Source organism: Desmodus rotundus, chromosome 4, assembly GCF_022682495.2.
Source record: "Desmodus rotundus isolate HL8 chromosome 4, HLdesRot8A.1, whole genome shotgun sequence".
Lineage (NCBI taxonomy): Eukaryota > Metazoa > Chordata > Mammalia > Chiroptera > Phyllostomidae > Desmodus > Desmodus rotundus.
In genome coordinates this window covers 114185402-114329580 of record NC_071390.1, presented here as the reverse complement: position 1 = coordinate 114329580, position 144179 = coordinate 114185402, and the positions used below count along the sequence as shown (strand labels likewise).

The 144179-nt window shown below is 43.2% G+C and overlaps 2 protein-coding genes, 1 non-coding gene and 2 pseudogenes across 3 annotated transcripts; 4 read left to right on the top strand and 1 right to left on the bottom strand.

The window, feature by feature from the left end:
* Nucleotides 1-9506: 9506 nt before the first annotated feature.
* Nucleotides 9507-9670, top strand: LOC112296432 (U1 spliceosomal RNA). The gene has a single exon (XR_002973889.2). It is a non-coding gene; the product is annotated as a U1 spliceosomal RNA (small nuclear RNA).
* Nucleotides 9671-32172: 22502 nt separating this feature from the next.
* Nucleotides 32173-120277, bottom strand: CCDC3 (coiled-coil domain containing 3). The gene is made up of 3 exons (XM_024578439.4): nt 119493-120277; nt 116942-117116; nt 32173-34196 (listed from the first exon to the last, which is right to left on the bottom strand). Exons 1-3 carry the CDS (start codon nt 119864-119866, stop codon nt 33921-33923), a joined length of 825 nt encoding a protein of 274 aa, XP_024434207.3. The 5' UTR covers nt 119867-120277; the 3' UTR covers nt 32173-33920.
* On the top strand, nt 84030-84420 carry LOC112320650 (enhancer of rudimentary homolog pseudogene; annotated as a pseudogene).
* Nucleotides 100742-116351, top strand: LOC139440870 (ankyrin repeat family A protein 2-like; annotated as a pseudogene).
* Nucleotides 120278-143858: 23581 nt separating the features above from the next.
* LOC112320658 (cytochrome c-like) lies at nt 143859-144176 on the top strand. Its single transcript, XM_024578173.2, has one exon. It carries the CDS (start codon nt 143859-143861, stop codon nt 144174-144176), a length of 318 nt encoding a protein of 105 aa, XP_024433941.2.
* The last annotated feature ends 3 nt before the right edge of the window (nt 144177-144179 follow it).

Sequence of the window (144179 nt, the reverse complement as noted above, 5' to 3'; positions counted from 1 at the left end):
GTGTGTGTGTGTGTGTGTGTGTGTGTAGCCCTTTTTTTATCCATTTGTTAATCGATGGACACTTAGGTAATTTCCGTTGTGAACAATGCTGCAGTGAACATGGGGTGCAGGTATCCTTTCAACACAGTGATTTGGTTTTTTGGATAAATGCCCAGAAGTGGAATTGATGAATCATGTGGTAGTTCTATTTTTAATCCTTTAGAGGAACCTCCATACTGTTTTCCTTAGGTAATTTACTGAGTTGAGTTCTTTATGTAGTTTGGATACTAAACTGTTATCAAATTTATAATTTGTAAATATTCAGTAGATTACCTTTTTACTTTGTTGATGGTTTCCTTTTCTGTACTTCAGCATTTTAGTTTGATGTAATCTCACTGCTTTTGTTCCCTTTGCTTTAGGTGTCAAAACCAAAATAATAATAATAATAATAATAATCATTGCCAAGACTGATGTCAAGGAGCTTACTCCCTATGTTTTCTTCTGGGAGTTTTGTGATTTCAGGTTTTATGTTGAGGTCTTTGATTTTATTTTGAGTTGGTTTTATGTATGTTGGTAAGAGAGTGATCCAGTTTCATTGTTTTGCATTTGGCTGTTTAGTTTTCTCAAAGCCATTTATTGAAGAGACTGTCCTTTGACCATTGTATGTACAATACTCAGCTTCTTTGTTGTAAATTAATTGGCTGTGTATGAGTGGGTTTATGTCTGAGATTTGTGTTCTGTTCTGTTGATCTCTGTGTCAGTCTTTATGCCAATACCAAACTGTTTTGATTACTATAGCTCTATACTATAGTTTGAAATCAGGAAGAGTGATGCCTCCGACTTTGTTCTTTTCTTTTTTTTTTTCCCTAGATTTCCAGGGCCACAACACTGCTTGAGCACTAAGTAGTGAAAACTGACTGAGGTATGGGAAGCCTCTGAGCCCTGAGTTTTGGGTCTGTGCTTCCTCCAGAGGTGAAATTCTCCAAATCATGAGCTCTAAGGGTTTATCTTTCTAGCTGGCTTTGTCTGCTGGTGCCTGTTCAGCACCACTCATTCAACTCAATTTATTTTATTTTGAATTTCAATTAACTTTATTTTTTCATACATTAACATTTTTTTTCTTTAAAATTTTTGTATTTCTATCCTCCACCTCCTCCCCTTGGGCAACCATTAGCTTGTTCTCTGTATCTATGTATCTGTTTCCATTTTGTTTTGTTTATTCATTTGTTTTGGGTTTTTTTCTTTTGATTCCACATGTAAGTGAAATCATATGGTATTTGTGGTATTTATCTTTCTTTAACTGATTTTACTTAGCATAATACCCTCTGGGTCCCTTTATTTTGTCACAAATGGCATGATCTCATCCCTTTTTATTGCTGAATAATATTCCATTATGTGTGTGTGTCTCTAGATAGATGGAGATGGAAATCTAGGTTGCTTGCATATTTTGGCTATTACTAGCAATGCTGAAGTGACCATAAAGGTGCATATATCTTTTCAAATTATTGTTTTTGTTTTCTCTGGATAAATACCCAGAATTGGAATTGCTAGAGAATATGGCAGCTGTATTTTAAATTTTTTTCAGGAAACTCTATACTGTTTTCCATAGTGGCTACACTAATTTACAATCCTTCCAACAGTTCAGGAGAGTTCTCTTTCTCCACTTCCCTGCCAGGACTTGTTATTTGTTGATTTATTGATGATAGCTAGTCTAACAGATGGTTTCAATTTGCGTCTCTCTGATGATTAGTGATGTTGAGCATCTTTTCATGTCTGTTGGCCATCTGTATGAACTCTTTGAAGAAATGTCTATTCAGGTTCTCTGCCCACTTTTTAATTAGATTGGTTTTTTTTAGTGTTCAGTTGTATGCATTCCTTATATATTTTGGATGTTAACCCCTTATGGGATGTATCATTGGCAAATATCTTCTTTCATTCAGTAGATTGTCTTTTCACTTTTTTGATGTTTTCCTTTGCTATGTAAAAACTTTTTAGTTGATGTAGTTCATTTGTTTATTTTTTTCTTTTGTTTCCCTTGCCTGAGGATACATATTCAAAAACACACTGTATTGCTAAGAGTGACGTCAAATAATTCAGTACCTATGTTTTCTTCTAGGAGTTTTATGGTCTTAGGTGTTACATTTAAGTCTATAATCCAGTTTTAGTTTATTTTTGTATATGGTGTAAGAAGGTTGTCCAATTACATTTTTTGCATGTATCTGTCCAGTTTTGCCAACACACCACATTTATTAAAGAGACTATCTTTACCCCGTTGTATATCTTTGCCTTGTTTGTTGTAGATTAATTGACCATATAAGTGATCATTTATTTCTGGGCTCTCCATTCTATTCCACTAATCCACATATTAGTTTTCATACCAGTACCATACTATTTTGATTATTGTAGCTATAGTATAGTTTGATATCAGGGAGTATTATACCTCCCACTCTGTTCTTCCCAAAATTTCTTTCACTATTCAGAGTCTTTGTGGTTCCATATAAATTGTAGGATTAGTTCTAATTCTGAGAAGAATGACATTAGTATTTTAATTAAGATTGCATTGAATCTGTGTATTGCTTTAGGTAATAAGGATGTTTTAACAATATTATTCCAATCTATGAACAAGAGATATGCTTCCATTTATTTGTATCTTGTCCAATTCTTTCTTCAGTGACCTATAGTTTTCAGAGTACTGGTCTTTCATCTCTTTGATTAAATTTTTTTTTTTTTAGGTTTTTTTAGTGAGATTGAAAATGAGATTGTTTTTTGAAATTCTCCTTCTGATTGTTACTGGTGTGTAGAAATGCAACAGGTTTCTGTATATTAATTCTGGATCCTACAATTTTACTGAATTCATTTTTTAATTCTATTAGTTTTTGGTGAAGTCCTTAAGATTTTCTTTTCTTTTTAAGTATGTTTTATTGATTATACTATTATATTGTCCCATTTTTTCCTCCCCTTTATCCTGCTCCACTCTGTACTCCTATATTTCCGTCAGCATTCCCCCCACTCCCCTTAGTTCATGTCCATGGGTCGTACATATAAGTTCTTTGGCTTCTCCATTTCCTATACTGTTCTTAACCTCCCCCTGTCTATTTTGTACCTACCATTCATGCTTCTCATCCCCTGTAGCTTTCCCCCATTTTCCCCCCTCCCTCTCCCCAATGATAACCCTCCATGTGATCTCCATTTCTGTGATTCTGTTCCTGTTCTAGTTGTTTGCTTAGTTTATTTTTGTTTTTGCTTTTTTGGTTCAGTTGTTGATAGCTGTGAGTTTGTTGTCATTTTAATGTTCGTAGTTTTGATTTTCTTTTTCTTAGTAAATCCCTGTAACATTTCATATGATAAGGGTTTGGTGATGATGAACTCCTTTAACTTGACCTCATCAGGGAAGCACTTTATCTGCCCTCCCATTCTAAATGATAGCTTTGCTGGGTACAGTAATCTTGGATGTAGGTCCTTGCCTTGCATGACATTCAATGCTTCTTTCCAGCCCCTTCTTTGCCTGTAAGGTGTTTTTTATTTTCTTTTGTTTTGTTTTTGAGAAACCAGCTGATAGTCTTATGGGAACACCTTTGTAGGTAACTGTCTCCTTTTCTCTTGCTGCTGTTAAGATTCTCCCCTTATCTTTAATCTTGGGTAATGTAATTATGATGTGCCTTGGTGTATGCTTCCTTGCGTCCAACTTCTTTGGGACTCTCTGGGCTTCCTGGACTTCCTAGAAGTCTATTTCCTTTGCCAAATTGGGGAAGTTTTTCTTCATTATTTTTTCAAATAAGTTTTCCATTTCTTGCTCTTCCTCTTCTCCTGAATTCTTGTTTCTTCATTCTGTTGTAGTTGAATGTTTATTTCTTCCTTCTGCTCCAAATCGTTGATTTGAGTCCCAGTTTCCTTCCTTTCACTGTTGGTTCCCTGTACATTTTTATTTATTCAGTTAGCATAGCCTTCATTTTTTCCTCTATTTTGTGACCATACTCAACCATTTCTGTGAGCATCCTGATAACCAGTGTTTTGAACTCTGTATCTGGAAGGTTGGCTATCTCTTCATCACTTAGTTCTGTTTTTGGAGCTTTGATCTGTTCTTTCATTTGGGCCATATTTTATTTTGTCTGGGCCGGCCTGTTATGTAGTAAAGGGCAGAATCTTAGGTATTTTCCAGGGTGGTGCAACCCTCTTCACTGTGTTTTGGTGCTGTAGGTGTGTAGGTGGGGGAGAGGTCTGAGAGGAAACAATGCCACTTGCTTGGCTCTCTGCCAGTTTTCAGTCACTTCCCCTGCTACCCTCAAGCAAATTGGGCTCTTCTGGTGCTGATTCCCAGGTGGGTGGGTTTGTGTACATTCTAGGACCCTTTGGGTTTTTCCAGTGAACTCTCCTGTGAGGCTGGGAGTTTATTCTGCTGTCACAACCCCCACAGGTTTTTACAGTCAGAGATTCTGAGGCTTTATTTCCCTGCACTGGACCCTGGGTTTAGTAGTCTGTCTTGCTCCCCAGTTCCTCCTGGCTTACCCACATGCGAATGTGGGACTGCCTGGTCTGCCAGCTGCCACCTTCCTGCGCATCCTCTCTGCCCTGGCTTCCCATCTCTGCCCCTCCTACCAGTCTGGATAAATGTTTCTTTAACTCCTTGGTTGTTGCACTTCCATACAGTTTGATTTTCTGGCAGTTCTTTTTATTTTTTGTTTTTAAATTTGTTGTTGTCCTTGTTTTGGTTGTTCATGGAAGCAAAGTATATCTACCTATGCCTCCATCTTCACCAGAAGTTCCAGGATATTCTATGTGTAATATCTTTTTATCTGCAAATAGGAGAGTTTTACTATTCCTTTTCAATTTGGATGCCTTTTACTTATTTATTTTTTCTGATTACCGTGGCTACGACTTCAAATGTCATGTTAAACAGAAGTGATAGTAGGCATCCTTGTCTTGGTTCTGACCTTAGAAAAAAAGATTTTAACTTTTCATCTTTGAGTTTGATATTAGCCATGGATTTGTCATATATGGCCTTTATTATGTTGAGATATGTTCCTTTTATACAATTTTGTTGAGAATTTTTATCATAAAAGAATGTTGAATTTCTTTTATCAAATGCTTTTTCTGCATTGACTGAAATATCATATGGTTTTTATCCTTTATTTTGTTAATATGTGTCGTGTTGATTGGTTTATTGTTTACTGATGTTGAAACATTCTTTAATCCGTGGAAGGAATACTGCTTGTTATAGTGTATAATCCTTTTAATATGTTATTGAATCCAGTTTGCTAATATTTTGTTGAGAATTTTTGCATCTATGTTTACCAAGAACATTGTTCTTTAATTTTCTTTTTATGTAATGTGTTTGTCTTCTTTTGATATCAGGGTAATACTGGCTTCATAGAATGAGTTTGGAAACATTCCTTCCTCTTCAATTTTTTGGAATAGTTTAAGAAGGATAGATGTTAATACTTTTTAAATGTTTGGTTGAATTCACCTGTGAAGCGGTCTAGTTCTAGAATTTTACTTGTTGGGGAGTTTTTTGATTACTGCTTCAATTTCATTGCTAGTAATTAGTCTATTTAGATTTTGTATGTCTTCCTGGTTCAGTCTTGGAAGACTATATATGTCTAGAAATGTATCCATTTCTTCTAGATTGCCAAATTTGTTGGCATATAATTGTTTATAGTATTCTTTAATGAACACTAAACTACCTTATATTTCAGTAATGTCAGTTGTAACTCTTCTTTCATTTATGATTTTATTCATTCACACTCTCTTTTTTTCTCGTTTGGCTAAAGGTTTGTCACATTTGTTTATTTTTTTCAAAGAACCAGCTCTTGGCTCCATTGATCTTTTCTACTATTTGTTTGTTTCTGCTGTGATCTTAACTGTTTCCTTCCTTATATTTGAGTTTTGTTTGTTTTTCTTTTTCTAGTTTTTCTGGGTATAGTGTTAGAATATTTATTTGGGATTTTTGTTTGCTGACATAGTCTGGTATAGCTAAGAACTTCCCTCTTAGAACTGTTTTGCTGCATCAATAAATTTTGAAAAGTTGTGTTTTTATTTTTATTTGTTTCAAAATAGTTTTAATTTCCTCTTTGATTTCCTCCTTGATCCATTACTTGTTTAATAGCATGTTGTTTAGTATACATATTTGTGTTTTTCTCAGTTTTCTTCCTGTAGTTGATTTCTAGTTTCATGCCATTGTCAAAAAAGGTGCTTGATATGATTTCAGTGTTCTTGAATTTATTGAGGCTTATTTTGTGGCCTAATATGTGATCTGTCGTGGAGAATGTCCCATGTGTACTTGGAAAAAAAATGTAGATTCTGCAGTTTTGGATGAAATGTTCTAAAAATGTCCTATGTCAATCTAGTCTAATGTGACTTTTAAGGCTATTATTTTCCTGATTAATTTTTTGCCTGGATGATGCATTGATGTGAGTGGGGTATCAAAATCCCCTACTATTATTGTATTACTGTGGGTTTCTACATTTATGTCAATTATTAATTTCTTTATATATTAGGGGGCTCCTATATTGGGTACATAGATATTTGCAATTTCTATATCCTCTTCTTTGACCCCTTTATAATTATGTTTCCTTTTTCTTTTTTTTTTCTTTTATGTACTTTGTTTTAAAGTCTACTTGTCTGATATAGTATTGCTACCCCAGCTTTCGTTTTATTTCTACTTGCATGGAATATCTTTTCCATTTCTTTGCTTTTAGTCTATATTTGTCTTTCAATTTTAAGCGAGTGTCTTGTAAGCATCATATAGATGGGTCATGTTTTATAATCCATTCAGCCACCTTTTGTATTTTTATTGGAGTATTTAATGATTTGTATTTAAAGTAATTGTTGATAAGAATGTACTTATTGCCATTTTGCTCATTGTTTTTGGTTGTTTTTATAGTTCTCCTGTTTCTTTTTCTTTTGATCTCTTCCCTTGCAGTTTGCTGGTTTTCCTTAGTGTTTTGTTTGTCTTATTTCCTCTTTATTCTTTGTAAATATTTTGTAGGTTTTTGGTTTGTTGTTACCATAAGATTTATGTACATCATTCTATAACCATAGCAGTCTATTTTAAGTTGAAATTTTTTAAGTCAAATATATTCTATACAGGTGACACTTTCACTCCCTGCTGCATGCTTTGTTATCGATGTCATGTTTTAGATATTTTTGTGTTGTGTATCTCCTAACTTCTTGTAGTTTGAGTTGAGATTGATAATTTTTCTTTTGATCTTGCAGTAATTTTTTTAAATGTGTGATTCACTGAATTTATTAAATATTTGGCTTTACCTGTGAGATTTTTTTCCTTTCTCTTTTCTTATTTCTCGTTATGTTCTTAACTTTTTTGCTTAAAGACCCTTTAACATTTTGTGTAAAACTGGTTTAATGATGATAAAGTCCTTTAGTGTTCCCTTGTCTAGGAAACTGTCTCCTTTAATTCTGAATGATACCCTTGCTTGGTAAATTATTCTAGGTTGTCAGTTCTTTTATTTTAGCACTTTAAGTACCTTCTGGTCTATAAAGTTGGTGCTAAGAAATCATGTTCTTTCTTAAGATTGCTTTTGTGATTCAGGATTTTTTGTAGTTGCATACAAATTTTATGATTATTTTTATTACCAAGAAGAATGCCACTGAAATTTTGATAGGGATTATACTGAAACCATAGATCGCTTCGGGTAGTATGGCTATTTTATCAATACTGATTCTTCCAGTACATAAGCATGAGATACCTTTCCATTTCATTGGGGTTTTTTCAACTTCTTACGATTTCAATGTCTTACAATGTTCAGTGTACAGGTCTTTCATCTCCTCAGTTAAATTTATTCCTAAATATTTTACAATTGTTGATGCTATTATGAATGGGATTTTTAAAATTTTTTCAGATAGTCTGTGTTCATGTATAGAAATACAACTGATATTTAATATTGATTTTGTATCTTGCACAAATTTATTGAAATCATTAAGAGTTCTAACAGTTTTTGTGGAGCCTTTAGGGTTTGCTATGTATAAGATTATGTCATCTCCAAACAGACTATTTTACTTCATCATTTTCTGTTTGGATGCCTTTTATATTTTCCTGCTTAATGCCTAGGACTTCCAGTACCATGGTGAATACAGGTGATGAGCACAGACAGCCTTGTCTCATTTCTGATCTCAGAGGGAAAACTTTCAGCTTTTCATCATTGAGAGTAATGTTAGTTCTGGACTTGTCAAAAATGGCCTTTGTTATGTTGAGGTACATTCCCTCTATACGCACACTGTTGGAAGTTTTTATTGTGAACAAATGTTAAATTTTGTCAAATGCTTTTTCCATATCTTGAGATGATCATATGATTTTTATCCTTCATTTTGTGAATGTGGTGTATCACGTTGATAAATTTGCAGGTGTTGTGCCATCCTTACATCTCTGGAATAAGTGCTGCTGATTGTGCTGAGCGATTTTTTAAATGTATCACTGAATACATTCAAACCACGAGCTGAGTGCCTACTGAAAAGCAGGCAGGAAAGCCCTGGCTGGCTAGCTCAGTTGGTAAGAATGTTATCCTGATCCCCAGAGGTTGTGGGTTTGATCCCCAGTCAGGGCACATGTAAGAAACAACCAGTGAATGCATAAATGAGTAGAACAACAAAGTGATCTCCCTCCCTCTCTCTTTCTTTCTCTCTCTCTCATCAATAAATAAAAAATATTTTTTTAAAAAAGCAGGCACATGGGAGGTTCTTTACCTACATGACCTCCTGGGCCCTTGATGCACTGCTAGGGGCAGCTGTCAGTATCTGTATTTCATAGATGTTGTTCCAGGGTGTGTCTGATCTGAAAGTTTTGCCCCTTCTACTACTATAGTCTGCCTCCCCTCTGGAATTGAGATGAGACAGACACCATGCAGGGATAGTAGGAAAGTCCCACTTCTGGAAGGAAAGATCATACATCTTCCCATTAGCCCTAGTAACATCCCAATAGCTTTAGTAAAAAGGGAGGAAGATTAGAGTAATAGAATAAGAAAGCTCCTAGGGGCCCTAGGGGCAGTTCTTAGCTCTGAAATTCTCTAGTTGTAGAACTTCATGAAAATAATAGCTGCGATGGACTGAATTTTGCCCCCTGTAACTCACACGTTGAAGCTCTAATCCCCCATGTGATGGTATTTGGAGATGAGGCCTTTGTGCACCTTGATCTTGGACTTGTAATGTCCAGAGCTATGAGAAAATGAATTTCTGCTGTTAAGCACCCAGTCTGTGATACTTTGTCATGATAACCCAAGCTGACCAATACAGAATTTGGTACTGAAAAGTGGGGTGCTGCTGTCACATAAACCTAAAAATGTGAAAGTAGCTTTGGAACTGGGTAACTGGTAGAGACTGGATTGCTTTGAAGAGACTATTGATAGAAAAATGAACATTAAAGGTGATTCTGGTGATGTCTCAGATGGAAGTTAAGAACAGGGCATTAAAAGCTGGAGGAAAGGTGAGTCTTGTGATAAGGTGGCAAAAATTTGACTGAATTATGTTCTAGTGTTTTGTGGAAGGTAGAACTTGAGAGTAAAGAAATTGGATATTTTATACTTACCTGGCAGGGGAGATACCATGATCGTGAAGGTGGTTTTCCCAGGGCGAGGCTTATCACTTGCACTCTGGATGCGCTGGCCCCTACGATTTCCCCAAATGTGGGAAACTGGACTGCATAATTTGTGGTTGTGGGGGGCTGTGTTCGTGCTGTCCCCTAACAAAAGAGAGAGAGTGAGAGAGAGAGAGGAAGAGAAAGAAAGAGAGAAAGAGAGAAAGGGAGGAAGGGAGGAAGGGAGGAAGGGAGGAAGGGAGGAAGGGAGGAAGGGAGGAAGGGAGGAAGGAAGGAAGGAAGGAAGGAAGGAAGGAAGGAAGGAAGGAGAAAGAAATTGGATATTTACTTAGGCAATTTCCTTTTTAATGACAGCTTTACTGAGGTATATAACCAAAATAGGTGAGGAGATTCTTAAGCAAAGTGTTCAAGCAGTGGCTTAGTCTTTCCCTATCCCTTATCAGAAAATGTGAGAGAAGAGAGATAAATTGAAGGAATTTAAGAAATAAGGACTCAGAAGTTCAAGATCGGGAAAATCAGCCTATTCAGGGACAGAAAGAGAGAGAGAGAACAAGAGTGAGCATGTACGCACTATGAAGAGAACACCAAAGATATGGGTGGAAAGTCACTTGATAAAGTGATTATGAATGTGAACGATGGATTTAATCAGCCATCTCAGCAGAACCCAGGAACAGAGATGGGGTTATACCAGCAGAGACACTGCCAATTTGGACAATAGGACAATAGAGCTATTAAACTATGAACATATTTTATCTTTCAAGAAAGGGAAGAATGACCCAAAGATGATCCAGAGATCACCGAGGCTGCCGTTCCCACCACAGGCCCAGTATGCAAGGCTATTTCCTCCTTAGTTTCACAGGTTTCCAAGGACAGGCCCCCTCCTCAGTTTCCCCTGCCCACCCCCTCAGGGGCAAGGCCACCACAAAGAGCTGGGGCCAAGGGGCTGATGCCTAGGGCCACAGGGGTGACGCTGTACCCCAGCAGGCCTGGAGAGCAGAGCATCCAGTAATAGAGGATCATTCTTGAGCAATGGGGTCTAATGGAATTTGTCTGGCTAGATTCTGGGCTTGATTAGGACCTGTTACCCCTTCCTTCTTTCCAGTTTCTCCCTTTTGGAATAGAAATGTCTATCTTATGCCTGTCCCACCATTGCATTCTAGAAGCACATAACCTGTCTAGTTTTACAGGTTCATAACTAGAGAGGAATTGTACCTCAGGATGAAACTTAACCTCTAATTTCCTCTGTACCTGATTTACATATTTAGATGAGACTTTGGACTTGAAATTGATGTTGGAATGAGTTAAGACTTTGGGGGCTGTTAGGATGGAATGAACATATTCTGCATGTGAGAAGGACATGAATTTGGGGGGCCCAAGGGAGGGAATGTTATGAATTGTGTTTCCCTAACGCCACATATTAGACCCCTGACTCCCAATGTAATCATATTTCCACATAGGGTCATTGGGAAGCATTTAGGGTCAGATGAGTTCATAAGGATGGGGACTTGATCCAACGGGATTGGTGTGCTTATATGAAGATGAGGAGACACGAGAGAGCTCTCCCTCTCTCTGTACCTGTGCAGAGGAAAGGCCATGTGAGGACAAAGTGAGAAGGAAGCCGTCTGCACCAGGAAACGAATCCTTTGGCACCTTGATATGGAACTTGCAGCTTCCTGAACTGTGAGAAAATAAATTTCTGTTGTATTAGTCACCCAGTCTACGTTATTTTATGTCAGCCCAAGCAGACAAACGCAATAACTAAGGTGACTATAAGCACTTTATACAGGGTCTGGCAGAAGTAACGCCTGCTTGAGTGTGGTTGGTAAGGTAATAATATGGGTGCAATAATTTATAGTTTTAATTTGAACATTTCACCTAAACTGTCATGGTGTGCTTGAGTGTGATATTGTTATGTTACAGAAGTACATGCTTATGATTTTGTGATAAAAGATTTTGTAATAAAGAAACAAGGAGCATTATATGTGCTAGACCCTGTATATATTAACTATTCTAATGTATACACCTGTGAGGGAGAAGCTACACTATCCTCATCTACATATAATATAGATGGGAAGCCTGAAGCTTGGAGAGGTCATTACCTTAGCAGTGAAAAGTAGTCAAGGCATAAATACAGGTGCCAACAGAAAGAAGATCGGTAGTTGGCTAATGCCAGGACAGTGGGATTTGACTAAAAAAGGGGAACAGGGAAACTTGGGGGAGGTGATAGAGTTAATTCCATATCTCGTTTCATAGCATGGTTCCATGAGTATACAAGGTCTTTCTAGGAAGTATCCAGCCACATAATATGAAAAGGAGACATTTATTGGAGAAGATATAAGATACAAGGAACATTCTACATAGGACTATGATGCCTCAGTCCCCTTCAAATTAGGCACCTTGGGACCTCACACAGTTCTCCCAATCGCCATCGGCTGCCCTGTCATATTTTCCTGAATTTTATCAACGGTCTGAAATCTCTTCCCTCTCTAACATGATTTGAGTTTTAGGAAAAGCCAGAAGTCACAGGGCACCAAATCTGGGCTGCAGGGGGGCTGAGTCATCTGGGTGATTTGACGTTTCACAAAGAAACTCTGCACAAGACATGATACATGAGCAGGAGCATTGTTGTGATGAAGCTGCCAATCAACAGTTGCCCGTAGCTGTAGCCTTCTGAGTCATCCAAATAGTTTCCATGGAGGAACGTTCAAACTTAATGCAAAATTTGATGCAGATTCATTGCTCTACTCGCTCAGTCATTTTGAATGTGACGGCCACACAGTACACATGCTCACTCAATGGCATCTACTGCCCCCACTGACTAGTACAGTGAAGTCATCATTGCTCACACATGCGCATTCCAGTCCACTCTCCTTGGCTGCCAGGTTACATCGATGTCACGCAGACCGTTTTCATTATATTAACAACATCTGGACTTTTTCCAGACAGATCTTGTAAATATTTGTCAAAACTTACTGAACTATATGCTTAAAATGGGTACATTTTATTATATGTAATTTATGTCTCAATAAAGATGATTAAAATTTTTAAAGAAAAATAAAACATTCTTGCCGTTAAAAAGAAATATATATAACTGGAGTCACACCACTGGGTCCGAATCCTGGCTTCCTTACAAATTAACTGTGATTTTAATCAAGTTACTTAATCTTTCTAGGTCTCTCAGCCTCCAGTTCCTCATCTGTAAAGTGGGGACAAGAAGGTTCTCTTAATATATATTTTAAGACTGTCATAAAAGTCTTTTATACTAGATTCTGTTCATTTATGTATTCACCCAATAAACTCATAATGAACACCTACTGTGTGTCAGCTACCATCCTAGGTAGGAAGGATGGACAGTGTAGCGGTACACAGGACAGGTCACCATGGAGCTAATTTTCTAATGAGGGTGGAGGATACCACAGCCCCCCCCCCAAAAAAGATAATTGCAGATGGAAGTTTATGCTATAAATGAGATTAAACAAAGTAATGCAGTCGCCCAAAGGATATATTAGCATGCTCTGGGAAAGACCTCCTGAGGAGGAAACTGAATCCAATTTTAAAGGAGGAGACAGTGCAAAGATCTGAAAGATGAAGGCTGTAGGCGGAAAGAATAGTGTGTGCAAAGGCCTTGAGGCTGGGAGGACTTTTGACAGTCAAGGAATAAAAAGCCCAGTGTGACTGGAGAGTAGTGAGTACAGCTGAGAGGCAGGAGCAAGGAGTATGGTCTGAGATAGGTGGGGTGGGGTGCATGGATCAGTGGCTTTTTGGGGGTCATGAAGGCAAGGAAAAGCCCTTGGAAGTTTACAAAGGGATCAACAAGATCTGATTTTGTTACAACAATCACTTTGGCTATGCTGTGAAAAGTTATTTGTAGAGGAGACAATTAGAGAAGCCCGGAAGCTTGTAGGAGGCTATTGCAGCATTATGGACACTGGGGGCTCCTCGGACCATGGCGGTGGCCTTGCAGAGGGAGAGAAGGAGGTGGATTCTGGACGTATTTTGGTGATAGAGTCAGTATGTCTTGCTGATGTATTATTGCATGCGTGGATGAGAAAAAGAAAAGAATCAAGGGATGCGTGGATGTCTTTGGCTTGTGTAACTGGGTACACGCCAGTGCCATTTGCTGAGGTAAGGGAGTCTCAGGCAGAAAACTGAAGTTCTGTTTTAGACCTGATAACTTGGAGGTGTATGTTAGGCAACCATATGGAGATGTCATGTATGCAACTGGATATGACACTCTGGAGCTCAGGGGCAAGATCAAGACTAAAGATATAAAGAGATGTCCATAGCAGTGTAAAGTGTGCTGTCCTTACTGCTCCTAGCAATTGCAGGGGGTGCCATTCCTCCTGTCTCTCCGTGAGGTATAGTTCAGTCTCCCTAGATGCCTACCGGGAGCAGGAGCAAGGGGGAAGGAAGGGGACACTAGGTCAGAGGTTGTTCTCAGCAGACACTGACAGCCAATCATCACATGCCAAAAAATACTTCCCTTTGCTAAGGGATCATATATATTTGCAGACTGCTTCTGACTCCTCGTGGTTCCGGTCTCATGTTGAAGGTCACCTTCTCTAACCACCCTGCCTAAAAGATTCCCCCCCCCCTCCACTGCAGCATTACCTCATTCAACACACTCGATTTCACTCAAATCATTTGTTTAGAGTTATTAGTTTATGGGTTTTAGTTTCCTCTGTTGGAGAGAGAATTAGACTGCCTGGTTGAATCCTGCCTGTCTTGGTCAGCCAGAACTAACACAATGCCTGGCACACAGTAGGTCCACAATAAATATTTTGTTGAAGAGGTGGATGAGCTGCCCCTGCCTGAGATGTCATTGGCACTCTACACATGGGCCGGAGTGGCCTTATTCCAGATCACCACGCTCTCGGCTCAAAACAAGGAATGGGTTTGGTTTTGTTTTGCTTTGCTTGTTGTGGTGAAACCATTTAACAGGAGATCTACCCACTTAAGGAAATGGTCAAAGTCATAGAAGCAAAGAGTAGAATGGTAGTTGTCAGGGGCAGGGGTGAGGGGGAACGGGGGAGTTGCTATTCAATGAGTATAAACTTTCAGTTATGCAAGACGGATAAGGTCTAAGGAACCGGCTTTTAAAGACTGCACAGGGAGTAATTATCAGGGAATGTAAAGGCAAACAACACAGCGGATTTCCCAGAGCCGCAGGCACAGCCGCCCTTTGCATCCTTTGCTGAGCACCGTGGCGCGTGCCCCCTGTTAGAAGCAGGATCACGGCCCAGGGATGGATGGATCCACTCCAACTGCCCGCTAAGCTCGTGAAGCAAAAGAGTTTTGTAAGCTTTTTGAGTTGTTCTCATGAGATGTCAGGGCCAGCAAACTGAAAAAGCCGGGTGGCTCTTTGCCAACTGCCTGGTCGAAAATCTAGCCTCTTATGGAAAAAGAAATTGAGAAAGTATTTTAAGATTTCTAATCAGGATATTGTCCTCTGCAGGGGAGAAGGCTAGTTTCATATTCCATCCCAACACACTGGGAAGTTCTGGGAATAAAGCACGCATCTGGCTTCTCCAGGACTAGAATGAGAAGCGAGGTGCCAGCTCTGCCCCGGAGGAGGAAGCTGCAGATACCACAGGCGCCTCTGATTCTCAGGACCATCCACCAGCTCTACTGAGTGGGAGAAAGTGGCCCGTGGGTCCAGTTAAGGAAGTAGACAGTGAAGTAGCAGAAAAGTTGTAAAGAGGGGTTGAAATGGTGCAGACTTTGGTTAATCTGAACTGTGGCTCTCATACTGTTCGCAAGAGTATTAATTTATGCATGTGAATTAGCCAATAGGGAGGCATAAAAGCCAAGGGAAAACCTGGTAAAATTTCCATTATTCTAGAGCAAGGAGGTCAAAGTTCATGTGGTGAGAGAAATCTGACATATGCAGGGAGATGATAGAATTTTTCTTTTGAAATATTGTTTATACCTGTTTTTAGTCTGATGAAAAAAGCTGTCTCTTCCTCACTAAACAGTTAGTGTGATAAAGTTCTGGAAACATCTGTCTCTATCAATCACAGTACTTGGGAAGGGACAGGGACGGCTTATCTTTACAGCCTGAGTTGCCAGGAAAGAGGTGCTGATGACCCTCCTGGCCAAAACCTTGCCGACGCCTGACGGCCGGAAGTGGGAAGCACTTGACCCAGCCAACCTGTTGGCTTGCTGGCACTTGGTGTCTGATACCAGCATGGTGAACATTCTTTTTTTTTAAAGATTTTATTTATTTATTTTTAGAGAGAAGGGAAGGGAGAGAGAAAGAGAGGGAGTGAAAGATGGATGTGTACTCCCCCAGCCAGAGACCCAGCCCACAACCCAAGCATGTGCCCCAACCAGGAACGGAACCCAAGAACCTCTGGTTGGCAGGCTGGTACTCAATCCACTGAGCCATACCAGCCAGGGCAAAAAGGTAAACATTTTTATATCCCCAGATATATAAGAATAGCTCTTTGCAAAATGCTACGTAGTTAACTTTTTGTGCATTCTGCTTTGTGGATTATACAGTGATGCTCATTTTTACCATCACCATTCTCCAAAAGTTAAAGACCAAGAATCCACTCCTTGAGAATCCCAGTACAAAAGTAAAATGAACAAGTGACCGATGGCACGGATTGAAAATGTGTAACCCTGACTGGCATGTGATTTTTAAAGCAGAAACAGTTTCTGTGGGATAGGGGTTGGACTGCGCAACAGCAGTTCTCCCATTCTTTCCTGCCCTTCCTGAGCTGAAGGCCAGCGGCAGCTTCCCCACCCGCGATGCCTCTCGCCCCCAACGTGACCTGCTGCATGCCAGGGTGTGCCACCCTCGTGGTGTGCAGATGAGGAGGGACAGCCTCATGCTGCCTGCTGGAGTGAATGATGGTGGGACGCAAATTCTGTAGTGGTGGCGAGACAAATTTCCACTCATCATCACTGATGCTCATAATCAAAACAAGAAAAAAATCATGGAAATTTTTTAAAAATGTCTCTCAAATGATTGTATTTCTTTCATCTCTGAAGTCCCCAGGGTATGTAGTTCTTGGCAAGCAGGCAGACTGGGTGGATCTGCAAGGCTTGCCCTCTGGGACATTGACAGGGGCTACCTGGGGGAGAGCAGTGGAAGGGCTGGGCAGGCCCCTCCCTCCAGCAGATGCTTAGGAAAAGTTTCCACTTGGCCTTGGATTGGGTAACCCAGAGGTTTGCAACAGCCTCCCTCTTCCAAACTAAACACTTGGGTCTGAGCTATTAACTCCAAGTAAACAGACTGCCCTGAGGAATCCAAAGCAAAATCTAACTGAACAAAGAAAATGAATTTTAGACACTGCCTGCAGATAACAAGTGGGGTGGAGGTAAAGCTGCTCTTTGCAAAAGATCCAGGCACTTGAGCAACTGTAAAAAAATAATAAAATAAAATAAAAAGTCAGTCCTTTTGATTTTTAGGAAGATAAGAAAATCAATTCTGTTTAATTCCGTTTTCAGGGGCTGGGTTGGAAAGCAAACAGATTTAAAGATGATTGACAAATGCATTGATTGACTTTAAATTTACTGATGGAAAGCTAGTACAGAGAAGCTAAATCATCTCTGCATCACAGAGAAAACGCATCCAAGGAACAAGAGTAGAACTCAGCCCTGAGTGTTGGCCTCTGACAACGACGGCCTTCCACACAGGAACCATTCTCCATCGTGGGAAGTTTCCCCATGGTCCTTGAGCCCTCTGAAAGAGGGTGTTATAGACTGAATGTTTGTGTCCCCCCAGAATTCATAGGTTGGAACTCCAGTCCCCAGTGTGATGGTTTTGGAGGTGAGGCTTTTGGGAGGCAATTAGGCCATGAGGGTGGAGCCCTCAGGAATGGGATGGTGCGGTGCCCTTAGAAGAGAGACAGAGAGCTGCTTCCTCTCTGCTCTCCTTCCTGGGAGGACACAGGGAGAAGACAGCCATCTGTAACCAGGAAAGGGCTCTCACGGACACCAGATCTGCTGACTCCTCATTCTTGGACTTCCCAGCTTCCAGATCTGTGAAAAATAGATGTTTGTTGTTCAAGCCACCCAGTCTGGGGCATTGTGCTGTAGTAACTAAGAGAGCTGACAGAGGGATCTGAGCCTGCGTTGACCTTGGCCTGCAGAATCCTCAGGGTCCCTTTCACCCTGGATTTCTGTATGCTTTTAATCGACTCTCCTAGACTCTTTGTTAGGTGTTGGAGAAGGAGACAATAGGTAACTTACCAGTGCTTCTGTGATTTTCAGCTACCTCCAGGGTCGCCCATTGTCTCTCCTTGCTAAAAGTACCCAGCTGTGGAAATGGTAGAGACAGTGGCAAAGATGTGTCTATTATCTCACAGTTTTACTGAGTTGTCAGTAATCACACAGTTATTACTAAGTTTGCGGTCATCTATTACACAGTCATAGATAGCTAACGTATCAGCCTGGTGTTTGCATTGGGATCTGTTTGCCAATGTTCAGAGCGACTGCTAGTACCTTGATTTATATCTTTTTATCGAGGGGGTTTCCCAAAGTAATTTCTCCCAGAATAAGTGTTTATTCTGAAGATAAATGACCTGTGTTACCCTCATATCAGTGATTTCTTAGTTCTGGCTACTGGTTAGCATCATGGAAGGGGTTTTGTTTCGTGTTTAATGCTGATGCAGAAGCCCCTTTCAGGTCAGAGGGGGCACCTTGTTTACAGCCCCCTCTCCTTCCTGACGGGCAGCTGGGGGTTGATGCCCACTAGGTCAGAGTCACGGTATGTAACTGTCCAGCACCGTTAGAATGGCAGTTTTGTCCCTGTTTCTACCATTCAAAGGTGCAGACATATTGAAGTTCACTTTCAGAGAACCCAGCTACACAATTAAAAACTGTTTTTAATAAAAGAAAAGGACATTTCAGTGTCTGCTTTGAATTTTCCTGTTTTATTGGACAGGAAGGAATGAAATGCCAGGCCATCCAGTTCATGCCAGCCATCTGGCAAATGGACATTCATCTCCTATGACTCTTTAATGGGGAACAGGATTAATTGCAAAAACACAGATAATCAAAAAGTTTCACTCACTTCCTTTTTGAGCCTCCTCCCTGACCCTTTAGCAAAAGTTGAAGAAAGCAGCTGACGAACTCATTGGAGTTTTACCTTTTACTATGTTCACAGCCTCTAGTGCCAAAGCCAGCAAGTCCTACAGAGAGCAGGGGTGGCCTCAGGGGTGAGGAGGGGGGAGCAAATCAAGGGGATTTTTAGTCACTTCCTGTGAGGAATAGTGTCTGAATAACCAAAAAGTGATTTTGCCACATATTTTCTTTGTTCGTTGTAAAGATGGCAAGCAGATGGTATTTTTCAAGGTTGTGGTCCTATAGTCCAGGAGAGTTGGAAGCTAAAAAGAACTTGAATCTTTATAAACAGAGCAATCTTTGGATAGGGCAACTCAGCTGCTGTAGGGCATTAGCCAGGGAAGATACAGTTCTGGAGGTAGGAACTTCCTCGAGGCCAGGAGCTGACAGGACCCTGGAACATACTGAGCAATACCCCTGGCCCTTGCACTTGGCCAAGGATGAGGCAAGATAAGTCAGGAAGACTTATGTAGAGGAAGAGGAGGAAATGTGTGTGATTCTTTGCCTTTCCCCTTATATGTCTCCAAGTCTTCCATGACACTACTGCCTTCTTTACCCCTTCATTCCTTCCTCAACAAGCATTTAGTTAGTATCACGTTGTGCTGGCCAGAGAATTTAGAGATGAATTAGCCTCAAACCTGGCCATCAGGGAGCTCACAAATGAGCGATGGGGACAGACACAAAGACTAACCAGAAAGAAATGTGGTCAATGGCTAGAATGGGAGGGTGCCCAAAATGCTATAGGATCACGGAAGAAGGAGGAATTGATTCCAGTTAGGAAAGGCTTCACAAATCAGGGTATAATTGAACTTGGTTGTTGCACAGTGTGAATATACCTTGCACTACTGAGATATACACTTAAAATGACTAAGATAGTAAATTTTATGATATTTGATTTTTACCAAACTTTAAAAAATGATTCTTCACAAAACTTTCCAGTTGAGATTAGCCTGGATAACCCAAGGCTTTTCAATAGTTACCTAGTTTCCAGACTATAAGACTTGGAAGAATTACAACAGTCGCTGCGGGGAATGAGAGTCATGACCGCCTTTGAGCAGATTTTGAAACCTGGATAAGACTTTCTGAGACAAAGGGACAAAGACCAAAGCGAAAGGCAGGGCAGTGGTAGGAGCAAGGACCTTTGGTGCTGAGCGAATCACATCCGTTGTGGCTTAGGGTCAGGAGGCATAATGAGGGAGGAAAACCAGGGGGAACTGAGATAATGATTTCTTTTTATTGATATAAAGTTTGTCTAACAGAAACTCCTTATTTAACCATTGTAAGGTACACAATTAAACAGTTTTCAAACATCACCACTATCTCATTCCAGAACATTTTATCACCCCACTCCCCTATTCACCCCCTGTACCTGGGAACCATTCATCTACTTTCTGCCGCTTTCTTTTTCTCTTCTCCTTCTGGAACCCCTATTAAGCATATGCTGGCTAGTGTATGGAGTCCTGCAGGCCTCCTATGTTCTGCTCACTTTTGTTCATTCTTCATTATTTCTATTTCTCAGACTGGAGATTCTCAATGGACCTATCTTTAAGTTCACTGATTGTGTGTTCTGCCCATTCAAATCTGCTGTTGACCCCCTCTAGTGAAATTTTTTTTTCCATTTCAATTGTACTTTTCAACTCCAGAATTCTCATTTGGTTCCTTTTTGTAATTTCTGTCTTTTATTAATACTCCCTATTTGGCGAGATGCTGTTCTCATGGATTCCATTTTGTTCACTATTCATACACTTCAACATTACTAAAGAAGAGAAACTTCAGGGTTTTCCCTTGACCTTCCTGCAGTAAGAGTCTTAATCCCATGGTCAGGGATCCACTGTGGGCGTCTGCAGACCCCAAAAGTGTCCACATGTTCAGGAGCTGGGGGATTAATTCAGAATGGTCTCACAGACCGTGAGACTTACCGTGGCATGGACTTGACCAAAACATCCTTTACTCTCGAACCCCATTAGCATGGCCTCTGACTGTTGGCTCAGAGGCAGCCTAGCACTATTACCCAATCCCAGGAAGATTTTAGAATTTCCCTTTCTCTGGTGCACATTTAAAGTGGTGCACACCTACAGGTTCTTGGTAGGCAACGAGGAAGATGAATAGTATTATGTAATGTTACCACAAAGTCTTTCTTCAAGGGTTCCTGACCTCTCCTTAAATCAAGGAGCTCTATGAACTGTCTCAGGTTGAGGGGCTATGACTTTCCCACAAGTTGAGGCTCAAGCCAGGCCCTTGGTGTGTGTCTGTGTGTGTATATGATCCGTCTAGAAAGTATCCAGCCATGTAATATGAAAAACAGACACGTTACTTAAGAACATACAAGTTACAAGAAACATTGTACACAGGACAATGACACCCCAGTCCCCTTTAAAGTAGGCACCTTGGGACCTCACACAGTTCTCCCAATCACCATCAGCTGCCCCATTGTGTTTTCCTGAATCTCATTGACAGTCTGAAATCGTTCCCTTTCAATGATGATTTGAGTTTTGGGAAAAGCCAGAAGTCACAGGGCACCAAATCTGGGCTGTAGTGGGGCTGAGTCACCTGGGTGATTTGATGTTTTGCCAAAAAACTCTGCATGAGACATGATGCATGAGCAGGCATGTTGTGGTGATGAAGCTGCCAACCACCAGTTGCCCATAGCTGCAGACTTGTGAATCATCCAAATAGTTTCTGCAGAGTAATGTTCAAGCTTAATACAAAATTTGATGCAGATTCATTGTTCTGCTTGCTCAGTCATTTTGAATGCAACAACCACATAGTACACAATGGCGTCTGCCAACCCCACTGACTAGTACAGTGAAGCTATCATTGTTCACGCATGTGCATTCCAATCTGCTGTCCTTGGCTACCAGATTATATTAAAGCCATGCAAACTGTTCTCATTATACTAACAATGGCTAGACTTTTTCCAGGCCAACCTCATGTGTGTGTGTATTTATATATAATTGTATGTTATTTATAAATATATATTTGTGTATAATTTGTTTATAAATAAATATTATTTATGTATACATATAAATTTATATATAAACTTACGCATAAGTTTAAAATATATACAAGTTTATATATTTATAAGTAAATATATAGCTGTCTACATTTATATATAAAAATAAATATATAGCTATTTATACTTATATATTTATAAATATGTATATTCTGGAAGAAGTAACACCTGCTTGAGTATAGTTGGTAAGGTAATAATATATCGGTGTAATAATTTATAGTGTTAATTTGAACGTTTTACCTAAAATTACATAAGGTGTGGAGTATGATATTATGTTACAGAATTACATGCTTATGATTTTGTAATAAAAGATTTTGTAATAAAAAGGGGCATTATTTGTGCCAGATCCCATATATACAAGTATATACATTTGTATGTGTATATATATGTATATTAATGTATGGTAGGAGGTCCATCAATTTTGATCAGTCATTTGGGTGGCCTCCTTGGGCATATTTTCTGTTAGTTAAAGACCCGCGTGGTCTCTGGAAGGTGAGCACTGCTGTATTGATCTTTGGACCTCAGGTCCACCTCCCACGGTGAGTCAGGAATACATTTCAGTGGCAGTATCCTCCATGTTCGTCTCTGACCCGCAGAGGAAGCCCACCTCCACTTTCAAGGATGGTGGCACTCCGTAATTTCTTTTTTATTTTTTTCCAGTTTTATTGAGATATAATTGACATATAACATTGTATAAGATGTACAATGTGTTGATTTCATACACTTACATATTGCAGAGTGATTATTACCATAGTGTGGCTAACACTTCCATCAGCTCACATGAATACCATTACTTTTTGTGGTGAGGATATTAAGATTTACTCTCATAACTACTTTCACATATATAATATAATGTTATTAACTATAATCACCATGCTGTACATCAGATCCCCAGAGCTCATTCATCTTATAACTGGAAGTTTGTAAGCTTTGACCAACACCTCCCCATCTCTCCTCTCTCCAGCCCCTGACAACCACCATCCTAGACTCTGTTTCTGTGAGCTTCACTTTTTTAGATGCCACATATAAATAACATCATACGGTATCTGTCTCTCTCTAACTCCATTTAGCGTAACGGCCTCAGCATTAATCCATGTTGTCCCAAGTGGCAGGGGTTACTTTTTTTTTATGGGTGAATGACATTATTTTTATATTTATTTATATATCTCTATAAACACACATATACACATATACATATGTGTATATTCATTCATTTTTTAAAGGTTTATTTTATTCTCATTCAAGAGAGAAGGAAAGGGAGAGAGGGAGACATTGATGTGAGAGAGAAACATCGATCTGTTGCCTCCAACACCCCAAATGGGGAATCAAACCCACAACCTAGGCATGTATGTGCCCTGACTGAGAATCAAACCAGCGGCCTTGTGGTTATGGAGCAGTGCTCCACCTGAGCCACACTGGCCAGGGCTCTGTTCATCTTCTTTATCCATTCAGCTGTGAGTGGACACTTAGGTTGTTTCTATGTCTTGGCTGTTGTAAATAATAGTCAGTAAACATGGGCGTGCATTTATCTTTTTGAGATAGTGATTTCATTTCCTTTGGATAATACCCAGAAGTGGAATTGCTGGATCATATGGTATTTTGATTTTTAACATTTTGAGGAACCTGCATACTATTTTCCATTGTGACTGCACCAAACTACCTTCCCACCAACAGTGCATAATTTCCCATTTCTTCATATTCTTCTTGTCACTTATTATTCCTTCTTTTTGAGAATAGCTATTCTAACAGGTGTAAGGTTTTGATTTGCATTTCGTGACAATCAGTGATATTTAGTATCTTTTCATATACCTGTTGGCCATCTGTATGTTTTTTTTTGAAAAGTATCTATTCAGCTACTCTGCCCATTTTTTAATTATTTGGGTTTTGTTTGTTTTTTGTGTTTTGGCTATTGAGTTATATGAGTTCTTTATTATTTTGGATATTAACACCTAATCAGACATATGATTTGCAAATATTTTTTCCCATTCCATAGGTAGGCTTTTAATTTTGTTGATGGTGTCCATGACTGTACAGAAGCTTTTATTTGACTTAGTACCTCTTGTTTACTTTTGCTTTTAGTGTCAAATTAAAAAAAAAATTGCCAAGACCAATGTTAAGGAGCTCCCCTTATATTTTTTTTCTAGGAGTTTAATGATTTCAGATCTTTCATTCAAGTCTTTAACCCATTTTCAGTTAATTTTGTGTATGGTGTAAGATAGTGGTTAATTTTTTTTGTTTTTGCATATGGCTGTCCAGTTTTCCCACCATTTATTGAAAAGACTGTACTTTCTCCATTGTATATTGTTGGCTCCTTTCTTATAAATTTTTGACCTTAAATGTATGGGTTTATCTCTCAGCTGTTTATTCCATTGATCTGTGTGTCTGTTTTTATGTCAGTATACCATACTGTTTTGATTACTATAGCATTGTAATATAGTTTGAAATCAAGGAGCATGATGCCTCCAACTTTGTTCTTCTTGCTCAAAATTACTTTGGATATTTAGGATCTTTTGTAGTTCCATACAATTTGAGGATTGTTTGTTCTACTTCTGTGAAAAATACTATTGGAATTTTGATGGGGATTGCATTAAATCTGTAGATTGTTTGGGGTAGTATGGACATTAAATCAATATTAATTCTTCCAATCCATGAGCACAAATATCCTTCCATTTATCTGTTTGTTTTCATCAATGTCTTAAGTTTTTCAGCATATAGATCTTTCACCTCCTTGGTTAAACTTACTCCTAGGTATTTTATGTATATAGTGCATAATAGGATTATAATAGTGAATAATAATAGGATTCTCTTCTTAATTTCTATTTCTGATAGTTCATTATTTTTAATACAAACACAATTGATTTTTGTATATTGATTTTGTATCCTGCAACTTTACTGAATTTGTTTGTTCTAACATTTTGGGGGGGAAAGTCTTTTTAGTGTTTTCTATATATAATATTATGTCATCTCCAAATAGAGAAAGTTTTACATCTTTCTTACCAACTTGGATGCCTTTGGTTTCTTCTTATGGCCTCATTGCTATGGCCAGGACTGCCAGTACTCTGTTGAATAAGAGTGGTGAGAGTGGGTACCATTGTCTCTTTTCTCATCTTAAAGGAAAAGCTTTTGGTTTTTCATCATTGAGTATGATATTAGCTGTGGGCTTGTCACATATGGCCTTCATTATGTTGAGGTGTTTCCCTCTATATCCACTTTGTTTGGAGTTTTTATCATGAATGGATGCTGAATTTCATTAAATGCTTTTCTATATCTATTGAGATAATTATATGATTTTTTTCCCTTCATTTGTTAATGCAATGTATCATGTTGATTGATTTGAGGATGTCAAACCATCTTTGCATCTTCAGAATAAATTCCACTTGATCATGGTATATAATCCTTTTAATATATTGTTGAATTCAGTTTGTTTTTAATATAATATTTGGTTTTAATATAATCAGTTTTAATATTTTGTTGAGGATTTTGCATGTTTTTATCAAGAATATTGGCTTATAATTTCTTATAGTTTTCTGGTTTTATCAGAGTAATGCTGGCCTCATAAAATGAGTTTAAACTGTTCTTTCCTCTTTTGTTTTTTGAAAGAGTTTGAGAACGAATAGGATTAATTCTATTTTAAATATTTGGTAGACACTTACCAGTGAAGCCATCTGGTCCTGAACTTTTGTGTGTTGGGAGGTCTTTTGATTCAGTCTCCTTGTATAATTGGTGTGTTCAGATTCTCTATTTCTTCATGCATCAGTCTTTATAGTTTTTATATCTAGGAATTTATTTCTTCTAGGTTGTCCAATTTGACCACATATAATTGTTCATAGTAGTCTCTTACGATCCTTTGTATTTCTGTGATATCAGCTGTAATATCCCCTCTTTCATTTCTGATTCATTCCCCACCCCCCTCATCCAGCTAAAGATCTATTTTGTTCATCTTTTCAGAAAACTAGTTCTTAGTTTCATTGATCTTTTCTAGTATATTCTTAATCTCTATTTTCTTTATTTCAACTTTGATCTTTTTTTTTTCTTTCCTCATGCTAAATTTGGACTTTGTTCTTCTTTTTCTAGTTCCTTAAAATGTAAAGTTAGGTTTTTTGAGATATTTCTTGTTTCTTAATGTAGGTTATTTATTAGTATGAACTTCCCTCTTAGAACTGCTTTTGCTGAATCCCCTTAGTTTTGGTATGTTACATTTCTATTTTCATTTGTCTCGAGTTATTTTTTTGATTTTTCTTAATTTTGTTTGACCCATTGGTTGTTCAATAACACGTTTAATCTCTACATGGTTGTGAATTTTCCAATTTTCTTCTTGTAATGGATTTCTAGTTTTGTAACATTGTGGTCAGAAAGATGCTTGACATAATTTGTCTTCTTAAATTTACTAAGACTTGTTTTGTGGCCTAGCATGTGATGCCTCCTGGAGAATGTTCCCTTTGCCTTTGAGAAGAGTGTGTATTCTGCTGCTGTGGATGAAATGTTTGGTGAATGCATGTTAAGTATATCTGGTCTTGTGTTATTTAAGTCCAAAGTTTCCTTATTGATTTTCTCTCTGGAGATGTATTCATTGATGAAAGTGGGGTACTAAAGTCGGCTACTATTATTGTATTGCATTTCTCCCTTTAGGTCTGTTAATATTTGTTTTACAGAATTAGGCCCTCCTATGTAGGATACATATATGTTTACAAATGTCATATCCTATTGTTGGACTGACCCCTTTCTCATTATATAATGATATTCTTTGACTCTCACTACGGTTTTTGTCTTAAAGTGTATTGTGTCTGATAGGCATAATGGAACATCTTTGTCCCTCCACTGCTAATCTGTGTGTGTCCTTGAAGCTGAAGTGAGTTTCTTATAGGCAGAATATAAATGAATTTTGTTTTTTAATCCATTCAGCCACTCTATGTCTTTTTATTGGAGAATTTAGTCCATTTATAATTAAAGTCAATATTTATAGGTATGGACTGATTGACATTTTGTTCATTGTGTTTTGGCTGTTTTGTAATTCCTGTTTCTTTCTTCTTGCCTGGCTCTCTTCTTTTTTGGTTTAATGATTTTTTGTGGAGGTGTGCTTACATTTATTACTTTTTATCTTTTGTGTATCCACTATAGGATTTTGCTTTGTGATTACATTGAGGTTTACATAAAACTTCTTAGAGCTCTAACAATCTATTTTTCGGTGCTAACGAGTTAAGTTTGAACACACTCTGCAGCTCTACATTTTTCTCTCCTGCCCTGCATTTTATGTTTTTGATGTCACACTATAAATCTTTTTATCTTTTGTATCCATTACCAAATTATTGTAGTTAGTTATTTTCACTACTTTGGTCTTTTAACCTTCATACTACCTTTAAAAGTGATTAACCCACCACCATTACAACACTAAATTATTCTAATTTTATCTATATATTTACCTTCATCCTTGAGATTTCTACTTTGATATGTTTTCCTTGTATTTATTAGCAACCTTTTTTTTTTACAACTTAAAGAAGTCTCTTTAACATTTCTTGTAAGGCTGGTGTAGTGGTGCTGAAATATGTTTACTTTTGCTTAACTGGAAAATTCTTTCTTCTTTATTTCTGAAGCATAACTTACGTGGAACTGATTTTTGTATGTTGATTTCGTATCCTGCAACTTTGCTGAATTTACTTATTCTGGGGGGTTTTTTTTTGGGGGGGTGACATCTTTATGGTTTTCTATATTTAATATCATGTTGTCCTTCAGTTCTGAAGGACATCTTTGCTGGGTGGAGTATTCTTGATTGGTAGTTTTGTTCTTTCAGCACACTGAATACATCACCCCAGTCTCTTCAAAGTTTCTATTTTAAAAAAAATCTAACAATCTGCCTTGGCTGGTATGGCTCAGTGGCTTGAGTGCCAGCTCACAAACCAAAAGGTCGCTGGTTTGATTCCCAGTCAGGGCACATGACTGGGTTTCAGGCCAGGTCCCTGGTTGGGGGTGTGCAAGAGACAACTGATCGATGTCTCTCTCGCACATCATATTTCTCTCCCTTTCTGTCTCTCTAAAATTAAGTAGAATCTTTTTTAAAAATCTAACAATCACTGATAATCTTATGGGGGTTCCCTGCAGTAACAAGTTGGTTTTCTCTTGCTGCTTTTAAGATTTTCTTCTTGTCTTTAATTTTGACAATTTAATTATAATGTGTCTCACTATGGGTCTCTTTACATTCATTGTTTTTGGGAATCTATGCTCCCCAGGTTAGAGAAGATTTCAAACATTATTTCTTTGAATTAGCTTTCTCTCTCTTCCCCTTCTGAACTCCTTTAAACGTGTATTTTGGTAACTTTAATGGTGTCCCACACGTCCCTGAAGCTGTCTTCCATCTTTTGTCTTTCGCTTTGGTTGGATGGTTCTACTACCTTATTGAGTTCGCTGATTTTTTTCCCATGATTGATCTAGTCTGATGTTGAACCTCTGTATTGAATTTTTTACTCCAGTTATTGTATTCTTGAGCCCTGTGACCTGTTTGGTACTTTTTTATACTTTCTAGCTCTGTGTTGAAACCCTCACTTTGTTCATGCATGCTCTCCATCTTTATGTCCATTATTTTGAACTCCCTATTAGGTAACTCGTATCTGTTTCATTGAGATCCGTTTCTGCAGTTTCATCTTGTTCTTTGGTTAGGTCATATTTTTATTTCTTCATTTTTCTTGACTCTGTGCTGGTTTCTGTGCATTAAATAAAACAGCCACCTCTTCCAATCTGACAGATTGGGGTTGTGCAGAAGATAAGCATCATCATCTACCAGCCTGGCTTATGCTCCTGGTGTGTCTCTGACCTTTGTGACTAATGGCTCCCAATAGTTGAGTGTGCCAAGACCTGTCAGTGTCCCAAAGGGGAGGATCTCGGTCAGCAGCTACAGGCAGGCCTGTTGGAAGCTTAATCTTAAGGCACTAGCTGGGAAAGTAAGTATTAGGTTGGCCAAAGAGTTTTTTTGGTTTTTTTCTGTAAGATGGCTCCAGTAGTGCTTAGTTGTTTTTAACTTCACTCAGAACAATTATGTTAGATTGTATTGTGACAGCTGTCATGTCAGTGTGCATTTAACAAAATCTTATCAAAAACTGGTGGATTTTTGTGTAGCCATTTTATTTATTGTTTTGTTGTTGTTGTTGTTTTGGGGTTTTTTTGTTTTTGTTTTTGTTTTTTTTTTACTTTTAGAGGGAAGAGAAGTGGGGAGGGAGACAGAAAGAAACATAGATGTGTGAGAAAAACAATCAGTTGCTTCTCGCATGCCCCCCAGCCAGGGACCTGGCCCACAACCCAGACATGTGCCCTGACTGGGAATTGAACCAGTGACCTTTTGGTTTGTAGGCCAGTGCTCAATCCACTGAGCTACACCAGCCAGGGCTTGTGTAACCATTTTAATATTGAAGATTGAGGAGAATAAGCAACATTTTTGGCATATTATGCTTTATTATTTCAAGAAAGGTAAAAACACACACAAAAAGCTTTGCGTAGTGTGTGAAGGCGCTGTGACTGATCAGACGTGTCAGAAGTGGTTTGTGAAGTTTCGTGCTGGCGATTTCTCACTGGATGATGCTCTGTGGTCGGGTAGACCAGTTGAAGTTGATAGTGATCAAATCAAGACATTAATTGAGAACAATCAACATTATACCATATGGGAGATAGATGACATACTCAAAGTATCCCAATCAATACAGTCATTGGTGAAAATGAAAAATGTATCTTTTATTTTATGGGAAAAAGCTAAACTAGACTTTTTGGCCAACCCAATAAATAGGGATCTCTAGGGAAGGTGGGAATTTTTGCCTGCTCCCCTCTGTACTGGGCCTTGGTATGAAGGTGCAAATGGTGTTCCTGAGCCTGCTAAGAACTGTTTCTTCATTTGCTGAAGTCCTGTGGGACTCGTGAATGCAAGCCCCATTAACTACCAGAGTCAGGCAGTTCAGAGGCCTGTCCTTCAGGTGACAGCCACCAAAGCTGGGCAACAGGCCTGTGCGTAGGCTCCTCTCAGGGAGAAACTGGTGAGACTCGAGTGGGTTGGAGGGGAAGGGCAGAGGAGGTTTGTGCCGGTTTCCCAGACCTTTGGGAAGGATGCGGTCAGACTCCAGGTGCCTGCTGAATGAGAAGCCTGCAGCTGAACTATACAAATAGACCTCTTCAGGGAAAGACTGGGAGATGAGCATTTCAATCTGACCCCTGTACACTGAGCCCTGGGGGCGGGGGGGGGGGGGAATAGCTGGAAAGAACTTCTTTGTTTGGTGTGGTTTTGTGGGACTCCTGAATGGAAGCCCCACTGGCTACCAGAGCCATGTGATCTGGAGACCTGTCTGAGTCACAGATGAGTGTACAAGTCCCTTCCAGGGAAATACTGGTGGCTTGGAGCAGTCTAGAGGGAGAGGGCAGCAAAGGTCCCGGGAAGACTTCAGCAAGTCCTAGAGGTGTGCTAAGTTAGAAGCCTGGGCTGGCCCTCGGGCAGCAGCTGTCAAAGTGTGTGAATACAGGAAAAGACAGAAATGGGTGTGTTTTGTCTGCTCTTGCACACTGATCCTGGGGTGACAGCTGCAGTGACTGCTCGTGCCCATTAACAACTGCCTCTGGGTAGTTTGCTCTAGTCTTGTGGTCTCATGGATGCAAACCTCATTGGCTTCCAGGGTTAGGTGTTTTGGGGCCCATACTTTGGGTGAAAGTTTAAAAAGTTGGGTGCTAGGTGTGTGGTACTTATGGCCAGAGTGTATCTCAGTCTTTCCTTCTCATTTCGATGCGGGTATTTTCTTGTGCCCCCAACAGATGAGAGGCACTCAGCTAGTTTCTGAATTTCTGTCAGAGAAAATTGCTCCCTGTGCAGCTGTCCATTCAGGTGTGTCTGTGGAAGGGGTGGAATTCAGGAGCCTTCTATGTCACCATCTGTGAAGACCACCTCAATACTTTCCAAATTATGTTTTTTGGTCCATGGATGAGCAGATCTGGGCTTGGCTGGAGGGTAATGGCCGGAGTCCCCAATGAGGAAAAGACTTATGTTAGGAGAGGGGAACACTGATGGAGCCCGGTTTGGAGAGAAGCAATATGAACTCAAGGTACCAGAGAGAGGGACTGACCCTGGATGTGGGCAGTAGCGAGAGCCTTCCTCTGAGGTGGGAGAAAGGAGAGAAGTGTGAGTGACATGCTGAGGAAACACATTTCTGATGGACTATATTTTCTCAATAAATTTGGAGGAAAAATGATCTACTGATTGTGAAAGAAAAGGAGGTGGCTCAGAAATAAAGAAAATGAGAAGCAATTGGAAAAGAGGCTGAAGTTTAAGGTAAAGATTAATAAGAAAATTATAGAGTCCCACCAAATATTTTTATTTGATATGTGTTGGACCTTCCTGGTGAGCATTTATGATCAAAGTTATTGTCAGTACATCTATCGAGTGCTCGTGGAGCGTCAGGCACCCTGCTACGAATACTGAATAATTTCAATATTCTTACGTCTTTGAGGTGGGTGTGATTAGTATCCCCATTTCACAGATGAGCAAGTATAAGGAGAGAAATGAAGCTGGTGTTGAACCTTGACTGGCCACCTGCACTAGTTGTGTGCACTGGACGATTTACCTAATCTCTGAAGCCCCAGATTCCTCTTGGAGGATGGGGATCAGCGCCACTATTTTATAGAATTGTTAGGAACCCTAAATGAGATATGCATGAAAGAGCCTCATACAAGCTGGGCGCTCGATTGTTTTTAAAGCAGCTGGGAATGTGGACTGACGCCAGGCCACGGTTGGTTCAGTCTTCGTGATCTGAGTTTGTGTCTCTCCCCACCCCCACCAAAGGAAGGCGGGGCCCTGCACGCAGGAGCAGGATCCCTGTCAACTTCAGTTTCCAGGCAGGTGCCAGAGCTCGACACAGCCTAGTGCTGCAAAATGAACACAGGAGCTACAGCACTGGAGACCTCGGCCTGAACTGAAGCCACCAAAGGTGTTCACATTCACACACCATGTGAGGCCCAAGAAACCTCTTCCCCACACTAGGTGTGGCCCACATGCTACCAGCTTGTGACTCTTGGGGACTCTATTGAAAGATTCTAGACTATATCTGCCTCTCGTTTATTATATGACTTTGGCCTCCTCGAACCACAAAGTGGACTAAACCATGGCCTGCGACTCAGAGCTAGTGCTAGGAGAGGTTGGCTGACATATGTCACGTTCTGGTGAGTGTTTATAGCTGGAATATTCTTGTATGAAAAAGTTCCTACTGGTGCAATAAACAAGTGGCAAGGACTGTGGTTAAGATGGCAACACAGCAGATAACAGGGACCCGGGGAGGGAGTTCCCTTTGGCAACTGATCCGAGGGTGCGTTGGATGACATTGATTGATGAAGCTGCTGACCTTCGTGCGGAGCATGCCAGGATAGCACTGCTCTGCAGGTGTGTTGAGAGATGGAGAGAGGCAGGGTTAGGTCGTGTCCCCACAAGGAAGGCAGAGGAGCCTGAGCTCAGTGTCCTGAATGCCCAGGAGTTACTCACACACACCACTCCAGAGGATCCAAAATGCCTTTTCAGGTCTCATATTGAAATCTCCCTGACACAAAAGAAACACATCTCTTTGCTGTTGTGGCTGAAATATTGCTCATATTTATTGAAAAGAGAGACATAGTGCAGCTGTAGAGACCCAGCTCCCACATTCTTCCAACACTGACTGTAAATCACCCTTGGGCTTGTCGTTCCCTTCACCAAAAGCACAACCACTCTAAGGGAATGTCCCAGGAAGAGTAACGTGGACGACGCCCCTTCCACTGTACCCCACTGAAGCATAAGCTAATAAAGTGCAGGCAGAAGCTTGGGAAGGAATTGCCCTTGAGCCAAAAGTTCCAATGCCACTCAGTCCACGACAGAGTTCGCCCCTGAGGCAGGAGCCTGCCACCGAGACTCAAGTGACAGAAGATCCAACCCTCAGACCGGCTGCCAGTGGAATGGAAATCTGACAGTAACTGCCACTTCTAATGGAGAAGACAGAACAATTGGGCCCCATCGTGTCTTGGGTGGTCTGTGGGTAGCAGACCCCCCAGTGAAGGGCCAGAAGCTTCTATCTGGACAAGCAGGGAAGGGAAAGGTCGTTATCTTCTACCATTATTAGAAGATAACCGACAGGACACTCCACTGACTTCTTACTAACACAACTGGGGCCTGATCACATGTGCCGAAGTCAAGAGTGTCGGGTATAGTGAACATGCTGCTCTTGTCTTGCAGGGCTGTCTGTAAAGGTTTCTTTCCCAAGGGGAATGAAGTGTTTTGATTGGGTACAGGTGCAGTCCCGATGGGCAGACTGGTGACGGGCGGACTGATGTACAAACGTTCCTCCAGGGCAAGGTCTGTCCTGGTGGGCAGGAAGCGTCTGCATAAAGAAGCAGATGGGAACACCTGGAACAAGGCCTGCCCGGGGAACAAGGTAAGGTCACCTGATCCCAATAGGTAAGGAGGTGTTTTTACAGAAGTCCAGAGTATCGGGGCAACTCACCCTGAATTTGGAAAAGTGGGAAGAAATTACTGAGCAAACAATAAATGAAAATTTAGAAAGGGCTGAGATACTGCTCAGGGTTTTCCCTTAGGAACATGGAGTGATGAAACATGGCAGGCCCATGAGGCCATATCCCTCTTGATTTAAGTGACCCCAAGCTGTCACCTTCAGCTCCAGGCAGCTGGTATTGGAAATCAGGTATAATGTATCTTTTTAGTGGCCTGCTGCCCAACTCAGTTCCCTTACCTGTGCCGAGCTCATTAAGTCTTCACAGGTCTCAGCTGTGAGAAAATGCTGGACGGAGTAGGGACACCCTGCACGTGCTACGTATAGGCACCCTTGGGAGCTTTGCAAGGCCACTGTCCTCCTTCCAAAGGTCTGGAAAATGAGACACCGGGCCGTTCCATGACTGGATTCAGGTCACTCCTCAAAACTAGTTGTTCTGGAGCTCAGAGTTGAGGCCACACTGCCGCCTCTTCTGAAACAAAGGCCAACTTCCTTGCAGCGTCATATATCTAGAGTCTAAAGTGTCCTCTCCCCAGTATTTGCACTTTGCAGGCTGCTCCCAGAAGCGGAGGACAGGCCCCAGGCACGCACACAGCTTGCTTGGTCCTGCTGCCTCTGGACTTCAAGCACCGAGTGTGGGGCCAGGCCAGGTAGGGGCAGCAGGACTTGCCCTTTAACCAACTAGACACTACCCAATGCAGACTAAAAAGTATCTTCTACAAGGTCTGAAATACGTGCATGCCCAACACCACCATCATTTTCCATGCCCTGGCAAGAAGGCACCCCAGCAGTGCTGGCTGCGGCACCGTGGGGTCCCCCACTATCCCCGCAGGTAGGTGCGGCGTGCGGGCTCCCGCCCCAGGGCATTGATGTGTGGGATGCCTCCCGCCGTGGCCGCCAGCTTCTCACTGAGCTTCTGGTTGACCAGTTCCAGGTGGCGGCTGTTCTTCCGCGCCTGCCGCAGCGACCTCTTGACCTTCTTCACCCGGTCCCGGAGCTGCCTGTTCCGCTTCTCCAGGGTGGCCACCTTCTGCTGCAGTTTCTTGACATGGTCCTCCTCCTCAAACAGGGCCTTCTGCACGGACGAACACATGAGCTGGGGACACAAATGCCGTGCAGGGAGAGGCAGGTGAGTTTCAGGAAGTCGGCCCCGGTCGGCATCCCAAACCCTAGTGCCACCCACAGCCCGGACTCCGGGACAAAGGCACCACCCCTCATGGCCCCTTTCTCACACGGGCTCCTGCCCGGACCTCGGACCGAGCCTTGGTTTTGCTTTCCATGTTTGGGGTCCTTGGATAACCTTGTTTTAAAAAAATATTCTAAATATTTGTCACTCCTATCAAAAAGGAAAGAGCTTCAGCAAATCAAGAAGTAAAAGACCAAAACCTGAGACAGAAAAATGCACAAAGAATGTGGATAGTTCACAGGAAAGGTATTATAAACCTCTCAAACGAAGGAACAGCATCCCAGCTCCTAGTAAGATAAATGCCAATCACAGCCTCAGTAAATTGCTGTTTCCCACAGACCGAGCCCGGGTGTGGGGACAGACACTCTCAGACACCAGAGGGTTAGTATGAGCCGCTGTAAAAAGCAGTCCGGCTACATCTATCGAACAAAAGCGTCACAGACCCTTTGATCTATGATTCTGGGCTTTTTCTCATAGGAACACTCCCGTGTGCACGAACTGCCACATGCAGAATGTAGGGCAGTACTGCTTGTTGTAGGTGTAAGAAGATTGAGAAGTGACATTGGCATCCTGGTGGCCTAACGTCCCCTTGATTTTCTTGTCGTCCACCCTCCAAAAACAAAAATTTGGCATCCATCCATGAGCAAAAGTGTGTTTGTGGGAGCTGTGGGAGTCAGTGACCATACACCCAGGGACCCAGGAAGAGTCTTGCCCCCCACGCATCAGCCAGACCGCGGTCCCAGTGTGCGGCCTGCAGCAGTCCCAGTACTGGCTCCAGCCCCTCTTAGGCAAAGGGCCTCAAAGTAGATATACAAATAGCCAACAGGTATATTGCCAATCACCAAGGAAACGCACATCAAAACCACAGTGAGTTGCACCTTACCCATTAGAATGGCTGTCATCACAAAGATAAGAGGTAGGGTTAGGGTATGGGATGGTGACATAGGCAGATCCCGAACGCACCGCCTTCCGTGGACTCACCGAATCTGCAGCTGCATGTCACACAGAACAGTTTCCCATGAAGGAAACCCAGTCACCACGTGAGTGACTCCCACACACTGGGCAAATGAGAAAAAAAACCCTATGGAAACGGGAAGGAAAGCTGAGACACAAGCTTGTCATAAAGCCCTGGTGTGACCCACAGGCAGGCGGGGACTCCCAGCTCCCAGCTTCTGCCTGAGGAGCAAAGGGTTTGACCACGTGCTGGCCACTCCACCTTTTAAGACCTACACCTGAGACATGGATCCCCACAGAAAGCCAGTGGAGCTGTGTCCACAAGGCTACAGCAAACTGAGAAACGGTTCCTCCAGGACTCACCCATGGGGTCCTCCAGCCCAGGGCCCAGCACAGAGGCAGCAGACTGAAAAGCACCCAGTCTTTCTGTGACGAGGCCTATTTGCTTGTAAATCTTCAGCCTGAGAGACTAATTAAGTGCACGTCTAGAGGCCTACTGCCCTATTCTGCAAACCCTGTAGACTCAGCCTCTGCCTCGCTCCAGGTACCACCCAGAAAGGAGCTTGAGCACACACCTGGTGCCCCAGTGGTTGTGACTGTGCCCAGGTGACACCCTCTGATCACTTGGTTCTGGGGCCAGCAGGGCTCACTGCTGTAGATCCCATAGGACTATAAAAAATAGAGAAACAGTCTTAACCAGCTAAGGCACAGTGGGGGCGATGCTGCAGCCAGAAATTGAAATTGCCTGTGATCTGGCACAGGGAGAACCCCAGGGCCTTCGAGCATATCCAGAAGCACACATATTAAGAAGTCACGGGTGACCCAGCTTCTTTTCCAGGATGCCCTCCTGAATTGGTATGCCAGCAAAATGGAAAATTACTATGGAGAGAATAACAGACCTTTCAATATTTTATTTTTTTAAATTGATTTTAGAGAAGGAAACATTGATTTGTTGTTCCAGTTATTGATGCACTCATTGGTTGCTTCTTGTAGTGCCCTGACCAGGGATCGAACCAGCAACCTTGGTGTATCGGGACGACACTCTAACCCACTGCACTACCCGGCCAGGGCCAGATGTTGTTTGTTGTTAGTAATGCTGACGGACATCTTCCTTTTTCCACTCTTCATCCCAGTATCAAAGTGGTGTTTCTCCCTTCACGCACAGCTTCTCTTTGATCCAAACAAGGGAGCAAGGAGTTGCAGCAGTGTTTAAGCCCGGCTACTGAGGAGGACCTTTGCCCAGGCCAGTGCTGCAACAGGAAGACACAGTTGCAGTTCTGGAAGGATCACAACCTCTGTAACTGATTGAAGACCCCCGCTTGGGCTCGAGGTGATGTGACCAAAGAGTGTATGAATGGCATCTGAGGTTCCTCCACAACCTCAAAGGATTTGCCAAGGAGGAGGAGGCTGTAAAAGTCAACAAGGCTATGAGTGAGGATGACATCAAGGAGCCCGAGGGCTGGTTCCTGAGGAATTAACTAATGAGAAAGTGTTGGAATAGGAACACATAACTGAAGGAAAGGCAAGAGGAAAGGAAACTGCAAGAGAAGAAAAGGAACCACTTCCAAGAAAACTCACAGTGAACAGCTTAGCAGAAGCTTTTGTAGACCTCAAAGAAGCGCCTTAAAAAGTTTGAAAACACACCCCCCCCAACACCAAAAGGTTTTCATTAACGGAGAGGACTGCCCATGTTGCATTATGCATGATGAAAATCCACAGTGAAAAAAAGAAACCAAGCAAACCACCATGGACCTATTTCTGAAAAGAGTGACTGATCCTCCAGTAGAGCCGCGGGCAGGTCCTTCAGCAGCTGTTCCAGAAGGAGGCCCTGCTGTCAAAGGAGATGACAGCTTGCAGGATGTTACTGCACCCAGCGCCCTCCCAGGGGGACAAGACATGAGTGTGGGAGCCAGTGAGTGACACTGAAGCCCCTGGCCCCATGCAGGCCATGGCTAACGTGCATTTGTGTCTTAGGTCTTGACAAAAATGTTTTCATAGGAAGAAGCTTATAGAATAAAGATACAAAGAAAATATTGTGTAGAGCTGTACAGTGTCTTTGTTTTAAGCTAAGTGTTAATACATGAGTCAAGTAAAAAAATTAAAGTTTATAAAGTAGAAAAGTTACCATCCTGCAAGCCCCAGCCGTGGTCAGTGTGCTATGCAGGCGTGCCATTTTTTCTTTTATACTGTATTTTACTGTACCTCTCTGTGTGTAGATGTGTGCAGACACACAAATATTTAGAACTGTGCTACAGTTGTCTACGGTATTCAATGCATGAACATGCTGCACGGGCTTGGAGCTGCAGAAGCAACAGACCCAGGTGTGTGGTGTAGGCTGCACCACCTAGGCCTGTGTCGGTGCCCTCTATGATGTGTGCACAGTGACAAAATCGCCTAGTGACACGTCTCGAAGGACGCATCCCTGTCCTCAAGTGATGCCCGACAGTAGTAAGGTGGTAACTTAACCACACGTAAAGCCATCCTGAAGGTTAAAAGATAAAAGCAGTAAAAATGGCTATATCTACAATAGCGTGTTAATGGATACCAGGCTACACAGATGTAAACTGTGATTTAAAAAACACAATACATACAACAGAGAAGTTACAAAACAGCCAGAAAACAATTAACAAGATGGCAATATGTACATACCTATCAGTAACTACTTGGAGTGTAAATGAAGTTAATTCTCCAAAGGACACTAAATGACTGAGTGGATTTAAAAAAAAAAAAAAGAGACCCGACTATATGCTGGCTACGGGCAAATGCGGATGAACTTTAAGGACACACAGACTGAACATGAGGGAATGGGAAGACATTCCATGCAAATAGAAACCAAAATAAAGCTGACATAGGTATACTTACAGCAGACAAAATAGACTTTCCAACAAAAACAAAGAAGAGCGTTAAATAATGTAAAGAGATCGATCCAACAATAGGATATAACCTTTGTAAATACATGCATGCAACAAGGCAACACATAGAGACACAGGAGTGGGCAATAGTAGGTTTAAAGTTGTAATACTAATAAATAATACAAGATAAACTCTGTGCTTCATGAGGTCATCACTGCAAACCTGCTTTTGCCCACCCCTGTATAGCGCAGGGACAGATAGAAATATAAGGATAGTAGGGGAGTTTAATACCCTGCATTGGTCAATGTATAAGTCATCCAGACAAAAGATCTATAAGTAAACATTGGTCTTGACATTAGACTAGATGGACTTAAATGATATATCTTAAATATTCCCTTCCAAAGCCAGAGCACACACATTCTTCCTAAGTACACATGGAACATTCTCCAAAACAGGTCATATGGTGGGCCACAAAACAAGTCTTAATAAATTTAAGCAGATTGGACTCGTATCAAGCATCTTTCCCACCCACGATGATATGGAACTATTAGAAATTAACTAGAAGAAGAAAACTGGAAAATTCACAAATAGGAGATGATTAAACAACATGCTAATGATTAACCAATGGGTCAAAGAATAAATCCGAAGAGAAACTAAAATATACCTTGAGACCACTGCAAAAGAGGGAGCACAGTAAACCTACACTTACGGAATGCAGCAAAGGCAGCTCTGAGAGGAGTTCCTAGTGAAACATACCTACATCAAGAACAAGAAATATCTCATATAAATACCCTAACTTCACATGTCAAGAAACTAGAAGTAGAAGGACAAACTAAGCCCAAAGTTAGTAGAAGAAAGGAAAAATAAAGATCAGAAAAGAAATAAATGAAATGGACTTAAACAATAGAAAAGATCAGTAAAACTAAGAGCTGGCTTTTTGAAAAGAAAAACCTTTACCTAGAGTTAACAAAAGCAAAGGAGAGAAGACTCAAAAAAATAAAATCAGAAATGAAGAGGAGATGTTATAATTCACACCACAGAGATACAACGGATCCTAGAATATTACTATGAACAATTACATGCAAACAAATGGGACAACCTAGAAGAAATGGGCAGATTCCTAAATATACAACATACAAAGACTGAATCATGAAGAAGTAAAAATCTAAATAGACCAATTACTAGTAAGGAGATTAAAACAGAAATCAAAAACTTCCCAAGCAATAAAAGTCTATCACCAGACAGCTTCACTGGTGGATTCTACAAAACATTTAAAGAAGAAGTAATACCAGTCCTCCTTAAACTCTTCCAAAAAAAAAAAGAAGAAGAGGAGGAGGGAACACTTCCAGGCTCATTTACAAGGGGGGACCCAAAAATCCTGGAATTTATTTATAAAGAATTGTGTATTCATTCTTAGATGTTCCAACTTCAGTCACCTGCAAAGTACTCTCCATTTGATGCAATACACCTATCAAGACACTTTTCCACTGTTCAAAACAGTTTTGAACCCTTCTGTTTTGGTGCTTTGAAGTCCTTCTGCTGTTTTTTGTTTCACCTCTTCCACCTCTTCACCTCTTTCACCTCTTCAACAAAATATTTCCCTTTGAGGACTTTTTTCATCTAGGGAAACAAAAAAATTTTACTCAGGGTGAGGTCGGGTGAATAGGGAAGGTGGGGCATAGGGGTCATGCCTTTTTGGTCAAAAACTGCTGAACACTCAGCATGGTGTAGACAGGTGCACTCATAAATCACCCACCATGAAATGGGCAAACACGTTGAAAGGGTCTTCAAATAAATTCATTGAAGCCAAATTCAGCCTCTCACAACAACGCCAGCTGGTACAGTGATACAGATGGGTTCCAAAACACTCAACTAGCAGGGGAAGCCTGTACCACAAAAGGCCCATTCTCCAGAAGATAATTATGGGTTTTGGGGGGGGGGCCTGCCTCATACAAAACCAGCATTACCCTGATACTAGACAAAAATGACACAAGAAAAGAAAATTACAGGCTAATATCCCTGATGAACATAGATGTAAAAATCCTCTACAAAATGTTAGCAAACTGAATTCAGCAATTCATGAAAAGGCTCATACACCCTGATCAAGTAGGGTTTATTCCAGGGATACAGCAATGTTTCAATCTCTGCAATTCAATCAATGTGATACATACAACACATAAGCAAAATGATCACCTGAATAGTTGTAGAATAAGCATTTGACAAAACTGAACATCCATTTATGATAAAAATTGTCAACCAAATGAGTAGAGGGAATGAATATACCTCAACATATTAATAGTAAGGGCCATATATAACGAGACCAGAGCTAACATCATACTCACTGGTGAGAAGCTGAAAGCTTTTCCTCTAATCAGGAACAAGGCAAGGATGCCCTCTCTTGCCACTTTTATTCAACATAGCACTGGAGTCCTAGCCAGAGAGCAATTAGGAAAGAAAAAGAAATATAAAAGGCATTCAAATTCAAAAGGAAGAAATAAGACTGTGACTATTTACAGATGACATGATAGTAGATAGAGAAAACCCTAAAGATTCCATCAAAAACTGTTAAAATTAATAAATTCAGTAAAGTTGCAGAATACAAACCAAGGAGGTTAAAGATCTCGACACTAAAAACTATAACACATTGATTAAAGCAATTGAAGACAAATAAGTGGAAGGCTACTTCATGCTCACGGATGGGAGAAATTGTTTAAATAGCCACACTACTCAAAGTGATCTACAGATTCAAAGCAATTCCTATCAAAATTCCAATGGTATTTTTTCACAAAGCTAGAACGAGCAATCCTAAAATTTGTACAGAACCACAAAAAACCCTAAATATCCAAAGTAATCTTGAACAAGAACAAAGTTGGAGGCCTCACACGCCCAAATTTCAAAATATATTATAAAGCTACAGAAATCAAAACAGTATGGTATTGGCATAAACACAGACACATAGATCAATGGAACAGAATAGAGAGGCCAGAAATAAACCCACACATTTAAGGTCAAATAATTTATGACAAAGGAGCCAAGAATATACAATAGGGAAGGACAGTCTCTTCAAAAAAAAAAAAAAAGGTGGGAAAACTGGACCACTATCTGACACTATGCACAAGACTCAACTCAAGGTGGATTAAAGACTTGAATGTACAACATGAAGCCACATCCTAAAATAAAACATAGGCAGTAAGTTCCTTGACATCAGCCTTGGTGATAATTGTTTGAATTTGGCAAAGTGAGAAAAGAAACCAGCATTTGGACTACACCAAGCTAAAACCGTGCAGCAAAAGAAACCATCAACAAAGGAACAAAATGGTGTATGGAATGGGAAAGTATTTTTGTAAACCACATATCTGATAAGCTTAATATTTAAAACCTATAAAGAGCTCCTACAACTCAATAGCAAAAACAAAACAAATAATCCAATTAAAAATGGGCATAGGACCTGAATAGACATCTCTATAAAGATATACTAAAATCAACAAGTACATAAAAAGATGCTCAACATCACTAGCCATTAGAGAAATGCAAATTAAACCACAATGAGATATCACCTCACACCCTTTAGAATGGCTATTATCAAAAAGACACGAGATAAATTTTGGTAAAGATGTGTAGGAAAGGACACCTTTGTGCACTATTGGTGGGAATATAAATTTGTCCAGCCACGATGCAAAACAGTATGGAAGTTTCTCAAAATATTAGAAATAGAAATACCATATGATCCAGTGATCTCACTTCTGGGTACTTATCCAAAAAGAAATGAAAACAGACCCTGGCTGGTGTGGCTCAGTGGATTGAGCCACACCAGCCAGGGGTCATTGGTTCAATTCCCAGTCAGGGCACATGCCTGGGTTGTGGGCCAGGTCCCCAGTAGGGGGTACACGAGAGGCAACGACATTTTGATGTTTCGCTTCCTCTCTTTCTCCTTCCCTTTCTCTAATAAATAAAATCTTTAAGAAAAGGAAATGAAAACAGGACCGCAAAGACATCTGCATTCTCAAGTTCATTGCATTGGTCACAATTGCCAAGATGTGTAAACAACCTGCCTGTCAACAGATGAATGGATAACGGTGTGTGTATGTATTTGTGTGTGTGTACATACATGTAAGGTAGTATTATTCAGCCATGGGAAAGAGGCGAATCCTGTAGTTGGAGTTTGCAACAACATAAGTGGACCTTTAGGGCATTATGTTAAGTGAAATAAGTCAGGCAGAGAAGGACAAGTACCGTATTATATCATTTATATGTAGAATCTTTAAAAAGCCAAACTCATAGGAATTAGAATAATGGTTAACAGAGGTTGGGGAAGTGGGGAGATGTTGGTTGAAGTTGCAAACTTTGAGTATCAGATGAAAAGTTCTGGGGATCTAATAACATGCAGGGTGTCCAACCCGCGGGCCGCATGCGGCTCAGGGTGGCTGTGAACATGGCCCAACACAAAATCGTAAATTTACTTAAATGTTATGATTTCTTTTGTGGTGACATGTCACAATGTATTTAACGTGTGGCCCAAGACAACTCTTCTTCTTCCGGTGTGGCCCAGAGACGCCAAAAAGTTGGACACCCCTGCTACAGCATGGTGATTATAGTTAACAACACTGTATTATATACTTGAGTATTTTTAAGACAGTAAGTCGTCAATGTTCTCGCCACAAAAGGGAAATGGCAACTATGTGGCAGGAGGGAGGTGTTAGCTAATGCTCAGTGGTCATCATTGTGTAATATGTACAAATCAACACATTGTACACCTTGAACTTAAACACAGTTATATGTCAATTATAGCTCAGTTAAGCTGGGGGGAAAATGAAAACAACCTAAAAATGCTCATCAAGAGAGGTCTGGTTCAACAAATCACAGTAAATCCATACAATAAAACACCTGCCATCTTTAAAAGAGCGAGGCAGTTTGCTGTGAATGGCACTGCAGCAATACCTCGGTTAGGTTGTTAATATGAAATCAAGGCACAGAACAGTGTGGACTGTGAGACACGAGAATGTAACATGTGGATTCCATATGCATAAACTATCTTTGGAAAAATATATTACAAAACTGGGAAGGATGGCGGTGTCCAGAGGGCAGAGAAGACAGGGGTGAGCAGATTTATTTTTACTGTGTACCCTTTCATAATTTCTGAATTACGTACTATATGTTTATTTTTTAAAAATATTCTCATCTCCCAACTCCCTTCTCCTACCCATCCTACATGCTACCATCAAGAATACGGTTTCTAAAGTAAGGCTTGAGCTGCCAGTCACCTCTGCTTAGAGCTATCCATCGGCCCCCAACATGTACCCTGCAATGCAGTGCAGTGGTGACAAGTCTCCTGCACTGGTTTCCCGTCCTTAAGCTCCCAATAGTGGGGTCTCTGCTGCACCTGCCAGACCCCCCCCACCAGGGACTGAAGGAGTTGTTCCCCCAGATTCTTGCACTGTTGACAGCCCTCAGCTGAGTCTCTCTCCAAAACCTGCCCCTGACTCAAGAGAGCTGCCTCACTCCTGTCACTCCTCCTTGCCAGGGTGCCCACATCCACTGACTGGTTGGTTCACACAAGGATATGAACACCAGGGCACTCCCAGCCTCCGAGCACACCTGGGGTAGGTATGGCCTTCCTGAGACTGCATTTCGTGAGACCGCATCGCAGTCCAGCTTCTCCCTCTGTGCAGTCCCGCTCTTCCCTCTCCTTCATTCTCGCCCTTGGGTGCTGACCCCAGGAGCCCTCAATAAAAAGACAAAAACCTCCTATGTCCCACTCAGCTCAGTCTGTGTCCTAGAGAACCCAGCCGGCACTCACGGTCCTCACCTGTGCAATGGGAGAATCGTGGCACCCTCTTAGAGGGGTGTGTTGAGGATTTAATGAGTTTAAGTGGTGATGCTCGGAACCGTACCCTGTGTTGTTTGAATGTGTCTCTCCAAAATTCCTACACTGAAATCCTAATGTCGAACGTGATGGCATTTGGAGGTGGGCCTTCAAGAGTTGTTAGGTCTTGAGGGCAGAACCCTCACAAGTGAGATTGATGTCCCTGTGAAAGAGAGCCCACAGCGCTCCCTTGCTCCTCTGCCACACAAAGGTAAGAATTCTGAGACCCTGAAGAAGGCCCTTATCCACCATGCTGGCACCCGGACCTTGGACTTCGAGCCTCTAGCTCTGTGAAAAAATACATTCTGTTCATAAGCCACTCAACCTGTGGAATTGTTGAATGGACTAAGACACAGTAAATGATTGTCAGGTGTTAGTTATTAATTAGTATGGAATCTTCTACAACCCTTAACCTTTGTGATCAGACCTGGCCTGCACCTCCAGTCTTATTTTCCATCCTTTGTTCCCCACTTTATGCGCAAGGCAACCTGTCTCCTGGCTGTCCCCCAGCACATCCTGTTCTTCCCCAGCCTGGGCCTCCGCCACACCCCTCCTCCCTCCTGGAGGACTGTCTCCCTCACCTCCGTCTGACAATGCCACCACTGTGCTGCGGGTACCCTCCGTGCCACTTCCCACAGGGCCTTCAGCTGTACATCGCGATTCCTGCTCCCGTGTCTCCTTAGTGCCCCCGTAGCTGTCCGTGCAGCGCGTCCCAAGCCCACCCAGCACTGGCGTGCACTCACTGCCCTGTCAGCTTGCAGACTCCTGAGGGCCGGCTCCACCTTGCTCTTTGTAGCCTCGTTGCCCTGGTCGCTTTAGGCATACAAGACAAAATCTGAATCAAGTTAAGTGTTCCAAAAATACCTGTCATTTAATAAAGAGCTTTGGCCTCCTGGGGCCGCCACTGTTCTGGGGGAGACCACGTGCGCAACACTGCCCTCTTCTGGCCAAAGAGTCCCCTCAAAAAGAAGAGGTGGGTGGGGAGACCCTGGAGAACTCATTAAGTTGACCCCTGAACAGCACAGTAGTTAGGACCACCAACTCCCCTGCAGCTGAAAATCTGCATATAACTTTTGACTCCCCCCAAACTTAGTTGTGTCTTGGTATCCCAAGTCCCTAGATAAAACGGCAGGGAACAATGCGCACAGTGGGCCCTCCACACCTGTGGTTTCCCAAACACAGACCCAAATAGCACAGGTGTTTATTAACTTAAAATCTGCATATAAATGGACCGGTGCAGTTCAAACCCATGCTGTTCAAGGCTCAGCTGTGTTTATCTATGTAACTGAGGGTTTAACATGGCCAAGTACCAGGCCAAGCACTTTATATCCACTCTCTCATTAAGTCACAGTCTTTTTAAGAGTTACAGAAGATTCTTCTATCGAAAACAGGATGAAAGTACAAGTAAGGTCCAGTTAAACAAGAGGACCGGGTTTTCTCATGGCTGTTAGTTCAAAGTTTGAACAGACAGAACCCAGTATGCTGGAACATACACCAAAGAGAGGTTTAAGTCATGGTTTATAGTGTCCTCTGAAGGCTGCATTTTTAAATAATATACAAGCAAAGAGTGAGATGCGACAAGAGCTGTACACTTGGTGGGACATTAGCGGTCACTTCTGAGACTTCAACACTTTTCATAGCATCCCTTAGATTCCAAGGGGCCAGCTATTCCCTAGTCTGGTGAAGCGAGAGGAAGACCACCTTAATGATGGCCTTGAGAAACCCGGGGAGGAAGAAATTGATGCCTGTAAGTGTGCGGGGTGGGGGGGGGGGGGGGCGGGGGAATGCTGGGTGGCCGCGGGGCTGTAGTTATTAATGCGGGATGGGTAGGAGGACGATAAGTCTTGGTGAGGTTGTCATTCTTGACCCCCACAGCCTCTCTGTGATGTGGGTAATGTTTGAATAGCAGCAGAAAGACACAGAAGGACTCTTAGTAATTTGCCCAACATCACCAACAGTAATCTGTGACCCAAGGACCCTTAACTGGCACAAGGTCTTGATCCCTGCAGAAAAGTGGGCTATGTCACCAAGTAGGGAGACCCTAGCCCCCATGATATGATGAAACCACTGCCAACAGTATCTCACAGAGGCCCCCTGAATCCTGGTCACCACCTCAAAAGAAAATTCCTTTTCCTCAAGAAAGCAGGAATTTCTGCACAAGAGCTGTGCTTTCAGATATGTGTGTGTCTTTAAGAAACTGTCCTTTCTCTGGAATGGTTTCCAAATGGCACCAATGTCTTTAGAAAACTGCTTTTAAAAAATATGTAAAATGTCAAGACATATTATTTGCTCATTTAGCTTTGTGGTATTTTTCCTAAGCCGAGAAGAGGAGGGGGAAAGGCCCGGCCAGGCTGGCACAGGTACTGCCACATTTTCTCTGAAGAAGAACAGATGATCTAGCATCCTGGCCCAGAGCAACAAGTTCCGAGGGCACACCCCTCCCTCAGGCCCACAGCAGACGGACTCTGCCGGGCTAAGGAGGAGAAGGCACCCCGGGCAGGGGTGTGAGCACGCCCAGCAATCGCCCGCAGCGGTTTGTCTCTCCCCTGAAATCTCCGCACAGCCAACCGGATGCCTGCCGCACACAGGGCGGAGGAGTGGGTGGTCACAGGGGGCTGGCTCTCCTGTTCTTAAGAAGGCAAAAGGTAGACTGGGAAACCCATTCTTTTTCTTTTTTAAAATAATACCTTTTAAAACTATGTAAGCAACTCGTTTATTGTAGAAAACTTTTTTTTAATTATGGGATCAAAGAAGAACAATTGAAGTCATCTAATTCTATTGTACAGAGGTACTGCTGACATTTTAATATACCCTTCCTAGAATTGTCTTTAGGCGTAGAGTAGAGATAGTGTTTTAAACAAAACTAGAATCACACCATCATTCCGTTTTCTCATCTACCGCGATCCCTTCGGCATTTCATCGTGACTGTTTCCTGAACTCCGGTTTGTGTACGTCCCCTGAGCATTTCCTTGGAGGCCGGGGGAGGCCAAGTCGGGGCTGTGCCTCGCTGCCACGAACTGCAAGGCCGCATCCCAGTTGTGAATCCTGCTCGCTCTCTATGAACACTGGCCCATGGGGAAGGATGCTGAGCTGGGCGTTTTTGCATCTGTGAGGCTGAGTGACTTCAGTGTGACCTTTTGTGGGGGGTCACTGGTCCCAAGGACAGGACAAACCGCTGGAGAGTATCTCGCCTGTACCTTTACCTGAAACCTTCCTTGTGTGCTCTGGTCTCCCAGGAGGCTCGGGTGCTGTGGGGCCCCTGCACAATCCAGATCATGGAAGCTGACGGAACTGTGCGTGTGCTGCCACATACCGTCACCGCTAACTGATTTGAGAAGAAATCGTCTCTAAACAGTTTCAGCTTCCACATGTTCGTTCATTCCAGCACGGAGCACTCGTTATTCCATGCACAGCACTGTGTGGCGCAGCAAGTCTTCCTGAATTAGTCTGCAATATGCCAGTACTCTCTGCATCTAGCTAAACAAAAAGTATGAAAAATGACTATTGCACCTTCACGACAGCAGACCTACCAAACGCTCACTGAGAGGATTCTTGCCTTCACGGCTGCTTTGGATTTAAATAACCACCTATTAAGACAAGACAAAGTGTACTTTCTAAAATGTTAAAAATGAGAGGAGGAAAGTCCAAAAGCAACATCACAGGCAAACAGCTTGCCTTTTCAACACTTTGTTCCTGTTCTTCAGATTCAAAAAAAGAAGGAAGGAAAAAAGGAGAGAGTTTAAATCTAGAGCAGGGGTTAGCCGACCACGGCCAAGTGCGGCCTACCACCAGCTTTTGCAAATAAAGTTTTATTGGAACACAGCCACGCTCATTTGTTTACACGTTGTCATGGCTACTTCCATGCCACAGTGGCAGAGTTTAGCTGTGACACAGTCTGGTCAAAAAAGCCTGAACTACTTTCTCTCTGACACTTTACAGGATAAACATCCCAACCCCTAACCTTGAGAGGGGCTCAAAGCAAAGGCGGGCAACAGCTGACCACCGGATGAGCTCAGAGGGAAATAGCCAAAGAACGAAAGGAGGGTAAAGGGGCAGGAAAACACCTGGTCACCAGAGTGTCCCAGGGCCCTCCCCGGCCCCACCGCACCTCTTCACACGGCTTTGAAAACAGTGGCTGGCGACGACTGCTTCTGGCTTCCAGGTCTTAGCTCAGTCCTCAGTCATGCCTGTCAGCAAGGATCCTTCTGACTCCATCCCAGCAGACTGCTGCCAATTTCAGCCCTCAATTAACAAGACAGCTCTTTCCAGAATGACTAGCAACTGTTTCTAAAATACCTCCCCAGCAAAGATAAGCTTACTGGAACCTACAAATGTGCATGAGCCCTGCACCTCAGTGATCAATGTGGAGATCAGGGGACTCTAGACACGCAATTTGTCACATCCAAAACACTTGCATTGCGCTGTGTTTTCTGACCCAGCTGAGGGCAGAACCAAGATTCGTCTTGTCCGTGTGCTTCGGGGATTCGGGGGTGATGGAGAGTGCGCAGGCCTCAGCCCAGGTGCTCTGCGGTTCTCTTCATTGCACTGTTGTCTTCGACCCCTGGGGCACAGAGATGTGTGAGGAGGGGCAGCAGAATCAAGTTAGTGCAGAATGGTGTTCTGCTGGTTCAACACTAACAAGCTGGATGACACCCAGAGGTACTGAAAAAGCTTCCCAACCACAGAGGTGACAACGGGGCAGTTCCTCTGAGGACTCGAGGCACAACCTGAGATTCCTGGGACTGTATTTGACTTGGCAGCTAATTCTCTGCTCCACCCAAAGTCTGAAAGAGGTGTCTCGCAGTGCCAGGAGCCACGCAGAAGGGGAAGCAAGGGCCCCAGGCAGGCTGTGGCTGGAAGGTGAGGGGAGTGACAACAGGAACGCAGGGCCTGGGGTCAGGAGGGAGGTGGGCGGGGCGCCCTTCCCACCGCAGCAGACTCCAGAGCTCCCCTCAACCACTCGCCCTGCGAGCAGGGGACTATCTAGTATCCTGGGTGGGAACATGCAGAACTGTTCAGAATCAGGCAGTGAGTTTCTATCCTGGCTGCCCGACCACCTGGCAGTGGGGCCTTGCTTGAGTGAATGAAGCTGCCTTTGCTAAGTCTTCTTTTATACAACAGGAATAATGCCTCTGTCAAAGGTGTGCTTTGAAGATTAAACCAGATAATATATGTAATGCATTTGACCTAGCACCTGGCATGGAGTGAACAATAAACGGAGTTTTTAGTATTATTCATCCTGAGTTTGAGCGTTTTTGATGACATTGTTACTCCCTGACCACACTAGGCTCTCACAAGTGGCTGCACGTTTGCACATGTAGTTAGGTCCTGCTTAGAAAATCTCCACCAATCCACGCTCCTCACACTTTTATCCAGCCTGCCCGGATTCCTCCAGGCAGAGCCATTGTTAACTGTTCCCTGATCCCACCGGCGAGTTCACGATATCACGCTCTGTTAGCAAGTCTCTCTCTCTCTCAGACCATGGGCCCATCTTTACAAGGGTTCCATCTTTCCCTCTTTGTATCCAGCGCCTAACACACAGCAAGAACTTAATAAATGAAGGGAGGAATGCGGATGGAAACAGAAATAAGTTCAATGACTTAAAAATGGGCAACAAATGGAGAAGCAGGAGCTACCTTTGCAAAGTGGGTGCTGGGCTCACCATGATCCTTGTGAAGTCTTGTTTCCCAAGAAGAAAGTCGGTTTTGACTGCCTGTTCTGGGAAGATTAGGAGCTGGCCTTAAAGATCGCTGAGATTAGTGCATCTTCCTCCCACCCCACCCCCGCCCCGATATTCTCCCCACACCCCTGACTGGGCTAGTTTATATAACTATACCAAACTCCACAAAAGTTGCAGGTCATGGTGGAGATGAGAAAAGACAGGGGACTTTAGAGGGGAGATGCCAGACTGCAGAAAACTTAGGGGACAGGGTCACAGTTGAGAGGCTGCCCGCAGAGGGGAGGGTGGAAGGGGATGGGTCTTAGACAGCCCAAGCTTTCATTGTGAATTGATGGTGATTAAAACCAGGAAAGACTTCACTGCCTCGGGTCCATTCCTGCCATCGTGGAAAGAAAGTTTATTGGTAAAGTTCAGTTACAGAGAAATACATTTGTACCTTTAGATAAATTCCCTCCAAAGTGCTGCCCAAAGTGGGGTCTGCATAGTGCTTAGCTCATGCGATGCTCATGTGGGAATGAACAGGTTTTCCTGGTCAAACGAAGTTGAGAAAGGCTGCATACATTGGTCCTGGATTACATCAACCTCTATGACTCCGTTTGATCCCAGATCTCACATGCCCAGGGCAGAGCCCTCCAACAGACAACAAGAATGGACCGCAAGCTGCAGAGATTTCAATCCTCTTGGTCCTGAAGGCGCCCAGAGCCCCCTGCCAATCCATTTAGCTCCAGGCAGCCCGCTGCATTTTCCCTAGGGGATTTTTTTCAATGCCCATAACAAAAATGCTCTTGTTATCGTTGAAAACGGCATAATGGGTCTAGGAGTCCAGTAGCTTTTAATATAAGTTAATTTGAAGATATTTTAATTACCACTGGTCTAAAGGAAATCAATGACTTTCTCATTGCATTCCACTGCTCGCTCGCACGCTATATAGTACCACTCAACTGTACGCATGTGGGCCTCACTGGCGGGGCTGAGCTTGTCCCATTCTGCGGCATTTCAGTCTTACGTTCTAAGCTTCTTGTGGGTGAATTGCTATCTCACCCGGGAAATTTTGCAAACATAATTTTCTGTTATTTATGATGTAAAGAAGACTAGGAAGTTCTAGGCTATGGAATACTGATTCCACCTACAATGCTTTTCTGGACCTACCAAGGGGACGAAACACAGATATTCGGGTAAGCAGGCTGCTAGGGCTCATTCAGCGCCCAACACTTTCCGGGGTGCACTGGAGAAAAAGCTTCCAGGTAAAGTGAGCAGGAGGGTATTTTACTTTTTAGGGCCCCAGAAAATCAGTATCACCGCAGAGGGGCACCTCCATCTGGTCCCGATTCGGCCACTGATGAATGTGACCTTGCTGAATCATGCGTGGTCCTTTCTGAACCTCAGTCACAGCCTCTGAAAGTCATCTTCCCACCTCTGATACCCCCACAGGTGTGCTCAAAGCTTCTGTGGGCATCTCAGTCCCCAGCTGGCCAGTCACGGCCACGGCTGGGATTCCTTCCCATGAAAACAGCCGGCAGGAAACAGGCCCACCACAGACTTGCTTTCCCTTGGGAGGACTGCGTATTGTCTGTGCCCATTGGAATCTCAGGGTTTTGTGAAGATCTGCCCACTGGCCTTCTGATGTGTGCGTGCTCAGTCTCCAGGGTACCTTGAGCTATGGGAGAGGGAGTATGAAAGGGCTGATGATGTAGCTGCCTCCTCCAAACCCAGCAGTTGACAGATGTGCTACCACTGGGGATGGGAGCCAAGGTCACTCCTACCCCAGCCCTGAGTGTGCCGACCACTGCTGAGTGAGGTGCACTGAGCCACTGATTGGCTTTTTAAGCATCATGCCTCGGGTCATTGCTGTTGCCCCAGGGAACAGTAGTAGGTCACTAACCAAGTCAAAGCTTCCATGTCCCCCTGTGGACCTCTGAATTTAGTCTAGGTACACACGGCAGTCCCCTCTGATCTCAGTGCCTACTAGTGAGGCTGCTGAGACTGGGAAGCTTGGACGTGGACCACTGGGGTCCACCAAGGTGGGGAAACCTAGAGGAAAACTGGCCCAGAGCAAACGCTAGCCTGCTCTCTCTCCAATAGAACTGTTGGCTTGACCCCTCTCTGATCTGATGTCCGTTTCACTGGGGACTTTCATAGTCCTAGGTTCTAAGTATTTGGGTTCAGTCTCCAGCTGTCCTCCTGCAAAGGGCAACTAAGGACCAGGCCCTACTTTTTCTCTCGATGGTTGGTGTGTTTTCCTGGCATCCTCACCCCTGGCTGAAAACCCTAAAGGGCTCCTGCCACCCGCCCTGCTGGGGAATGTGATGAAGATTTACGAGCTGTGAGCGCAATCCTGTTTACTTCTCAGGGACTGACAGACTGACAACTTGTCCACGTGGCCACATCCAGGGCCTGACTCAGCTGAAAGTCTGCTTGGTAGAGTTTCAAACCCAGATACTGGCTTTTCTGCTACTGAATCAGGACAGGTGGCCCTGCAGATGCAAAAGAATGAAACAAGACTGCTGTTTGACACCATGCACAAAAACTAACTGCAAATGCACTGAAGGCTTAAATAGAAGACCTGAAACAACAAAATACGTAGAACAAAACATAGATACTAAACTTGTGGACCTTGGTCTCCAGAGAGGCTTTTGTGAACTTGACCCCAAAAGCAAGGGAAGTAAAAGCAAAACTAAATGAATGGAACTAAAAGCTGCATTCACTAAAAAGCTTCATGGCAAAAGAAACCGTCAACAAAACAAAAAGGCAGCCAATAGGACAGGAGAAGACATTAGCGAATACCACCTCTGATAATGCGATAACATCTAAGATACAAAGAATGCATATAACTCAACAACAACAAAAATCCTATTAAAAAATGGGCAGAGGCTGAACAGATACTTCTCCCAAAAAGATATACAAATGGCCAAGAGACGTAAGAAAAGATACTCAACTTCACTAGATATAAGGGAAACGCAAATCAAAACCACAATGAGATGCCACCTCACACCTGTCAGAATGGCCATTCTCAACAAGACAGGTAATAAAAGTGTTGGCAAGGATGTGGAGGAAAAGGAAGCCTCATTCGCTGCTGGTGGGAATGTAGACTGGGGCTGACATGATGGAAAACAGCTGGAGTTCCTCAAAAAATTAAGACTAGCACTACCATGTGACCCGGCAACCCTTCTTCTGGGTGTCTACCTGAAAATTTTGAAAATACTTATAATAAAGATATGTCCACCCTTATGCTCATTGCAGCCTTATTCACAGTAGTCAAGACATGGAAACAATCTAAGTGTCCTCCAATGGATGAGAGGATAAAGAAGATGTGGTCCGTATACACGATGGGATACTGCTCAGCTGTAAGAAAGGACGAAATACTGCCATCTGGGACAACATGGATGAATCTTGAGAATATCATGCTAAGCAAAATAAGTCAGACAAAAAAGGACGAGAACCATATGATTTCACTCATAGGTGGGATAAAAAACAGAAAGCAACAAATAAGCACACAAAACGAACTCATAGACACAGACAACAGGATGGTGGTTACCAAAGGGGACGGGAGGGGAGGAGGAAGGGAGGGTAAGGGGCCAAGTAAATGGTGACAGGAGGAGACTAGGCTTTGGGTGGTGAGTGCACTACAATATACAGATGTTGTAGTGTAGGACTGCACACCTGGAACTTACATAATGCTATTAGCCAATGTTACCCCAATAAACTTAAGTTTTGAAAAAGAGCTGGGGGAGGGATTTAGTGGGGCCTCACTTCAAACCTGGCTCGGCCACTTGCTGGCTTGGCAGTGTTTTCCTTCTTTCACGAAGTGGAGACACTGATAAATTGTTCAGAACGTGCATAGATTCACTCAGTAGACCTTAAAGCCACTCAGTGTGAACTGTTATTCTTACAGGCTGCTGGGCTATCAATAACCTCCTGTGCAAAATCATTCGCAGTTAATATTTTATGAGGGACAATATTATTGGAAAATCTTGAAACAACAGATGACAAGCAGATACTAAAGCACTTAAGCGACATGTTTCTGCTGACTTTCAAAGGCTTCCTTTCTGGCTTGGTATCTGGCACAAGTCCTTGCAAACCTGAAAGTTTCAATAACACGGTCAGGGCAGAATTGACATGTGAAAGGCATGAGGTCACAGAACCCTACCCAGTGCAAGGTTGTGACCAGACTCTGTGACAGATGAAAAATGGACATTAGCCACGAGACGTTATAAGCATGCCTTAATTGTTGTTCCACTCTGCAAACAGGTCTAAATTATTCCTAGCAACCTCTTCAACAAGTTGCTGTTCCATCTTTCCGGGGTACTGTTCTGTGATGCTGCATGGCAGGCTCATTCTCATCCTGTTTCCTGTCACCTCCTCAGATATCTTTCCCCACCTCCCTGTGCATGGCCTCCCCCGGTGACTCTATCTCAGCACCCTGCTTGTGGCCCGAATGGCCTCGGTGATCAGGTTTACCCAGTAATGGTAAACGGTGTCTTTCTTCCACCACAAGCCAGTGATGACAGGCCTGCTGCCTGACAAAGTGCCTGGCACACTGTGAGCGCTCAAAGGCGTGACTGGAGTGAAACAACAGGGTCTAGAACGACACACGCCGGCTGTTTGAAACATTGGACTACTGAGAAGTAGACAATAAAAAAATTCACTTATCATTTCACTGCTGAAAGACCACCTTCATTTGTTTTTTTACTGGCATGATTGTTTTAACCTGGTTATAAACACAGTTTTCAAATTTGCTTTCTTTTAAACTTACATTTCACAAAAACCTTATAATCCAAGAGTTTCATTATTCTAATGGCTGCAACTATTTTACGCTTTCATTTACTTAGCTACACTTTTGCTGGGCACACAGGCTGTACCAAAGTGTTGTACTATTTTAAATAACGTTAAAGAAAATAAGACACTGTGTTTATTCTTTATCTGCATTATTTCTTTAGGGTTGACACTCGGAAGTGAAATTATTAGATTATTAGATTAGAAGTACTAAACATTTCTAAGAATTTTGCTTTATGTTACCAAACTGTTTTTTAAAAGTATTATACTAATTTAAGGTTTAATTTTCATGTTTATTTCTGTAATTTACTAGAACTTATTTGTGAACATGGTATGATAATAGTATATACATTTTTTCTAAAGAGCAAATCCATTCATTCCCCCACATTTTACTGAATACCCCTCCCTTATCCGCAGATCACATAACCCCCTCCGTAGACTTCTGACTTGCTGTCTAAGGCCTGACTGGACCTCCTTCATCCTGTTTAGCTGTGTGTTCAAGTATCAGTCCCATGTGGCTTTTATTAAGTTAGTTTGAATATGCAATAGGATATTCCTCTTTTTCAAAAATTTTTGGCCAAACTTTTCAAAACCCAGGATTCTATAATAAAATTATAGTATGGAAACTATGCAGCCCCATACATATTTTGAATGAATCAAAAACTACAGATTAATATTTGATAATGAAAATATTAAAAATTAGAGTATATGCTTTTCTGATTTGTCTCCCTGCCCATTCCTTTTTCTTAGATACACTCTAGATTCTATCTATGTCTTATTCCTAGTCAGGGAATAAAGCCATAACATTTTATGTTTCATTCTTCACTTAACCTATAAAAGTTGTATTTGCTGCTCTTCTCATTACCCGTCTATGAAAATACGCACAGATGTCCCTAACGGGGACAAACAAGGATGTTCACTGCGGAACTGCAGATTTGTTTGTCAGATGGAAAACGTAGAAGCAACTCTCATTCCTGTCAAGAAGGGAATGGCTAATAAAGAAGAAGGAAATCTTTCATTTTGTGACAGCATGAATGGACCTAGAGGGTATTATGCTGAGTAAAATAAGTCAGACAGAGAAAGGCAAATACCATGCGATTTCACTCACATGTGGAATCTAAAGAACAACACAAGTGAACAAAGGGAACAGCAAGACTCAGAGACCGAGAACAGACTAAGGGTTGCTGGAGCGGAGGGTAGGATTGGGGGCTGGGTGGAAAAGGTAAAGGGAGTGAGAAGTGCAGATTGGCTGTTATAGAATAGTCACAGGGATAAAAAGTACAGCACAGGGAATACAGTCAATGATACTGTCTCGTGCCAGGTGGGTCCTGGAAATATTGGGGAGAAATACCTTGTAAAGTATATGATTCTCTAACCACTCTGCTGTACACCTGAAACTAATACAAAATAATATTGAATATAAACTGTAATTGAAAAATAAAAAATAACATAAAAAATTTAGAATTTAAAAAGGGGATGGTTAGAATAAACTACAACCCACCCACCCTATGAAATACCATGCAGAATTAAAAGATGAAGGAAAAGATCTATTGTAAATATATCAAGTGAAAAAAAAAACCAAACCACCAAGTTTTAGAACCATTCCTATAGTATGATACCATTTAAGAAAAAAAATGCCACAACACTATTTTTTAGCATTAAAGATAGGTATTTTATTGCCAAATTCAAATACTATAAGGCTAATACTTCTGAGCTCCATTTAAAATGAGCCATTGGGGCCATTATAAACAAATCAACAAGCAAGTGTTGGAGAGGATACAGAGAAAAGGGAACCCTAGTGCACTGTTGATGGGAATGCAGACTGGTGCAGTCACTATGGAAAGCAGTATGGAATTTCCTCAGAAAACTAAGAATGGAACTGCCTTTTGATCCAGCAATTCCACTGCTGGGATTATACCCTAAGAACCCTGAAACACCAATCCAAAAAAACCTCTGCACCCCAATGTTCATAGCAGCACAATTTACAATAGCCAAGTACTGGAAGCAACCTAAGTGCTCATCAGCAAATGAGTGGATCAAAAAACCATGGTACATTTACTCAGTGGAATTCTATGCAGCAAAGAGAAAGAAGGAGCTCCTATCCTTTGCAACAGCATGGATGGATCTTGAGAGCATTATGCTAAGTGAAATAAGCCAAGCAGTAAGGGACAAATACCATATGATCTCACCTTTAACAGGAACCTAATCAACAAAAGAAAAAAGCAAGCAAAATATAACCAGAGACACTGAAATTAAGAACAATCTGACAGTAACCAGAGGGGAGGTGGGAGGAGACAATGGGAGGAAGGGTTTTTAGGAACAACTATAAAGGACACATGGACAAAACCAAGGGCGGGGAGGGGGATACTGGAAGCAAGGGAGGGAGGTGGGTTTGGTTGTGGTGGTGGGTAAATACAGACAAGTGTAATTGAACAATAAAATAATTTTTTAAATAAAAGTAAAAAAAAATGAGCCATTGGATTTGAAAGTAAATGACAATCTTTTTGTACTAATCTTCCTTTTCATGTCAGCGTTTTTAAACCACAATTTACATTCAAAGAAAACCATGTTTTAAGGGTTCACACGTGGCATGTAAAGCCCCGGTTGGAACTTGGACTCATCTTTACCGTCAGCATGATTATGTCTGGGGAGGGGCCTGAGACTGTGTGTGAAGGAAGCTGTGTTTTCATTTGTAATGCTTACTGTTTTGCACAGATAGTATTTCCACACCTGTCTTTCTCATGCAATTAGAAATTAGTAAATAGTTTAAAAGCCATTCTCTTTAAAGCGATTATCAGGGGGTGCACTCCTCTTGCGTGCACCTTGGTGCCACACGGTCCCTTCTGCAGGTGCTCAGCACAGACTCAGTCCCCACAGAGCACATGAGTGGTCAGCACCCTGCAGCAGAGAGGGGCACTCGGCCCCCAGGGAGATGTGCAGTGACTAAGTCCTAGCCCTGCAGGAGCCACAAGGACTTACAGATGCCATTTTAGGTAAGAAAAGCCCAGCTTGGGAAAGAGTGAGGGCTCCACCACGAACTGGCACTGACTTACCGCAGATGCAAGCAGAAGCTGGGCTTCCAAACCCAGCCTCCCGAAGGAGCAGTTGCTAGGCCTGCTAACTGCCTGGGGACGTTAAATGTAGACAAGGCCCTCAGAGCTGGTTCACGGCTATGGGAGGGAGTAGTCACTTACCCGGGGAACTAAGATCCTCAGACTTGGGGTTTGATCTTCACTACATTCTGTCATCGGAGAAAGAACAACAGTAACTACCATTGACTGAGAACTTACTATGTGCTGGGCCCTGCACTAGGTATTTTGGACACATTCTCTTATTAAATTGTGACATTCAACCGACGCAGTAGGTTGTACTACTTCCCCATTTCAGATTCAAATAAAGCTCAGAGAGCTGAAGTCACTTGCCTAAGGCCCCATGGTCTGTGATAGAGCTTGAACTTGAAATCAGACCATCTACCTTAAAAGGTTGTTCCCCAATGCTCTGAAGCTCTGTGATAGACTCCTGAGGTCTTCAAACCAGCTTTCATTTGCAAACCAGAAGCTCCGTGGCGGTTTCAGGAGCCTCAGCCCTCCTCTCAGCTCTCCCTGACCCCTGGCAGCACAGGCAGGGCGTGCTCCCCACAGCACAGCCGCCTTCCAGCTCGAGAGAAAACCCCAGGCAAACCACACATGATACTATTCGTCTGGGACATGGTGGTTTTGGTTACCAAAAAATAAAACTTAAAACCACCATTCCAGATGACTGCCTTCTCATCCTCGTCCATAATCCTGCTTGTGAGCAATCTGGATATTCAATTTAAAATGAATTAAGGAAGCAACTTAAGTGAGGAAGAATGGCAGCCCCAGCCTTTAAAAACTCACAGTTAATGAACATCAAATTCCACTCTGTCCCTGAGAAGGTGCCCTTTGGACTCCTGAACTTTATGCATCCTCTGCGGCCAGAGCCGTCTCTGTGCCCGCGATCCCGGCCCAGGGCTGTGCTAGTCTGCTTGTGAGGCTGGCCCAGAGAGGGAGGCTGGCCCCCCCCCCCATTTGCCCCAGCAGGGTCCTCTGACTGACTCAAACTTACAGCCCTGTCACTAACAGACTTCACTTACAGCTTCTTAGCCCTGTCACTAACAGACTTCACTGACGGGTGGGAAAGCCAGGCCTTATTTATTTTTTTAATGACTTTTTATTGTGGTAAAATACACTGAACATAAAATTAACCATTTTTACGTGCACAGTTCTGTGCCATTCAGCACATTCACACCATTGCGCAGCCGTCACCGCCCCACCCACTGCCAGGCCTCACCTCTGGACTCCCGAAGTACTTCCTCCCCACCCTAACTTCTCCCGGCCGTTCTACTTCTGCCCTTACAAACTGATGTCCACTCTCCACATGGCCTTCTGCTTTCTCCAGAGCTGCAGTGTTTGTGCATAAAGCCTGCAGCGTGACCACCCTGCACAGACTCCTGAGGGGTCCCTGCTCCACGGGCTTCCCAGGCCTCCTACCAGGCCTGGCCGGACCTCCTGTCCAGAGGGCTCAGGATCGGCCGCAGGTCCTAACTCCAGAGCCTCCTCCTGGCCAGGACCCCCTCCAACCTCTCCCCTCCTCAGGCTCCTCCATGCCAGGAGCCACACACCCTGGGTTACCACATGGCACCTCCTCAGCAGCTATGTGGCCCTAAGCAGTTGACCAAACTTCGGGGAGCCTATTCACCCTCCCCAAAATTAGGCCATGGAATCAAACTGCCAGGGTGGTTGTGAGGACTGGAAATGAGACTCGTCAAGGGCCTGGTGCCTGGAAGTCCATGTCATACCCTAACTGTCACACTCTGCTTATAAGTCTGTCCTGACCTGCTGATCCCTCTCCAGTGTCCCCTCCCTCCATCACTTTCCTTCTCCCTTGTTTCCTTCTTCCCACAACACCCTCCTCCACCCCCACCTCATTCTCTGCCTTCCATGGGAACCCAGAAAGTTTATGTTATCCCAGGAGGTGGTAGAAACTAGCGGTCTGACTCTCTGTTGCCTGAGCCCCAATGAGCTTGCATTTTTCCCTTCTCCCCTTTGGCTGAATCTGGCAGAAAATGCCCACTCGGGGGTCATGTCTCAGAGTGTGGAGTATATGGAGGATGATTCGCCAAAAGCCAGTTTACAGCCTCGAAGGGAAGCCCAGAGTCGTGAAAAAAGGCTCTTGTTCCAATACTTGCCAAATGTTCGACAAACATATGATATCCTTTCCTGGCCTTCCCCCTTGATGAGATAAGAAAGACAATCCCTTGACAGGGTTTGAAGAATAAATCACTTATTTTTAAAAGTCAGTCAGAGGAAGGAGCCCATCTGGATGGAGGCTTTGAAAACCTGAGAACACAGGGGAAAAACTGAGTAGACAAAGCCACATTAGAGTGGCCTTCAACAGATGTCCCATGGGCCCCCTATCTGTAAGTTTAATTTTCTAGAAGGCTAAGGTCTCTCTGGGTGACAGCCTCCTTACTTGGGGAATATGCGATTTGGAAGATGGCGGCAATATAGGTGGGAGTGGAATCCACTTCCCCTCAGCGCCAGGGAATATGTGCCGGCCAACATACTTGCATTATGTCATTTCTCTGCTCAGAAACCTTCAAAGGCAACCGGAGCCTCAGGGGACAGTCCTCACTTCACTTCCTGATGGGACATCATTACTCTTTCAGAAGCACTAAATTACAGGCACCCTGAACTAGTCTCGCTGTTCCCTAAACATACCCCAAGCATCACATCTGAGTCTTTGCTCCTGATGCTTCCTCCACCTGGCGTGTCTCCCACCATCACACCTTAAACAGCAGGCTCTCCAAGGCCAATCTCTGATACCACCTTCACTGAGCTTGTCCCAGATCCCTCACCTGAATAGAATCCACCCCCTCTCTGGACGCCCATGGTACCTGGAACCTCTCTTTTTGCATTTATCTCACAGAGGCAAAAATGAAAACCAATTATGTTATATTTTGTTATAAAGTTCACATGACTTTGGGTTATACATCACAGTCATATACATACTTGTCTTCACCTCTCTGCAAGATGATGAGCTGTTTGAAGGCCACAGGTGTGTCTGCCCCTGGTCTCCATCACTCGCCACCCTCTCTCTATGCCTGGAACTTGCTGGGTACTCAGTAAGCACTTGCCTGTTAAGCTTCACAAGTCTATTGACCCTGCACACACAGTCTGTGGACACAACCTCCTCTGCCACATGTATCTTTGCAAACATTGGTGAGGGTGCCTGAACTCAGCGATGCAAACACCAACCTGGAACAGCTGCCCTTTGCAGGGAGAGCAGAATGTCCTCCCTCTGAGAGACTGAAGAAACACTAAATCTGTGGTGGGATTCATTTGTGTGCTCAGTGTTGTGCCTTGAAGGAGACTGGTCTCAGAGGCTATAAAATTGCTACAGTCTCAGTTTCTGCTTGAGGCATCTGGCGTCATTAGCTCTGGCTATGCAACCTTCAGGTGAAGCCCTGAGTCTTTAGAGCCCTTCTCAATCTCCCAAAAAGCTGTCAGGAAGTCAAAGAGCTGGACATCCCATATTTCTAACTCTGTCTTTAAACCACCTTGCCACACAGCGTAGCTTACGACACAACTCTGACAACTGGCCAGCCCGCCTCCATGGCAAGCTACTCTGCCCATGCCTGGCGTGCAGCCCAGTTTTGTTGTGTTTTCTCCTGTGACAACTACCTATTCCAAAGGTAGGTATAACTATGTACCTTATAACAAAATACAGAATAAACGGTTTTAGCTCCTCCTCCTGGAATCACTCAGAATAAATCCATTTCCTCTTTTCCGGGGCAGCATGCTGAAGGGTTGTACACAGCGTCATATCTCCTCCACACCTTCTCTATCTCAGGGTAAACATTTCAGTTCCCCGGATCATTTTTCACGTCACATTTTTCAAGACCCTCCATGATCTGACCTCTCCCATCTTCAAGATCTGGAATCCTCCAATCCATCATTCTCGTGTAGTTCCTGGAGCTGAGCACTGTGCTCTAGGGTTGGTCTAATCAGGACTGTTAAAGCTCAAACCTTATGTATGAGGCAAGAAGGAGAATGGAGGAGAGTCCTCTAAGGCCAACTCTTACTAGGGTAGGGCAGGCCGCAGAAGGCTTTACTGGGCTGCAGAGGGAACATCTGCAGGTGTACTAGGGTATTTGAGGTGCTATGCTCATAAGAGAGGTTGGGCAGGAGCACGGGCCCGATGGCCACCTGGTGACACACTGGGAGTACAGGACAGTGCTCCAGTCCTGGGTGGGGCCTAGGATACTGGGTAGCATGCACACAGGTGGACAGTCAGGAGGAGAAACCCAAATGAGAACATCGATCCATGCTATGGACTGGGGAACACAGGTGGAGTAAAGAGCCGTGAATGAGCGGGAACAAACTGGTCCCTACTCCATGTGCAGGACTGTGGGTAATGGTCGTGATCCTCAAATTAAGAAACTGCCATAACCCTAAGCTCTTCAGCTGGAGCCACGTATTTAAAGCCATTCATGTATTTCTCAGGTAGGCCAAGAACTCTGGCTGAATGAAACCTGAGGAGGACAGGCAACAGTGGCCTTCGCTACAAGGTCCAGTGAAAGGCAAGCAGGTTGGTGAGGCGTAACTCTGGGGTGGCTCAGGAATGGTGTACTGGAACTGTGCTCCAGGAGCGCGCTTCTCAAACAACAGGGTATGAATGATGTGTTCTGGAATCTGCATCTACCACAGGGGAAGAGACTCCTTTCTTCACTGCATCCTGTCTTTCTACTAAGGTAGGAATAAAGGTTATATAACAGATAGAAATAGAAAACAAATAGCAAATAGTATACTTAAACTGAATCATTAAATATGAATGAACTAAACACAAATTAAAAAGGCAGAGATGAGTCCTGGCCAGGTGGCTCAGTTGGTTGGAGCATCATCCCACACACCAGAATGTTGAGGGTTTGATCCCCAGTCAGGGCACATACCTCAGTTGCAGGTTCGGTCCCTGGTGGAGGCAACCAATTGATGTTTCTCACATCAATGTTTCTTTCTCTCTCTGTCTCTGTCTCTGTCTCTCTCCCTCCCTCCCTCCCTTTGCCCCTTCTCCCTACTTTCCCCTCTAAAATCAATAAGTATATCCTCAGATGAGGATTAAAAAAAGAAAGAGGTGATCAAATTGGATATAAAACTAAGACCCAACTATACACTAGCTACAAGAAACAAACTTTAACTACAGACACAAACAGTCTGAAAGTAAAAGGATAGGGAAAATATATAAACATATCATGGAAACACTCAGCGTGAGAACGTGGGTATGGCCATATTGACAGCGGCAGAGTAGACTTGAGGACATGAATTATTACTACTCAAGAAAACAGGACATTTCGGCAAGGGCCAATGCATCATGATGACGTTATAATCATAAATGGTTTTTGCCCCTAAAATTAAAAAAAAAAATACGTGTAGTAAAGCCAGGAAACCTTTATTTAGCATTGTAGACATTGGGAAGATAAATAAGAAAGTCACTTCCCCCAGACAACTTCTGTCTCGTAAAGAAAAACAAGTATTTAAAGATTTTCAGAGTAGAGGAGTATTGGCAGCAAGGAAAGACAGCCCACCATCCTGATCTTCTTCATTCCAGCTGATGTGATGTTTGCCACATCCCGTTTTCCATCTCCACCCAGAAAAGGGATCTTTTTTGTAAAAGGTCCCTTTTTTCTTATGGAAATTTCCAAGCACACATAAAAGGAGTGAGGTTGGTACAGCGAACCTCCATATACTCATCACTGCCCACCTTCAACAATCCCAGCATTTGGCCTCTCCTCGTTCATCTACCCAGCGGCTCGTCCCCGACTAGTTTTTAAAAGCATAACAGAGGGAATCCCAGATATCACATCATGTGACCTGTAAATACTTTCGTAGGCTTCTCTAGCTGAAAGGACACTTTTGAAAAAGCATAACCATCATACCTTCATCTCATTCAAGAATATTAATCATAATTGCCTATTATCAGCTAATACCCAGTACATTTCCCTCACAGATTCTTTTTTTCAATTTGGTTTGTTCAAATCATGATCCAGACAAGGCCCACATTTTGCCATTGGGTGTTATCACTCTCAAGTCTCTTTTATGCTATAATGATCTTCTTTTCTTAATGTCGAAGGCATTGATTTCTTAAGAGAATCTGGGTCATTTATGCTACAAAACGAGCAAAAAAGAGCTCTTTCTGACTTAAATACCTCTTCCAGAGATGATGATTATCACCACATAAAGAACAATATATGGAAGTTTAGGAGTGGCTTCTCTAGTGCACACTCTGTCCCAAAGCACTCCAAAGAGATTGCTTCTTCTTGCCCAACAAGACCAATGAACCTCTGTGCGAGCCCATTTGAACCCCATTAGAGTACAGGGACCTCATTAGAATCATCAGGAGCAAAGACTTACTCCAATTCAACTTCAAGTGACATTCAATCACCATTTCAAAAGCACTAACAAGACACATAGGTTTGCCCAGCCAGTGTGGCTCAGTTGGTTGGAGCATTGCCCTGTAGACTGACAGGTCACCAGTTTGAGTCCCAGTCAGGGCACATACCTACATTGTGGGTTCAGTCCCCAATTGGGGTGCGTGTGGGAGGCAACTGATCAATGTTTGTTTCTCTCCCTTCCTCTCTCTCTCTTTTAAAAAAAAAAAAAAGACACAGGTTCTATTGATTTCAAATGGTACAATCCAGAAAAGTAACTAAAACAGAGAAAGGAGGGCTCTGAGGTCGGAAGGAGAACATTGCCATAAGTAATAACCTGAAGGCCCCAGGGGGCACCGGGAGTCATCAAGGAACACAGGTGTGCACAGCCGGGGCCTCCACGTGTTCAAACCAGCCAAGCAAATGAACCTGCAACACTGTTCAAATGCAACAATAGAAAGACAATGAGAGCTTGGCGGGGGTGCTCATAAGGAGTGAGGTGAGTCAGCCAGGGAACCATCTCTACCCTTGCCCCCAGCAAACCCAAACTTTGTTCTCTCTTAAAGAGCTTGGAAAGCCAAAATCTTGGGAAGAAAAAAGTTCAAAAAGCCCCAGGCATAGAAGAGAAGAAGACAACAAAAGGAAAGAAAGAGGAAGTATGATATGATCGTCTTCCCCAGCAGTTGTTGGCTCCTTTTCCTTCCAGTGCTTTCAGTAATGACCATGCTTGACATCCTCAGTCGGACGCATCAGTGAGTTGAAATGAACCAATACCAGCTTGTCATTAGCCATCTGTCTTCCTGCCCCATTGCAGGACTGCACTTGGCCACCATAAAGGAAGTTGCCTCTTCACAAAGGGAGACTGAATCATCTCAGTAACCTCTCTCTGGAACTCCTTTTCCGGGTATACAAATTTATACCAACAGCGGAGTCTTAACATTCAGCCATGCCACCTGCTCTGCCTCGCTGCAGGAGGGACTCTGCACACAGGGGCCCGCTGCGGAGCAGTGGGGAGTACCCAGGTGTCCTGTTCTCTGACCCCCACTCCATCCATGAAGCAGCACCGTGAGTTCGGTCCTCCCCTAACATGGCCAGCTCTGGCATAACAAAGAGCTCTTGTTTCATTGAAGACCTTCCATTGAAAACGTGCCCACATACAAAGTGAGGGGACAGACAGGGTCCTATCACCCGGGCAACCATTGTTAAAGGAACCTCTTGGACACATGCCCCAGAGAAAACAAGAGCAGCTTTGCAGGCGCCTGGCTGACCTCAGCTGGAGATGACAGTGATGGGCAGTTTTCTGTGTTGACTTGCCTGGGCTAAGAGGTGCCCAGAGTGCTAGTAAAACACTTCAGGGTGTGCCTGTGAGGGTGTTTCTGGAAAAGATTAGCATTTGAATCAGCAGACTGAGTAAAGATCTACTCTCACTAAAGTGAGGGAGCCTCATCCAATCCTTTGAGGGATCGAGTAGAACAGAAAGGCGGAGGGAGGGGAAGTTCTAGCTCTCTGCTGGAGCTGGGACACCCATCTCCTCCTGCCCTCAGATGTCAGCTGTCCGGGAACAGGACTTACATCATCGGTCCCCTCAGGGCTCGGACCTTCAGGCTCAGATACAACTTACTCCAACTTAATCATTCCCTCATTAGAGTCTCTCTTTAGAAGTATAGAAATCTTTAGACATACAGAATTTAGAAATATTTGTTTCTGTTTCTCTGGAGAACCCATATGGAGAACCCTGACTAATACAGCAGGGATCCAGGCCAACTGGGACCATTCCACTAAAGGATGGTAAGTTCAACAGGAGAATGTTGCCTAAACATTTTACTTTTGCACCCTATCATGTTAGACAAGCTACTCAGCCTGCCTCTGCCTATTTTCAAGGTCACCAACGGGATGCAAGAGCGATGAGGGGCTCTGACTAATGACTTCCGTGGAGACAGAGCTTGTAAGCATGAGGTAGCACAGCTGCCTCTGCTTTAGTGGTTCCATCATTTTCTATCACTTTCCCAGGGAGGCCTGGATCCTGGCATTGATGGATGGCACCTTCATACCCAGTGCTGGTTAGCATCCAAGGGATTCGAGCCCACACTGCCCCTCTCTGCCACAGATTCTATCCCTGTCAACCACGTGGCATTAAACACAGTGACCCATGGTGACCTCCTCACCCTTCCTGGCACTCCAGCAGCGGTTTTCACCCCTTCCCCACTGGTCCATAAGACCAACATGCCTCAAGCTTGACCCCAGCCAGACGACCCAACATCATTTGGTCCTGAGCTGGTAACCTTTACCTCTTGAGGCTGGTTTTTTTTATGTTTAAAATGGGACTAATGATGCCAGTCTGAGAGAATTTGGAGGGAATATCAAACATGGAAAATGTATGTGGAAGGTCTTTGAAAACTGTAAAATGCTGTACAAAACCAAGCTAAATGACCAAAGTGGGAGGAAATAAGGTTATATTCTTCAGGAAACAGTCAGAGAAAAGCTAGACCAAGAAAGAATTTTCTGTTTCTGATCTGGCCACTGAAATTTCTTTTTGTAATGAGTAGATGGAAGGTGAATAGCACTAGAAAGCAGACTTTGAATAGTAGATGGGAAATAATGTTTAATAGTTACGTTTCATGTTCAGATAAAGTTACTGCTCACACATCTACGTGTTACAATGGGAGATGCTCACTTGGGAGCGAGTCACGAGGATGGTTTCCGAGTTTGCCAGAACTGCACAGTTGGAGTAGGTTTCCCGATGTCATCAGCCTCCTGCTCTGGGCAGAACTTCGGCCAAATCATTTTCATCACATAGGTCTCTAATCCTTTTTAAAGGCTTTCCAGGAGAAGAGTGTGTAAAGTTTCTCTACAAAATGGTTTAACTTGTTTCAGTTTCTTTTCCATTCAGCGATAATAGGTCACCTACTTGCAAGGCGCACTCTGAAAGTTTGGATGTCACAAAAGCAACGTGCTGACATTTAACAGGGAGCATAACCAGGTATTATTTCGAGGAAAAGCACAGGGAGAGTTCCTTTTTATTTGTGAGAGGTCACTACGACATGAAGGGGGTGGGAGGTCATTCTGACGTGGGCAGAGGTCTTCCTGTACCACCGACAACTGCCATAGCAGGCGGCAGCTGCCGCTACTGGGTTAACAGCTGAAACCACGTCCTAGAGCCATGGTTCTCACATGGGGGCAATTCTACCCCCAGGGGACATTTGACAGTGTTTGGAAGCATTTTTGTTTGACACAACTTATGGGTTTTGCTACCACCGCTGGTGGACAGAGGACAGGGGTGCTGCTGTACACCCCACAGTGCACAGGACAGCCCCCCACAACAAGGAATTTCCCAGCCCCCTATGTCGACAGTGCTGATGTTGAGAAAGCCCATTGGAGGAAGGGCTCTGGAGCACAGAACCAGGGGGAGCTTGTGAGGAGGAAGCTTCAGTGAGGCCTCCAATGGAACACGTCTGCCCCAGCTCAGACTCTGCAGCGAGAGGCACGAATCAGTTTAAAGCCCTAACAAGTATAAGGTGTCCACAAACCTTTATGAACGAGGCCACCCCAAATGCAGCAATTAATAACTTCATTAGTTTCTAACTAATTAGTTACACTGCATGGCAGATATGGTGAAATGGGAAAAAGCCAGAAATTGTAAACCTACCATGTGACAAGAATTCGGTCCTGTGTCTGTTTCCTCTATGTGGGGGATCTTAATCTGGGGTCCCCACTGCCCAAAGGGCTGTGAGGAGAATTCAGAGACCATGTGGATTTGGGTGGGAAAATATTACATGTTTATTTCCACTAATCTCTAACTGAAAAATAGCATCTCCCTCTTACTCACGCGATCAAGAAGCAGCGGCAGCATAGCAGCACCTGACATTCTGTCACCGGGAGGTGTCACAGAATCTTCATCTCACAGTACAGCTTAACATACTATGTACGCTCATCACTGCTTTGAAATTATAACCGGCACTGGATCTGCTGCCAGTTCTTCTGTTATTCTGCAAAGTGTTAATGCAGTGTATTTCTACATCACAGTTGTTTTTATATTCTGATAACCTATTAAATATAACTGGTCGCCTTTGTAATCCTGAGCATTTTATCTAATGAATTTTAAAATATTATTGTGAAGAGTGGTCCATAAGTCCAGCACACTGTCAAAAGAGCTTTATGGCACAGAAAAAGTTAAAAATCCCTATTGGGTGGGGACAGTGTGTGACTCAGAACGAGCCCATTCATAGCTTGCTGTAGTGGCTCAGGGAATGTAGACCGTCTCCTGGAAAGCACATTCACTGGCCCTGCTCAGACGGAAGGCCCACCTGGTCCCCCTGGACATCGGCCACTACCTGGGACCTTGGCTCACATGGTGGACCGTGCAACTTTATACTAGGGCCCTACATGGAAGCTTGAAGGCAAACAGTCTGCCTGTGTCTCAGTCATCACCCAAAGGATTAGTCCCTTCAATCTCCCATCCTTTGTCCTACTCTCAACCCAACTTCCTCTGTGTTCCTGTGCCTTTGACCCAGGCTCCCCACAACTCCCTCTGAAATCCCTAGAACTCTGCAATATGGAAAATAAATCCCCAAACATCTTCAGCCCATGTGGAGAATTCTCCTTCCATCTGCCTACTTAGCTGAAGCGTGGCTCCTTCCCCAAAACACAGCTTCCCAGTCCCTTAAGTTTCAGGGTTGGGAAGAGGGGTTAGCATTTTCTGCCCCAAACAATAGCATGTCCACACTGTTTCTCCTCCAATCACATATAAAAACCCTGGAACTTTGGGACTCGTGCCATCTGACTGCATCACCTGCTCCACCTCTTCATTTTGCCATCTACTGGCCTTCTAATCACCAGCCCACACACATGCCTCTTCACCCCCAGCCACACAGTCTTCTCTCCCCTCAGTTCTGCTGTCATTTCAGATGTGACATCAGTAATTACATGTATAATGCACCCACCAGTATTGCCTCCTGTGACACTTACCCACACCCAACTTCAGCTACTTCCTCCTCTGGATATATCCAATACTGGGTCATCTCCTGGAACCACTCCACCTTTGGCATTCTGCATCCCATCCTGACCACAACCCCCCATAGGCAGGATGGTACAGTGTGGAAAGCTTAGGCTTCAATGCCAGTATGTCTGCGTTCAAATCCCAGATCTGCCCCACACTAGCAGGGAGACCTTAGACAAGTTACTGAACATTTCCATGCTTATGGAACATGAGTAATAATAATCCTTTCGCACAGGGTTATTATTATAAGAGTTAAATGAGTTAACGTGTACAAAGAATCTAGAATAATGTGTGGCATACACACAGAGCTATTTAAATACTGGCTTCCATTATAATCCTTCCAGATTTCTCATGCCCTCACTTCCTTTCCTGGCCTTTGACCACCTGAGGCTTCTGATCTCCCTATCATCCGTTTTCTCTGAAAGTATCCATTTACTTCTATATTCATTTCTTTCCTTATCCAGCCACTCTTTTCCACATGGTTGCTTAATAGATGTTTGTTTAATAGGTGAGAAAATCAACAATTCATAACTTCAACTATGTTCTCATCCATCCCTTTAATCCCTCTGCCCTCTTGTCTTTTCAATAAACACACCCAATGATACACCAGCCCCAGATCTAAGCAGAAATCTATCTTCTTACCTCCTACCCCTGAGACTGTTTCCACCAGGGGTTCAGCACCTCCAAATTCAACTCTGCTGGGTCATTCTTTTATGTGTCACAAGTCACCTCTCTTTCTAGTCCTTACAACAGTGACTTCTAGCCTTAAACAGTCTCTTCAAGTCCCCTCTTCTCCTATTACCTCTTCTTTCACTCTTGGCAGATGACTTTGTTTCCTACTATATAGAGAAATGAAGGCTTCCACACATCTGCACAGAGTGAAAGACTCCTCAACTTCCTCCCCCGTTCCTTAAATGTGTCTGCATCCTCTAATCTCCCCCATTCCAACTGAACAGATGTCCTCCTCTTCAGTAAGGTAAATTCCTACACCAGGGCTCAAATTCTGCCCAGCTCATCCAACCAGTAGTGCTTCTAAGCTGCATGAGAAGGAAGCTTTATATTTTATAATGAAGGTTAATTCATAATAAATGGTAGAAGTTGATCAATTCTGTCCAGGTTTCAGCTGGTCACTAAGAATAAATAAGACACTCTGGGAAGGTCAGTTTCTCTCATGCTGAAGCCATACAGAAAAAAAATTATTGCATGACATAATACAGAGTCTGAGAAAATCATAGTAATTACCTAAAAGGGTGATGAAATCAAAGCCTGGTCAACCCTAGTAATAATGACCAAAAAAATAACTATATACAGTCAATGATTTAATAAAAATATTAACTACAGCTGGCCTAGATGGAGACATAGGTAGGTATGTTTTTCCTCCTTGCACAACTAAAAGAAGAAGGACAACAATTTTATTTATTTTATTTTATATATATATTTTTATTTTTATTGTTATTCAATTACAGTTGTATGCCTTTTCTCCCCATCCCTCCACCCCACCCCAGCTGAACCCACCTCCCTACCCCACCTCCACCCTCCCCCTTGGTTTTGTCGATGTGTCCTTTATAGTAGTTCCTGTAATCCCCTCTTCCCACTGTCCCCACCCCACCGGCTATTGTTAGATTGTTCTTAACTTCAATGTCTCTGGTTATATTTTGTTTGCTTTTTTCTTCTATTGATTATGTTCCAGTTAAAGGTAGAAGGACAACAATTTTAAAAACAAAAGATAACCAGAACTGCCAGAAAATTGAACCGTATGGGAGTCCAACATCCAAGGAGTTAAAGAAGAAACATTCACTCAGACTTACAGGAGAGGTGGAGATGGGCAGACAGGGCAGAGAGGACATGTGGCAAGGTGGTGGCTGGAGGACAGGACAGCCACACATTTGCATGCGGATAAACCGGAAAGAAAAACTGGGGAGTGAGATAGACTGTGCAACCCAGGGTTCCAGTGCAGGAAAGGAAAGCCTCGAAACCTCTGGCTATAAAATTCTGTGGGTGTTGCGGTGGCAGGAGAAACTCCCAGCCTCACAGGAGAGCTCATTGGAGAAATCCACAGGGAATTAGAATGTACATAAGCCCACCCACCCAGGAATCAGTACCAGGAGGGCCCAATGTGCTTGTGGGTAGCGGAGGAAGTGACTGAAAGCCATTTTTCTTTCTCAAAAGAAACCTTGCAGGCAAGAAGGGCTGGAAAGAAGTATTCAAAATCATGAAAGGCAAGGACCTACATCCAAGATTACTCTATCCGGCAAAGCTTTCACTTGAATGGAAGGGCAGATAAAGTGCTTCCCAGATAAGGTAAAGCTAAAGGAGTTCATTGTCACCAAGCCCTTACTCTATGAAATGTTAAATAAACTTATCTAAGAAAAAGAAGATGATCTAAACTATGAACAGTAAAATGACAACAAACTCACAACTATCAACAAATGAACCTAAGAAAAACAAAAATAAACTAAGTAAACAACTAGAACAGGAACAGATTCACAGAAATAGAGATCACATGGAGGGTTATCAGTGGGGAGGGGGAGAATAGGGGAAAAGGTACAGGGAATAAGAAGCATATATGGTAGGTACAAAACAGATGGGGGAAGGAGAGGTTAAGAATAGTATAGGAAATGGAGAAGCCAAAGAACTTATATATACAACCCATGGACATGAACTGGGGGGCGGGGGGCGCAGAGAATGCTCATGGGGGGTGGTGCAGGGCAGAGGGGAATAAAGGGGAGAAAAAAGTTGGACAACTGTAACAGTATAATCAATAAAATATACTTTAAAAAATATTAACTATAATAATTGTTAAGTAACAATTTACTTAACACAGAGATTGTTTAATAACAGCACAGTTCATCAAAGGAGACTGGAAGCCTTTAAAAATAAAATAAACCAGCCAGGATGGACCAAATGCCCATTGCAGGGCCTCCACCATCTCTCATTTTACTTCTGAGTAAATACCTCAGACCTAAATGTCTGAGCACATGCTGATTTTTCTGACAACGTACAGGACCCTGTTGGCAGATGCCTTACATGGAAAAGGAAATAGCTCAAAATACATCAGACTATTTCAGTCGCAGAAGCAACAACACAAGAAGAAACATAAGGCATCTGGAAAAAAGTAATTGAAAGCTTTTTTTCCCTAAGCCAAACTCCAGTTCACTGTTTCCCCTGGGAATGAGATTTTATGGTTGGGAAATGAGATTGGAAGATAATGGTTGCATTTTAAATACGTGACTGGTACTCAGGAGACCACAGTGAAATGGTCAGCAAGGACTTCAAAATCACATGACCTTTGAGAGTTATACTAATAAAATCCACAAAATGGATGAGCGTAGATGTCTCCAGAAGTCACTTTAGGGTCAGGGTGGTTCTCTAGTCAAAGCAGGGCGGTGAAACAGTGTCAGGCTGTTGGTATAGCAAAATCAACAGATGGTCTTATGTCAGACTCATCTGAGTTTGAATCGTACTCAACCACTAACTGCATGACTGTCCAATCACATAACCTCTTAGATCCTCAATATCTAATCACATTTACTACCTATATTGGTGGTGAGGATTATGTTAAGAAAGAATACGAGTCAAAAGGCTTCTGGTCAAGATGGTAGCATAGGCAGACATGGCTCGCCTCTTTGCACAACCACATCAAAATTACAACTAAAATATAGAGAAACCATCAATCAGAACCGCCAGAAATAGAGTTGAATGGAAGTCTGACAACTACAGAATTAAAGAAACCACATCCACTGAGACTGGCAGGAGGGGCAAAAATGCAGTACAAGCTGGTCTCTCACCCATGTATGGTGGATAAAAATTCATGAGGGATATTGCAGGAGCAAGCAGGCCCAGCCCCGCACCAGGTCCCCCAGCCCAGGTCCAATGCCAGGAAGATAAGTCCCCACAACTTCTGGCTGCAAAACCCAGCAAGAATTGAATCGGTGGAAGAAAATTCTGGAGCCCCAAGCAGTTATGCTTAAAGAGCCCACACCTACTCAGATTCACTCCCTCTGAGCTCCAGCACCAGGGTGGCAGTTTCAAGGGCACCAGTGGCATACTGGGAGATGCTGAAGTGTCTGGCATTGGGGAGAGCAGAGGCCACTGTCCCTTTTCTAAGCCCTCCCCCTGCAGAGCCACAGAGCCAGCAGGCTGGTGCCACATTTGAGACTCCATCAAGCTGTTTAACACTGACCTGCCTTTGATATCCCCAGAGACTCCACCCCACCCAATTTACAGGCCCACCCAAGCTGCTTTTCCATATGAATGACTGGTCTTGGCTCTTGCTTCATGACTTCCTGAATCCTGTAACAGAAGTAATAGCTGGCCTCCGTTGAGCTCCAGGCCTGGCACTAGCAGCAGCCAGATCACTTTCACAGCTTGGCTTCACCTTGGAATCTCCAGGCCCAGCACAAGTAGCAACCTTCTCAGATTGCTTTATAGCTGAGAAAGGATAGCCCCATGCAAAACAAAGGGGCAGGGGGCAGGGCGGTTGCTGCTGACTTTGGCCTGCACCATGTAGGAAATCCCAGGACCAGCACATCCAGTGGCTACAGGCCACTCTGGAGCACTGCTGCCCTGCTCCTGCCCAGATGATCATCCACGGAGGGTGAGGTTGGTGGTCAGTGGTCACAGCCAATCCTTGCAACTGATTGGCCTGGGTAAGTCCCTCCCATTAATCTGCCATCAGTAACCAAGGCTCAACTACAAGAGGAGGGTGTACTCAGCCCACAAGAAGGGCAAAACTCGAGTACCCAGCTTGGGTAATAAGGGAGGCAGTGCCACTGGACCCTACAGGACACCTACTACAGTAGGACACACTACCAAGACACAGAGTCAAAGCAGCTCTACCCAATACACAGAAACAAACACGGGGGCGGGGGCTAGCAAAATGAGGAGACAAAGAAACATGGCCCAACTGAAAGAACAGAACAAAACTCCAGAAAAAGAGCTAAACGAAATGGAGATAAGCAATCTGTCAGATGCAGAGTTCAAAATACTGGTTATAAGGATGCTCAAGGAACTTAGTGAGGACCTCAACAACATAAAAAAGATCCCATCAGAGATGAAGGATTCACTAATCAAAATCAAGAAAAATTTACAGGGAAACAACAGTAGGGTTGATGAAGCTGAGAATCAAATCAATGATTTGGAACATAAGGAAGCAAAAAACAACCAATCAGAACAACAAGAAAAAAGAATCCAGAAAAACAAGGACAGTAAAAGCAGCCTCTGTGACAATTACAAGAGGTCCAACATTCACCTCAGAGGTGTGCCAGAAGGAGAAGAGAAAGAGCAAAAAATTGGAAATCTATATGAAAAAATAATGAAAGAAAACTTCCCTAGTTTCATAAAGGAAATAGACATGTAAGCCCAAAAAGCACAAAGAGTCCCAATCAAGTTGGACCCAAAAAGGACCACGCCAAGACACATAATAATTAAAATGCTAGGGGTTAAAGATAAAGAGAGAATCTTACAAGCAGCAAGAGAAAAGCAGAGTTACCTACAAAGGAGTTCCCATAAAACTGTCTGCTGATTTCTCAAAAGAAACCTTGCAGGCCAGAAGGGCTGGAAAGAAGTATTCAGACTGATGAAAAGTGAGACCTACAACCAAGATTACTCTATCCAGCAAAGGTAGTATTTAGAATGGAAGGGCAGATAAAGTGCTTCCCAGATGAGGTCAAGTGAAAGGAGTTCATCATCACCAAACCATTATTACATGAAATGTTAAAGGGATTTATTTAAGAAAAAGAATATTAAAACTATGAACATTAAAATGACAACAAACTCACAATTATCAACAACTGAATCTAAAAAATAAAAACAAAAACTAAACAAACAACCAGAACAGGAACAGAATCATAGGTATAGGGATCATTTTGAGGGCTATTAGCTGGGAGAGGAAAGGGGGAGAAAAGGGGAAATGGTGCAGTGATCAGGAAGCATAACTGGTAGGGACAAAATAGACAGCGGGATGTTAAGAATAGTACAGAAAAGGGAGAAGTCAAAGAACTTACACACATGACCCATGGACCTGAACTAACGGTAGGTGGGAGAATGCTGAAGGGAAGGGACATACCGGGTGGAGACGGCAAAGGGAAAAATTGGGATAACTATAACAGAATAATCATAGAATATACTTTTTTAAAAAAGAATATGAGTCAAGTTACATAAGAGGTGGACAATTTACTCTTCTCCCTTGTCTCCTGGCCCTACATCAAACGTGGCTGAATTGAAGGACAAAGAGCCTTTAGTCTAACCTTTGGCATTACTGGTTCTGGAGAAAGATGTGATCAACAACAGGTAGCAGCTAATGCAAGTCTGGAAGTGGGAATCTGTGAACATGACAGGATTCATCTAGCACTATCCAGTAGGAGGTCAGGACGATGCTGCAATAACAGAGCATTGGTCTCTGATGCCTGAGTAGGAATTACTCATCTCTGACCCCTGGTGTTCTGTGGGTGGGCTTCAGAAAATGAATGAAAGTGTAGTGCATACCTAAATGTATTTTTCTGGGAGAAAGTTCATTGCTTGCACCCCATTCCCAAAGGAATCTGTGAGCAAACACTTAGTAAAAGATGTAACTCAAACAACTATAAAGCCAGATAAAAGGTTAAAAGGCAAAAAGGAGGAAGGTCTTGTGAAATTACAACAATAAATTAAGGGATACAAAAAACACACATACGAAAGAAGTAAAAAATGATGACAGAAACACAGATGTGGAGGAGTTCAGTAAAAACTGTAGTGATTTTAGAATTCTGAACTTAAGCAACCATCAACTTAAAATAGACTGCTGTAAACATAGCTTGGTATATGTGAAGTAACCACAAACCAAAAATTTGCAAGAGATATACAAGAAATAAAGAGAAAGGAACCCAAACACAATACTACAGAAAGTCATCAAAATAAGAAAATAAGAGAGCAAAAGAATAAAGGAACAAAGGAGAACTACAAAAACAATCAGAAAACAATAAAATGACAATAACTACATACCTATCAATAATTACATTAAGTATGAATGGACTAAATGCTCCAATCAAAAGACTTTGGGTGGCTGAATGGATAAGAAAACAAGACCTATACCTCTGCTGCCTATAAGAGACCCACGTCAAGTCAAAAGACACACACAGACTGAAAGTAAAGGAATGGAAAAAGATATTTCATGCATATGGAAATGAAAGAAAGCTGGGGTGGCAATACTTGTATCAGACAAAATGGACTTTAAAAGAAGGGATAAAAAAAGAGACAAAGAAGGGCATTTCATAATGATAAAGGGATCGATCCAACATGAGGATATTTCTTTTGTAAACATCTGTACACCTAATGTAGGAGCACCTAAATATATAAAGCAAATATTGACCAACATGAATGTAAATATTGACAGTAATACAGTAACAGCTATCATTGGATTGCTCGGTCAGACAGAAAATCAACAAGGAAACAGTGTCCTTAAATGACACATTAGAGCAGATGGGCTTAGTTGATATTTTTAGGACATTTCACCCCAAAGCAGCAGAAAATACATTTTTTTCAAGTGCACATGAGATCTTTTCCAGGATAGATCACATGTTAGGCCACAAAACAAGTCTCAATAAATTTAAGATTGAAATCATATCAAGCATCTTGTATGATCACAATGGTATGAAACTTGAAATCAAGTATAAGGAGAAAAGTAAAAAACACATGGAGGCTGCATAACATGCAACTAAGCAATGAGTGGGTCAACAACGAGATCAAGGAAGAAATCAAATGATATCTTGAGACAAATGAATTGAAACACTACGACCCAAAAATCTATGGACAAAGCCAAAGCAGTTGTAAGAGGGAAATTTGTAGCAATACAGGCCTAAGTCAAGGAAAAATAAAAATCTCAAATAATCTAACCTTATATTTAAAGTAATTAGAGAAAAAAGAACAAGCAAAGCCCAAAGTGAGAAGGAAGGAAATAATAAAAGAGCATGGAAATGAACAAAAGAGTTAAAAAATAGAAAAGATCGATAAAACCAAGAGCTGGTTCTTTGAAAAAGATAAACAAAGTTGACAAACCTTTAGCCAGACTCATCAAGAAAAAAAGAGAGGGGACCCAAATAAATAAAATAAAAAATAAAAGAGGAGAAATAACCAGCGACAGCACAGAAATGCAAAGGATGATAAGGAAATACTATGAACAATTATCTGCCACCAAATTGAAAACCTTGGAAGAAATTGGTAAATTCCTAGAAACATACAATCTCCTAAGGCTGAATCAGGGGGGAAAAAAAAAAAACAACCCAGAAAGTCTGAAATACTAATGAAATCAAACCAGTAATTAAAAACACTCCCAACAAACAAAAGTCCTGGAACAAATGTCTTCACAGTGAATTTTACAAAATATTCAAAGAATTAATACCCATCCTCCTCAAACTATTCCAAAAAATTGAAGAGGAGAGAAGCCTCCCAAACTCATCTTACAAGGCCTGAATTACCCTGATACCAAAACCAGACAAAGATATTACAAAAAAAAGAGAAAATTATAGGCCAATATCACTGATTTTTACATAGATTTAAAAATCCTCAATAAAATATTAGCAAACCAAGTTCAGCAATACATTAAAAATACCATATACCATGATGAGTCAGGATTCATTCCCAGAATGCAAGGCTAGTTCAATATCCACAGATCAATAAATGTGATACACCACATAAACAAAATGAAAGATTATAGCAACAGATGCAGAAAAAGCATTTGAAAAATCCAACATCCATTTATGATAAAAATTCTCAGTAAAGTGGGGATAGAGGGAACATACCTCAATACAATGGAGGCCATATATGACAAATCCACAGCTAAGATACTCAATGGTGAAAAGCTGAAAGCTTTTTCTTAAAGATCAGGAATGAGGCAAGGATGTGCACTTTCACCATTTTTATTCAGTGTAGTATGGGAAGTCATAGCCCCAGCAATCAGACATGAAAAAGCAATAAAAAGCATACAAATGGGAAAGGAAGAAGTAAAATTGTCATTATTTGCAGATGACATGATAAAAAGCCACGCACAAAAAAACTACTGGAACTAATAAATTCAATAAAGCAGAAGGATACAAAATTAATATGCAATAATCAGTTGCATTTTTGTACACTAATAACAAACCATCAGAAAAAAATTAAGAAAACAATGCCATTTATAATTGCCTCAGAAAGAATAAAATGCCTAGGAAAAAATTTAACCAAGGAGGCAAAAAACCCATACTTGGAAAACTATAAGACATTGGAGAAAGAAATTGAAGAAGATACAAATAAAGAAAAGGATATACATTGCTTATTGATTGAAAGGATCAATATCATTAAAATGTGTACACTAGACAAAGCAATATTCAGATTCAATGCAATCCCCATCAAAATACCAATGGCATTTTCCACAGAACTCGAACAAATAATCCTGAAATTTGTACGGAACCACAAAAGATGTAAAAAGCCAAAGCAATCTTGACAAAAAAGAATAAAGTTGGAAGTATCATGCTACTTGATATCAAATGATACTACAAGGCTACAGTAATCCAAATAGCATGGCACTGGCATAAAAAAACAGACATATAGACCAACTGAGCAGAACAGAGAGCCCAGAAATAAACCCACCCCTATGTGATCAATTAATCTATGACAAAGGAGGAAAGAATATACAATGAGGTAAAGACAGTCTCTTCAAAAATGGTGTTGGGAAAACTAGACAGACACATGCTAAAGAATGAAAATGAATCACTTCCTTATACCATATACAATAATAAAATCAAAATGTGTATTAAAAACCTAAATGTGAGACCTGAAACCATAAAACTCCTAACAGACTACAAAGGCAGTAAATTCTATGACATCACTCTTAGTAATATTTTTTTTGTTATGTCTCCTTGGGCAAGAGAAACAAAAGAAAAAACAAATAAATGGGACCAAATCAAACTAAAAAGTTTTTACACAGCAAAGGAAACCATCAACAAAACAAAAGACAACCTACTGAATAGGACAGGATATTTGCCAATGATACATTTGATAAGGGGGTTAGTATCCAAAATTTCTGAAGGACTCATACATGTTAACACACACTGAAAAAAAAAAATCCACAAACAATCTGATATAAAAATGGTCAGAGGACCTGAATAGACACTCCTCTAATGAGGACATACAGATGGTCAACAGACATATGAAAAGATGTTCAATGTCACTAGTCATCAGGGAATTGCAAATTAAAACCACAGTGAGACATCACCTCACTCCTGTCAGAATGGCTATCATCAATAAATCAACAAACAACAAATCCTGGTGAGGATGTGGGGAAAAGGGAACCCTAGTGCACTGTTTGTGGGAATGCAGACTGGTGCAGCCACTGTGGAAAACAGGATGGAATTTCCTGAAATAATTAAAAACGGAACTGCCTTTTGACCCAGAAGTTCCACTGCTGGGAATACACCACAAGAATCCTAAAACACCAATTCAAAAAACTTATGTACCCCAATGTTCAGCAGCACTATTTACAACAGCCAAGTACTGGAAACAGCCCAAGTGCCCATCAGTAGGTGAGTGGGTCAAAAAACTGTGGTCCATTTACATAATGGAATACCATGCAGCAGAAAGAAAGGTCTACTTTTTGTGACAGCATGGATGGAACTGGGGAGTATTATACTACGTGAAATAAGCCAGTTGGTGAAAGACAAATACCATATGATCTCACCTATAAGAGGAATCTAATAAACAAAATAAATAATGAGCAAAATAGAACCAGTGGCATGGAAACAAGGAACATACTGAGAGCAGCCAGAGGGGAAGGGTGAAGGAAATAAAGGTGGAAAGAAGGGAGAGGGGTTAGTCAAAGAACACGTATGAATGACCCATGGACATGGACAACAGTTTAGGGGTTGACTGTGAAGCAGGGGGTAGGCTGGGCAGAGGAGGGCAAAGGGGGGAATTTGGGACAACTGTAATAGAATAACAATAAAAAACAACAAAGGATCACCTCACACCTGTCAGAACAGCTAGCATCAAAAAATCTACAAACAAGTGTTGGTGAGAATGTGGAGAAAAGAGAACTCTCCCAGTCCTGGATGGTATGGCTCAGTGAATTGAGCACCCCGCCTGCAAACTGAAAGGTAACTGGTTTGATTCCTGATCAGGGCCCATGCCTGGCTTGTGGGCCAGGTCTCCACTCTGGAGCCTGCAAGAGGAAGCCAATCAATGTTTCTCTCACACATTGATGTTTCTCTCCCTCTCTTTCTCTCTCCTTTCCCCTCTCTCTAAAAAATAAATAAATAGCCCTGGCTGGTGGGCTCAGTGGATTGAGTGCTGGCCTGTGAACCAAAGGTTTGCTGGATTGATTCATAGGGCTCATGCCTGGGTTGAGGGCCATGTCCCCAGTAGGGGGCACTCAAGAGGCAACCACACATTGATGTTTCCCTCTTTCTCCCTCCCTCCCCCTCTCTCTAAAAAATAAATAAATTCTTAAAAAATAAAAGGGGACACTCATGCACTGCTGGTAGGATTACAAATCAGTGTAGCCACTACGGAAAATAGTATGGGGTTTCCTCAAAAATTTAAAAATAGAACTACCATATGACAGCAATTCTACTTCTGTGTATTTATCCAAAGATATCCAAAACACTAATTCAAAAAGATATATGTACCCCTATGTTCACTGCAGATTTATTCACAATAGCCAAGATATGGAAGCAACCTAAGTGTCCATCAACAGACAACTGGATGATGAAGATATAGTACACACGCATATATTTAAGAGAAAGAGAGAATCAGCCTAAGGAGTCACCAGGTGGTTTAAACTGACAATAAAGGATACTGCTCTGCTGAAACGCTAAGCCAACTCTAAAAAGAAGGAATTCCTCCACCACCCTCTCAGATTCTAGCCATTGTGCCTGGGATCAGCTCCACGGCAACCAGCAGAATGAAATGAGGTGTTCTCTATCCAAACACACAGTGTGAAGTGCTTTAACATGTTGGAGTTGGTGAACCCCAGAAAAATGTGCATTTGATTGTCATTTCCCCTGCTTACCCTGCATTTTCTGTACAACATTAGAATAGGGAAGACAAGCGGTTCTAAACGTACCACCTCCTCGCCCACATCAGAGACACTTAGAGAAGCCCTTGCACCTCAACCAGAACCGGCTGCACAAGCTCAGACCCGTGGTTCTCTCTGGGGAAAGGTGTCACATCGTGATCATTTGTTCTGAGCTGACAGCAAGACCCTCTGGAAGGAAGGGGAGGGGAGGAAGGAGGGCTTCTCACCCACCACATCTGATTATGCCGGGGCAGCCTGGGTCACCTGGTAGCAGGCAAAGTGTGCAGTGGGCATGTAGACTTATTTCCCTGGTAATACCAACTATGAGTGATCTCTAGCTCAGCTTGTAAACAGTTGCTTGGGTTATAAAAGGTCAAGTACAAGCTGAAACAATCCATCAACAAGTAGAAACGGGAGAAATCAAGTTTAAAACCCTGCTGGCAAGGAATGCTCACCTTAAGGCAGTTGTTCTTAGCCTGGAGGCTGGGGCCCGGGCACAGAGGGCTATGAAGTCAGCGTGGCAGCTCTCCACCAGCACTTGTAAGTACAGCAGGGTGGAAGAGACCAAGTGTCAGGACATCGTGTCATAATTTTGTGAAACTTCTGTTTCGTTCCAAAATGTTCTTCTTTGCATGAGCCACAGCCTAAAACGTTTGGAAGCCACTAATTGAATAGAGGATGGAGACCCTGTGTTCTCCCGGGAACCCCTCTTTTTAATTCGACTTCTGTTGGCACAACATCTGATTTGTTCTCCTGCTGTTTGCACCAAAGGTGGCCACGATGATGCCCATTTGACAGGTAAGGAAACACAGGTGCAAAATAGGAAATGACCTCTTGTGGCCATGCGAGAACAGAGCCAAAAACAATTGTGCTAAAATCTAGTAAGACCAAAAAACAGGCCTGTGAAGTTCTCAAACCTCCCGTGTGGCCAAGCAATGAACGGCCACAAGCAGCTAGTTAGAACGTGAGCTCTGGAGGCACAGGCTTTGTTTAGCTCCCCGCTCTATCCTCAGTTTCTAGAACAGGCCCCAGCACAAAGTGGGCCCTCAATAAATATTGGTGGAAGGAATAATTTAATGAAGTAATGTATTAGGACAATCCCCAAACTCAAAAGCAATTATTTACTGACACAGACTTTTAGCTAACCCTACACAGAAACCATGTCTCACTGAGGTGCAGTAAATATCCTCCGCTGGACTTAGAGAACTAGTTGGAAGGAGAACCAAGATTATTCTTCTCCAGCTTGAAATGTTTTGATGGCATCAGCTAGATGAAACACTCAGCTGGTCCGGGCCGTCTCTCAATACCGAGTTCCTGCCTACCTTTCTAGCTATACCTTTTCCTTCCCTCTCACCCCAACTTGAAATGTATTCTTTAGTACTAATGAACCTGTTTAAATTCTCCAAATGCTTGGGAGTGTTGTATGCCTTGGTGCCATTGCATCTTCAGTGTCCTTTGTCTTCTTTGAAAGCCCAGCCAAATAATACCATTAAACCCCAGGTCAGGTGTGACCTCCTCATCACGTGCCCCTCCCCGCAGCCTCTGCAGAGGTGAGCGAGCTCTCATCCACGCCGCCCGTGCTGTGTGCCCTGTGCGCTCTACTGGAAGGAGTAACCCAGTCAGGCCTGCTGCATCCCTCTGCCCGCCCCGAGCCCATCTCATCATGTCCCCCAAATTACATGTGTGAGGAATATTGAAGTAATGAAATAAAAAGATTAAAATGTACACAGGCAAATAAATACTAATATGGTCTGAAATAAAAGGAAAATAGGAAGTGGTTGATCACCTCACTGGTACTCCGCAGAGACATTATTAGTCTGCTCCTCCGGCACCAACTGTTTACACACGGGAGGGAAAACTCCCCGGAGCCTCACTGCTGACTTGCTCGCTGATAAGAAGCTGAGAGGACAGGTCCCTCAGGTTTAACCCTGTGGAAGTGTGACTTAGGAAGAGTCTGGGGTGCTCACAGCCACTCAGCCTGAGGGGCTGCTCAGATGGTCTGACCCCAAGGGAAAGGACCTCTTGTGCAGGAAGAGAATAACAGAAGCCACCGCAAGGGTCTAGCGCAGAGGTGGACAAGTGTTTTCGGTAAAGAGCCTGTTAATAAATATGCTCAGCTTTTCAGGCCACACAGCCTCTGACAACTACTCGCCTGGGGCCACTGTGGCACAGAATCAGCCACACACAAAATGCAATGACCACCCAAGGCTGTGAGCCGAAAAGCCTTATTTATGCACACTGAAATTTGAATTTCACACAATTCTCATGAGTATCAAACAAAGAAAAAAAATTAATGTAAAAACATTCTTAGCTACAAGCCATACAAAAATAGGCAGTGGGCTGGATGTGACCGGCTGAGAAGATGTGGCCTGTGGGCCCAAGTTCACTGACCTCTGGTCCAGTGTGGAGAAATCATGCTACGTAATCACATCTGAAAATCTTCGCTTAGAAAACAAACACTGTAGTAGTTTACCCAGAATGCCTGTGTCCTGACTTATTCTAAATTAATCAGAATTTTAGAATTGGGATATTTTGAATCCAAACAAACACGATGTTCATGAAAGACTTCATCCAATCCAAATGTTTTTTTTATTTTGAATGGTCTTATGTTTCTTTCCAGGACACAGATTAGTGAATGGGGTATATAATACATATCTGCCCAAATATGATCCAACACTCCAAACTGACTGTTATAAATGAAAACACGTGAGAGAGCAGGCAGGCCTGACGCCCGTGCCACCCGTGAGGCTGTGTGATAGCCCTGCCAGCGTCCACCGCCACCTGCCTCTCCGTTTTCGGCATGAGGACTGGCCCACCTACAGCCCACCACTTGTCACTCACAGCGCGGGGCTTCCCTGATCACCACACGCCACCCACAACAGCAAACCGTGCCTCGATCCCTTTATTGTTTTTTAAATGTTTAGAATAATTCTGTAATTGTTCAGATGTGTCTGGCATTTAGACTTCTTGGTATACCAAATGGAGTTATGAGTCACCAAAATTGTTTACTTCCATTTTCATAAAGGGTCCCTGTAAGACACCTTTACATACCACACTCTTCTAATGCAAATAAAATATAATTAACTTTATAAAGAAATATCTGCCAAGCAACCTGTACCATTTTGCTTAAGAAAACCTTAGTGCCGTGTGGCTAAGCTCATGTGAGGTGGTGGTGTCGGCGGCGGCTGCAGTGAAAGAGTTTGGCGCGATGTCTCACACCATTTTACTGGTACAGCCTACCAAGAGGCCAGAAGGCAGAACTTACGCTGAATCAGTGAACAAACGCATGGAAGGCGTTTGTAAAATGTATGAAGAACATCTGAAGAGAATGAATCCCAACAGCCCCTCTATCACATATGATATCAGCCAGTTGTTTGATTTTATTGATGATCTGGCAGACCTCAGCTGTCTCGTTTACCGAGCTGATACCCTGACATACCAGCCCTATAACAAAGACTGGATTAAAGAGAAGATCTACGTGCTCCTTTGTCGGCAGGCCCAACAGGCCACGAAATAGTTGTGCTGGAAGAATTAGGGTTTGGGGATGGGCTTGGAAAACGTGTGTACAGCAATGTGTAGTGGAAGTTTTGTACTATAGTAATCCTGCTTCCGTTTTGGTACATTCTAGTCAGGACTGAATGTGTTAGATGAAATGTGAGGATCTCGTTCAATCTGCAAATCCCATCACCCCCTATTTTTTCTTTTCTTTTTTTTACTTAAACATTGTTATGATGATTTTGAAGGGTTTTTCTTTGTCAGTTAATATTCATATCTGCTTTATAACACTCACTGTACTAACCCTTCTTCAAGTTGGGGTGGAGGGTGGTGACACAATTTAGTTATGTCCTAAGATAAAGTCTTAGTGCAAAATAAATAAATGTTTAGTAAAAAAAAAAAAAGAAAAGAAAAAGAAAACCTTAGTACCCACTCTCTGATTAGTATTCCCCTCCTCATTCCACTCCAACACTTAGATTCTGATTCCTGTCTGAAAATACCACCTTTCTGAGGCAAAACCAAGTTATTTCTAGGCCTGTCCTTAGTTATTATGGCAGGATATTGAGAGAGAGGAAAGTAAGTTCAAAGTGAGCTCTGTGGATTATCTGGTTTGTAACCAAGACCAGATTTAGGAAATCTGTCCTTGTTCCAATGACTTGTGACTATGTTGCCATTCTGCCAAGCCACCATTTCCATGGTCAAAAATAAAAAGAGAAACTTTCTTATCCCATCATTCCATGCCTTTCAAGGTTTAATGGCTTGTCCCTGTGGGAGCTAAACACATTATATTCTTCAGACCAATTTTCCTCCATCTGACATTTCCATGGAGCAAGATCATTATTAAGATGGACAGTAATGGCCCCTCTACCCATCACAGCTGGGAGTTGGCCCAGGACCCCAGTGGTGGACCCCAACCCACTCCTCACCCCCTTCTCCTACCCTTGGAACCCTGATTTTTGTCACCTTCCCCTGGCCTTGGGCTAAGAGAAAAGGCCCTTCCTAGCTCCAGAAGATGGATCTTGCTGAGTCCAAGGTTAGACTCTACACTAATAATGAAAATCACAAATCTTTTGCCACAGCATATGCCTGGAGCTTTTGGTGGCTTGGTTGATCAGGGACTGATAATGCAATTCAGTCCAAGGAAATAATGGACTCTTTCCCTGACCATACTTTAGCCATGCCCCCCTGAACCTCTTCTCCACTAGGCTTCAACATGGGCCCATAAGAACTGCAGCTTTCGGGGCCAACAGCTCTGTCCACCCCACCACACTAAGTGACTTGAACAAACTCTAACATGGCTTCCAGCAGCCTAAGGTCATGTCCCTGGACCACCCAGCCCCCTTGAATTCTTGTCAGAAAAAACTCAAAGCTGTCAATCGAACTTACCATTTGTTCCAGCCAACAACCTGAGAGGCCCCTGCCTTCCCTTTTCTTAAAGCATTTACATTAAAAACTTAAAATTGTGGATCATCCCTCAGCCCCTTTGAGATGTACATGCATCTCCTACCACCCAGGAGTGTCTTTCTCAAGGCCCTGAAAGCTGTTCACTGAAATGTCATCATCAGGAAGGACAGGAGCCCTGTCTCCCAGTCTCTGTCGGAGGGGAGGAGCCTACCTTCAACAAGCAACAGTTAGCAAACCCAGATGGTCTAGTAACACTGACCAACATACTTGCTTTTTGTAATTTTCCACTTCCCTGTCCACTCTTTACTCTAAATTCCTCCTTTAAAACCCCCAGCCACCTCTACGTGGATCAGCGCTGAGCCAGTTCCACAGACACCTCAGTCCCTGCTCCCCCTGCTGCAGCAGTGCTCCACGAAATCTGCCTTTCCCTCCTTTAACTAGTGCCAGGCTTTGTTTTCCTTACAGAAATGTAAAGGAAATTCTGCTAAAGGGCTGCTAGTAGAATTTTTTTTCCTCATCTAAAATAAAGAGAAGTAAAAAAAGCAAACAAACCAAAGAAACCCAATGATTCAACTCTATGAAGGAATTTTGGGAGAAGTTACCATTTGGGACAAAGCAGCCATGTGATTTCTAGAGCTTCAATTTTGTACCATGTGGGGACAAACTTAAGAACCAAGCCAGCAGGTGCCAGGACCCTGACAACCTGAGCATCTGGTGCCAATAAATAACCACCCTGGACCCAGGCTGCCCGAGGCTTGCTATGAGACTAATAAACACCCTACCACTTAGGCTGCTTTGGGTGTGGTCTTGAAGTCAAATGCATCCTAAGTGGGTAAAGGGCTGCCCAGAGAATGTGGCAAAAATGCAGTCGTATCTTAAGAGTAGTACTAACTGTGACTCAATTGTAGGGTATAGAAACTCAATCCAAAACTTTAGTAGAGAAAAAGAATAGTATACTAGCCTAAATGACTGACAAGTCCTGGCCTCATTTTAGATTCCAGCCGAGCTGGACTAGGTGTGCTGTCAATGCCATCAGAAGCCCCACTCTTCTCTGCTCTCCCCAGCGACAACCTCATCCTCACTAGGTCCGTCCCATGTCATGGTGATGGACCAGCAGCATCAGGCAGATGTTTCTCCAGCTTGGCAACCCCAATGGGAACAGGGGGCTTCTGTCTGCACAGTTCCAACAAAAGTCTAGCCTGCCTAGCTTAGGTTTCTGCCCATTTCTCTAACCACTGACCATAGCAAGGGGATCTGAGTTCTGCTTGGCAAGGCGTCGGTCACAGGAATGTGACCAACCCAACAGGGAAGGGCAGCCACAGGAAAGTCAGGGTGTCATTGCCAAAAGCAAGAGGCAGACAGAAACGGCAGATACCCACTCATGGAGGGGATGATGAATTAAATTTTAGACTCTAATCAACAGACCACTACAGCCAGCCTACTGCACTGTAAATTAGAGATGGCTAACAGTCCCACCTCATCCACCCATATTACAAGCTACAAAGAGTAGAAATATGCTTTATGATTTCCTCTCATAGTACTTGGCTTATAACAGACACTCAAATACTAATTAGCTAAGTGTTCTACCATTTGAATATACAGGGTCAGAGTGAGTCAAGGGTCAGCCCATGGGAAACCATCCTTATGGACACATTACCTCCTCTGTTCAACAACAGAATGTCAGACCTAAAAAAGGTACCTTATAAATCATCTAGTCCAAACCCTTCAGGCTACAGGCAAAAACAACTTGCACCCCAGAGAGGGTTAGTGACATGGCCTGGACCTCAGGGCTGCTCAGGCTCATAGCCAGGGCTGGAGCCTCTTCCTAGGCCAAGCTTACCACTGAGTCACATGGCACCCAGAATGCTTCCATGTGAGACCCAAAGAAAATTAAAATTTCCTCCCCTTTCTTAAGGATTTTCTCAACGTAACTGTACTGTCCTTGAGGGGGGAAGCAACGAAAACAACAGACTGTCTTTTGAGTATCCATTGTCTTTGTCCCTCAGTTCTACAGACCTTTGCATGATTGCATTGTTTTCTTTCCTGTTTCCTTTGTGTGCTCGGGAAGAGGGGAGGGGAGCCAGAAGGGAGACGTGAAAGATCACTGGAAGCCAGAAAGAAGGGTCTGTGTCCTGGTGTCTCAGACACAGGATGGAAATTCCCCATCCCTGGGTTCAAGGCTCATCTGCTTATTGGCCCAGAGAAGGCACTGCCAGGCATGGAGATTTATACTGTGACATTGCAGCCCTGATCAATGTGGAACCAACATACTGAAGCCCATAATACTCAATGCATGGTGAGTGCTTCTGGAACAGGCTCACGAAGCTTCCCACTGCAATGACGAACTATGCAGACTCAAAACACAAGGTGTGGCAGGGCCACTCACCTCGGGAGCAGTGGGGAGAGGTGAGAAAGGTGGGAAATGGCCAGCAGGCTCCTGAAGGGGTCAAGGCTCCACAACCCTCCCCTACAGCCAAGGGTTTGGAAAGGCCAACACAGATCCAGAGTAACTGCTGCCCAAACTCCGTCCACAGACCACAAGCTTGGGACTTCTGACCTGACACCCAGAAGGAGCCCTATTGACCAAACCAACGAGGACAGTACGTGGGGAAGCATTCATAAGGTATAAACTTCTCTGCACCCACACAAAGGGAGTTTGGGGTAACCTTTTGACTTCCTTACTTTTGTGGTTTGGGGTGGTATTCTTAGGATATGATATCTCTGAAACAGCGGAAACAGAAATCAGGAAAAAAAAACCCATTTGATATAGCAACAAAAAAAATAAAATACCTAGGAATAAACCTAACCAAGGAGGTAAAAGACCTGTACTCAGAAAACTACACAACACTGAAGAAAGAAATTAAGGAAGACACAAACAAATGGAAGCATGTACCATGCTCATGGATTGGAAGAATTAACATCATCAAAATGGCCATACTACCCAAAGCAATTTATAGATTCAATGCAATCCCTATTAAAGTACCCATGACATATTTCACAGATATAGAACAAACATTTCAGAAATTTATATGAAACCATAAACAACCCCGAATAGCTGTGGCAATTTTGAGAAAGAAGATGAAAGCAGGAGGGATCACAATACCTGATATCAAACTGTATTATAAGGCCATTGTAATCAAAACAGCCTGGTACTGGCATAAAAATAGGCACATAGACCAATGGAACAGAACAGAGAGCCCAGAAATAAACCCAAGTCTTTACAGTCAATTAATATTTGACAAAGGAGGCAGGAGCATAAAATGGAGCAAAAATAGCCTCTTCAACAAATGGTGTTGGGAGATCTGGACAGCTATGTGCAAAAAAATGAAACTCGATCACCAACTTACACCATACACAAAAATAAATTCAAGGTGGATAAAAGACTTAAATATAAGTTGTAACACCATAAAAGTCCTAGAGGAAAACATTGGCAGAAAGATCTCAGACATTCCATGCAGCAACATCCTCACAGACACGTCCCCTAAAGCAAAGGACATAAAGGAAAGAATAAACAAATGGGACCTCATCAAAATAAAAAGCTTCTGCATGGCTAAAGAAAACAGCATTAAAATACAAAGAGAACCAACGGTATGGGAAAACATATTTGCCAATGATCCCTCGGACAAGGGCCTGATCTCCAAAATATATAAAGAACTCACACGACTGCACACCAGGAAGACAAACAACCCAATTAAAAAATGGGCAAAGGACTTGAACAGACACTTCTCCAAGGAAGACATACAGAGGGCCCAGAGACATATGAAAAGATGCTCAGCATCACTAGCCATCAGAGAGATGCAAATTAAAACCACAATGAGGTACCATCTCACACCAGTCAGAGTGGCCAACATAAACAAATCCACAAACAAATGTTGGAGAGGATGCGGAGAAAAGGGAACCCTAGTACATTGTTGGTGGGAATGCAGACTGGTGCAACCACTGTGGAAAACAGGATGGAATTTCCTCAGAAAACTAAAAATGGAACTGCCCTTTGACCCAGCAATTCCACTGCTGGGATTATACCCTAAGAACCCTGAAACACCAATCCAAAAGAACCTATGCACCCCAATGTTCATAGCAGCACAATTTACAATAGCCAAGTACTGGAAGCAACCTAAGTGCCCATCAGGAAATGAGTGCATCCAAAAACTATGGTACATTTACACAATGGAATTCTACGCAGCAGAGAGAAAGAAGGAGCTTATACCCTTTGCAACAGCATGGATGGAACTGGAGAGCATTATGCTAAGTGAAATAATCCAGACGGTGAGGGACAAATACCATATGATCTCACCTTTAACTGGAACATAATCAACAGAAGAAAAAAGCAAACAAAATATAACCAGAGACATTGAAGTTAAGAACAATCTAACAATAGCCAGAGGTGAGTGGGAGGGAATAGTGGGGAGAGGGGTTTACAGGACAGAACACATGTACAAAATCAAGGGGGAGGGTGGAGGTGGGGGATGGAGGTGGGTTCGGATGGGGTAGGGTGGAGGGATGGGGAGAAAATGCAGACAACTGTAATTGAATAACAATAAAATTTTTTTAAAAAGCTAAAAAAAAAAGAATATGATATCTCAGTGGGGAAAAAAAGTAGGCAGAAGGCAGAACAGAAGTGCCTAACAGCGGGGGAGGAACCTAGAAATACACCCTCCACTTAGCTCCATCCAGAAACAGCTCTGCGGTGCTACACACAAGCACAGGTTTGGAATCCCACAGACCCAAGCCCCATCCCAGACTCTGCCCTCGTGAGCTCAGTGGCTTGGGCAAGTGGCTTAATCCCACCTCATCTCAGTTTCCACATCTCTGACACCAGAGTAGTAACAGTATACACATCACAGGGCTTTTGTGAAAACCTAGAGTCACAACAGCCTGCCCAAGTGACTGCTACCCACTAAACCTGTTCCTGAGAATGCATCAGGAAAGGACATAGCAGGTGGTCAGGTCCTCGCTGAAGACTAGTATTTCCTTGAAAGAAGAATAGAGTCAAGTAGCATGAAAAGTGGAGAAAGGGGGAAAAACTTCTGTCAGTCCTAAATTATCCCAGCTACAGTCCATGGAACAAATCTATGAACAGAAATGGTCATCATGAGCCTTTGAAAAGATGTTAGCACCCATAATTCTGGGTGTTTATTCCATTGTTTCTTCCCAAAGGCCCTGTGATCACTGTATAGATATACCCTAGCACCACTCAGTATTGCTCTCAAGCGTGGAGCAACTTGGGACAGCTGGCGATGTCCATCAGACTGACGTCTAAAGGAGGGCTTAGCATTAGGAAGTCAGTGGAGCCTAAGCTCATAGCACCAGGGAAGCAGAAAGGACCTCCCATCCAAAGTAATCAGCCAAAATCAGTAGAGGTTCCATTTCAATCCTCTCCTTGGGGATCCAGAGCCAGCCACAGTCTCAGCTTTACAGACAATACTCTGCAAATGTAGAGGAATACCCCTCTGACCCCTCTTTGAGGGAGTATGTGTGGGGAAAACTGTAAACCTCTGACAAAGGGGGAAATCATAATTTGGACTTGTGGATGCTCAGTGCTAATTCAGATAGAACTGGCAAACATCAGCTTTACGAGATTAATTATAAATAATGGAACATTGCCTTCTGAGAAGGTTGGAAGTAAAATTTGATGTAAGGCCAAGAGGGATGAAAACAGAAACTGCTGTTTTCATGCTAGAATTAAGACCTCCAAGATTTCTCCATGTCTTCTTTTGTGGCCCTGAAGGTAAGGGAATTGAGAAGACATTCTCCTGTCCAACAGACACCCAGTCTTTAAAGTAATTTGCTTTGTATTTAAGAAAAATACATAACAATCAATAAACCCTCCAAATCTCTTTGAGGTTATAAAAATAAAACTTGATGTGTCAACGTGAAATAAGCTTTTACCTTTAGAACTGCATCTTCCTTTTTTTCTTTTAAAGACACAAACAGTAGCTACAATTGTCCCTCATTATGTTTAAAATGCCCAGTCAAGTGGCCAGAACAAAGCCTGTCCCAAAGGATGTAAAACACCATCAGATATAACAGAGACCCTCTTGAAGTCACATAGAATGACAATGGACTCTAAAATCATTCAGGATACACAGAGTAAATTTTTTCTGGAGTAAGGTTTCAAACACGGACTAGGAAGATTATTTTTAGTTATAGCTAAAAGCTTCAAGAAGCCATTTTTTTCTGTTCCTTTTTATTGGCTAGGATCACTATAGCTCTTATACGGTTTCTTATAAGCATGTGCATCTTTCATAAAGGGATATTTAAACTTACATACAGAGATACACAACACACAGTGTTTCACCTCCATTCTTCCCCTGTCAAAAGTAATAAAACCTGCCCTGATGGTGTGGGTCAGTGGGCTGAGCATCATTCTGCAAACCAAAAGGTCACTGGTTCTATTCCTAGTCACAGCACAGGCCCGGGGTGCAGTCCAGGGCCCCGGTTGGGGGTGTGTGAGAGGCAAATGACCAATGTTTTTCTCCCTTTCTTTCTCCCTCCCTTCCCTTCTCTCTAAAAATAAATAAAATCTCTTTTTTATTTTTTATTTAAGAGACCTCTGGCTGTTTTTAAAATACTTCGGCAAATAAATACCACTTTCAAATAGTGAAAAAAAATAGCTGTGGGAAAGAGGAGACTATTGGGACTGGAATTCATTAACGCGTTGGGCAATAGTAGTTTTTCTTTATTTAGAAAGCTGCCCTAACTCCTCCCAGTGTAGAAACCATGACCAAATACGGGCCAGCTGCTCACTGTCTCCTCTTTGCCTCTGAGCATCAGTGAGATTTCCCCTCTTGTCTACCTTGGGCGTCCATCTGTTTCCTGTTACCTCTAATAAAACAACACCAGTCATAAGACTATTTCAGATTGGTATGACACTCTGAGACTTGCCAATGAGCCATTTATTCACCACAATAAACAAACATGTATATAGTACTTCCCACGTCCTAAGCACTGTTTGAGAGTTTTTGTATGTGTTCACTCATTAAACCATACGTTATATCATCTATTCCTCACAATAATCCTATAGGGTTTATTTTGTTGGTTGTTTAAATTCTTCTTCTGTTCCTAATAAACCACAATTTTATTAAAGTTTCACCCTTTTCCACATGGCCATTACTTCAGGAGGGGCTGACCTAGGAGGCAGGTCCTTTTGGTCTAAACTAGTCAAGGAGACATGCTAGGTACAGGCATGTTACACACTTCTGGCCAATGACATGTGAGAGAAAGTCTGCTGGTTGTGAGGAGGGAGAAGTTCTTCATGAGAATACTTTTTTTGTTGTTTAAAAAAGCCACAGAGGAAGAGAGACTATCTCCCTCTTTTGAATCTCGTTGGGTCTGGAGTTGATGCCTAGAACTGCTGCAGTCTTCTTGCAACCATGAGGGAATCTGGCCTGAAGAGAGAGGCACCACAGAGAGAATGCCAAGCCCAGAGAGTCGCCAAGAGGGGACCCAAGCCCTGATTCTGTGTCTGGAACTGCTAGAGCTTTGGCTTACCTCATGTGATAATACAGTCCTCACTAGGAAATGTATTAAATGTTTTAAATTAGCTGAGTCCAGGTTTCTCTCTTACTTGCAGCCAAAGGCATCCCTAATAATATAATGAACTCTACTTCACACATGAAGAAAGAGACTAGGAGGGCAAGTGACTTACCTACAATCACATGTGGCAAATGTACTAAGAACACGCAGGCATTAGGGTCTAAAGCTTATACATAAAACTTAAAAGAAATACTAAGAGGACTTCCAAACACCAAATATTTTATAGTACATTATATGTTCATACACTTTTATAATCACACACACTCTCACATCACAACTAATCTTGAAATAATGATTAGCAAGTTCATCAACTACAGCTCAATACATATTTCTGATTTCTACTCCCAAAGATTGTTAGATTTTTAAAAATATGTTTATTGATTTTTAAAGAGAGGGGAAGGGAGGGAGTGGGAGGAAGAGAAAGAGGGAGAGAGAGAAATATTGGTGGGAGAGAAGAAACATTGGTTGACACTCATATTCACACTGACCAGGGACTGAACCCATAACCCATTACCATAGGTATGTATGTGCCCTGACTGGGAATCGAACCCCCAAACTTTTGGTGTACGGGATGATGCTCCAACCAACTGAGCCACACCAGCCAGGGTGAGAAAGATTGTTAGATTTTGATTTTACTTGTGTGTGAAAGATTACAGGTGTAAGTCACTGAAAGTGTCACAGGTACTTGGAAAGGCAAATAATTATTTTTTATCAAACTCTAACGGTTTTGACATTAATAGTTCATCTTGGTAAAATCAAGTGAGTAGCCATGAGAGTCAAAGTACGTAAATATAGTAGTAATCTGTTGTTAACTGTTAGTTTCTTTTCTCATGTTCCCACCAGTGCATTAACTTGTGGACACTAGCAGTGTGGGGGTTTCAGCTATAAGAAGGTATAATGCGAAACAGAACCCAGAGATGTCTCTCCCCCAAAAGAAGTCTTTATTCCTCTACATGGGCTATAAAATGATATGTGGAGAAGGTACGCTCCACCCAAATGAGACTCGAAATATCATTCACTTTGGATGAGAAATCATTGAGTTCTATGAAAGCAAACCGAGAGTTCATTCTTTTGTGACCACACATCATGAAGTTTCCAATATAGAAAGGAAATCTATCCAAGCATCTTACTTATATGTCCTCTTTGCCAACCTCTCCCCAGATGTTCCTAAGGCTGTGTCTCAATATATCTGTCACAGTCTATGGACAGGAAACATCTGGGAGTGGTGCAAATGGGTTTTAATAAATTCAGAGACCACAGCATCAGCTCTTAGGGGTTGAGTTCTTTCTAAGTGGCAGTATCTGTGGGGAGAAATTGCCTCCCTTGCCATCTCGCTTCTGTGTGGTGGATTCTTCATCAGAGGTCTGTTTCTGGTCTCTCCAGGCCCCTTGTTTACATCCCCCAGAAATGGGGATTGAATCCAGATTGGTGGATTGGGAACAGGAACTCGCTCATTCGCACCCTCTCTCCTTATCCTCTTGGAGCTAAGTGAGCACAGGGAGCTCCCTGCCGAGTCTTCTCATCAAAGCTGAAAATGTTCGAGTGTCAGAGCCCAAAGACATGGGCTGTGGTTTTCCGGGACCACCTGTGCCTGCCTGGATGGGTGAGTCCATCAGACCCTGAGTTGGAAAACAGCCCTCTCACCTTCCTCTCACCTTCCCATAACATCTCGATCAGTTAAAAAAAAAAAAAAAAAAAAAAAAAAAAAAAGCATTCTTCAATGCAATTACATCAGATCATGGGAGAGGAAGTTGGTGGCTACTTACTAAGCTTGCTGAAACCCCAGCATTTTCTAAAAATGGAGAGACTTCACCATACTTTTGTGTGTATAGTACTTGATGGCATTGGAAGCACTGACCCGTATCTTATCTCTTTGAGCCGTTTCAACAAACCTAGGGAGAAGTCAGGGTTTATTATCCCAAATGGACTCTGGAATGGCAACTGAGACCCAGAAATGCTAAGTGATGTGTCCACGATACACAAACCCGCACAATGTCCCAGATCTCTAGCTGCTGTGCTTCTGTTCATTCCTTCCCTCCCAAGTGCCTCCAATGCTCTGAGCCCAATGACCTGAGTGACCCACCCATGGTGGGGCATGATGTGGACCCACACTCTCTCCACCTCCCACAACATAGCAGTTCTGCCTTGAAAAGGCTGCTTTCAGATGGACAGCTACATGCAAAACAATGAAACTCGATGACCAACTTACACCATACACAAAAATAAATTCAAGGTGGAAAAAAGACAAATATTACTCATGATACCATAAAGTCCTAGAGGAGAACATAGGCCATAAAATCTCAGATATTTCATGCAGCAATATTTTCATCAATATGTCCCCTAGAGCAAGGGACATAAAGAATGAACAAATGGTATCTCGTCAAAATAAAAAGCTTCTTCATGGCTAAAGAAAACAGCATTAAAATGAAAAGAGAACAAGCCATATGGGAAAACGTATTTGCCAATGATCCCTCGGCAAGGGCTTGATCTCAAAAATATATAAAGAACTCACAGGACTCCACTCCAGGAAGACAAACAACCCAACTAAAAAATGGACAAAGGACTTGAACAAACACTTCTCCAAGGAAGACATAGAGAGGGCCGAGAGACATATGAAAGGATACTCGGCATCGCTAGCCATCAGAGAGATGCAAATTAAAACCACAATGAGGTACCACCTCACACTGGTCAGAATGGCCATCATAAACAAATCAGCAAACAACAAGTGTTGGAGAGGATGTGGAGAAAAGGGAATGCTAGTGCATTCTTGGTGGGAATGCAGACTGGTGCAGCTGCTGTGGAAAACAGGATGGAATTTCCTCAGAAAACTAAATATGGAACTGCCTTTTGACCTGGCAATTCCACTGCTGGGATTATACCCTAAGAGCCCTGAAACACCAATCCAAAAGAACCTATGCACCCCAAGTTCATAGCAGCACAATTCACAATAGCCACGTGCTGGAAGCTACCTAAGTGCCCATCAGCAAATGAGTGGATCAAAAAACTATGCTACATTTACATGATGGAATACTATGCAGCAGAAAGAAAGAAGGAGCTTATACTCTTTGCAACAGCATGGATGGAACTGGAGAGCATTATGCTAAGTGAAATAAGCCAGGAGGTGAAAGACAAATACCATGTGATCTCACCTATAAGTGGAACCTAATCAACAAAACAAACAAGCAAGCAAAATATAACCAGAGACATTGAAATAAAGAACATATTGACAGTAACCAGAGGGAAGGTGGGAAGGGGATAATGGGGGGAAAAAAGAGGGAAGGGTTTTCAGAAACAACTATAAAGGACACATGGACAAAACCAAAAGGGGGTAGGATCGATGGGGGGAGGTGAGGATGGGGTGAGGGGAGTAGGGGGGGAGAATGGAGAAAACTGTACCTGAACAACAATAAAAAGTAAATAAAATAAAATAAATTTTAAAAAATAGAAATAAAAGAAAAAAAAGAAAAGGCTGCTTTCATACACTACGCAACTTCTTTGGTGCCATTTAGCAAATAGCCTAATTTACTAGAAGTCCCAACTTTAATTTTCTGAACTTTGGAGGCTTCTGCCAGGCAAAGAAGATAATTATATTGATTCTTTCATTATTGTAATGACCTATTTTTTATTCTTAAGCACTACCTCTCTACCCAAATTCAAGACTGTTAAAAGTTCTTTAAAAGTCACTCAACAAACTAATAAACTAAGCAATTATAAAGTCCTTTGCAAAGTCAGACAATTCATTAAACCCTTCTACTTCTCAGCTTCTCAGTGTCTGCAGTTGTAATAGGGAATCTGTCTATTTAGAAGCATAGGGTCAGGGCTAATTACTCCAACACATAAATCTATCCAAGTTATCATATTTTGAAGGGAAGAAGAGTCCTTGAATGTTACCAAGTGGAATCAGATCCCAAGCTGTGTGCTGCCTCCCTGCCCCTGGGGCCTTGTGCACTAGCTTCCATCATGTAGCAGGACTCTGAGTGCGTCGCTGAGATGGGCAGGAAAGGGGCTGCTGTGTTCAGCTGAACCCATGTTTGGGCAGAAAACAAAACCGGCTGATGTCTTTTCTAAAATGAATGAGGATATATTCTTGTCTTAACTGGCCCTGCACTCTGAACACAACTTGCTCCCTGAGGCCCTGGGATCACTGGCTCAGAGCACAGCTTCTTTTGCAGACGGCGGTAGGCGGAGATGTGCAAAGGGAGGAGAGAGCGCCCGGGGTGGGGGTGGGGGGCCCTCAATGACTTCTTCCCGGCCAAATCCAGTGTCCTTTCCACACCTTGAATTTCTTGGCACTGCTGCCCTCTTCCTCCTGGCTCTCTCTGCATGTGGGTCCCGCCACACTGCTCTCCCACCGCCATTTCCCATGGCCCCCTCTCTGTCCCCTGAGTGTTGTGCCTCCTCCCACCCCCACCTGCCGCCAAACCCTGGTCTTCAAGTGGACTCATTCTGGCTCCCAGCTGCAACCATCAGTTCCCAGGATGGGAGCGTTATCTTCTCCCCATCTCTCACCCCCACTGCCTTCAGGCCCGAAATCCTCACTGTCACACTGTCACCTCACGCCATCCACAAACCAGAGCACACTCATTGTTCCTCCCCAAGGCCTCGAATGCAACCCCCCTCCCAAATTTCACTTGTGATTTTGTTTTGCTTTTGTTGTTTTTGACATGTGCTTTTGACATAGTACTCACAGCCACGAAGGCCTAGACTCTAGGAGTGCACAGCATACTTGGGCTTCACTGATACCTCACCACCAATTTCTAAAGCTGGCCAGGGGCAAGTTCCCCCAGCTTCTGCCACAGGTACAGACCACACAGTTGACTTCTGCCTTGTCTCCCAGCCTGGCTTTCCAAGTTTCCTACTGGACCTGAAGCCACCTCCCACTCTAAGCTGGAGCCCTGACACCTTCCTAGCTCTTGCCAAGTCCCCTTCCACCAGGGTGGGTGAGAAATCTGCCCTGTAGCACTTAGCCCCCAGGTCGTGTCCCAGATGCTTTTAAAATGAGGAATCCCAGAAATCAGCTTGGCTTGCCATGAGCAGGACAGCAGGGGAAGTAGGCTGATAGAGCAGAAAGAAACCGACTGTGGATGTGCTCAAGCCTGGGTTCAAATCCCATCACTGCAACTTACTCACTGTGGGACCAGGTAGGCTTCTCCAAGCCTGGTGCCTCATCTGCACAATGGGGACATCACCACCTTGCTTATGGAGTTGCGAGAAATAAAGGAGGTCATAAGAACAAGGGCAGCAGCTACCAGGTATTGAGTCCTTACTAGGTACCAAGTGCTTTGCTAGGGACCAGGAGGAGACCTGAGGCCTCTTTTGCTAATAAACAGTCTGAGGGATCATCAGGGAAAGGAGAACAGATGAGACCTGCCCTTGGGGAAGCAAGAGACAAAATATCATAACACAGTGCAAGCCCCTGCCCAGCCCTGAGTCCTGGTATGGAGCCCACGGCAGCAGCCCAGCCCCCAGGGAAAGTCACACGGCTGCAGGGAGGAGGCTCCACAGGGACCAACCAAGTCCATTCCTGAGCAATTTCTGAGTAACAGAAAAGGGCACAGAAGCAGGAAGCAGCACATGGCCCCGCCTCTTTCCTGAGCCCTGATGGAGCTCCTTCAGGGGATGCCACCAATTCTGGCCTGTCTCAAGCAGCGCTGCCTGCTCAGGAAAAGGTAAGGGGATCCAACCATGCTCTTGTAATGTGGAAGTCTCCTCCACAAGGTCAAAGGCAGCAATCATTTGGTGGGTTCCTAGTGCTACCAGAAAGGTGTCGCTGCCTCCATGTCAGTGAGATGTAAGTTCCCCTCCCACTCACTGCATGTTACCCAACTTCTACTGCACATTCGATCCTCGGAGCTGTCATGGGTTCATTTCCAGACCACAGCAATAAAGCAAGTATTGCAATGAAGCAAATGGTCATCTTTTTGCTGGTGGAGGGTCTTGCCTTCAATCTGTAAAAATGTAATATCTACAAAGTGCAAAAAATCAAGGTGTGCCTAGACTGTGGGCTCCCAGGCACACCTGACTCAGGTCTCATATCCCAAGGCCTCTCGCACGCACACGACCCCAGCTTTTCCCCAAGTAGCATGACGGCACCAGACCAGACATTCGGGATTTGAATTATTTTTCTTTAGCTGCTAACAACTTCTGTGACCTTGAGTGGGTCACTTACTTCCATGTTCTCATCTGTCATGACATCTATGATTATGAAGGCCAAATGAGAAGAGAAATGCAAGCACCCAAGAACTAGGCAGCATTCTAGAAAGGTCATAGTTGGTCAAAGGCACAGTCAATATCTCCCTCTAACAGCGGGAGATAAAGGGTGATGAACAGAGCATCCCAAATCTCAAATCTGCTGAAATACGCTGGATAGGAAAGTCCTGCTGAGTACAGTGAGCAAAATATCATCACAGGCAGAAAACAGGGCAAGGCTTCCAAACTTCCTGTCTGGAGTTTCCATCTGTGAGACGGGCTGCCTTCTGGGCGTGGCTGAGCCGGCTGGTGGCTGGCGTGTTCCACGAGAGGCGTCATCAACAGAGAACAAGAATAGAACACTTCGGTGCAGGCCAGAGGTCTGTTTCCACAGCCGCCAAAATGACTGCCCCGCTGGCAGGGACTGGCCATATTCCACTCCTCCTGTTTTGCTCTCAAAGTGTGTGTTTACTGCTGTTATCTCTACTGGCAGAGGGGACGGAGCTGATTGATGGTAGACTGTTATGTTTCAGCGATTTCAACCAGAGGGAATTGGGAAATCCTCTATGTGGCCATTTTATCCATCTAACCGCCACCTCATAATACCCTTCAGCTGGTACTGGGAAGGGAGGGGTGAGTGGACAGGGAATTACGACCTGGCCAGAACATGAACTACTGGAAGCAGAGGTGTGGAGCAGGACAATGAGCTCCAGTTATGAGTCACGGAAGAGCTGTGAGCTGAGCTCATAGTCAGGAATACCAAAGCCGGGCTGTACCTCCAGGCCAACAGGACCCCCTCCCCGCACCCCCCCCCCCCACGGTCTTTCTAGGAGAAAGGAAGGATGGATGAGAGGGTTGAAAGGCCCAATTTCTCCTAGTGGTAGGATCTCCACCCTGAATCCCTGTAAAAGCCTGACCCAGGGCTCTGTGCACTTTCCCTTTGCCCCGAGGCCAATTCCTCAAAGTCAGACAAGGACACTCTCTTGTCAGCTCCTGCAATGGTAGGAACCAACCTCATGGAAAGCAAGACCTGACTGCTGCCAGGTAAATTTTGGGGGGACACAGACATTCCGTCTGTGGCAGCAGGAGGCCTTGGCATCCAGCCAGCCTACTTGCCCTGACAGCTCTCTCTGCGCAGTGCTCTCTCCACGGCAGTAATCGAGCCCACGCTCTTGCCTGGAGGGAGACTCCCACACCCCAAAATGGGACATTTCATAGCACGCCAGGCATTTGACCCTCCATGCCGACCCTCTGGGGTTCAAGATTTAAAGAGATGTCCAGGCTGGCCAAGAGGGTGGGTGGATGGGGAAGAGGAGACGAAACCCAACAGCGAGGCTGGGGGGTTGCTCTGTCGACTCAGTGGCCCCCTGAAATGACCATGTGTCTCTTGTCCTCAGGCAGTAAGCACCGCCAAGCACAGTGACAGGAAAGGACCTGGAAAGTCTCTTGGAGGCAATGATGTGAAATGTTTTTTTGTCCAGAAAGTGAGAGAAGAAATCAGAAGTGAAGTCACAAGACTGAGCTAGCTGGGACTCAGGGGCCTATAGTGAATCTCTGGCCACAGACGGACAGGCCTGAAGCGCTGTTGGCTGCGGAAGGTGGCCATGAGGCTGGCACTCCCCCTGGCTCAGCCTCCCAGTGCTGTCCTCGGGACCGCCTGCCGTGGATTATTTTAATTTCAAGAATACACTAGATACCACTCTTAGAAAACCCAGGGGAAATTATGAAGAAATGTTTTAATTATTGAAACTACAGTTGAAATCCTGGCTACATCAGCTCATCCGGATCGTGGAGCCCAGAGGAGGATGGAAGCGTGTCCCAGCTGCCAGTCTACCGGGCATGCCAGACGCTAACATAGAACATCAGCTGGACCCAGTGCCGAAGGATCAGCTCAGGGTGTTGCCATGGGAATGAAATTCAAAGTGCCTAATCGACTTGGTGTGAGTATGTGTTCTTGACTGGCGAAGTCCTTAAAAGAAAAGGGTAGTCAAAATATTCAAGATCAGGTTGTCTCTGACCTGGAGGTGGCATCTGTCCTATTTAAAGCTGAATGCAATATCCATGCATCTCCTTTCTGGGGGTCCAAGTAAGGAACCCCTCAGCAACTAAGCACTTCCCACCCATAAAACAGTCAGCTCCCTTAACCGATGAGCACAGAGGAAATGAGGTCTCAGCCACACCTCTCTTAGTCAATTCCTTATCACCAGTTGGCTGCTCAGCGAGAGATGCTCTACCTGGCTACTCGTATGGAACAAGAAACTGTGAGACAATGTTATCAGTCACATGGATGAAGGAGGATTCGCCCCTCTGATGTGGGCTGCAGCACACAGTCCAATTGCTGTGATAGGGTTTTCACTTCAGAATGGTGCTGACCCCCAGCTCTCAGGAAAAGGTGCAGAGGCTGCACTGCCTCTGGCCTGTAGCAAAGGCTACGCAGGTATTGTCAAAATGCTGCGTGATTGTGGCATTGTAGTCAACGCATATGATGGAATGGAGGCACAACTTTGCTCTATGCTGCACGTGGAAATCATGTGAAATGTGTAAAAATGCTTTTAGAAAATGGAGCTGACCCAACCATTGAAACTGACTCAGGATATAATTCTATAGATTTAGCTGTAGCCCTGCACTACGGAAGCGTTCAGTAGGGTGTTGAGTCACATTATTGAAGCTGCTTCAAAATGCCAAGCAGTTGCCAGTCTTCAGAAAGTGTTGTCTGCCCTTCCATTTACTTTTTGGCCCTTACAAACAATTGTTTAGTTTACTTATAATTTTTTAGCTCAGTTGTAGTTGTAATATTTACTGATTTTTAGTAAGCTTTAATAAATATTCCTCTGAGTAATTCATTGGTTTATAATAGAATTACTATTGATGCTTTTTAAATTAATGTGTTTTATGCCATATTTAAAATTATAAATTAATGTTCTGTGGCATGTAAATTTTTATGGTACAGATATTTGCATCGAGTGTTGTAATGTAACATTTTCCAGAAATTATTCTACCCTATTCATCTTCACTCTTGCGTTAACTCATTGACGTAATATAGCTTACTATAAATTCATAGAAAAAAATTGTTATTAAGTTAAAATTGCACAGTGTGATTGTTTATAAAGTATTATAAATAAACAAAGTATATTTTCTGCTAAAAAAATAAAGAGGTGTCCACCTGGAACCCAAATTTCTTGATCTGAAAGCTCTACCCCCCACACACCATTCCAAGATGGCAATTTAATGGGCCAAAATGCAAATGCCGAACGCATTTGGGAATCTACCAAATTACAGAGCTCCCATTCACCAGCTGGTCCTTTCTCACTCTGTGCCAAGCTCTTTGCATGAATATCTCATTTAAATCTCGAAGTAACCTTGTGAAAATATCCCGGTTTTATAGAAAAAGCAGAGGCTCAGCGAAGTTGAATGACTTGCCTACTGTGACAGAACCTGTCTGGAGGAGCACTAGGCCCAGCCACAGGGCCTGCTCCGATCCAGGGCATTCACCGCTGTCAAGTGTCCACAGGACCGTAAGCAGTGCCTTCTCTGTTTCATCTTGGCATCCCTAAATGCTGTCCCAACCAGCGTTGATAATGCTTCTCAAGGGAAGAGAGCAAATCCGCCGACCCCTGGAGTCAGTAGCTGACGGCAGTGCTGACCACGAGCACCTAAGGCTCATTTCCCGGGCAGGTCTCTGCGGTAAGCAGAAATTCCGGCCATGAGAGAAAGGTATTTGCAACATGAATTGGCTGGAGGGAGAAGAAACCTCCTTCACTGGAGGGTTTCGGCTAATTGGTGTTTATAAGAAGCACAAAATCCCAGCCTCCACCGGGCCTTTCCAATAAGGCTCTATAAGCGGTTTCCAAACACTAGGGAAGACTTATTGCTGACTCCTTCGCCTTAGTAATATTTCATCTTTGACAAACACATATTAAGTTCCTATTGTTTGTGCAAAAGAATTGGATTTAAAAGATAGGAAGCCTTTTAATTAGTAGCTTTATGACCTAATTATAGACAGAGAAATACTCACAAAAGACAGGCCCGGAGTACATGTGGGCATAATCTGCCTTAGGCAGCAGGACTGAGGAAGGGACTTGGCCTGGGCTCCGCGTGGCTGGTGCATGGATGGTGTCAACTACATAGCTTGAGTGATTCAATGCATCATCCAGAGAAGAAAAGCTATTTTTTGCCTCTTGCTTGAGTGGTCTGTTGCACTCACATTTCTTAGAATTAAGGGACCAAAAGCTTTAAAATGCACATGTTTATAAATAATGCCATTACTACTCTTTAGCACTTTAACTTGAATTATTCCCTGGGATCAGTTTCAACTGTCCCGCAGAGCCTTGGGGTCAGTGGTGTGGCACAGATCAGCAAAAGAAGTCTGTGCAGCCTGGTGGACTCATCACTGATAAGGGGCCAGGCGGGAGGCACCGGGCAGGTGGACAGCCTGGGGCTGCTGGGAGAACCCAGAGTGGAAAACAAGACAAAAAGATGGGCAGATAGACAGCACAGGGAGACCATGCTGGTCTCCAGACACAACTACAACCGTTTCCCAGAAAACAGGAATCGACACTTCTCTCCAGCCACAGAACAAGGAAATGGAAAAAGGACCCTCTCCTCAGGTCAAATAAATAGAAATAACAAAGAAAGCACCCACAGAGTTACCACCCGATACTGTGCAAGAATGCCCTTCCCTTCCTTTCTGTGTATGCACGCACACTTAATTGCAGGTATGTGTTGGTTCACTGCCTTCGACTTTCGGTATGACAGTTTTGCTTTACTACAAAACTATGAAAAGGTTTGCACGCTTTTGGAACCCTGTGCTAGTTTCTACTAACATTTAAAAAACATTTTTACCATTGAAATTATGATTATTTTATTTAAAGTCAAAACAGCATCACTAGGCCACATGCTAACAGTTGTAGCTGTGGAGTGAGTCTTCGTTTTCCTATAAAATTATTTCGTGATGTTGCACTAAGGGGCTGAACTACATGACTTCTTAGCTCACTTCGAGCCCTGACATTCTTCCTCCTGTGTCTGTACGATGTAAATGGAGTGGCCTGCGTGCACTCTGAAGACAATTACCCTGGAACATGCCGGTGGCATCTGGGGTTGCCTAGGCCCTCAGAGGGAGCGTGGTTCTGCCAGGTGTCACAGCCGATTTCAGTAAAAGAAAGATGAGATCCAGCCAGGGAAACTGAGGCCTGACAGCCTCCTGGAGGGTCTGTCCAGAGCAGTGGGGGGAGACAAGAGAGCTCTGCCCAAGATTCACAGGCAGTGCTTTTTCTAACCACTGTGATTGATGCCCAGATATGTCCCCACTTGTCTGCAAAACCACACAGTACGGGTTGAGAAAGGAGAGCTGAAGCTCTTGGGCAATGGGACGGGATGATGCCGAAGCGAAGGATCTTCGGGGAGGAGGAGTGTGGGGAAGAAGAAAGCATAAAGGCAAAGACCCTTCTCCCCTTCCCAAGAGAAGTCTGCATGAGCTAAGATGTCCACAGGGGGAGCTCAGATGGTGGCAGATTTTCAGCTTGCAAGGCAGAAAGGAGATAAATGATCATCATTTCTCATTTAAAACCACAGCTTGATGACCAGAGAGCTTAAAAACCTCCCATGCCTCTTGGCAAAGCTCTGCAAGGAGACTCAACACATTCAGCTTCCATGTCCACATGGGGACAATGAGACATTGAGAAAGAATTTAATGAAGAAAGCAACCACAGACTTCGGGAACAAAAGCCAGAACTTCTCTTTGCTAGTCTGCAGGACTCTCAGAATGCTTTAATTTCCTTTTGGTACTGGAGCACATTTCCATAGTAACTCCAGGAACTGGGGAGTCTTCATGGGGCCAGGTGGAGGATGGAGGACTCTCCTCTTTGGGGACAAAGGAGACCCAGGACGGAAGACCAGAGTTCATTTTGATCTCTTCCCCTCCATCTCAGTATGTAAGTACTGGGGTACTCTGGAAAGGCTTCGGGACAGACTGTTACCACGTAAGAAATGAGGACACTCAGTGAAGTCTCCCCTACAAACCAGAATGAGAACTTTGTCCAGCTGACTGCTTAACTGTATTCGTGATAAGTGCCACCAAGAAAATGAGTGTGTGCTAACAGCATTATTGGAGGACAAAACCAGCCCAGCTAGATATGGAGAGGAAAGCAGGTAGGAAGTGGGTCAGGAGAGCAACAGTTACTGTGTGAGCAGACAGTCTCTCAGGTGTGGGAGGCAGAACACCAGTAAGCAGGCACAAAGGAGAACAAAAATAGCCTGGACTGCAAGTCAGGAGACCGTGGCCTCCTTGCAGTTCTGTCACTGTCTACGTGCCTTACGTTTCCCTTATCAGGCCTCAGTCACGTCAGCTGTGAGAGTAACAACAAAGTAACTCCAGTGTCTATAGAGCCCTCAGGAAAATAAAATATAACCACTTAGTTTTCCCAAGATGAAATAACAATTTCAACGAACACAGTATTTATTGAGCATGTACTATGTGCTAAACACAAAGATACATAAGATTAATGGATTTGCCCTAGATTAATATTAGTTAGTAGGGACAGTCCAGATTAAAATCCAGAACTCCTGAATCGCAGCACTGGATTCTTTCCAAAGGTACCCACAGCCCCCACAACCTGACCCAGACCTGCCTATGCAACTTCCCACTATCCTCGATGCTAGAAGCCCAATGGCTGAAATCATTTCAATGAGTGTTTTCTCCAGGTCTTCTGAAATTGAGAGGTCACACATCCCCCTTTCGTAGCCCAGACTGTGAAAGGATCCCCACCCTTGAGTGTTCATCACCAGTAACCTCTCCTCTCGCGTCGTTCTCTCGTCACCCCTGAGCTGGTCTACAGCAGGGTCCCTGAGGTCTGCAGGTTTCTGGGGGATCCCAAGATCCTTTCAGGGGGTTCACGAGATCACATCTATTTCCAGAATAATACTAAGATGTCTTTTTTACTGTGTCGACATTTGCACTATTGATGCAAAGCAAAGGTGAGTGAAAGTGCTGGCACCCAGAGCAAGCCAAGGCAGTGGCGTCAAATCACACGAATAGTCATTGTGTTCTTCAGTGCCTTGCGTGGGAAGAAAAGAAAAGCGCATTTAAGAATGTCCTTGATGAAACAGTAAAACTCATTAATTAAATGCTGACCTTGGGTGCACATGTGTGTGGCCTCCGTGTAGAGAAATCGGAAGCGCACATGAAGCACCTCAGCGGCTTATTGAAGTGTGACGGCTGTCAAGGGGAAGCGCTAAGTCATGAGTTCTCGGCTGAACTAGAGGCTTTCTTCATGAGACACTATTTTACTGGAAAGAATGAATGACAAACTATAGGTATTCAGATTTGAGTATTTGATAGACATTTTCTTAAAAATGGATGAAGTAAACCTGCCACTTTAAAGAAAACAACTATTTGTTGCCAGTGATAAAATTCAAGCTTTCAAGCAAAAATTAGAATTTTAGAAAATTTGCCCCTGTGTGCTTGACCTGCCCAGTGTTTAAAGACTTTCTTGATGAGATTGGTGGTATATTAATGAGTAGGATGTTTTAATATTTATAATTAAAAGCCCTGACATATGCAAGATCTATGTAACTGAATTTTCTAAATGGCTAATTCATCATGTTACAAAATCATGCACAGGAAAAACATTTATTTGCAGTGTAAGAGAGACTAATGGATGTTCATGTAGGAATACAAAAAGTTCATTGATAAAGTTTCAGATTCTGCACTGTAACTTTTAAGAAATTATCACTTTTGGGAGTTTTGATATGGTATCAAAGAAGAATACAGAAAAAGTGATACTTAACAGATGCTCAAATACCTATTAAACTGAAGTTATACTCCTCTATCCCTAAGGGGTCTCTTTGTTCTTGAACAAATAATTTGGTGAACTTGACTGTCTCAGCAAACTTCCGGGAATATTTTAAATCAAATACTTCCAGGGTGTTATGGATGATCTGGAAGAAGTGAGTTCTGATTTTCTTGATCCATTTGGGGCTCAAATCTCACTTTAAAAACTACAGATCATCTTTCCCATTACTCTTTGTGTCTGATAATCTGAAATTAAATACTGTTCTTTCCCTCCCTGCAGGATGTTCTACCCAAGTTTGACCAAATGTTCTTTTTTGACTTTTATTGATTGATTGCTTTTAGAGAGAGAGGAAGGCGAGAGAGAGAGGGAGAGACACCGATCTGTCGCTCCACTTGTTTGTGCACTCACTGGTTGATTCCTGCGTGCGCCCTGCCCGTGGATCAAACTCACATCCTTGGCGTACTGGGACGACACTCTAACGAACTCAGCTACCTGGCCATGGCCTAAATGTTGTTAATGGGCACAGTCAGAAAGAAATATCAACTTCTACTGCCAGTCAAGATGAAGTAAGCTGGATGTGTATGACTCCTACTGAATACAGTTCAAAATTCTCTGCTTATAATACAAAAGGCAACTACCTATGGACTCTGAAAACTAAACAACTAGCAGCAATGGGACCTGAACCAATGGGGGATGAATCATGGAACTGCACAGCAAAATCTCCAGGAGAATTCCCTATTCCTATCCAGAAGAGCCAGCAAGAGGGCCCCAATGTGCTGGAGAGTATAAAAAAGTCCCTGGAATCTGGGGCAATCACCGAGCAGATCGGACTCCTCTCATTCAGGCGCCTCCCTCGGCTTCCTCAGCAACCATGTCTGATGAACCCGATATGGCCAAGATTGAGAATTCAATAAGTTGGAATTGAAGAAGACAGAAATGCATGAGAAAAATCTACTGCCTTCCAAAGAAATGATTGAACAGGAGAAGCAAGCAGGCGAACCGTAATGAGGCCCGCACCGCCAATATGCACTGTACACTCCACAAGCACTGGCTTCTTATTTTACTTCCTTTAGCTGTTTAACTCTGTAAGCTGCAAAGACGTTGGATCAGTTAAAATGAGTGTGCTGCCCCTTTTCACATCAGAACTACTGACAATGAAGATCGCGCCTGCCTCTCCCATCTGCCTCTCTGGCTGGCAGGGCAGGGAAAGAACTTGCATGTTGTTGGTGAAGGGAGGAGCTGGGTGGGACAACAGTGAAATCTAGAGTAAAAGCCAAGCTGGTCCAAGGTGTCCTGCAGGCTGTACAATGCAATTTAATCAGAGTGCCATTTTTTTGTTAAAATTATTTTAATTACTGGAATACACAATTTTTTAATATGCAAATAAAAAGTTTTAAAACCTGAAAAAGTCCCTGGTTTTCTTCCTTTTTTCTTCTCTTTTTTTCTCAGCTAGCCTTGCCCTAAGGCCAACCCTAGATCTGCACTACCACAGTGGAACAGACCAAAAGAAATAGATAACCTGATTAATCCTATCTATCTAAGAAATTGAATTGTTTGCATGTGACATGATCCTATATGCACTGTATAAAATCCTAAAGGCAACATACACATACATACACACAAAACACTACAACTAATAAATCCAATTAAGTTGCAGGATACAAAATCAATATACAAAAATCAGTTGCATTTCTTTTCACCAACAATGACCTATTTACAAGAAATTTAAAAAATAAAAATAAAAACAATCCCACCTTGGCCAGGTAGCTCAGTCGTTTAGAGTGTGATCCTTATACAACAAGGTTGCAGGTTTGATCCCTAGTCAGCCTGTATAAGAAGCAACCAATGAATGCATAAATAAGTAGAACAACAAGCCAATGTCTCTCTCAAAATCAATTTTTAAAAAATAAAAAGAAAACAATATTATTTATGACAGCATCAAAATGAATAGAATGCTTGTGAGTAAATTTAACCAAGAAAGTAAAAGATCTGAGCACCAAAAACTTCAAAACATTGATGAAAGAAATTTTAGAAGACAAAAATAAATGAAAATATATCCCAAGATCATGGATTGGAAAAACTAATATTGTTAAAATGTTTGTATTTTAGATTGCTAGAATCCAAAGCAACCTAGAGATTCAATGCAATCCCTATCAAAATTCTAATGGCATTTCTCACAAAAATTCAAAAAAACAACTCTAAATTTCATATAGAAGTATAAAAAAACCCTGAATAGCCAAAGCAATCTTCAGAAAGAAGAACAGAGTTGGTGGCATTGTGCTTCCTGGTTTCAAACTATATTATAAAGGTACAGAAATCAAAACAGTATGGTATTGGCATAAAAACAGGCACATAGATCAATGGAATAGAACCGAGTGCCCAGAATTAAACCCACACATATGTGGCCCGTTGATTTACAACAATGTAGGCAAGAATATACAATGGGGAAGAAACTTCAATAAATGGTGGGGAAACTAAATAGTCACATATAAAAGAATGAAACAGGATTGCTATCTTACACCATAAACATAAAAATCAACTCAAAATAGACTAAAGACTTGAACATAAGACCTGAAACCATAAAACTCCATGAAGACAACATAGGCAGAGCTCCTTGACATGGTCTTAGCAATGATTTTTCTTGGATTTGACACCAAATGCAAGGGCAATAAAAGCAAACGTAAACAAAGTGGCTAAATCAAACAAAAATGCCTCTGGGCAGCAAAAGAAACCATCAGCAAAATGAAAAGTGAACCTACAGAATGGGAAAAAATATTTACAAGTCATATATCTGGTAATGGTTTAGTATCCAAAATATGTAAATTCAGTAGCAAAAGAAAAGAAAAAACAAATAGTCCAATTTAAAAATGGACAGAAGATCTGAAAACATACAGACAGCCAACTAGTCATCAGGGAGACGCAAGCCACAATCACAATGCGATATCACCTCACACCTGTGAGGACGGCTGTTACCCAAAAAATAGAAGGTAACATGCGATGGCAAGGATGTGGAGAAGAGGCAACCCCTGTGCACTGTTGGTGAAACTGTGAATTGGTACAGCCCCTATGGAAAACACTAAGGAGAACACTATGGAGATTCCTCAAAAAATTTAAAAAGGAACTACCATAATAGCTAGCAATCCCTCTTCTGTGTATATACCAAAAAAAAGAAAGAAAAAGAAATCAGTAGGTGAAGGTGAAGGGACATCTCCCCTCTCCTATTCATTGCAGCATTATTCACAACAGACGAGATATGGAAACAACCTTCGTCTGTTGACAGATGAGTGGATAAAGAAATTGTGATATGGAAACACAATGAAATATTATTCAGTCTTTAAAAGGAAGGAGATTCTGCCATGTGGGACAACATGAATGGACCTTAAGAGCATTACACTAAGTGAAATAGAAGAGACAAAGACAAATACCATATGATCTCACTTACATGTAGAATCTTTTTTTAAAAAATGAGATACAACCACACACCAGAATGTCCACTTTTCTTTTCTTTTTTTTCCCCAACACCAAATACTGATGAGGATGCAGAGCTGAACTCTCATTCAGTGCTAATGTGAACGCAGAATGGTAGAGTCACTCTCAAAACAGTTTCTCAGTTTCCTACAAAATTAGACACACATTTACCTGCAATTCAGCAAATCTGTCCTAGGTATTGACCCAAGAGAAACTGAAATTCATGTTCACACAAAATCCTGTACGTGTATAGAAGCTCCAGTGGCCTACCACTGGAAACAACCTAAGTATCTCTCATCTGATAAACAGAGAAATAAAACCGGGTAGATCCCTAAAATGGGATTCTTCTCAGCAATTACAAAGGAGTGAACTGCTGACACACACAATATGGGTGAATCTCCAGTCCACTCTGCTAAATTTAAGATAAAAAAAGCCAGACTGACAAATGCAGTACACTGTACGACCCCACTCACACGACCATCTGGCAAACGCGAGCCGGGCCGCAGAACCACTCCGCGGTCCCCGGGAGCTGGGCTGGGTGAGGGTCTGACTACCCAGGCGTGGCACACGGGAGGCTGTCTGTGATGGGAGTTTTCTGTGTGGTGGTTGTACTTGTGGTTATACAACTATGAGCATTTGTCGAAACTCAGCATAAAAAGCGAATTGTATGGGTATGTGCATTTTAAATATTAATTCGGAAAATAAGACAGGGAGAAGGGTTGAAGGAGGAGAGATGGGGAGGAGAGGGAAGATGAGGAAGAGGAGAGAAACCTATCATTTTATTTCCTAAATCACTCCCAAATTTATTTACTTTACTTCATTCCCTTGCCTCCCTCGAAGTCCAGATCCATCTGGTAGCTTTATAACAACCACTACCTGTTCTTACCACATCACTTGGATCCCCTCCAATCCTGTTGGTGTTTTCAAAATGTGGATTGATTCTATCACTCTTTGCTTTCAAAACAAAAGGTTTTCCATTACTGTGAGAACGAAGTCCAAATCCTCACCAGGATCTATCAGTCCCTTCCTGGCCTGGTCCTAACTAATGCTCTTTCCTCATCCTTCTCCGTCATCCCCTTTGCTCCAACCATAGGGGCTGCCTTTCATTTCCTCAAAGGCACCATATACCCAGCTACCTACCACAGGGCCTTTGCATATAGTGTCCTTCTCTGGATTGCTCTCATCTCCCCTGATGCCTCTTCATCCAGCATATCTTAGCTCCAAAATCAACGCAACACAGAAGGCTTTATTTATCTCTAAGTCTAGGCCAGACTCCCTGATTATTTCCTTTCTTTCCTTTGTAGCATTAATTTCCATCTGAAATTATAAAGTCATTAATGTGATCTTTTAATTGTGTCAACCACCAACACGAGGACTATAAACCTTATGGATTAGGGAGTTCGTATTTTGCTCAACATTTAACTGTCACAGTAACTGCCTCACAGGGGGTACTCAGTAAGGTTTGCTAAAGACAAACTCAACAATCCCACAAAATGAGGTGTGTGTAATATTATATATGTCCGTCCTCTTTGTAACAGGAATGTATTGGAAACAACCTAACTCCCTGTCAATAGGGGACTTGATTAAATATATTGGGACAAATCCATATGGTGGAATACTAAGCAGCTATTTAAAGCAACTGTGTGTGCATCAACATGGGAAGACCACGACATCCTCATGAACGAAGCAAAGTACGCACGGTGCGGGGCCACTTGTGCCAAAGGCAGCAAACAATGCACGGTGACTTTGTCTGTCGGATGGAAATGCTCACTGAATGTTTATAAGAAACTAATAACAGCAGCTACCTGTTTCGAGGGTGGGTGAGAACTGGGTAGATGCGTGTCAGAGGTGGGAGAAAAACTACTAACTCCTCTCTCATATTTCCAGATTCGGGAACCCATGTGAGTGTGTGTTTATAACTCAGCACATGAGTTAAGTGCCCCATGCTTGGAACCCGATACATTCTGTTGAATGAATGAAAGCACATGCGGAGGCCTGCCTGTGCTGCGTCCCCATCGGCGGTACACTGCTCCTCGCCACACTGCCACCACTCCGCCACTCCCCTGGGAAGTAGCAGGAAGCTTTTTAAGTTTTAAAAATATGTCATTTTTAAAGTCATACTTTAAAATGATCGATTTACAGCAATAAACTCTTACATCACCCTTTACAGTTTGTAGAGTATAAATATTTTCAAAAATGCTCTAGTTAGGTCCTCACAACAACCTTAGAGAGTTTACATTGGATTGGCCAAAAAGTCTGTTCCATTTTTTTCCATAAAATAAAAGACACATTGTTCATGTTCACCAGTAACTTTATTGATTTGGATATTTTGAGAATGTCGGCAATCTGCTGCTATTGGCTTCTAGTGGGTAGAGGCCAGGGGTGCTGCCGAACATCTTCCAATGCATAAGACAGCCCCACAGAAAAGAATTATTTGGCCAAAATCTCAATAGTACCAAGAAACTTCACACACCACTTTTGACACATTTGATCAGTCACAGCCCCTTCTCCATACACTGCACAAATCTTTTTTTGCATTTCAGTTGTGTTTTTACCTTTCTTGAAATAATAGAGCAAAATATGCTGAAAAAGTTGCATATTTTCTTCCATCTTCAATATTTAAATGGCTGAACAAAAATTCATCAATTTTGATTTTTTTAATGCACGCTGATATGACAGCTGTCACAATACAATCTAACAAAATTGTTTCAAATGAAGTTAAAAACAACTAAGCACTACTAGAGCCATTGTATAGAAAAAAAATGTAACGGACTTGTTGGCCAACACAGTATATTGTAGCCCCGTTTTATAGATGTGGAAACTGAGGTCATGAGAAATGAAGGGCCCTTCCCGAGGTCATTCCTCTGGAAATGGCGGAGCCAATCGAGATCTTCGGATTACGTGTATATTCCTTCTAATGCAGCTGGAAGAATAACTCCCCCACCCTTCACGACTCCGAAAAGCAATGCCAGAGGTCTTTCACAAATTGTATTTCAACCCCATGACATTCTGTGAGAGACCTACACAAGTATGGGTCAGTCTGGGTCTTGCTCCTAGGGGACAGTACTTACAGAGAAAGGAAAATATCCAACTTCTGTTTGGACAGTTATACTCACCCAGCAGGATAGAAAAGAAGAAACAAAAATGTCCTTGGCTGGTGTGGAGAGAATCCTGCCAGTAAGTCTGCTGGATGCTCCGACTTGCCAAAGGCACCCCCCAAGGTCCCATTAACACCGTGACACTGAGCAGAGCAGCACCGAGCACTCAGTAACACTGCTGACTCCCTGGCGACTTTGGAAAGATTGTGTTTCAGCTTGCCAAGGCATGGGTGGGACGGCCAAAAATGGAACTAGGGAGAGGGAGGCTGTGTTGCTGAGGACCGGGGTGAAGGAGGCCTTGGGTGTGCATCGCAAAGGTTCCCTACGTGCGATCTTCCTCCTCTTCCATCTCTTAGCCTCTGGATGGGCTCCGGAGCCCAGATTCACTGATCCTCCAACACAGAGAAAGGGTGAACTATCCGTGAAGAGACCGAAAGCTGCCTGTCACAACCACAGCCTAGGGCACTGTCCAAGCCGACTGGAAGCCAAGAGCAACAGCTCGAGCAATAGATAGCTAAGGACTCGCTGATCTTGTGCAGGACGATATAGCACGTGATGCAAAAGAAAGGTGTGTAACATGCAATGTCCAGGGCCATTTATAACGGGCTCAAAACATGTGAAGGGTTCGTGGTCTCTGATTTTCAAAAGTATCCTCAGACCCACTCCTACTGGAATAAAAATGTGACCTGAACAGCTCTTCTGACCCCTCCCCAGATTGAGAGCCCCCACAGGAAAAGTATAGACTCCTTCTGACAGAACATGAGATAGTCGTCTTGAGTAGGAGAGACAGTGCGATACTCACCTTTACCCGGAAAAGGCAGAAAATGTTTAACATCTTTTTTTGAAGAAAGGAACAAGCCATTGTCGATTATTCTTCACCCAACTCTGAGACCATCAATTCACAACTACTTTAATCTCCTCAGAGTACATAAAAATTTCTCAAGGCATATCATAAAATGTAAATCCTAATATTGACAAAAGAGGAAATTAAATTCTAAACTAGCTAGCTACTTTAACTTAGGTCTGATGTGCCACCTTTCCAAGTGGGCAGAGATAAAAATGGAAGGGGTCCCAGAGGAGTTAAAAAGTGCAAGGTACATCAGATCTAACTTCTAAATGCCGCTGCACAGGAGCTCAGCAAGCCGGAACAATTGTTTTCCTCCCCCAAAGCTTCTGAGTCTTCCTCGGAGTCAGGCAGCCACCCTCGCTTCATCATCTGAGTGGCCGGGGCGATGAGAGGGCAAATGAGGAGGACTTCTCCCCAAGATCAACATCTGAGCACCAGAAACAGGGCTGCCTGCACACTGAAACAATTCTCCACTGGCCCTATTGTTCTGTTTTTTTTCAAATGTTGGAAAATCTAATTCCAGGAAATGTTAATAGTTTCATTATGTGGCCATTGGACTAATAAGTTATGTAACCAAAGAGTTTGGGGCTAAGCTACTAAAATATTTTTGGAATATTATCTGATCTCTTCATATAAATGTGTTGTTATCAAGGATCTAGGAGCATGAGCAAAGCTCCCAGGAAATGGAGAACCAACTGGCTGTGCCTAAAAGGAGTTCATCTGGAATGTGCTAGGACATGACTCAGGCTTGGGATACTCAGGCTTCTACTTGGCAGGCCCAGGGCAAAATGGAGTGGGGCCCGTACAGATTAGGAAGGGTAAGAAACGGGCGCTTGGGATCATGTTGGGAGCAAAATATAGGACAAGTGTCCAAGAAATCCCAACCAACGAGGGAGGGAGGTTAGAGGATTCTAGACTGCTATTAATAAAGTAGGTCTAAGGGAAGAGCCTCTTCATAATACCCAGAAAGTAAAAATAAACAGTTTTCCTCAGTTGGATGTACCTGCCTGTCACGCTAACAGTTTCTGTGCACGAGTACGAAGAAGGGCAGAAGGGGAGCCCTGGGCAGAAGGTACGGAAGTTTGGAAGCACGAGGCAGCACCCCAAGGCCAACCCATCAGACAAAAGACGAGCACTTTGCCCAAACCCATCACATAAGGACAGAAGGATGGAAGCCCCCAAATATGTGCAATGGTTCATTAACCCATAAAACAGTCCTTGTTCCTTGGGGTCCCCACATCCCCACATCCCCACATCCCCACAGCAGAATTCTCTCCAGCAGTCTGTCACCTTGCCTTAAAAAGTCTCAGACAGGGGACCGGGCAGGTTCCTCAGTCATCCCACCGCCACTGCAGCCATTGCTTTGGGAAAGTAACGATCCTTAAAGTTCCCTCTTTTACGTCTTCATCCCCCAAACCACCCTGTCCCTTACACACCACGACCACCGTGCCTGCCCTGTACCCCTGTGTCTTAACAACTATAGTTGAACATCATAGAAGTGTTAGCTGTGATAAAATTCCATTTCACTTCCTTAAGGACATTTTCTTTCCTCTTAGAAAATTTCTGAGAGTCCGACACGACCAAGACCACCACCAAAACAATAGTAACGAAGGTGATGGTGACAGTCGCAATGGCTCGCGTGTGTAGGTGCTGACTCTGTCAAACACTGCGCCAAGGACTTAGACCTTCACGGGGCATCAGCCCCATGGGGCAGGTGCTATTCCTGACGCCACGTTACAGAAGAAGGAGCTGAGGTGCAGTGTGCCAGCCTTCTTCCCGTCTTGTTCCCTCACTTTGTGAGGGACCCCGTGCCAAACGGGAAAGCCTCAGAAATCTGCAGTTCATGAGCAACGTTTTCTAACTGCTGGTGGGAGGGAGACGGGAGGGCAATACGCTTCGGTCTGGGCTTTTGAAGAGTATTCTTGACTCCTTTGGTCACAAAACTCATAAAGCTCTGACCAGTGTGGCTCAGCTGGCTGGGTGCCGTCCCACAAATCAAAAGTCACTGGTTTGATTCCTGGTCAAGGCACAAGCCGGGTTGCAGGTTTGGGCCCTGGTCAGGGCACATACGAGTGGCAACCGAGAGATGTTTCTCTCTTGCATCGATGTTTCTCTGCCTCTTTCTCTCTCCCTGCCCTTCTCTCTAAAAATAAATAAATAAAAACTTTTGAAAAAACTCATACAAGATGTGGCTATTCTATCATGTAGCTGCTGCATAGGATACAGCCAGTTCTTACCCTATTGTCTTCCTGGATCTCCCAGTCACTGGAGAAAGTAGCCAGCTGCTGCCCTTGGGAACAGTTGGAAAACTGGAAAAGGCTGGAAAACATCCTTCTGTTCTCTTGAGTATCTGGAAAGATGGCATCTTGGAAATTGACTCCATGAGGCAAGAGGTTATAATTGTCATCCATCCTAGTGGAAAAGGGAGAGAGAAAAAAAAAAAAAAAAAGCAGATGTAGATTGGACACCTATGGGGTGTACCAGCTTTAATCAAGAGTCAGAAGACTGAGACAGCCCCACCAATTACTCAACAACATCTCACAGGGCTCTCATCAGAGGAGTTACTGTTTCTAATTATTTCTCTGCCTCGGATACATGCATCTATTCTTAAGGTTTTCAAAAAGATGACTTAAAAGAAAAAGATGAGTTTGGGTGAATCAGGGGCGAAAGTGCTTGCTTGCTTGTATGTTTACCTATTTGTATATCTCCCAAGAGGCCTTGCTTCTCCTAGAGGGCATTTCTTGGTGCAAGGAAGGCCAGTCGAAACGACCCAGGTTCAAATCCTACCCTTACTACTTATCTTCTGTCTGACATGAAACAAATTTTTTAAATTCTGAGCTTTAGTATTCCAATCTGTAAAAACAGGATAATGGCACCTACTTCTTGGTGGCAGTGTGAGGACTGTATTAGAAAGTGTAAGTAAATAAAGTACTTGGCACAAACTGAGTGCAGTATAAAGGTTAGTTAACATTTTTATAGAGCCTAGTGTAAATAGCCTGCTGAAGAGATAAAGTCATAAAAAGAAACAGGAGAGATAGAAGTTACACTTCAGCTCACCAGTGGGTCTCCACTGCCACTTTCCCTTGTGACACTGACCAGAATCTGTCTCAGTGGGTCCCCAAATAACAGAGGAGGAATGATTTGTATGCAGCTGTTAATACACTTCAGGACAACACAGCCCTGTGACATGGGAATCTATCAGGCTACTGTTTGACTCTGTATTTCTGTCCTAACTCTTTGTACATATGTTGGAGCAAAAGATGAAAGAGGTGGCTGGCCACCACAGAGTCAGTGGACGAAACTGTATTTCATTGCAAAGTTGGGGAGTCAAGGGAAACAGTGTCTACTCGAGTACTCTCGCTCTTTCTGCTCTGGAAAATGAAATTTCATTGTTGTATAGTTTTATAGCTGAGTTCTCAGGGTTTTTCCTAAATAAAAACATGAAAAATCTTAGTTAAGCTTCTCTGGGTAAGATAGGTACAGTCTCAGTCCCTGCTGACTTTATTTAGAAACTATACTTCCCCAGGAATGAAAAAAAATTCAGCTGAACCTAGCTGAACCACTCAAGCCAACACAAAGCACACCCCATGGATTCTAAACTTAGCTATGCTGGCCTCAACATGGAAAACATGTGTTGCCATGGGCTCATGGATGCCCTCTGCGTAACTTACTGGTTTCCCTCTCCGAGAAATGTGAAATCTCAAGAGCTCAGAGTGAATCCGCAGACCCAGGACACACACATTCAGCTATCCCCATCGCTGCTTCACACAGTGGGCAGACCGGAACCAGTACCAATCCCAACCTTGGTTAGCTCACTGTCTGGATATAGATGCTAGATTCCACTTTGATGTTTCCCTCAATTGCTCTGTGTCGCTGTCCTGTTTCCATTGGAAACAGCCCGTTGGAAACAGCAGCATTAGGGTTTCACCTGCTGCTCTCTGTTTCAGACTGTAGTGGAACCGCTGAGCGAACTCTTCACACACACACATTCCATCTTGACCCCAGGCCAACTTGCATGGCACATCACAAGATTCCAGGAGTCTCCAACCAGAGAGACTTTCCTGCCTGATTCACCTCTATCCTCTCTGAAGCACTGTGACTCAGGGTCGTACCCCCAGTAGCCCACCCCCCTAAACCTTGGCTATTTTGAACAGCTTGGCATTGAGGTCTGTTGGCAGCTGATGTGAGACTGGTACCAATGGATATGAGTGAGGAGAGGACAGCTGGGCTGCATTCCACACCATTCACATCCAGGCGTCCCAGCAGGTGGGGAGAAGAGAGTGTGACTATTCCTGCGTCTAACCTGCACCAGGTGTTTGCGTGAGTTATTGTGTTCCAGTCTCAATCAACCTTGCTCTTCACATTACTAGGGTGAGGATACTGAGGTTCTTGAGGTCGGTAACTTGCACAAAATCAGGAGAAGCAGAACCAGCGAATTTAACTTAGCTCTGATGTGCTGCAACAACGGTCTGACTTCAAAGGTTTTTGGTTTTCTTTCGCACCAGTTCAAGCTACTCCCACTGAATCCAGTTAAAAAAATAATAAAGTTGACTCGAATGGGGTATTGGAAACCACCTTGAGTGGTTGCCTGAAACGCTTCTTTTCATGAAGCCCAGAAATCATTCCTGTTTCTCAAACCCCCATAGCCAGAGATACCTGGGATCTCTGTAGAGAGGTAGGTTAGAAAGCAAGAGGAGGACCCCAAGGCACATTCTCCCACAGCACGGACAGGATTCCGTGAGAGGTCACGCGGACGGGCAGCGACGGTGCTGTTGGCGCCGGGCTCACCTGAGAAAGAAGAAGTAGGAGTAGTCCTGGACCACGGTGTGGGAGTGACACGAGAAGTAGCCCAGGCCAGTGAGGTTGAGCCTGGAGCCGGCGGGGACCTCGAGCATGCTGCCCCACGCCTGGTCGCACAGCATCTCGATCTCCGCGGAGTAGAAGAGCCCCGCCTCGCCAGCCTCATACTGCCAGGGCAGGTAGTTGTAGAGGCCGTGCACCTCCTGGTGCAGCGCCAGCACCTTGGCGTACACGATGATCTCGGCCAGCTCGGCGCGACAGCTCTCGCTCAGGGGTCTCCACTCGGACGGCAGCTGGCAGCCACGGCCGGGTACGAGCCGGCCGACCAGGCAGAGCGCAGCGAGCAGCAGCGGGTGCAGCATGCCGGCGGCGGGAGCGGGCGGCAGGGCAGCCCTGGTCGGCGCTGCGCCCCGGGCGCACTACCCTGGGCGCATTGCCGGGCCTCCCGGGGCCCGCGAGGCTGAGCAGGGGAGCGCGGCCGAGGGACACACGGGGCGTGGGGCGGGTGGGGGTGGGCCTCGGGGCGCCCTCCCCGGCCCGGGAAGGGCAGTCCTGGGCGCTGGACCCCGCGCGCCGCTCCGGGAGTTCCGCACGCCACTTTCCTCGCCGCCAGGCTCACCGTGCTCGCCCGGGACTCTTTAATAGGGGCGTGGGGCGGGCCGACCACCGCCTCCTGCCCTGCCCCCCGCGACGGGGGCGTGGGCGGCGGCGGGAGTGGGCGGGGAGGCGGCCGGGCGTGAGTGGGACGGAGGCCAGGGACCAGCAGGACGCTGAGGAGCCGCGGGGTTGCCGCTCCGAGCCGGGCGCGGTGTTTAGGGCACGCGGAGCGCCACGAGAAGGTCACTGCTGAGAGAGGCCGCCCAGCCCTCTTGCTGCTCGCCACTGAGGCCCTGGGGCAGAGCTTTCGAGGAGTAAAGCGTGTTTCAAACGCGTCGCATCCTTAAAATAATTACATCCTTAAAGTACAAACGCTGGCATGATTACTCAGCGTGCATTTTTACATTGTCTATGTAGTTCATTTAGGGGCAAAATACATAGGAATCAAATCTGACTTTACCTCCACAAAGGTTAACTAGGGAAGTCAGTGTGAGCTAATAAACTTTTTGGATCTCTCCCTCCCTCCCTCCCTCTCTCTGCTTATTATCTATTTAATCGTGATCTTAGAAAAGCCTTAGTAAAAGATTGGAAAAGCCATTTCCCCTGATTTATATTGTAAAGGTACATGATTTACAGAATTCCTACTTCCAGATTCTAAACACCCGACACCCGAGAAGTAAATTCTGAGGTCAACTCCAAACAGCTTTTCATTAGCCAAGGAGGGAGTCTGAGCAGACCCAGACGCGGACAGTCTACCACGACCTCCAACCGCAGCACTTCCTTTTAGCTCTAAATTGCCTAACTGTTCCTCGCGAAGTAAAAAGAAGAAAAAATGAGATGCTTGTTATTTGTAAATATATTTATAATATTCATTATATTATGCATATAACATGCACATAGAATATGTCTTTGTACATATATCATGCATATTACATAATATTTATTTATAATAAATGTATAAGCAAAATTGCCTGAAAAGGGAAGGCTCTTTGTTCTACAAGTACCTTATGAGCTAGGGTTTCTGCAAGTCTGAGCCTTGTAACCCAGTTGTGTTGTTCCACGCACGGAAGGGAAAAGAATTCCTGGGAAATTCTGGAAGAAAAGATAAACAGGAAAGAGGCTGCACAGGTGGGAGAGAAGGTTCCTAGCTGGGCCTTGCCTCCCATGAATCCCCAGTTGCCTTCCTGAGATCTCTCAGCCTTCATCTGGGACAGCTAAGTGTACACAAGCTTGCTGTGACCCAAGGTTTTGAAAGACAGCTCTGGGATACAATCCAGCCAATGGAGACAGGGACTCAGAAGGAAGAGGACATTGGAAGGGGAGTTGGAAGACTTCTGAGGGAGAGCTCTGAGCATCCCCTGGTGTGGAATGACCAGGGCTCCAGCCTGCGCTGCCCAGCTAGTGAGGGAATGGGAGGCCACAGCTGACCTTACCTCACATTAGTATAGAATCTGATGACTCAATCGCCCAAATTATTCTTCTTACAAAATCCTCTGGGATGGGCCTAAAAGAAGAAAGAAATAAGAGGGAGAGCTCTTCACGGGAGCTAATTCCTGCACATCTTTGAGTCAGTCTAGGGCCTCAGTAAAGTTTGTTGAAAAAATGAGCACTAGAGGGAACCAAGTGGAGAGCAGCAGTGGTGGCATATGACTCCCTGCTGTGACAGCCCCCGCCCCACAGATACCATACTGCAATCCAGCGGGTAAACGTAGTCAGGGATGACTTCAGACAGGGTGTCAGCACGGCTCATTTGTCTCTCATTAAACGGGTGAATTCAGAGATTTTAATGTCATTGTCTTAGTTTGCTAGGGCACCATAACAAAATACCACAGACTCAAGGTCTAAATAAACAACAGACATTTATTTTCTCACAGTTCTGGAGGCTGGAAGTCCAAGATCAAAGTGCTATCGGGGTTGGTTTCTGGTGTGGTCACTCTTCCAGGCCTTTAGATGGTCACCTTCCCTGTCTGTCCTCACACGACCTTTCCTCTCTATAGAGATCTCTTGCGTCTCTTCCTCCTAAGTACACCACTCAGTTGAATTTGGGCCCCACCCTTGTGACCACATATAACCCTAATCACATCCCTAAAGGCCCTCTATCCAATACAGTCTCAGTGGGTGTTAAGGCTTCAACATATGAATTTGGGGGGATGGGGGGAGACACAATTCAGTTCACAGAAGTTATTTAGCTGGAGAAAGAGAGAAAAGGGATATAAAATGGTTTATATTCCTGGCAAAGAGAATTAGAGCAAACATTGCTAAATTATAATATTAACAATTGCCAATGAGTATTCATTGCTTACTATGGGCCAAGCGCTGTTGTAAGAACTTTGCATATGTTATGGTACTGAATTCTCCACACAACAGTCCAAAGTAGATACCACTGTCATCCTCATTTTAGAGAGAGGGAAATTCAGACATAGGTTAATTGACTCACCCAAGATCACACAGTTAGAATGTGACTGAGATAGCATTCAAACCTCAGCCTCGGGCTCCAGAGCACTGAATTTAACTACAATATTAGAATGTGGACAAAATAGGCAATGTTTTAAAGGCACTAGCTGGCCCTTTTTCTAGAAATAAATGGAGCGTATGAATAGTAATAACCTTACCATGCTCACTAGTGATTGCTAAATGGGTGTGTCATAGGACTGACACTAATTTTGCACGAAGCAGCAGCCCTGCTCTACGTTAGTCCAATGCTGTAACTTCTGCAGAGAAGGTAGTAAGAAAGTTTTTCTCTTTAACTGCGTCTTCAAGTGCCTCAGAGGCCTGGAAAACATTTGTCCTCTTCTACAGACCTTAAAACACCGACTTTTCTTTCCGTTTAGATGAGCAAATAAATAAAAATCAGTATGCGTGCCTGTTTTCTCTTTTTATATAAACTTAGAATCAAAGTTCTTCCAATAACTACCCAGAATGTATTTTCCAGAAGTGAGCCCTCTGAGAGGTTGTCCCGTGCCTGGATTCTTCACAGACACATCGGTCATGCTTTTCTTCTCTCTGTTATAAGTTCTGGCAGAGGGCCTTGCTGACTGGAGTTCTTTACCTGGAGTCATGGGGTGTCCCCTGGGGAGCAGCTCCTTTCTAGGGACTGAGAACAGCAGACAAGCAGAGCTCAAAGTAGCCAGGATAAGAAGGAAAAATTCTATGAGTGAATTTTTGGGCTTAATAGTGAGACAAACTGCTTCCACCCCTTGATTCCAAGCCCAGTGTGATCGGCTATTGGGCGACAGCACCATATGTTGTTCTGTTTCAAAGCATATACAGTCTCCTCTAGGATGGCACCTCATCCTTTTGGGATGTTGACTCCCAACTGACATGAAAACTGAGTCTTCAGTAAGCCCTCACGTTACATTAGCAAGCTTTCAAAATGTGCCCTGTTGCTTCTAGGTGGTGGAGTGTGCTAAAAGCACCTAAGTCTATGGCCCAGAGCCCATTGCCGCATTCCCTTGGCTGTAAAAGAAGCAACGCCTGGAAAGCACTGATCAGAGGCAATGCTGGGGGGAGTGCCATGATGGTGGGTGAGGTGTTCTGTGAGTTCGTAGATAGTACTGCTGGCAGAAGCATGGTGGAGTAGGGAAGGTGTATCCATATCCAGATTGGATCTATTCCAGTGAAGACAAATATCTGCCCCCTCCAAGATGGAAGAGGTCTAGTTATCATCAACCTGCCACCAGGTGACTGGCTGGTTCCCCCAGTGAACGGGACCATATTAGGGGATCAACGCTGGTCTCTGTTGCTGAGATAAGAGGCCCTCAGTGGAGTGTTAGCAAGGCCGGCTCTGTGAGGGTGAGTCCCTGTTGCCGCATCAGTTCATAGCCTCTATCCCTACCCACATGGCCACTTTGTCCCTTAGGATTTTCTCTATCAAATATCATGTCATCAGCAGGTAAAGAGAGTTTTACTTCTTTTCCAGTCTGGATGCCTTTTATCTCTTTTTCTTGCCTAAGTACCCTGCCTATAGTTTCCAATTCAATGTTGACTAAAAGTGGCAAGAGCAAAATCCACGACTCTTCTACTCTTAGGGAAAAAGCTTTCGGTCTTTCTCCACGACCTGTGATGTTAGCTGTGGTTTCCATAGATACCTTTGGTAGCAAGTAGGATGTTCCCTCCCATTTCTAGTTTTTAATTTGTTGAATTTTTTTCATGAAGGGTATTGGATTTTGTCAAATGTTTTTCTTTTTCTATTGATACAACCATGTGATCTTTGTCCTTTATTTCTATTAATATGGTCTATCGATTCTCGTGTGTTGAACCAACCTTGCAATCATGGGATAAACCCCACCTGGTCGTAGTGAATAATTATTTTCATGTGCTGCTGAATTCAGTTGATGGTATTTTTTTTAGACTTTTGCATCTGTATTCACAAGAGATACTGGTCTGTAGTTTCATTTCTTCTGATGTCTGGTTTTTTGTTTTGTTTTGGTATTAGGGTAATACTAAGCTCATAGAATGAATAAGGGAATATCCTCTTTTATTCTTGGAAGAATCTGTGATTTATCGTTGTTAATTCTTCCTTAAATGTTTGGTAGACCACATCAGTGAAACACACGTGTTCCTGAACTTTTCTTTATGGGAAGTTTTTGGATTACTGACTCAATCTCTTTACTTGTTGTAGATCCATTCACATTTTCCATTTCTTTTTTAGTCAGTTTTGGTATTTCGTGCTGTACGAATTTGACCATTTCATCTAGATTATCAAATTTGTCGAAAGAATGATGTTTTGATGCACACATGACAGTGTTGACGTGACCCCACAACAAAAAGGTCTCACGGAGCTAGACCAGGTGACAGAGGTGGCCAAGCAGGGGAGCCTCTGAGAAGTTCCTGGTCTCAGGAATTCTCCTCCATAAAACTGCCACACACAAAAACCTTAAAATTAAAAAAATCAGTATTCAAAATTCACAAACCTAAGTGTAAAGAAGTATAAGTAACTAAACTTCCCAATGATGCTTGTGTGAATTTATAGCATTTGTACTTCTGAGGTTCTTAAAGCCTAAAACTGCCCGGAGGCCTTTGAGACACCCCGACGTAGCCACACACGCCCATCCCCTCACTCCCCACTGACAGGGCCTGTATGGTAACGGTTCAGAAGCAGTGAGCACCTAGCACTCATTCTACGTAGCATTCTTTTCTAAGAGGAACCAGGGCTCTTTAGGGAAATAGCTGACACCAGAGACTATTTGCGGGGTGGACATGAAAATTCTCAGGTGAACCAGCAATATTGCTGTACCAAAAAGTAAGAGAGCACTCAACGAACAACCAGGACATGCCAACACACACACACACACACACACACACACACACACACACACACACTCCTGAAGGGGACCCCAGTGATCATTACAGTTAATAAAGACAGTGATTGCTTAGAAGCCATAGAATAAAATAGGAAATCATGAATCCACTCTAGTCACTACATGGATGAATAAGCAGAAGACTTTAGAGGTATTTACACAGTTACAAATAGCTCACAACAAACTATTTACATATAACAAAGGGGAAAAGAACAACTTTATAATTGGAGAAGCCTGGAGGATACTTCCTTAATCAAAGAAACATCTTGAATAATTGGACAGGTTGAAATCATGTGTCACCTGAGAAAATGCAATGGAAGACACACTGTCATTTCTATGATACTCCCGCTGAAGATGCATAACATAAATATAATCATGAAGAAGCATAAGACAAACACAAATTGAGGAATATTCTAAAACTGACCTATAATCCTTATGTGAAGTTCACAAAAATCAATAAAAGACCCAGTAGCTTTTCCGTTTGACAGAGATGAAAGACAACCTGCAGAAGACTGAACTTAATGCGTGACTCTGAACTGGGTCCTTTTCCTGTAAAGGACATTCGCTGGGAAAAGTGGTAAAATTTGGGGTCTGAAGTTTGATGAGAGTGGCATATCAGTGCTAATTTTCAATTTCTATGCCCTGGTTGTAATGAATACACATAAACACGCTTGCAGGTGACAGGGCTTTGTGGTCTCAAGTGGTTCGGGAAGAAAACTCATTGGAACTGAACCTGCAACTTTTCTGTAAGTTTGTGAATATTTCAAAATAAAAAAGAGGAAAAAATTAATAAATAAGTGGAATAGCTGAGAAGTTTGCAAAAGGGGATTGGCAGGAATAATTTGCCCTCCCAGATACTAAAGGATGTTGTGCAGCTACTGTGCTTAAAATGGTGTGGTGACGGTGAAGAAGCAACAAGCATATCAGAAGAACAAAAGAGATCTGTGTTTGTAGGAATTTAAAGTGAGTGTCTGAACGACCCAAATTGCCACCCATCACGGAGTGGCTTATAAATTGTAGCACATTCATATATTCCAATAATGTAACACAATTAAACATATATTTACACATTCTAAATGACAAGCTCGTGATACAATGTTAAGTGACAGAAGAGTATAAATGATCTGTGGGCACATCACGGGCTCTCGGGGTGCTGGCAATGGTCCTTGTCTTGACCTCGGTTGTAGTTTTATGGTCATTCACTTTGTTTCATAACTCTTTTATGTTTTTCCTTATGCATGCTACAATAAAAGTTCTTTAAAGGACATTGCAGATCCTTCACCATCCTGGACTATATTCTAGATGTTGAGCTGCAGTGTCATCACCCTTTTATCACCAAATGAGGAACCAAGTTCCAACATGGTTAAACCATTGCTCTGCAGCTGATAAGTACCAAGGCCAGGATGCAGATCTATCCATGCTTTGGCTGCTACGCTGCCCTGTGTCCCCAGCGTTAGTGCTGAGAGAGCTAACCGTCATCACAACAGTTACTGGGACTGTGTGCCCCAGAGTGGGTCAGACAGTGAGCTGGGCACTCTGCACTCATCTAGCCCTTACAACAGCCCTGAGAAGATGCTGATTCCTCCCAGTTACATAGGGAAACAGGGCACACAGCTGGTGAAGAATGAAGCTGCATTCAGATGCTAGTGACTTCGTGTGCTAGATCAGCCATCTTCAACCTATTTTATCTCATGGCACACAGAGGCTAATTACCCAAATTCTGTGGCACACCAAAAAATATATTTTATGCCAGTACGACAAAAAAAGTAGGTATCATTTTGATTCATTCACACAAATGGCTATTGTTGTATTGGCTGTTGTCAGTTTTTTATTTGACAATCTAGAGGAAAAGAGGTCACTGCATGTTTGAAAATTCTTTTGGCATACCAGTGTGCCTCTTGTGACCAGTTGAAAATCACTGCATCAGAGAAACACAAACTACGTCAGGCACTGGAAAGGTACTGGAGATATAAGCACAATTCCTACCCTACAGAAGCTGACCTTCCTGAGAACTCCCAGTTTTGGCCCCTCCATCTTCGCCTGCTGCTGCTCTCCAGTAGGACTGCCTATCTGCTGTTGTCTAAATGTAGTCCAAGGTCAGGTACCTCTCCCAGGAGCAATCAAGTTATCTCCCCACATACCTCCTTCCCACAAAGTTAATTAATGGACAAATAAGCAAACAGACAAAAAAAAAGTCCAGCAGCTATGGTTCAGTTATTCCACCTGAACTGGGTTTAGAACTTTCTTTTATGCTTATCTGTCATTTTAATACTGGATAATAGAGGGAATAAGCCCAGAAATGCTGACCAGAGACCAAACAAATGAAAAATTAAAGACATTTTTCTTATTCTATCATATTTCTTACTCATACGGGGCCTTTCTTGGAGGCTCCCAATGTGCTGTAGAAATGTTAACTCCTTCTTCCTTCTGGCATCCTTGGGAGGCAGGAAGCCAATGTTATTTCATAGATAAAGAAGCTAGAGTCCCAGGAGGTTAAATGCCTTGTCCAGGGTCACATAACTGAAGGCAGTTGGGGGTGCTGGGAATGGGGCTTGGGGTTAGGAATCCCTGCCTGGGGTCCTCTGGCTCCCAAATGGGGCCTCCTTCCTACGAGATAGCTGTGCATGTTCAAACTCTGTTGGAGTCTTGTTCTATAAAAGGAACGCCCTGGGACTGCTGAGAGACAGCGGCACTTTCCTCCCCCTGCACGTCCATACATACTACATTTTCAGAAGTCGGGTTTAGGACATGGAGCCTTTGTCTACAGTTATTCCAAACTAACCCAGTTTGGGGACTGAAGTTCAGCTCAAATGACCCTTCCAGTGACCGTGAGTCCATGACAATTCTGTCCTGTCCAGCAGGAGAGGGCAGAAATCAGGGGCCTGAACTCTTGATGCACATCTTAATCTGTGCCCTTTTAAGCATCTGCATTTCAGAAAAAGAGTGAGTTAAGTTTGGGATTGGTAGCACCCCAGTAAAATGCGTCAGTCTTCGGAAGGTGTCAGGAGCACTTCGGTGAAGCACTGTGCTTACTTCCTCACTCTGATGTCCTGACGAGGACGCTGCCAACAGCCCCTGGCACAGCTGGCAAAATGGAAACAGGTAGACTCGTTGATTTGTTCATGTAACCGAGGTGAGGCTCTAAGAATTCCTACTGTACTTTTAAGTCCATCAAACCAAATTCCCAACATCTTCTCGTGTAATTTTCTAAATGCAAATACTAGGTATGAATTGAGCAGTTTGACCCTCTGTAGTCATCATTCAACATTTACGTTTCAACAAATAACTTTCAATATTTACCCTCCACTACCGTGTCTTGGACACTGTGCTAGGCCCTGGGTACGCCACAATGATTAAAGCAGAGAGCCTGCCATCTTGGAGTGGGCGTCCATCAATGCTCAAGTCAGTACCGTTAATAAATTGGAAACAGGAAAACTTGCCTTTGGAGATGGAACCTATGCCTGGGAAAGAGTGGCTTGAAAATCTTGTTCAATATCCTCTGAACACCTTCATTTAAATGTCTGTGTAACTGACAAGGTTAAGATTAAGCATATGGTCTCAGGTCTCTAAGAAGCGAAGCCTCGCTTTACATGTTAGAACATAACCAACCCTCAGACTGAGATGAGGTGGGTTTCGTTGGCCTTCTTTTTGCATCAATTTCCTTGGAATTGAATGAAAGAACAAAGAAATAAGCCCACAGTGGGGACGAGTGGAGAGAGGAAATGTGTGTGATTACCACGAAGCTGCTCTGAGTGTCCCTGACATGTTGTCAGTAAGCGGCTCTTTCTCATAGGAAATGAAGTCTCCTGGGGAGGTGATAGAAGCCATAGCGAGTGGAGTGGAGCACGGTTCTTAAAAGGCAAGACCCCTCCAGCCGAAGAGGGACCCGCAGCTGGGTCCATTCAATAGACTGGAAATTCATAACTGAGCACACCAGACCAATTTTCACCTCTGAGCACTTGCCTGATAGCTCAGCTCATCAGAATCTGCTCAGGGAATGTGTGAAGTGATAGAATACCATGCATGGGAAAGTTTATAAACACTCCAAACATACATACCACTGTGTGTTTTCAATTTGCTGGTTCAATGTTCTTGCCAGCTGCATAGGAGAGTTCAAATCCTGGTAAAAAGCACGTTGGAGGAATGGCCTCTTATTCCTGAGCAAGGACCTCACAGGATTTTCAGCTTGGTGGGACACTGTGATGACTGTTGAGAAATGAACAAAACGTGTGGAAGAAGTTTAGATATTCTCATATTTATAATGAAAGCATTGCATTGGAAGGGTTAATAAGACAGCTCTGAAAATGTAAATATAACTAGTGATGATTGCAGCCCCCCCCCTTTTTTTTGGCATCAAGGAAAAATCCAACTGGTTCATTTATAACAAAACCCCAAAGGCATCACAAGTAGAGTATTTTTTTCTCTAAGTGATTTTTCATTTGCTTTCTGCATTTATTAATCTTTCTATCTGTTCTGTCATCACAAAGGCATAATGTGGTCAGTATTTCAGCAACTTCCACCCCAAGGTAAAGTACTTTGTAGAAGAATATCTGCTTTTCCCAAATTTTCTATTACTGACTTTGTTCCATTTAAAAATATTATGACTGAGCACTAGTGACTCCACTTTCCACACTTTAAACATAAGTTTTCCAAACCTGCACTAATAGTATGAACACTAGATATGACTGGCATTGAGCAGGCGCTCGATATTTGTTGAATGAGGGAATACATGAGTTTATATACCTTATACCTAAAAATGTACAACTTCAGCTTTTGGGGTTTGTTTTTTCAGTTATGCCACACTGAAACTGTCTATTCAAGTTAAATGTTCTCATCATATATTTAATTCATGTGTCCAAAATCAAAAGCATGGGCTTTGAGAGGTAGATTACAGCTTTAATATAATACAGCTGTAAAAGTTCTGTTTGTGAAATAACTAAGAATAATATTTGCCAATAAAAGTAGGTAACTTTTCTAACCAGAGACATTGAAGTTAAGAACAATCTAACAATAGTCAGGGGGGAGTGGGGAGGGGACAGTGAGGAGAGGGGATTACAGGAACTACTATAAAGGACACATGGACAAAATCAAGGGGGAGGGTGGAGGTGGGGGAGAGAGGGAGTTTCAGCTGGGGTGGGGTGGAGGGATGGGGAGAAAAGGCATACAACTGTAATTGAATAACAACAAAAAATTAAAATTAAAAAAGTAGATAACTTTTCTGGAATCACTTTTTTAAATAAATTAATTTGAGGCACAATCAATTCTTCTCCACCTGTCTGCTCTTCTCAATCACAACTCCATGCTGTACCGAGCTCCAGATCGTCCATCGAGAGCTGCTCGCTCCACTTCAGTCTTCTCTGGGAGTCAGCTCCCTCCTAGTTTGGACTTTAGGAAAACTTGGCTTTTAAAAATCTGGCAGGTTTTTTTCAGCAATAAGTCCTGAGAAGTTCAACTTGGACAAGAGGTCATCCTGTGACCAGGTTCTCTTGGTTTGTTGCTAAAGCAATTCTGCCCAAAGGTGAGGTTCCTTTGCTCAGTTCTCTTTTTTCCTTCCCACTGGGCAGAATGAAGAAAGAAATATAGAGTGAGTTACCCTCAGAGTATAACACCTGCATCTTTTCTCTGCTTTGTGAGTCCCAACTTCCCATCACCCAATGGGTAGATTCTCCCCAATAAGATGGATATCATACACAAACGGAATTCTTCAGTCCTCTTTTCCTCCTCCTTGATTTTTCTACTTCCTCCTTTCTCTGTTCTCCCTCCCATATGAGATTAAAATTCACTAATCTTATTGATGAGAGCCCGGGAGATTCACTAGGTCATATCTACCAGGGAGCAGACTCATGGCGCCTTTACGGACAACACAGGGGGACAGACCTCTCTCTTCAGCCTCCTCCCGCAGACTATGCAAAAGCTGAAATCTCAGACCACTCATCTCTGTTTTCTACCTCTTCTACATTTATAATGGCATGCAAGAACAGGCCTGAGGTCCAAATTTCTCCCTAGTTCTTTCCTTCCAAGTCATACCTGAGCGGTTGTGCCAAGATCTAGATTCAGGGTGAAGAGTAGGAAGCTCATCTTAGACTATAACTCTAAATCACATGCTTCGACTCAGGTTTTACCAGAAAGCCCAGCGTAGTCTGTTACTGGGGACTGCTCAGCTCTAAGTAGAGTGTTACAGGAGGTCACATCTACCCGTGAGCAGACTCATGGCCCCTCACTCTCTGAGTATCCATTATCTGAGTTAAGTGAAGCAAAGTCATCATAAAGCAAAACTAGTTATGAATAAACTGACCATTTATAAAATTAATCCCCAAACACCCTTCCTCTCAAGACATCAGCATCTATCTCATCACCATTATAGCAGATAATAAATTCAAATACAGCAGAAGTCTACTGTGAAAGGAAGTGTAGATATTGCAAAGGATGCAGGATTTTATGAAGTTGAAAAAATATTGCAGAATTGCTTGAAATAGCTGCCGAGTCAATAATAAATGTAAATACAGCACAATTTGACCAGTTAACAATTGAAGAGAAAATAAACAATGATGACATAAAAGATACTGAAAAATAAAGAAACTCAAATGTCGAAGGATTAACAAAGCACTTGGAAAAAATTAAATAAGCCCTTGAATATTTTTGCAAAAACAGCCCTTCCGTGACTGTCTAGGAGAAGTCAAATGTGATGTAGAAGATATTTTATCCTATCATCATGTAATTTTATCTAGAAATTATTATCCTCCTGTCTGGCTTATCTATTTCTGCATAACAAACCACCCATACCATTAATGATATTAAACAATGACAATAACATTTTGCACAATTCCATTGATTGATCTGGTAATTCTTCTGCTCCACATGTTAGTGGCAAGGATGCTGGAATGACAAAAAGTTCAACATAGCCTTATTCACATGACTGAGAGCTGGTGCTGGCCATTGGCTGGGAGCTTAGCTTGAAGTGTTTTCTGGGGCCTCAGTTTTTCTCCACATGATTGCTTTGCCTTTCACATAGCTCAGTGTCTAGGTTCCAAGAGAATGAGCCCAATGTGCATGTGCTTATCAAGCCTCAAGTTGCATTACACTTGCTAAAGTCCCATTGTCAAAAGCTAGTCACATTGCTGAGCCCAAAATCAATGAGGGGGGAATGATAAAAGGTCTGAACACCAGGAGATGAGATTCCCTGAAAGCCACAAAAGTACTGTCTACTACAGAGCACCCTCTGGCCTCCCATGGATCAAGTCCTCCTCACATGCAAAATGTACTTACCCTCTTCAAAGCTCCCAAGGTTTTATCCTATTATGGCATCAGGTATAGAATCTCATCATCCAAATCAAGTCCAAATGCAACCGAGATGTCTTGGGTGCAGCTGCTCTTAACTGAAGCAGTGTGAACATGAGAGACAAGTTTTCTAGCCCTCCCACACCACACATACTATAAGGGGCAACGACAGGAGAACTGCAATACAAACTCCCATTTTCAAATGTTGAGAAGTGGAAGGCACACAGCAGTTCTTGGCCCATAGCTATTTTGAAATACACCCAGGCACGTGGAGGCATTTTCTTGACTATGGTTCAGCTCAGTTCCCTAGAGATTCTCTGTGTCTTTTACCTCTACCCTCTGTGCTTCAGGTTCTGTTTTCTGTAATATCCTTTTTCCTTTCCTAAAAGAAATTACCCAGATTTGTAGCTGAGTTTCTTTCTCAGCTTGCTTCCTCTCCATAAAAGCTTGGGGGTCCTGAGGCATCTTTTCATTTTGAATTGTGTCTGTCTCTTAAATCTAGGTTCGTATAATATCATTACAAATTTTGTAGCTCTCTATGTATCAAATTATTACCCACTCTACTAGACGAAAGTAAAAGATCCACAAATCTCTTTAAGAGAGTCCTCCTGTGGTTGGGGCTGCCAATCAGAGTACTATGAGAAACATAACTTTAATGTTCTTGGAGGTCTTCTTGTTTAGCAGAGAGGATCTTTGAGATACCCCTTAAATATTTCTGATGCCCTCACCAGCGTGGTTCGGTGGGTTGGGCATTGTCCCACGAAGTGAAAGGTCGCTGGTTCGATTCCCTGTCAGGGCACATGTCTGGGTTGTGGGCCAGGTCCCTGGTTGAGGGCATGGGAGAGGCAACTGATCAACATTTCTCTCACATATCAATGTTTCTCTCCCTCTCTTTCTTCTCTGTACAAATAAATACATAAAATCTTTAAAAATATATATTCTGATGCCGTAACAGAGTCCTTGACCCTGTGGCCATATTTCACTTCCAGTACCCTGGGCTTTTATCTTCAAACCAAGGCTTTGAGAAGGATTTTACTTTTAGAATGATTTTCTTGAAGAGGTTAGAGAAGAAAAACAATTTTATTATCAACCCACAAGTTCTAGATCATTTTTAGTGCTTTCAAATTCTGCTTTAAATCTAAATAGTTTCTCCTTTAGCTCAACTCAGTTCTCCTCCATGTCGGCTTCTCCACATTGTTGCTTTTGCTTTCCCATAGTATGGCAGACGGGCGGGTGGCAAAACTACGCCTTCTAGGAAGACAAGTCCTGATTTGCAAGGATTACCAGGCCTTCACTTGCATCAGCTTTGCTAACGCTTCTTTAGCCAACATTTCTCACATGGCCAAGCCCAGAACAAAGGTGTGAGGAGACATACGAGTACTAATAGAGAGAAGCCTAGTCCACTGAGGGCCACCAAAGGAAGTCTATCACAGCTTTCAAATCAACACTTGAATAATTTGGTTGAGCAAGTGATTTAATGTACAATTGTCATTAGAAAGTTATTTTGTTAATTATAAGACAAAATAAACTCATTTTTATAATGTTTTTCCCTCAAAAATCATACCAATCAAACCTGGTGTACACTGTCTCATACAACATTTTGGTAAACGGAGTCCATTGGTGTGGCCTTTTCCTGGTATTAAGTACCCTCAGATATAAAGAGGTCTGGTGTTTTGTTTCCCACTTACCTCTGCACCTGGAGTGTCACTCTCAGGTCAGGAAGTCTTTGCAGAGGAGGAGCGAGCACAGAACAGAATTTGGGCATTCCTGGTCCCTGGAAACAGCACCATCTTCATAGCACCAAAATATCATTCCTCGTCTTGATATGCTTTTTTTTACTGTACTCGTAAAGAAGGATTAAATGGCCACTCTTCCACCAGAATTCTAACTAGATGCCGATAACTAGGTGTGGCTTGAAATTGTATGCAATAGTACTTTCCTCTTGGGGCCTTGATAACCCATAGCTTTTTTCAAACTGCTTCCTTGTGAGAGTTCTACAGAAATTAGTTCTGAAAGGCCTGCAGTCTTCAAAAAGAACATTTTGGAACATAGGTGCACTTTTTATAGAGAGGTTTAATTTTGTTCTCTGCTACATGTTTAAATTTTAAATGAAACTTTAAAGGATAAGAGGACTTCGTGTTTTATAACATTGTCTAGTCTACCCTTAGAATGCCTGGTATGTGTCTTCCTTACATAATGACAGAAAAAAATCTGAAATGCCCGAATTCACTGAAACTTAGGAAAGAGTCTACATTCTTATTTAATCCTTGATGAAACCACAGGTAATTTTTAAAACAGTACTCAAAATCTAACCAAGAAGCATATATGCTCATTGTTTTTTTTCTCCTCAGCGATTCTGTTTAATCACACAATAGTCAGTGTAACATAACCTTTTTTGTTGTTATTGTTACATAAATCTGGGAGGCAGCGTAACTAAAACTCTATAATGAAAACGCTTCCACGGAGCCAATGATTTCAGCGGTGCTGGTCCGGGCCTCCCCAAGGGTGTCGTTACCTGTTCTTCCATGTCCTCGTGAACAGACCTATCACCTTACCAGGCCGCAACTGTCTGTTCCTTTCCCACATCTTCATAAGCAATTAAGCAAAGGATGCTTCCCCCACCCCTTGGAGTTTTGTCATTTTGCCTTCAGTTTCCATGGCAATCTTGGTCATTTTTAAAAGACCCATAAATGCTGCTTCAAGATTAGTTCTCCTGTCAAACTTGAAAACAAAACTACCAAGGCCAATGTGTTGGTCTATCAGCAAACTGGAAGGTAGGGCCAGTAATCAGGGTTGAGCTTACAAAGAGGTTGCAAAACTGTTTGTTAAGCTTTAAACACCCTGGAAGCTAAGACTTCCAAAGGAGCATCCTTGGGTCTTGGCGGGGGGCGGGGGGTGGGGGGGGGGAGGGCAGGGGAGCATGCTGCATCACTGAATTTAGTGAAACTGGCTGGCGTCTATACTACCCTATTTCTCCCCTGGATCCAGTTGGAAGAATGAAACTAACCACTTAGAACCCTCAGAAACAGCTTTTCTCCAGGGGAGGCCTCTAATAAATTTGAGCTGGAGGAGAGAACAGTTTAACCACGATTCATTTAGGAAAAGCAGATTGGGGATTTGTAGGAGCTCCGCTGGGAAGAAACAAAAGTTGATTGTTTAATAAGAAAAAAATTAGCATATATATCCCAGAAGAGGAAGTGCCTCTCACAGACAAAAATATAGGACTTGCTGAACCTTAGAAGCAGAGGCTTCGTGTCTCTTGTTGGAAAGGCGCGGAACAAACAGCAGCCTTAGGGGCTCGCATACGTTGGCTTCTGTCTACCCAGCCCCATTCCTTTCTTTGTATTTCCAGACACAGAGCCCAGGATCTGCAGATTAGAAACAATAATAAGGCTATTTGTTCCGCACCTTGTTCCAGGCAGCTCGAAGCACTTGGCAGGCAGTATCTTGCTCACGCTGCTAAAGCTTCTGGGAGGGAGGGATTTACGAGCTGGCAACGGGACCTGTTCTCTGCACCCCACCCAGCAGCACCGGTGGCATGTTTGGGCCACATCCTGCACATGTTCCCATTCAATCTGGGCTACTGCTAAGGGTCCGCTTTCCTCCACACAATCCAGGGAGCCTGAATAGGAGCCCGTACAGTCATTAGAAATGAAACTCCAGGAGACACCCTTTGAGAAACTGTCTGGGAGAGCAGCTTAAATGCAAACAGTCATGCGCTTCAGTTCGGATGGACAAACACCAGGCGACTGTCAACTTCGTGCCAGGCGTGGCGCTCAGCACTGGCGAGTCACGAGACTATTCCAGACCTGCCCTCCGGGACTGTCAGTCTGGACACAGCTGCATTGTGCTGTCCGTCCTTGGTCTATCTCTTTACAGAAAGTATTTCCAGAATGGATTACAATTTAAATTATTATTATGTAATTTATACTCCTACTAATAGTGCCTTAGGCTATAAATAGATATATAATTGGGGTAGTTATTTACTATTTTTGCCTAGAACCTTCAAACAGATCATAAGTACTGACCATGAATAGTAAATTAATTAGTGATTTATTTTTTATTTTTACTTTTATTTATTTTTTTATTATATTTTATTGATTATGCTATTACAATTGTCCCAATTTTTCCCCCTTTTAATCCCTCCACCCAGCAGCGCCCACTCCCTCAGGCATTCCCCACACCTTTATTCATGTCCATGGGTCATGCGTTTAAGTTTTTTGGCTACTCCATTCCCTATACTGTACTTTACAATCCCATGGTTATTCTGTAACTCTTTGTAATTCTTAATCCCCTCACCTCTTCATCCATTCCCCTACACACCCCCTCCCATCTGGCACCATCAAATGCTCTCCGAATCCATGATTCTGTCTCTGTTCTTCTTTGCTTAGTATGTTTTTTAGATTCAATTGTTGATAGATGTATTTTTGCCATTTTATTGTTCATAGTTTTGATCTTATTTTTCTTAACTAAGTCCCTTTAACATTTCATATAATAATGGTTTGGTGATGATGAACTCCTTTGGCTTTACCTTGTCTGGGAAGCACTTTACCTGCCCTTCCATTCTAAATGAAAGCTTTGCTGGATAGAGTAATCTTGGATATAGGTCCTTACCTTTCATGACTTTGAATATTTCTTGCCAATCCCTTCTAGCCTGCAAAGTCTCTTTTGAGAAATCAGCTGACAGTCTTATGGGAACTCTCCTCTGGGTAACTAACTGCTTTTCTCTTGCTGCTTTTAAGATTCTCTCTTTATCTTTAACCTTTGGCATTTTAATTATGATGTGTCTTGACATGGTACTCTCTGGGTCCAATTTAATTGGGACTCTCTGTGCTTCTTGGACTTGCATGTCTATTTCCTTCACCAAATTAGGGAATTTTTCTTTAATTATTTTTTCAAATAGATTTCCAATTTCGTGCTCTTTCTCTTCTGCGAATGTTGGACTTCTTGAAGTTGTCCCAGAGGTTGCTTATACTGTCCTTGTTTTTTTGGATTCTTTTTTCTTCTTGTTATGATTGGTTGTTTTTGGCTTCCTTATGTTCCAAATCAGTGATTTGATTCTTGGCTTTATTCAACCTATTGTTGTTTCCCTGTAAATTGTTCTTTATTTCAATTAGTGTATACTTTGTTTCTGACTGGATCTTTTTTATGCTGTTCAAGGCCTCACTAAGTTCCCTGAGCATCCTTATAACCAGTATTTAGAACCTTGCATCTGTTAGATTCCTTATCTCCACTTTGTTTAGTTCTTTTTCTGGAACTTTGATCTGTTCTTTCATTTGGGCCATGTTTCTTTGTCTCCTCATTTTGGCAGCCTCCCTGTGTTTGTTTCTGTGTATTAGGTAGAGCCTCTATGACCCCCTGTGTTGGTATCATGACCTACTGTAGTAGGTGTCCTGTAGAATTCAGTGACACAGCCTCTTCTATAACCCAAGCTGGGTAAAACTCGAGGTGTGCCCTTCGTGTGGGCTGAGTACACCCTCCTCTTGTAGTTGGGTCTGGTATGCTGTTGGGAGGTCAATGAAGGGATTTACCCAGGCCAATCAATTGCAAGGATTGGCTGTGACCACTGACCACCAACCTCCACCCTCCATGGAGGATCAGCTATGCAGGAGCAAGGTGGTGGTATTCTGATGTGGTTTATAGCTGTCCACTGGGTGCACAGGTCCTGGGATTTCCCAAGTGGTGCAAGCCAAGGTCAGCCCCCCACCTGTGTTTTGCTTGGGGTCACCCTGCCAGAACTATAGAGCAATCTGAGGTGGCTGCTACTTGTGCTAGGCTTGTAGATTACCAGGCAAAGCCAAACTGTGAATCCTGGCTGGCTGCTGCTAGTGCCAGGCCTGGGGCCAGTTAACAAGAGGTACTGGAGCCTTGGGGCTCACTGAGGCCAGCTATTGCTGGTTTAATAAGATTTAGGAAGTTGTGAAGCATGAGCCCAGACCAGCCATTCATATGGAAAAGCTATCTTAACAGCTGTAAATTGGATGGGTCAGATCCTCAGGGGATCTCCAGGGTGAACAAATAGTGTTAGCCTGGTTAATGGAGTCTCAGATACAGCAACTGCCTGCCAGTTCTGTGGTTCTGCCCACATTTCTGTCTGGGAGAAAGCTGTCCCCCAGCTCTCACCTTGATGCCAGCCACTTCAGTTCCTCCTTGTATGCCACTGGTGCCTTTCAAGTTGCTACCCCAGTGCTGGAGCTCAGAGGGTGTGAGTCTTAGTAAGTTCGTGTGCTGGTTCTTTAAGAGGAACTGCTTGAGACTCCAGTAATTTCTTCCACTCACTCAATCTCTACTGGGTTTTGCAGCCAGAAGTCATGGGGACTTATCTTCCTGGCACTGGAACCCAGTGCTGGGGGGTCCTGGTGTGGGGCTGGGACTCCTGACTCCAGAGATATTCCTCTCAATATTTTATCCACCACATGTGGATATGGGATCAGCCCGTTCCATGTCTCCACCCCTCCTACCAGTCTGGATGGATGTGGTCTCTTTCATTCCGTAGTTGTCAGACTTCCAGTCAACTCAATTTCTGCCAGTTCTGAGTAATGGTTGTTCTATAATTTAGTTGTAATTTTGATGTGGTTGTGCAAGGAGGCAAGCTGTGTTTACCTATGCCACCATCTTGACCGGAAGTCCAATTAGCAATTCCTAAATTAATTACTTTAGTAATTAATAAAGCAATTACTATTTCATAGGTGGACCGCAGCAGGAGGATGATTCAAGGAACTTCAGAGTAAAGTTCTTTTCTAATTTTCAATTTCTTTTTAATTTTTTTTTTCAGTTTTTAACTACAGCCCTGGCTGGGTGGCTTGGTTGGTTGAATCATGGTGCCATACACCAAATGCCTGTGGGTTTGATCCCTTGTCAGGGTGCATACCTACATTGTGGGTTCAATCCCCTGTCAGGGTACATATGAGAGGCAATAAATCAATGTTTCTCCCTCACATCGTTGTCTCTCTTTTCATTCCTCTCTCTAAAATCAATAAGCATATCCTCGGGTGAGGATTAAAAAAATTTTTTTCAATTACAGTTTGCATTTAATATTATTTTGTATTAGTTTCAGGTGTACAGCATAGTGGTTAGATAATTATATACTTTATAAAGCATTCCCCCTTACATTTCTAGTACCCAATGGGCACCAAACATAGTTATTACAATATTACTCACTGTATTCCCAATGCTGTCCTTTACATCCCTGCGACTATTCTGTAACTACCAATGTGTACTTCTCAATCCCTTCACCTTTTTCACCCATCCCACAGCCCCCCTTCCCTCTGGCAACCAGCACTCTGTGCTTCTGAGTAAAACTCTGACTTCATTACTAATTTGCATTCTGACCTCAGGCAATTCACCCCCCCTTCAGGGCCAGGTGTCCTCTCTGTAAAAAGCAGTGTCAGCTGAAAGTGTGATTGCTTTTCTCCACTTCCCCAGTATGTAGAACCGTGGGAGAGGCGATTTTCAGTTGTCATAATAACTGGTAGATGCATTATTGATAACCAAAGGCCAGGATGCTGTTTTTCCTGCACAGGAAAGTTTCACAGAAAAAGATTTTCCTGCCCCAAATGCCAGTGGCATCCTGAGTGACCATTTACACCGGTCAGTGACCTCTAACTTCCTTCTCAGTGTGACAGTCTATGCATATGGCTCTGAAAGTTTGGTCAACACATGTGGAGGTTCTTTGTTCCCGAGATCTGACCCCTGCTCACAAGAGTGAGGACACTTTAGAACTAGGAACTGGCAGCGAACTGGCATGGAGGCTCTCATTTGCAAGGTTTTCAGGATTCCCAGATTTGGCTTGGGATAGGCCCCACTCTTCCACCCAGATTGGCTGTTAAGTCCCACGCAAGAGTTTAACATTTGTAACCCGAGCAACTCGTGTGAACACGCTCGCCAGCCCGAGAATGACTCTGATGAAGGCAACGGGGCCCCAGCTACCAGTGGAGCCTGACTGTCCTCAGAAGTAACAGCTGAGGCCAACCAACAAGGACAGGTATAGTAAGTTCCTGACTGCTAAAGTCCTGGCCACCTGCACACCTGCACTTCCAGGTGGTCCTTGTGCTCTTTGAAGGTGACCTTGGGCTGTTTACAGTACTGTTGTCCTCCTTTTAGTAAATGATGTTCTGTGTGCACTAAGTGGCCTAAGATTTTTTACTGTGTATCTTACCTACAGTTCTGCTCCTTTAAGACCTAAAGAATCAATCACTTTTAGAAATTCCTATTAATGTTATAATGTTCTTGAGAGTTCAACCTCAATGAAATTCCTCACTCTGAGGAATAAACACAATAAATCATGCCACAAAATGGAGTAATTTTTTTCCAATATGCACTTCTATCAACCTGGATGCAGGAAAACACATACACACCACTTCAAATGTTTTTAAAAATAACACACAAAGCATAAAGTTGACTGCTTCAGCCAGAAATAACTATTAATTTGGGCTCTTTAAGGTAAGTTGAAACAGATTTAGTACTTCTTCTGGCTTCAGAATATCTTTTATCTTTAATTAAAAATCAAACTAAAGCGAGATGATTGGCATTTTGACGTCTGACCGAGTCTCATTTCTGGGACAACTATCGTACAGACTACAACACAACTCACGGCAAATCTTGCACATTTTTGTGTGAACGTTTGTTTACACTCATCTCATCTCGGCTCCGCACCATAACATCTTGTTCCTAGTTACGTAAGCGAATGTGTTGATTTCCATCTTGCCGTCTGCTCACCCATTCCAAGTGTCTGGTGGAGAATCTTGAAGGAGACCCCAATAAGACAAGGGGACTGTGCTAACACCCATCTGCATCCCCAGGCGTGGGGCTCACTCAGGGAGCTGAGAAGTAAGCCACCCCAGACTCAGGAGATCCCAACTGTGTGCTCTGGCCTTCGACCAAAATAGACTCCCCAGGAACAATGAGATGTCATGGATAAATCACTGGCAAGGCACGTCAGTCCTCCGAGCCCCAGTTTCTTCATCTGTCACAGCAGGCTGAGGCAGGACCTAAATTAGATAAGGTAGAGAGGGAAGCCCTTTGAAAACCGCAGCCTACACATCCATGCTAATTCATGAGATGATGATGCGGGCACAAGGCCTTGGGGACCAGGACCGACATTGACTTTGGGAGGGTTTTTGGAACTTGGGGCAGGAATGAGGCGGTGAACATGGGGCGGGGTCACGCCCCTGGGAAGGTCCTTTGAAGGGGTCTCAGGGCCAAGTCCCCAGGGTTGGTTGTCAAGCACAACAGAAATGAGCACCACGCCTGGGAGGGGGGCGGGGCTAGCCCTGCTGTGAGGCATTAAGGTGGAAGTTGAGGGGACCTAGACCTGGGTAGACAAGGATGCCAGACTACGGGGACGACAGAAGGAGAAGTGTGACCGAACGCTAGGCAGAGCAGCCCCACACCAGATTTAGGCCAAATATCGCCACCTCTGGATTGCACCTTTTCCTTTTCCTTACATGCTATCGGATGTGAGACCTTGGGCTTCTTTCTTGATTACCCTTTAAAATAAGTTTTAAAAACTGCCTGTCGTCTCACAGACTTCAAAGTTAACATCTAAAACATGTCTTTAAAAGTTTCACTAGTTGCAAAAGATGTAACTTCTCGTGCATTGGAAATATTGAACATTTAAAAATTAAACTCATATGACTTTTTTAAATGTTTCCAGTATAATCCAATACTATAGCAATTTGGTTTCCATCATAATTCGCTCTAAATATACACCAACAAGCTTGTCGTCAGTTGGCAAAACATTATTTCATTTACTCCTTAAAGTGGTATTTCCATTTCACTCTCCCCAAGTAATTCTATGTTAATGTGATATGTTTTATGTCTGGAATCCTTTTATTGATCACCCAGCAAAAATATCTATATACAATAAGATTGATCTTGCACTTTAATTAATTTGAAATTAATATAAAAACTTTCCTGTGACCATACAGCTCTAGGTATCAAATATTTCTGGACTGAATTACCATTGTATGCACTACTCATTTGTAATTTATCAAAACAAATATATTATAATTTTCATAAATTATTATTAGACATAAAAAGTAAAATTTTAAAGGTTTTATTTTTATTTATTTTTAGAGAGAGGAGAAGGGAGGAAGAAAGGGAGGGAGAGAAACATCGATGTGAGAGAGAAACATCAATTGGTTGCCTGTCACATGCCCCCAAATGGGGACCTTGCCCACAACCCAGGCATGTGCCCTGACCAGGAATCAAACAAGTGACCTTTTGATTTGCAGGCTGGCACTCAGTCCACTGAGCCACACCAACCAGGGGATAAAGGTAAAATTTTATTGCAAAATAAAACTACCATAGATGGTGTTCCTCTTCAACATTATTCCAATTTTACAATTATTGTTGTTAACAGTTACTGTACACACTATGAAACCTTTTTCATAAAAACAACTAGGTGACATTGAAAGGAATTTTATCATGGCAACGTCAATTACAGAGCTCCTTCTGATTTGATGTTCTATATCAAAATTATTTTTGATGATCCAACTCTCTGACAACTCAATTAGGTCTTCCCTCAATTTTCATGAAAGCAGAAAATTAGAAATCGGAGTTACAGAAAGATTTACTGCTCAGTCAACAGACTCACTCACGCATGTTCTCACAGAACAGCCTTTGTCTGGCATCCCAGAGATCGGCCTCTCCTGGGTGATGCAGAAACTAAGAAGCGGGGAGTGAGGGGAACCTGTTGCTTCTGTAAAACAGCTGTTGTGAAAGGGGGCGAGGGGGAGACCCTCCGAGCCATGCGGGCAGGCAGGGCTCACTACCATTCAGCTCTTGGCAGAGCTCTTTGAGGGAAGGGTGCGCCTGTGAGGGGCAGGTCTGGGATTTCCTTTTTCAAGTCCATGTGCGATGCACCCTTAGCGAGCCCTCGTGTGCCCACCAGGGATGTGGGTCCCCAAATGTTAAGTCTACTACTTTGGCATGTCCCTGCTGGGTTGGGAGCTGAGTCTCAGTAGAGCTGATGACCCTGGACAGCTGAGGCTTCCCTGACTTCTCCAAATGACATTCCCCAAACTGGGTTTGGTGGGACATTAGTGCCCTTGGACATGTTAGCGATTCCTGGTGAAGACTCCCAGGTCAAAAACAGTTTGGGAGATTATTAGAGAGCAGGCTGTCCAGTGTGTGAATGGGAACCTCGGTAATTCGTGCAACAAAAGAGGGATTTTAAATGGGTGATCTTGAGGAGGTCAAGAGGGTTGCTGTTCAGAAGGGTGCCCACTGCCACACCATGGAATGGGGAGGCAAGCACAAGACTGAACCCAGCCTCCATGGTCTTTTTGTGCAAAAGACAAGTCAGACCCCTGGATTTTCTTACACGGATGCCAACAAGAACAAAGGCATCACCTGGAGAGAGGCTACACTGAGGGAGTATTTGGAGAATCCCAACAAGCCCATCCCTGGAACAAAACTGGCCTTTGCAGGCAGTAAGAAGAGTTCAGAAAGGGCAGATTTTATAGCTTATCTCAAAAAAGCTACTACTGAGTAAATG

Excerpts from the sequence above, each read along its gene's own strand:
- CCDC3 (XM_024578439.4), bottom strand. The coding sequence starts at position 119,866 with ATGCTGCACCCGCTGCTGCTCGCTGCGCTCTGCCTGGTCGGCCGGCTC. Across the intron at positions 117,117-119,492 it reads TCCTACTTCTTCTTTCTCAG|GATGGATGACAATTATAACC; the intron begins GTGAGCCCGGCG and ends CTTTTCCACTAG. Across the intron at positions 34,197-116,941 it reads AGATCCAGGAAGACAATAGG|CTCATGTGTTCGTCCGTGCA; the intron begins GTAAGAACTGGC and ends TTGTGTCCCCAG.
- LOC112320658 (XM_024578173.2), top strand. The coding sequence starts at position 143,859 with ATGGGTGATCTTGAGGAGGTCAAGAGGGTTGCTGTTCAGAAGGGTGCC.